This window comes from Scophthalmus maximus, chromosome 14, assembly GCF_022379125.1.
Source record: "Scophthalmus maximus strain ysfricsl-2021 chromosome 14, ASM2237912v1, whole genome shotgun sequence".
Classification (NCBI taxonomy): Eukaryota; Metazoa; Chordata; class Actinopteri; order Pleuronectiformes; family Scophthalmidae; genus Scophthalmus; species Scophthalmus maximus.
Window position 1 is genome coordinate 9,081,667 of NC_061528.1, and position 122,263 is coordinate 9,203,929.

At 42.9% G+C, this 122,263-nt stretch overlaps 6 protein-coding genes across 15 annotated transcripts; 3 read left to right on the top strand and 3 right to left on the bottom strand.

The window, feature by feature from the left end:
• Positions 1 to 11,890: 11,890 nt before the first annotated feature.
• On the bottom strand, positions 11,891 to 17,058 carry LOC118282535 (toll-like receptor 8). Its single transcript, XM_035603702.2, has 2 exons — positions 16,680 to 17,058; positions 11,891 to 15,173 (listed from the first exon to the last, which is right to left on the bottom strand). Exons 1-2 carry the CDS (start codon positions 16,680 to 16,682, stop codon positions 12,069 to 12,071), a joined length of 3,108 nt encoding a protein of 1,035 aa, XP_035459595.2. The 5' UTR covers positions 16,683 to 17,058; the 3' UTR covers positions 11,891 to 12,068.
• Positions 16,368 to 21,095, bottom strand: tlr7 (toll-like receptor 7). Its single transcript, XM_035603701.2, has 2 exons — positions 20,495 to 21,095; positions 16,368 to 20,234 (listed from the first exon to the last, which is right to left on the bottom strand). The coding sequence occupies exons 1-2, from the start codon at positions 20,507 to 20,509 to the stop codon at positions 17,091 to 17,093; spliced, it is 3,159 nt and encodes a 1,052-aa protein (XP_035459594.2). The 5' UTR covers positions 20,510 to 21,095; the 3' UTR covers positions 16,368 to 17,090.
• Positions 21,096 to 21,975: 880 nt separating this feature from the next.
• On the bottom strand, positions 21,976 to 55,611 carry frmpd4 (FERM and PDZ domain containing 4). Of its 4 annotated transcripts, XM_035603694.2 has the most exons (18): positions 55,246 to 55,611; positions 54,848 to 55,065; positions 40,004 to 40,120; positions 34,423 to 34,583; positions 34,081 to 34,183; positions 32,867 to 32,912; positions 31,813 to 31,917; positions 31,262 to 31,369; positions 30,756 to 30,887; positions 29,567 to 29,686; positions 29,225 to 29,361; positions 28,743 to 28,869; positions 28,415 to 28,504; positions 28,100 to 28,282; positions 27,783 to 27,915; positions 26,716 to 27,696; positions 24,927 to 26,135; positions 21,976 to 23,687 (listed from the first exon to the last, which is right to left on the bottom strand). In XM_035603694.2, exons 1-18 carry the CDS (start codon positions 55,255 to 55,257, stop codon positions 22,441 to 22,443), a joined length of 5,229 nt encoding a protein of 1,742 aa, XP_035459587.2. In that variant the 5' UTR covers positions 55,258 to 55,611; the 3' UTR covers positions 21,976 to 22,440. The 4 variants fall into 4 exon arrangements, with proteins under 4 accessions (XP_035459587.2, XP_047193126.1, XP_035459591.2 ...); XM_047337170.1 differs by lacking the exons at positions 54,848 to 55,065; positions 55,246 to 55,611 and adding an exon at positions 51,645 to 51,834; XM_035603698.2 differs by lacking the exons at positions 54,848 to 55,065; positions 55,246 to 55,611 and adding an exon at positions 47,288 to 48,000.
• Positions 55,612 to 58,092: 2,481 nt separating this feature from the next.
• Positions 58,093 to 72,197, top strand: LOC118282537 (rho GTPase-activating protein 6-like). Of its 2 annotated transcripts, none has more exons than XM_035603703.2 (13): positions 58,093 to 58,415; positions 66,052 to 66,211; positions 66,357 to 66,425; positions 67,269 to 67,531; positions 67,719 to 67,914; positions 68,056 to 68,111; positions 68,200 to 68,350; positions 68,485 to 68,633; positions 69,478 to 69,654; positions 70,281 to 70,378; positions 70,479 to 70,720; positions 71,153 to 71,239; positions 71,319 to 72,197. In XM_035603703.2, the coding sequence occupies exons 1-13, from the start codon at positions 58,263 to 58,265 to the stop codon at positions 71,885 to 71,887; spliced, it is 2,370 nt and encodes a 789-aa protein (XP_035459596.2). In that variant the 5' UTR covers positions 58,093 to 58,262; the 3' UTR covers positions 71,888 to 72,197. The 2 variants fall into 2 exon arrangements, with proteins under 2 accessions (XP_035459596.2, XP_035459597.2); XM_035603704.2 differs by lacking the exon at positions 58,093 to 58,415 and adding an exon at positions 63,082 to 63,397.
• Positions 72,198 to 79,082: 6,885 nt separating this feature from the next.
• On the top strand, positions 79,083 to 105,403 carry mid1 (midline 1). Of its 6 annotated transcripts, none has more exons than XM_035651430.2 (11): positions 79,083 to 79,218; positions 92,903 to 93,624; positions 96,352 to 96,411; positions 99,399 to 99,494; positions 99,986 to 100,093; positions 101,809 to 101,957; positions 102,054 to 102,181; positions 102,704 to 102,847; positions 103,380 to 103,541; positions 103,667 to 103,874; positions 104,330 to 105,403. In XM_035651430.2, the coding sequence occupies exons 2-11, from the start codon at positions 92,959 to 92,961 to the stop codon at positions 104,676 to 104,678; spliced, it is 2,070 nt and encodes a 689-aa protein (XP_035507323.1). In that variant the 5' UTR covers positions 79,083 to 79,218; positions 92,903 to 92,958; the 3' UTR covers positions 104,679 to 105,403. The 6 variants fall into 6 exon arrangements, with proteins under 6 accessions (XP_035507323.1, XP_035507324.1, XP_035507320.1 ...); XM_035651431.2 differs by lacking the exon at positions 79,083 to 79,218 and adding an exon at positions 85,195 to 85,411; XM_035651427.2 differs by lacking the exon at positions 79,083 to 79,218 and adding an exon at positions 86,835 to 87,063.
• Positions 105,404 to 107,522: 2,119 nt separating this feature from the next.
• On the top strand, positions 107,523 to 120,606 carry cog3 (component of oligomeric golgi complex 3). Its single transcript, XM_035651426.2, has 23 exons — positions 107,523 to 107,742; positions 108,044 to 108,190; positions 108,316 to 108,377; positions 109,027 to 109,192; positions 111,796 to 111,870; positions 112,234 to 112,326; positions 112,630 to 112,755; positions 112,870 to 112,950; positions 113,041 to 113,084; positions 113,178 to 113,304; positions 113,983 to 114,074; positions 114,270 to 114,409; positions 115,183 to 115,343; positions 115,963 to 116,071; positions 116,179 to 116,297; positions 116,393 to 116,482; positions 117,095 to 117,215; positions 117,503 to 117,591; positions 117,706 to 117,840; positions 118,313 to 118,388; positions 118,520 to 118,647; positions 119,266 to 119,364; positions 119,484 to 120,606. The coding sequence occupies exons 1-23, from the start codon at positions 107,575 to 107,577 to the stop codon at positions 119,511 to 119,513; spliced, it is 2,478 nt and encodes an 825-aa protein (XP_035507319.1). The 5' UTR covers positions 107,523 to 107,574; the 3' UTR covers positions 119,514 to 120,606.
• Positions 120,607 to 122,263: the final 1,657 nt, after the last annotated feature.

The following is a 122,263-nucleotide window of genomic DNA, read 5'->3' on the forward strand; positions in this document are numbered from 1 at the left end:
GTGGGTCTGGGTCAAAGTGATTTGTGGTTTCGGTGCTGTGACTACAGCTGAACAAAGAGCCTAGGTTTTGTGCGAATGGAATTTTACCAGCAGTCGTGATTTAGTGTGTGCTTTGTCACTTTTCTGTCACAAGAGGTCCGCATCTGATTGGACACATTGACTGAAGAGGGCTGCGACTTCTCCTGAATGGGGGAACGAGTTGCGGCGCAGTACAGAAGAACTACTGATTGGTCACTGGTTTACTTTGCCGTTTTCTGGACGTTAACATGGACATCGAAACAGTTAGTTTTATCATTTTAGCACACATGATAGATCTACAATTACATAACTGATATTTGGCTGCAACAGGCCCACTTCCAAGAATTCCCTCTCCACTTACTGTTATCAACTCCTAGGTTGCAGACATGAGTTGATCAGTTTATAATTTGATAATGCAGCTGATACTGGGCATAACAGGCTGCAGTTTAACCACCCTGAAAAAGGCCTTTTCCTTTCTTTTTTTATAAAATCAGATGACCCTATGGCGGCACATATAAAGTGTGGAGTCCCTTACGCTGGCCCATGATACAATGAGCAAGGCTTTTACTATAAAAGGACAGACAAGGCTGTTGAAGAGTTATTTTGAAAGTGGTGTGTGTACACAACCACATCCTGCCCTGAGTGGGAGATGACATGAGCAATGAATGCTCTGCAGAGACTACTGACTGCTGTGATAATGGGCCAGCGCTCATGAAAGATATTGTGATACACACTATTTCAGTGTGTTAGTGTGTTTAAACAAATTTTCGCAGTGCTAGATTGATGTATGCACTGTATAGCCCCATAAGTCAAATTTAGAAGAAGAAAAAAAAGGCTGTGTGCAGCGATCATTGCTGCACTTTCTTTTGAACTTGTTTTGTATCAAAGTTTCTCCAGAGTGAGATATTTTCCGTTCGTTCCAGTGTGGTTATTCTAAAAACCCTGAGCCTGAGCAATCATGTATCACACAGGGGAGATTGCAGTGGTGCATGCAGGGAGCGAACTGTGACTTCCTCTTGCAATAATAAATGTGACCTTGAGAAATCTTTTTTGACCGGGTTGGATGTGTGCAATTCTAACTGGAGAGCCCATCACACCCACCTCTCCAGTGTAGACAGAGGATCAACGAGTGATTGAGTATTGTGCACACACCCTATTGTGTGGAAGTAAAAATACCTGAAGAGCTGATGGAGTACTATTCGGTAGCCCAAGGATGGAGAAACAAGATTTGACTTTCTGTCCAAAAGCGGCCTTTGCCATTATTTCAAAAGTCCTCTTTGTCCTTGTCGTTGTAATTTTACGGCTCTGTCCTCTTTGTGACCCAACCGAAAACCTCCTGCAATTCACACACACAAGATCTCATGGGTCCAGGTGCTCCTCCTGGAACATCTGCTGCCTGCGGATTACTCAATGACAGGCTGCAGCTAAGTGGGTTTGAACCCAGTGTAACCAGAGAGACGGACCTTGGGGGATTCAGGGTGTGTGCGAGATCACACAGGCACTTTTGCCCCCTCGCCGTGACGAGGGTGACAGACTAAACACGGTCTTTGGCCTCAGCTGGGCACCCGCTCTCCTCTTATTAATTATGCAGCACTGCTGTGCCATGCTGTGAGGGCGGCCTCGATTGGGGAAGACCCCGAGCTCTCGGGGCAGTTGATGTGTCGCCCACCATTATTTTATTAATGGGCTTGCCTGGCCAGGGACATTACAGTTACCCATTCAGCCCGTCCGTCTGAGACAAATCTCTCCCTCCGCTGCACAGCTGACGGTGATGCGTCACTAAATAAAACAGAACTACATCAGTTTCCTCTGCTAGAGTTGTGCCACCGTCTTCCTGTAATAGAGGAGAAACTAACCTTTGTCTGCTGCATTAATGCTGAGTTAGCTTTATCTAAGTGATGCTTTTCGATGTCTTTTCCTTGTGAGTCATCTTCCTTGGTGGGTCCTAACTACACCTACATGCCATTAAACAACACTAAATCTACTCTATGCACCACTAAACATGTTGCTGTTGCATGTTTTTTTTTTGTTTTTTTTAACTCTTGATTTTAATGGGGAACTTCCCCTGTGCACTTCCTGCCACATGGCTATATCTGAGTACATGTACATTTTAAAACAGCCTCTTTTATGAACCTCCTTTTCACACAAGGTCGTGCCTTAAAATATGTCTCAGATACAGTTGTATAAATATAAATTTATACCTGATCTTTTTTATTTTTCACTCACTTAGGCCGTCTTGTTTTACCCATTGTATTTGCTGTGTTCTAGGTATATTGCTACCTGCTACATGTGGTTTGTAGTTAAAACCATAATTTGTTCATACATATGTTCTTGGATGAAACCTTGACAGCCACGGTGTGTTGTTTAAGGGTGTAACCCCGAACGCACAACATATTTTCTATGCCGTTATTATCGAAGCTACAATTATAGAGGAACACAATACTACACTGAGGAAGCTGTGATCATTCAGTGGCTGACATTTGCATTGTTCTTTCATGTCTGCAGGGGTTCAGTTTACCATTTAACCTCTGAAAGTGGCAAGACCCTAAAGGTTAGAGTTTACATGCCGTCTTTTATTCTTCTAAACTGTGGAGGTTCATGCTGGGTGTAATTATACAACTATGTAACTAAGGGTCGAATGCACCTCACCTTATGTGATCTTGTAAACTGCATACCTAACAGGATACGACAAGTTGCAGTATCACATTTTACTCACCATGTGTCTGCACTATTAAATGCTGGGGCTATAGGCTGCTGGGAAAACATTTAGAATGATTTTGCTATTATCGAAGACTTGTGTAGGTTTTGTCAAAAGACAATGGAAATGGTTTGATAGGTTTTAATGTTTAAACATACATTATTTAAGGTTTACTGAACTTTAAGATAAGAGAGGAGGGTGCGCATGTTTTGGTGTTTAAACACGTATGTATTGTGTGCAGGTAGAGGCTCCCCTGTTTACACCTCTGCACGGCATGAGGTGGAAACAGCCTGCAACAAAAGGAAGAGAGGAAATGTCACAAATAGCAAGAGTCAGAAATACCAGTTTAAAAACATTGCTTTTAGCTGAACAAAACACACACACACACACACACACACACACACACACACACACACACACACACTTCCAACGTGTTTATCCACATTAATCAAGCCAAGATTAAACAGCTCTCAGACCAAATCGGAATGCCATAGCTTTAGTGGCCTTGTTTCACAACAAGCTTTTTTCAGACTTACACAGATATGAGTACGGACCGCATAAGATGTAAAGCAAGTTTGCGTGCCTTTATGGGTTTATCACAAATGTAAATATAGCTGCACGTCTTTTCAAAGGAACAACGTGAAAATCCCCATGGCCAGCCAGTACAGTACATTCAGTCGAGACATGCTGACTGTAGGAGCACTGGTATCTCTGCACATTCCTCAGGCGGTTTTCATCAAGCTGGATAAATCCACTAGGTTTACTGTGTTTCTGTTGCTGTCTCTTGACCAGGAGTGTTTCAAGGGACTTTTGGTGCTCCAGGCAAAAGGGATCTGGGGCTGGGGGGGCCCTACCTCCAATCAAACTGACCCCCAGGGTCGAGGGGGGCCCCTCTCAGCAATGGCCTGCTTGGCTTACCCTGTTGGGACGCCCCTGCTCTGGACCATGGTGCATAATAATAAACTATTTAAATAGATTGAAAAAATGTAATACATCCATCCTGCAGGAATTGTACATGTTTGCACAATAAAAAGACAAGTACTTTACATACAATCACATATTTGTCACATTAAACACAATTCTTCATTAGATCTTCATTAACTATTCTCAAAACATAAGAAATAGACTCCTGCAACCACGTTTCATGTCTTGACAATTATGATGTGATGTGTGCAGCTTTTGGTAGGAGTCTCCGCCATAAATCATGCTGTACTGAACATTGTGCAACTGGAATATAATGTTCTTCATCAGTGGCTGACAATTCATACCGTCTGTGGTGATCATGTAACAAGTAGTAAGTGTAAAAACACTGTAAAATACTATAACATCCCAATGACCTTTCTTTACCTACACCGGTTCCTGGGCACAGATGATATTCCCTACATCATCCATTCATATATGTGTAAAACAACAAACAAGTTCCACCAAGAATTACAAATTCAGAAAATGAGGAATCACCTCAGCAAAAGCCTTCAGCTTTATTTACACGCTGTTCAAATGTAAATGGCACCAACACGGTTACTTGTAACTGTGGAGTTTTGCTTCTACAGTAAGGCACTGCAACTCTTTGACCACATCCTCTTACACTTTGAAACCTCCGCGTGCAGACACATTCACGAGCAAGCGGCTGTAACGTACGGTGAAAGTGTGAATGTGACACGATAAGATGCAAAGGACATTTAACATCTCGGGCATGATAGCCCTTTTTGTTTTGTCCGCAACAGTGTTTGATACATTTTCAAGGAGAGAACCCACGCAGACACGGGGAGAACATGCAAACTCCACATGCAGACAGTGTAAAAAGGAAAACCATCCTGTAAGTTTGAGAAACATCACCGTAACTACATAAGTGGGAGGCGGAGATGATGACACATGGTGGAGCTCTGAAGATGTGTCAAGAGCATTATCCTATACTCTTGGCATATGACGATGTACACCAGCCCAGAGGATTCAACCAGAGAGCAACTGTCTTAGTGGAGCTTTGGTTGTTTGTGTCCCATAACGACAATCTCAGTCATGTGTCGATGCCATCTCCTAGAAATTGTGAGGAACTTTGCCAGAAATCGAACTTCCAAGTACTGAGACTTTTGTTTGTCATTTTCTGAGCTGCCTCACAGTGCTGCTGGTTTCAGGGAGGAACTAGTTGTTTACTGGTCAGTGCTGAAAGTCTGAACTCTGTTCAGACAGTGCTTTCTCAAAAGGGAACTGCTTCGTTTGTGTGTGCACACAGCCCTCAGCATGTTTCAGACTAAACTTGTGACTGTCACAAAGCAGTGAAATAAGAAAAGCCCTCGTTCTGTCCCTCTATAGTGGCCTATAGTTAGTATGCGTCCTGTAGAGGTTGTGCTCATTAATTTATATTTGGCTTTATATGCCATTGCCAAATGAAAGGATGAAGAACAACTTTGCTAAATCAAATGTCTGCATATGCACAAACACAACAGTGTTGGCTTTTGAACTTTTCACATGTATATAGTGTCCTTCAGCTACGTGGAGACAAAGGTAATCAATGCAGTATGCAGATTTATCACAGTGATAAGGTTTTGTGATTGCTGTTCTCGGCATTGATCGCACTTTGGTGCAGAGGTCAGACATTTTCCTCAACTGCTTTGTCAAACACACTTACTGTCAGTTTGTCCGAGCCCTGCATTTTACTCCCACCGTTTGTACCTGTTGGCCTTAAACACTCCCTTCCTGTTCTTACGCCGAATAATTACTCCCACTCAAACATTTCACTTAATGAGCCATTCTCCCTACGGGTAGGACTGACGCCATGAATGCAAGGTACATTACATACTTCCATAATAAGTAGAATGAACCGTTCATTACCTTAAAGGGTAACATCTTTCGCAGAACATGGAACAGATTAGGCAACATTGTCTTTGTATGTACTCTGCACTTGTATTTGTTCTGTAAATAAGATGAAAAAAAGCTGTTTCAAAATTTTGGTAGCTTTTTTTTTCCAGAATTCCCATGAAAATGTGCGCAGAGATAAATATTTGTGCATCTCGGCTAAGTGATCAGTTTTTTGAGACAGATAGATATTGTCTCCCTGCCACAAATCTCAAGTGTTGCGCAAGGCACATTTCTGAGAGTTAGTCTGTCACACATAGCAACCATTATGGTGTGTCGCCGCATTGGCCAGCTCACGCCCTCAGCTTTTGTGTCTACCTGTCACACAATAGAAGCACTACTTTTTCCCACCATGGGTATAATAATGAAGACAAAGATGAATTGTCCTTTGCTTGGTGCACTCTGAACACGAAGAACATGAAGAGCCTAAAAACCTCCCCACTCGTCCTAGCTTCAGATTTTTACTATAACCTGTGTGGATGATGGTGAAAACGGAGAAACACTTTCTAATATAGATCAATATTTGATATTGAATCATATTAAACACAATGAATCTATGTTAGTGAGTGTTTGATGCTCTCCAAAGTACTTTTTGTCTGCTTCTGGACTGACTTTCTTCTACTACCACCACCACTACTACTACTACTACTACTACTACTACTACATTTGTAATAACAGTAGTGTCCGCATGAACTAAAATTTAAGTCAAATTACATCCTTGTTATATCCTCAAACAAAAGAAAGAGCTTGTACTTGTGTGTGGCCATCCAATGGATGATGCTCTTCTCCAGAACACACACAAGGAGTGTTCTACACACAATGATAAAGATTGACTCACTCTCCCGTATGGCACAACCAAGTTTTTAGTCCTAGTTTTCTTGTCACACAATGATAAGAATCCTGTTGCCGTGAAACAGGAGAACAAGGCATGAACAAGTAGACAATGTAAAGCTTCTTTTTTTTTTCCCATCGAGAGAAAATGACGAGCATTCTGTTGACCTGCACAGTCGGAACAAAACAAGCAGAAAATAATTCTCTGGGGAGTCGAGTTTCTCATGTATCACTTCCTCTTACCCTACAAGCCTTTATTTCAACAATTGAGAGCACACACCATTACACTGATTTGAAGAGGTAGAAAAACAAATGTACAATGTATTGTGGAGGAACATTAATGATCACATGACAAGGACATTTAACCACCATAATGTATCTAGAGAGAAGAGGTACCAGCTGATTTCTACGCACTGATTTAGTGAAACCCGTCTTTCTGATTAGACATCAATTCGATATGATATAGCGCAAGTAATGGTGTGTATGTAGAGCTCTGAACAAAAAAAACCTGCCTCTGGTAATGTGTGAAAACCTATAATCTCCTGTCTGCTGCCATGGAAACAGAGCACAAAAAAGAAAGACTGGGCGCGCAGGTTTGAGACTGAAAACGAGGAAGAAGCAGAAACGCAGAGGTGTATCTCATCATGTGGCCGCTCGCAGCTGTGAGATCCTGCCACTTCCCACTGCACGTGAAAATGAAAACCTGTTGGAACAAGCTTTCTTTTTTTTAAGGTGGTATTTGCTGCCAACAGTGAGGGTTGATTCATGGTTGGTTTTAAAAATTAGAACTACAAATTGGTGATCTTGAAACCAAACAAGGCAAGACTTGATTCGCCCTTCATTCCCATTTCAAAACGTTTTTCTTTTCTCACACTGTGACTAATTATCGATCACAAGTGATTAATTTATTGACAAAAGATGATCAGCCCACATCAGCATCATAGCATGGAAATATGTCTCCAAAAATCACGAAACATAATTGTGTATAACATACACAAGACTGCATGCATAACATCAACCAATTTGTTTTAATTGTGATTAACCAGCGCATGATACGAGAGCAAATAACAACATATGCAGTATGGAATTGAAACAAAAATCAAACTACATACTGTTATAAATTAATGCAGCAGAGAGGGGGGAAAAAGTGAGATTAGTGACTTTGACCATGGTATGATTTTTGGTGCAAGATGGTCTGGCTTGAGTATTCTTGAATTTGCTGTATTTCTTCCTTCATAGACACAATATACTCATCTTCTAATATCTACTCTCAGCCTGATAATGCCTCATACTACAAAGCAAGAGTCATCTCGAACTGGCTTCATGACAATGAGTTCAGTGTACTTCAGTGACCCCCCCCCCCCCCAAGTCACCAGATATAAATCCAATAGAAAACTGTTGGGATGCGGTGCTGCTGAGCTTCTTTGCCATATACGACAATACAATGCGGTTGTTGATATACAGTAGAGTATCAGCCCCGTTCGAAGCTCCAGCGTGCTCTCATTCTCAATGCACATTACTTACGTGGCCATATAGTGAGGCAGCTGTGCTCTTCGCGGGCTGCAGTCAGTCCAGAGGCTGCCCGTCACAACACAGGCAGATGGAACTTGTGGCACCTCAAGCATAGTATACCACCATCGGCCCTTAGTGTAATTTCAGCGTCAATTGCATCCCTTTTTCGGACAGTTGTCACTTATTGACTTGACTAAAATCTTCATGGAGTGCAGACGCGTACAAGGAGCAATAGGGAAAAAAAGAAAATACTCCGTGAGTAAATATTGATATTAATGCTCTACCCCCTGCTCAGGGATCAGGTTTGAGCTTTCCTGCTCGTCTTCCCTTGGATGTGTTCTTGAGGAACACGCTGTGCCCCTAAGCTATATTCATATTATACAGTCGTCAAGTCTGTCTCAGAGGCCTGAATGATATTAAACAGTTTAAACAAAGTGAGTAGTTTGGCGTCTTGTATCGTGCAATACTGGCTAATGTGCTCCCAATAAGCACACACGAGGAGCTGTGAGGACATTCTGATTTTGCTTTGTGGCTGCGGTCCTGAAACCAGCATTTTGTATAGGGACAGGGTCAGGGGGTCAGGGGTTGCTCTCTGCGATGACATCGCATATGTGGATTGGCTGAGGCAGTTGTCCCGGGAACCTTGTACAAATTGTTGGTCTCAGTAAAAAAGTGTGGCCTTTCGTTGCTTCTTAAAAACTAAACTAAACTTGCCCCCCCCCCATACTAAAAATGACTTGAGTACATGCATCCCCATGGGAAAGAGGCTGAATGTGACGTCGTGCCAGTCCTACAGCAGAGGCCCATTGTTTCAGCACAGCTGTTATGGTCTACTGTATAGACACATTTTGCAGTTACATAATATCTCTCCCGCCTCTCTCCTTCCATCTTGCTCTACCCACCTGAGATACAGCTGTCGCCTCCGTGCAGCAGAACGAGGTTGTCCCCCCCGCCCCCTTAAATAGATATATTCTTTAACTTGGTGACAGCCTCCAAGTAGAGCTGTGGTTAACACATTGGATGAAGTCACTTGGACCAAGGCTTTTGTTAACTCAAGGCTCTCACTCACTCCACTGCAGTATGTAAGGATCAGTGTCTTGAATGGACCAATTTGTTGTCATTCATCAAACAATGGAATTATTACGGCATTAAAAAAAAAACCAAACACCTCTAGAACAGTGAGTCGCTCTGCGGTGCTCTTTGAGAGAGCACCATCCCCCCAGGGCAGATTCCACAAACCTGCCCAAACAGGCAGAGCAGCTCATTGTTCACCTCTAATTACAGCAGACCGGTACTAATTACCACAGGGCATGTTTTACTGCAACTTATCAAAAAAATCAATTCCAAACACTTCAGCGGCTGATTTAAATACAGCTGGATGTCGACAAGTAGAAAAAAAAAAAAAGTGAGATTGACAACGTTCTGCTGTAATCCAGCATCTGAGATCACTCACGGCGATATGATCCATCCCTTCAGGCAGGGGAATATTCTTGTGTGTGCCTTCGTTGCAGTTTCACAGTAGGAAGTTGTTGTAGCTACAGCTGGAGGCAGAGGGGAGGGACTGATGTGCTCCTACCCACAGTTGCCTGGACATGGGCCTGGTGCAGCTGCAAGGACGGACATTTTTAGGTACATTGTGTCTGGGCCAATGTACAGTGAAACGTACAAGCGGGAAGAGCTTTAGGTTTCCAAGGAAAGCTAAAAGTCTGACTACAGAAGTAAACCCCCAAATGGTTAATTCACCAAGTAAATCTGATGGCACACCTGTGCATTTTAAATGACCACATCTACAAAGACAAAAGGGAAGTAATGCATGTCAAAAAAGTAAAACCCATTTACAATTTCCATTCTGAAACCAATTCATAAAAAACCCAATATACTACTTAGTTGTTTTTATGTAGAGCCCAGGCTGCTACAGTTCTCAAAGCACAAAGGTCACAGAATGAAGTGTTCATGTACCCTAGGGTTGGTGATAAAACCCATCCTACTGAATAAAAATTACAGACCACAAAGTCAATTTACATTTTTTTATTTTGCATATTTAAGCTTGTGAATTCCAGTTCTCTTCACACACAAAAAGGCTGCTTTGGGAGCATTCACTGGTGGCCAGAGGAGGGCTACGGCTCATTAAGTGTAGATCACTCAGTTGTTTCACAAGACACCTGGACATTCAGCCTCAGCAAAACAGACAAGGAACCCATGCTGACACGAGCCACATTTCCTCGCTGTACACAGGGACATCTAGGCAAGTGAGTGGTGTGCGGCTGTGCAGCCATTATTTGGTAGATTAAAGTACTGCAACACACGTTGGAAAGGTTGAAGAGGGCAAGCCTGGAGGAATGTACAGCAAGCAGGAAGACCGGCCTCATTACCCTGACTTCTCCTGCTCGATGGCTGCGAGTGGAGGAAGAAAGTTTGCACCGTTAGAAATCAAAGTTTGTCCACCATCTGTGCCATGAAAAAAAAAAAAAAAAAAAAAATTAAAAAAAGGTTGTGGATCAAGTTAACAGGGAACAGCACATACTTTCTTTGGTTGGCAGTGTGTTTTTCTCTGCCGTTTCAGTCTTCTTCAGCTTGGACTGGTCGAAGTCTTTGACTGCCGAGACGTCAGGTTTGTCAGACATGTTTGCAGAGGCTCTGAACAGACAGGAAACAAAAAAACAGCCTTCAGTGAATTACATCTTGGATTCCTAAAAAAAAAAAAAAAAAAGTTGTTCCTGGGCACATGCAAGGCTAAATCAGTAGTCTAGAATAAGGCCCTGTACAAAAAAACAAAAAAAAGTCTGAGAACATTTAATCAGAAACACGCCCCATGTGTCTCGAAGGGATCATATGAGAAAAAAAAAAAAAAAAAAAAGAAAAGCTTTGTGTCCGTTGGTCCATGTGCAGCAGCATGGACGGGCCACCGCCCTTTTCTTTTTTTAAGCAATCTCGACGACCAACTCACAGCAGCCCCCCCCCCCTCCTTCCCCTCCTCCGCCTCGGAATAGTGCGCATGAGTCCAGGTAACACACTGGCTATTAGATTAAAGCTGTCGCCGAGCCAGGTAGATCAGGGCCAACTGCCACAGCGTGCGTGTGGCTTCACACCGCGCGCACGACACAAGCCCTTCGGTCAACTCCGGTTTTAACGAGTCACATGTCTTTTACACGCATTCCGCATTTAGTCTATTAGCTTTTATATATATATATATATATATATATATATATAGACTGCGACTTGTGCAACAGGCAGACACTAAGCCAGGGCGGCGACGAGGAGAAAACGCAATCGAGCCGTTCATTCTGATTTTTTTTTTTTTAATTTAAACTTCAAAGGCAGACTCGACACAAACGATCAACACGGAAACACTCACCAGGGTTTCAGACTGTTGCAGGTCGACGATCTGGCGCAGCAGCAGCGAGTGACCAGTTCCGCGTCGAGCGCACGTTTAATACTGCCCGGTATGCAAATGAGCCCCTGACGTCACGCCCAGCTCGTTCCAAACCCTGCCCTTTTGAACAAAATATATACTTTTAAAAAAATATTTACGTTGAAATAAGAACAAAAGCTCATTCTGAAGGCGCCTTGTGCACAAACCATGATGTAAGTTAAAAAAAAAATATATATATATATATATATATCTTTTGTTGGTTGATTGGTCGTTGAGGCAGCAGCTGCGTCAGATTAGGTAAGAGTGAAACCAAGTCTGTTCTCTTTTATCGAGGGGTGAACTTCAGCTCCAGGTGTTTGTTCACGCTGCAGTGCAAACAGAAGGTGGGCTACTGTACCGAGTTGTTGTGGAGCGGAACAATAAGTTTAGTATTAACCTGCAAAGTGCCCTGATTTCAAAACTGTATCAGTGGCGACACCGTGCGGACAAGCGGAGTAATTACCCAGACCGAGGGATAACACCCTTTGTATGTTGATCTTAACAAAAAAGTCCAGGTAAGATGGAGACCAGATGGGTAGAAATAATCAAATCGTCTAAATGCCACATATTTTCAAATTGATTTTATTTTAACATTTGTACACAAATTACAAGACATTCAGTACCGTTGCACACGTATCAGCAAAACTTAAGAGAACATGTCTGTGGTTGTCTCGTCTGGAGTTTCTCTGCATAATAAATTCATAAATTATTCCCAAGACAGTCGTCGCTGAACTTTCTGCCTTCTCAAAGTACTTCACCTGCTGTGATGTACTTTGAATAAGTCTTGTTGTACATGACCTGGTTGTCCACCCTGACGACGTTCCTCAGGTTTTGCCAAAACCAGGGCTCTGCGGCCGCTGTTCTCGGCCACTCCACCACGCTCCTCCCGCACAGCCTCCTCCTCAGGCGCAGGAAGTGCGAGTGCTGCAGGACGGGCTCCAGCATCAGCAGAACGATCACATCCACATTTTCGTCTAGTAGTCTCTGGTGGGCTAGATACATTGCCAGCTTGAAAACCCCAGTCTTAACGTAGCCCTCCGTGAGGACAAACAGGGTCTTGCTACTGTATTGGATGCTGTGAGTGAGGTTGTCCATGACCGGGACTCCCGGCGTCCAATCCCTCTCCTCCAGACACAGAGGAATATGCTTCTCTCCCTCCTCCTCCAGTTTCACCAGGAGATTTCTCATCACCCACTCAGAGACGTGTGGATCTCTGGTGTCGTAAGTCACGAACAAATTATAAAAGCTGTCCGGGGAGTTCAAGGATCTGTATCCTTTCAACTTTGCTCTCATATAGTGTAATACATAGGAGGCATCCCAGTAAAATAAGTGAGCAACAGTTGCCACAAACATAAAAGCAATAATGAAGGAAGTTGTGAGAATGTATACATGGAATGCCTGACTGTCATTTACACACTGGGTAATGTCAAAGTATATCAGCGGTTGATCCTTCTGGTTTGCCGGTGTGTCACATGTCACCTCAGCGGTCAGTCTGGGGATTTTTATTTGACTGTTTTCAATCCACAGAATGAAATCGAATGAATCACAGATACACTGGAACGGATTTCCCTGCAAGAACAAGGTCTGAATCGAATCCTCGGATCTCGTCTGGAAGGTAGTCTGATTGATGGTGTTCAGTAGGTTGAAGCTAAGGATGAGAGTCTTGAAGCTTTTCGGACCCTTAATAAATCCATCGTCCAAGTGGAAAATCTGGTTGTGACTCAAGTCAAGCAAAGTCAAAGTTTTCGTGATGCTCGAGTTTATAGCAGCCACGGCAGATATAGAGTTAAAGCTCAGATCTAAAATTTGAAGTTGATGGAAAAACTTCAGCGCCTCCCATTTAAAATCTGTGAGCAAGTTGCGGCTTATGCACAGTTTGGTGAGGTTACGTGGAAAATATTCATAAACTTCGTCGGGAATATTTTGAAGTTTGTTTTGGGATATATCTAAAAATGTCAAATTAGTAAGATTAGTAAAAAGCATTGTGTATGTGGCATCTCTTACTTTCCAAAGGGTTCCAAGATAATTATTTGTAAACTGAAGTTCTGTCAAAGATGTGCTGTACAACTGTTTTGTTGTCAAAGTGGAAATGGCATTGTGACTCATATTCAGCACTCTCAGAGCGGGCAGATTTTTTAGGAAATTTAAATTGTGCGTTACCCCGTATGCTTGAAAGTAGTGTGAATTGTAACTGAGGTCTAGTACTTGTAGTTTCTCCAGCTCTTTGAAGGCGTGGTCATAGGCCAGATCAATCTTGTTGAATGACAGGTCCAGGTATGTCAGGTTGGGCAGCAGGGAGAACTCTGTGCCATTGAGTGCTGCTGAAAATCCGTTTCCAGAGAGGTTGAGACATGCGATATTTTCATAGCCGTCAAACTGCTTTGGAGAAATGAAGAACAGATTATTTGAGCTGAGGATTAGCATTTGGCCAGAGTCAAAGCACTCTTGCTTGACAAGTTTGTGTGATACCTCATAAGCAAAGTCTTTTGTGTGGGGGTTTATGTAGGGCAAAATGGAAAAGTCTGACACCTGATTGTGTCCACCACTCAGCTTTGGGGGACTTTTCACTGGAATGGGATACAGCCTGTTTTCTGCCAGGTATAACATTTTCAGGTTAGGGAATCTGTGGAATAAGGTCAAATCAGAGTGAATGATGAAGTTAGTCCCTAAGTTGAGTGCAGACAGATTTCTGAGTTCGTACAGTGGTCTGAGTGTGTCTGGTCCAATATTCTGGAAGACCAAACCCTCCAAATGCAAAGTTCTCAGGGAAACGAGATTTGAAAACTCGTGCGAAAGATTTAATGTTGTAGGGTAGAGCTTGAGCGCAAAGTTGAAAGAGAGATCGAGCTTTTCTAGCCTGGGCAGGTATCTAAGAAATGTTCCAGTCCCAGTGATAGCTTTTAACAAGAAGTTAAACGACAGGAACAACTCTCTCAGCTTTTTGAGCCTCTTGAACCAGGAGGGATCCAGGAGTTGCAGCGAGTTTCCTCCCAGGTGCAGTGTCTCAAGCCGTGTTAGAGAGTTAAATGCATTCGGATGGATGCCAAGAGAAATGTTTTGGCAAGGGACACAGGGATACGGTGCATTTTGACACCTTGGACAGTTCCCTTGTATTCGTAGTATTTTTAAATCATGTAGCCCAACGAAATCATCTTCAGATATGTACTGTATTTTGTTGGAGCCCAGCTGTAACCTCGTTAATGACGGTGGTAATCCTTTGGGAACGTGGGTTAAGTTGTTAAATGACAAATCCAGAACCTGCAGTTTGTTCAGAACTGCAAAAGTGCCTTCCTTAATGGTCACATTGCTTTTACAAGGATTCCACGTGTAACAGTTTTTGGACAACCACAGTTTTGTCACGTTTGGTATGCTATCGAGGGTCATGTTATCCAGTTTAATCTTGTTATTGTTCAGCTCAAGGATTTCCACACTGAGCGGGAGATTGGTGGGGATTTTCTTCAGACGGTTGCCAGCCAGTCCCAGATGATTCAGTTTGGTCAGATTTTTGAAAAGGTCATCATCAATGAGCAGTCCTTTGTTCTTGTTTGCCCAGTTCAGAATGAGTTTGGTCAGATTCAGCAGATTGGAAAAGGAATGCAGCGAAATATTCGTAATGTAATTTTCTGATAAGTTGAGCTCAGTTGCGTTCCCCGTTATCCCGTAGGGCACTCTGTGCAGATGAAATCTTCTACAGTCAAACCTGACCTCGGAGGTGTTGCAGGCGGTGACATCGCAAGGGAACCGCGGTGACATCCACACAGGTTTACATGCAGCAGGCTGGAAGGGCTGGATCTCACAATGGCAATACAGACAGAGCAGCAGCAGCAGCTGCAGCCACCATGTGGCTTTCTGCAGACAAACAATACATTGTGTCAGATAAGGAAACTAATTATACAGTAGGTCATAAAACATTTTTGTTATGTCAAAGGATACGTTCACATTTTGTTTGAAACGGCTGTAACCATCCCTCCTGCTCTGACTGGGCATTAAGAGTTGTCTTTCTAGTGTGCTTCCGATATAAGAGATGGGGAGAAAATCAACAGTCCATGTTCCAAAGTTTAAAAGATTTATTACAGCAAGCAAAACCAGTTTCAGTGATCACGTGCCCCTGACTATAGCCTATTAGTTGAAGTAGGACCAGAAAATTGTGAACATATCCTTTTTATTCAACACAACAGCTTTTCAGAATGGCACTTGTAACCAGCAGGTGGCAGTAGTCTGTCAGTGAAATGACGCCCCAACTGGAAGAGCTGCCTTGGGCATTTTGTCAGAATAGTAAATTACATTGAGCTCTTACAGGGAAGCTGTGTAATGTTTGCCGAACAAAGGCCTTTGTTTTGTGGCTACATGTGATTTGTGAGATCATGGTGAACGCTAAGAGACTGCAACAGCAACACAAGTAAATAAAAATCATTGAGTCAGTGAACTTGTCAGTCAGTAATGTCAAATACACAACAGTATCCACCAGCCACTAGCCAACACAATATGTGACAGCAGATCCCCTGAGTATGCTGGACTAAGAATACAGGTGTGTTCTATGCTCATTAATTCTCATTTTTTTGGAGGGGAGTAAACTATTAGTTTCTTTTTTTTTTTTGTATTTTAAATTTTTTAGCTATCCAATTATATCCATTATTCGTTCCTACATAAAATACATAGTCTCTCTTTAACACCTGGTTTCCCTTTTTATTTCAACATAAGTAGGAGGATGTTAAAAGTATTTAATTTGACATTGACTCATTTCAGCTGTTGATTGAAATCATATGATGTTTGCAGTGAGTAACATATGGTTGCACAGTTTCATCACATGGAAACAATCTGAATGTGTTGAGAATCATGTTGGACACATTTGCCATTAATTCAGCCTGACACATTTGATATCTTTTGAAACTTTGGGATCTGCACTAGAATGTAAAACAAAGTTATGTGGCTGGAGTTATTTTTGGCTGGACAACACAAGTTTCTAATCACTTGTCCACCAGGGTACCACTCTACCACTGGGGTTGACAGTTTCTCTCCAAAAAAAATCGAGGGAGGTAAGAGGAAATGAATCAACTTGATATGGTTTATTTTTTTTCTCTCCCCAAACACAATTGTGCGGAAACTTTAAATAGCTGTATTTACTGTACAACACTCATTAATCAAAAATACAAATCGGTTCTCAATTGATAAAATGAACAGACCAAAATTTCTGCAGTCGAATCAATTCATGCAAGTCCAAGTAAAAATAACATTACAGAAACATCCAATTAAAACACATGCAGGTTACTCGTATCTATTAAAATCAAAAAATAAATCTGTCCACTGCTACACAAAGAGCAACACTTAAAAAAGTACTGTACTGATAAAACTCACCATTGTGTATGTATTGTATCGATCCTTGAATGACAACCGTGAAACTAATGGGCACTTTCAGTAAAAACTTAAAATGAACTATCTGCAAGAACGATGCCTGCCTTCTGTTCCATCAAATCATCACATGAAAATTAGCAGCTTCCTCATTTCCAATATAATTAGGTTTTTTTAACTCAAAAAAGAAAAAGCCCTGTTGTTCAAGTCAAACAAAAGCAACAAATTGGCCGGTTGAAACAACAAGAAAGACTCAGGCAGAAGTAGCCGGTGAAAGGAAGAAGCTCATCAGTTTCATTTCCCTATTCATGTTAGGTTAATGTTTCATTGGTGGGATTTTCTCGCTTTGTAACTCAAACGCAGAAGTAAATGTGGAACAGTCTGAAATTCATGAAGTGTCACGGTGCATTGTGATATTTAGAGTGTCTCTTTGAAGAGGTTGTTGTATTGTTTGTGACTTTCAGTTGCTAACACACTTCTCAGGCTGAACCAGAAGTAGGGCTGGGCCTGAGCGTTAGTTGGCCACTCCAGCACAGACCGCTTGTACAGTCTCTTCCGCAGTCTCAGGTACCTTGAATTGCACGGTACTTTCTCCAGGAAGATCAGTACGATGACGTCATTTTTTTCATCCATCAGCCTCTGGTGGGCCATGTAGAACGCTGTCTTGAAGTTGCCGCTCTTGATGTACTTGTCGGTGAGGATGAACACGGTCCTCTTGCTCCTGTGGATGCTCTGGCAGAGGTTGTCGATCAGGGGACACCCGGGTAACCAGTCCCGTTCCTCCAAACACAGCGTGAGCAAGTGGTCTCCGCGGGCCTCCAGATGAACGCACATTTCTTTCAGCACCCACTCTGACACGGCGTGGTCCTCCTTATCATATATGACAAAGGCATCATAGACAGAGCTCTGGGAGTACAAGCGGCTGTAGCCTTTGACCTTGGCCCTGCAGAAATGGTATATGTACCAGACGTCCCACAGGAAGAGATGACTGGAGATGAACAGGATGAGGAAGCTGAGGATGAGGGAAGTCATGAGCGTGTAGAGAATGATTGACAGGTAGTTGTGCTGGCAGGCCAGCAGGTCCACCGAGATTACAGGGTGACCCCTTTGTGCCCCCGGTGCTGCACATGTCACGTCTGTGGCCAGCCGGGGGATGATCACTCTGGTCTCGTTGAGCCATTTCACAAACCAAGTGGCATTGCAGGTGCACATGAATCTGTTGTTATGCAGGAGCAGCATGTCCATCTGATCAACAATATCATTCGGAAAGCTGGATTTTTCAATGTGCTGTATGCGGTTGAAACTAAGATCCAGATATTTTAAGTTGGAAGCATCTCTGAGGAAATCTTGCGCAAGTTTGACGATTTGGTTTTTATGTAAAATTAGTTTCTTGAGGGATTTGGTGCAGTGTGACAGCACTGGAACCGTATCTAAACTGTTTCCGCTGAGATCTAAGACTTGCAAAGAACGTAGAAGTTGTAGATTCTCCCAAACAAAGGATTTTAGTCTGTTGTTTTTGATGTAGAGCTCAGACAGCTTGTCTGGCAGACTGCTGAACACGTCGTCTGGAATGAAATTTAAGTTGTTATGAGAGATGTCGAGGACAGTCAGGTTGTGTAATTTCCTGAAGTAATTTAAATATCTGTTGTCCCCATCTCTCCACAACATATCTAACCGGTTATCCCTGAACTCTAACCTCTCGAGAGATTGACTCTCCAGCTCCGTGTTCGTCGAAGTGGAGATCTTGTTGTGATTCATCAGCAATGTTTTGAGATTCTTTAGATTTCTGGTGAAATTAAGCATGTGAGTCAAGCCCTCGGATTCAAAATAATGGTTGTTGTGACTTATATCCAGGACGACCAGACTTCTCAGCTCTTGAAAGGCAGTGGAGTAGAGCAGGTCCAGGCGATTCATTGAGAAGTCCAGATATTGTAAGTTAGTCAGAAAGGTAAATTCAGAGCCATTCAGACTTTGGCTCATTGCGTTTCCAGACAGATTGAGGCATCTAAGCTCTCCGAGATTTAAAAATTTCGAATGCAAGAAGAAAATGTTGTTTCGACTCACATCCAGGGTTTTGCCGAACTGGCTGCATTCTGTTTTGACGAAGGATGTGACAACTCCAAGTTCTTTGTCTTTGTGTTTGCAGCTGCGTGCATATTCATCATATCTGAAGTAATGAATCTCTCTCACTTCCTTACTTTCATACTGAGCAGCAGCTGACATTGGAGACCAGTGCAAGGGCTCTCCTCCAGTGAAACCAACAGTGTCTTGGCCATCAGAGGGGTTGGTTATTTTGTTGTCAGACAGACTTATTATTTTAAAGCTTTTTAATTCCATCAGAATACTAAAGTTTGTCATTTTGATGAAGTTTGTGCCAAGATCTACAACTTCCAGGTATGCGAGAGATATTAAAGGAGCAATACTTGCTGCTTTTAGCTGCTGAAACACATAACCCTTGAGTCTGAGAATTTTGAGGGATTTGAGGGAGGAGAATGTTTGACTCAGTCTCAGTGTTTGAGGATACCGCTGAAGCTCATAGTTAAATGAAAGGTCCAGTTCTTCCAGTTTGCCCAGAAAAGATGGGAAGCGGGTGACTCCTATCTCTCTTGCTAAAAAGTTTGACGAGAGATCAAGCACTTTCAGTTCTGTTGTGTTGGCAAACCACTCATATGGCACACGAGTTAGAGAGTTGCTGTGCAGGCGGAGCGTCTTGAGTTTTGTTAACATTTGAAATGCGTTTTTGCTGATTTTTAGTTGTGAATTATGTGGGCATGGGTTGCAAGGGAAAGGGGCATTGTAACACCGAGGACAGTTTCCACTAATATCAAGAATCTCAAGGTTTGTTAAGTTTTTGAAATCCTCATCAGTTACCTCCTGAATATTATTGTTGTAGAGATACAACTCCTTCAGACTTGTGGGAAGATGATGTGGGATAAAAGACAAGTTGTTTGATTTGAGAGATAACAGAGTCAAATTGTTAAGCTGTGAAAATGAGCCATTCTCGATTTCATAGGACATGTTACAGGGGTTACGATAATAGCAGTTTTGACCAAGGTATAGCATCTCGACATTTCTGAGCCCAGAGAGGTTTGCTTTAGAAATAGTATAAATGTGATTCACTTCCAAACTCAACAGGATCAAATTTGACGGCAGGCCTTTGGGTATAGTGTAGATCTGATTGCCATCCAGATACAATGCGCGCAGACCCCTCATGCTGGTAAAGGTGTTTTCCTCGATCGTCACGCTCTTGGTGCACATGCGGTCTTTGGGTCCGATCTTGATGGGCACACAGTTGCACCTCATGTCAATCTCAGTCAGGTTCTTCAGACCGTGGAAGGAGGAGGAGTTTAAGTTGGGAATGTGGTTGATGGTGAGCGTCAGATTGGTGGTGTCCCTGGGGATGCCCTGGGGGATTTCCTTCAGGCTCCTGTCAGTGCAGTCCACTTTCACCATACTCCCGTTGTTGGCCTCGCTAACATCACATGGCAGAGTCTTTGGGTAGGAAATGCTGCCTGTTGACGCGCAGAGACAACACCACAGGGCCAGCGCTGCTGCGCACGTCTGTGCAGAAACAGAGGCAGTTGCGTGCAGGTGTAAAGTCTGTTACATTACGAGGAAAAGTTTTAGCAATTTTAAAAATGCCTATCATTCACCAGGACACTTAGAAGAATTGAAAATATGACAGCAAGGAAAACACACCATACCAGGAATTGGTATTCATTTCAACCCAGCCCATTTCTATCTAACATGCCATGTCCAAACTTATGACTGTCAATTAATCCTGTACATGTTGCCTACATCAACAAAGAGAACGCACTCACCGGTTGGAAGAGCATTGTTCACGTCAGAGATTAAACCGAGGTTCTGCTACGAGTCCCTGTGTCAAGTTGGGCACTGAAAGAAGTGTAACATTGATGATCAGTCATTAGCTACAGTTATGCAATGAAAGTAACAGGTGGCTGGGTTAGACCAACGTGTGTATAATTAGGCAGCATCACTTCCCTTTATTGTCACTAACCACACACATCCAGATCTACCGATCTATTTTATTATCCTATTTGATAAGAGTTGACTGATTAGTGTTTGTTACAATGTGGCAGACATCTTTTAAGATTTCCAAGAAGATGTTCCCTAGAAATAGTGTAATGTGCCTATGGTGCACAGCAGGAGGAATTGTAGGTTATTTAGCGGCGATCACCAGAGGGAAGGGTGGTTTCATTTCTTATTGGCCTGCCGGGGAAAGTGAAACCCATGCTTGGGTTTTGGTGTACCAACTAACATGGTAAACATGCTATTCTGGCTCTGCACACAATCTGTGTCTGCTTTGTGGCCGTGTCCTGTTGAGTGAAGTCAGATCTCACAATCTCGCCAGATAGTATGTGCGTATGTTTAAGCCTTAACTCTACAGACCAAATGCAGGAAAATATCTACTCTACTTTTAAAATTAACATAGTCTTTAACATAGAAATGATGACATGATAACAAAGTGGCTATTCAGCCATGTAGTGGCATGGTTTCCTGGCGTGGCAATGTCGGTCTGTCATGTGTAACATATCGGCCTGATATGAAAAGTTGGACAGAAACCTATGGTCACCAGAGGATGAATCTGACTGTTGTGATCCCTTGATTTATCCTCTAGTGTCAAACCTTGAATTAGTCCAATATTTTTTGTTTATGACCAAAACTAAATTAATTTGAATCAGCACCTAATGGCAATTAGCAAATGTTTGCATGCTGATGTTGGCATTTAGCTCAAAGCAATGCTGTGCCTATAAATACAGCTTCGAAGAGCAGTACGGCTGCAGTCGACTCTTGTTTCTCGGATGCATACACATCATGCAACATCTGCCGGTCTACTCTCACACATAACACTGTGCAAACACTGTCTAAGCCCTGTAAGTGAAATGGGCAGCCGTCATCATTAATGCAAAACGCATTACAGCCACTCAGGCACATGTAAATGGTAAAACAATTAATTATTCAACACAAGTTATACAACTAAACATGGGTTAGCAACTTTTTCCGTATGAATAATGCAATTTTTTAGGAACAAGAGGTACACTCTAGACAAGTCCCTCTGTCAGCTTGAAAAAGGAATTCAAAATAATGAATCTGTACGTACCACTGGAAACATTTTATAAAAGTCTGACACTGTATTGGAGGTTGGTAGCAAACAGAACTACACACAAGTCTCGGGTCAAACACACATGGACAAAAATAATATGAGATCAGACTTTTTAAAAGTTTTAATTTTTTTAATGATGTTGACAAAAATAACAAGAACGTACTCAGTGTTCATGTGTAAAGTATTCATTAAATTAAATTTAATCCAGCAAATGAAAAAAGTCATATGCGTTACTTTTATTTGACCATGTCTTGTTCTGTGCAATGATTTGTCTACAGCTGTATATAGTTTATGCATTTCTCCAACATAATATATATTTTATATAGACAATTTATAAACAAGGTACCAATAAGGTTGTAATAATCTACATATTACCAATAAATCATTAAAATAATCCCTATCATGTAATATTTGATAATATACTCTAGAGGAGGGTTGTATGCTTGTTCATAGAGCCTTCATATAATCTATTTAAAATTTGAATGATTCATATCATTTTATTTTTACTTTACATAATAAAATATTGTATACACAAGGCAAGATTTCTTTTTTTTTCACAGCAGTTCACATTGGTTGTTAAACCCATGTCTCAAATGTATGGCTTTAAAAATCAATTATCAAGACAAAAAAAAACACAACAGTTTATTTGTTGAGCAGTGTTTTCAGCGAGTGAATTAGTGCATTTATAATAGCAGACATGGTGGCAGAGTGATGTGTCAATGCATTCACACTTTGGTCACTTGGCGCGCTTCCTGAAGCCGCCGCCTCAGCTGCTCTCAGCAGACACACGTAGTTCATGACGACCTCGTCCACCTTGGCTACCACCTCGCGCCGCTTCCTCTCGGAGCTCAGGCCTTCCACCAGTGACATGCAGGCTTGTGTTAGGCAGCAGAGTGTGTGGAAGCTGTGCGTCAGAGTGAGCAGCAACTCCTCTGGGCTGCTGTACTCCACGGCCATCCGACTGCAGGCGCTGCCCAACACTTTGGCTTGCATGACAAGAAGCTGGGAGAAGGTTTCCATTTCAGCATCGTTGACCTCGGGCCTTTCCCCTCTGGGCGAGCGGCCAACACTGGAACGCAACACACCGATCATGTCTAAGGCATCCTTTCGTGCGAGCGCGAACCCCGTGTGAAGACTGTAGGTTTTACCCTTCATTGAATTTACGCAAGTTAACCTTGCTTCAAGGCTCGTGTCAGTCATAACCGTAACCTTATTAGTCTGCTCAGCTTTATGGTCTGCTCTCTTCTTTGTGCTCTCCTCGTTGCTGAAAGAAATCGAGCTGACGGAACACAGAGCATCTGAGGGCATCTTTCTGCCCTCATTAACCCGACCGGTGTTGGTCTTTCTCCTGAGGAAGCAGTGACTGAACGGCCCACGGCACCTCCAGGTACCCGCATCCAGCCTCGGTGCTGTTGACTCTGGCAGCAATGGCGAAGCTCCTCTAGGCAGCCCTCTACCAGAGGAGTAAGAGGTGGCGACTGAACCCTGGGACAAACTTTTGGGCAAGGTTTTGGCAGAGAATATCCTCTGTACTTTTGTAGCATCTTGAGACGGACAATTCCGACCACCACTTTTCCCTGTGAGTGTGGCTTTGGTCTTCTCTAGCAGTGCTTCTAAGCTCCTAGAACCTGGCATTATGGTGCTCCAGCTCCTCCTGAGCATCCGGACCCTGCGTGGCCTCCTGAGGGCGCCTGCTGTAGGGTCACAAAAAGATCTGCTTGAGGGGGAAGCCAGGGCGTGCAAGTTGGGTTCGGGGCTGGCCGGTGTTAGCTGGCTGGGCTCTGTGCTACTTTGTAATGATGATGGTGACATGGTTTTGGTGGTGGTACTGGTCTCATTACAGAGAGCTAAAGATGACTCTTCTCCAGCCTTCTTCAGCTGTGTGCAAGCTACACTAGGGGTAGTAGAAAAATAAAGAGAACTGTTAAGCATCTCCCTGACAGCACATCTTCATCTGTAATAAAAGTTTTTTAGTTATTACATGTGATTACCGCAAGTACTCATTGATCTAAAATAATAAAATATAATTCCCCTACCGGTTAAAAGAAGATTTCTTACTTTCTGAACAGTTAAATGGATGAAAACTGCGAACTGTGACTTTGTAGCAAATTGTTTGACATTTTGGGAAAGACTCCTGCAGATGATGAGAAGCTTGATACCACTCAAACATCTGCCAAGTCAGCAGCCGGTTAGCTTAGCTTAGCATTACAAATTGGAAACAGCTAACTAGGTTTGAAGATAGTTTAATCAGTAGAAAATCTGAGAAATTGTGGTTTTACAGGGGACTATAATCTGGATTAATGGATGAACGCAGTGACTTCCTAGAGTCTCCTGGTTGCCCGTTAATGTCACAGTTGAGAAAATACAATGTCACTGCACCAAAATATAGTCATGCACATAAGCTCAGAGTAACCCAACTTTTCATGCTTCCCCCTGTTTCCAGTTGTCTTATGCTATACTAAGGTCACCACCTGCTGGCTACGGCTACATATTTAATGGACAGATATGACAGTGGTATGTGTCTTCTCATCTAATTCCTGGCAAAAAGCAAGAAAGCATTATCCCTCAAAATGTTCACATAGTTTTTGTTTCATTTGCCCAGGTTCTGAGATATCCTTCTGCCACCATCTCAATACAAACAGCATGAATGGGATTTCACTTTTCATGCTCACAACATTAAATTCAGATTTAAATAGAGAGAAAAAACAAACACATTACCATGCACCTTTTACTCCAAATACCCAACAGAACACACTTTTCGCAAAGGTGATATTGTCTTAGTAAAATAATCCCCAGGAAAACTGCTCACAGTGAAGTCTGCCGACAAAACGATGTAGACGACTCCTTCAGTTCGATATAACAATTTCACTCCTATTTATTGAGGTGGAGGCAGAAAGCTTAGGGGAAAATATTCCAAAACCTTGACAACCCTAAAAACCATCCCTATAACTACACACTACTAAGTGTAAAGAAAAAATACATCCTTGTCACATTTGCAAATCATTTGCCTGACACATACTCCTGCCCTTATTTGCCTTCAATGAGCAACTTCATCAAATGTGCCTTTGTCATTTTCAAACACAAACACAGATGTAGATAAGAGGGAGCTACCCCCTGTATAGTTTTACCTGTGGTCTCTTTTATCTTGGGCATCCTGTGACTGCCATCCCGTGTAATTGTGAATCCAGGCTCGGCACTGGTAGCTGCGTGGATCTTCCGCAGCAGGGTGGGGTCCACGGGATGACCAGGCCTCCCCTGGCCTGGAGGCCCGTAACCTTTCTCCTCCGCAGTTGCATAACCCAGCCCCTTGAGCGAGGACTCAGACAGTACATGCATATTGTCTGTGGCACAAAGGGGAGAATCCATGGGAGTGGCACAGCTGCTGCTGCCTGTGCTGCAGCCGGCATCTATAGAGGAACACTGCGAGCTCTGGAGGGAATGAACGCCCTCGCTCTGTAGCGATGACATACGCTTGCTCACATGGTATTCATATATCCGCGTGGCGTCTTGCTCTGATGCCGGAATCTTAATTTGCTGCTGCTCATTATCCTGTGCGGTGGCATTTCCCTCTGCGGAGACGGGCCCTTTGGATGGGGAGCGAAGATGGGTGTTTATCTTTTGGCTTTTTTCATCTGAGTCCTGTTTCTCTCCCTTTACACTCAACCTGCCTGCGAGGGAAGCCTGCGAGTCATTCACATATTCTGGAGAGAGATTCTCTGCCATTTTGTTTCCGGGAGCCTTCGGCTGCACTTTTTGATGCCTGTCTTTAATGTGAGATCGCCCTAGATCAAGTTGATTCATGTAGTAGGAATCTCTCACAGTGAAGGCATTGTACTTCCCAACAAGATGAGGGGGCTCCTCTTTAGCTGATTCTTGGGGAGTTGTGTGCGACCTGTCAGAGGTTTCACAGGCATCTCCTTGGATTCTGCCTGCGGACTCCCTTTGTTTTCCTCTCTGTCTGCTCATTACTGAGCCCATGTGCAACTTAGTGAAGTATTCACTGACTGATTTTATTTCCATTGTCTCTGGCTCCATCTCACCACCGTCTGAGTGAAACATCTGGGAGGAGGCAACGGCCGAGGATTTCGCTTCGTCCTCCTGAGGCTCCTGGGGGCCGTACTGGATAGCTCCGGCTCTGCCATCGCTCTGTGCAGTCGCCTCTGCCTTCTCTTCATTCGTGGTGTGGTATCCTTCCGTCGTGGCTACATGGATCCTCAGGTGGCTCTCTGAGTGTCTCTGAGCGCTGGCCAGCTCGGAGCTCTCTGTCATTTCAGAGGAGTTTGTCTCGTTGCCAGAGTCGGAGGACTCTGGACTAAATGCTCGTGATATTTCTACACCTGTGTACCACAGAAAGACAAACATCGCATTAACAACCCCGTTTGAGGCAAATGGAAAACATCACACATTATGGAGTGGGTCAAATATAATTGAGAGTAGTGACAATAATTCAGCATGTAAGTGAGGAAAGAGTTCTTTGTAATGGCAATCACCATAATAAATAGGCCTGCGAAACACTACATAATAAAATTCTACTTTAAATTAAATATCTGTTTTTGTCATCTATAAGAAAACGATAAAGAAATCTCATTGACTTGAAATGGCTGAAGATGGCAATTTAAAATAATTTGTTTTCAGTTTCTTCTATATTAGCAACAGACATTGTGCAGTTGAGAAAACAAACAAAATGTTCCACAAAACAAGAACAAATCTTGACAGAATGAATGATACAATAATGAACACAGCTGTGTCTGTATGTGGAAATGAATGAAGAAAATACACATACAAATGGAAACAGAACAAAATGGGCTTTATTGAAAAAACGACAATGAAAATGAAACGACAACGACAAAATCAAAAGTGAATGGCTGGAACATGTGTGGTGTCAATGGATGAACGTTACAATAGTGAAAGGAGAACCTGTGCTACTCTCTGACTGCGCTGGACTCGGCTCCTCGGATGCAGCGAGGGCCTCGAGGGCCTGCAAGGTGGACACCACTGCATTGTCCAGGGGCTCTCCGTGGCCCTCTGCTCCGTGGGTGGGCACTGAATCTATGAGAGACACTGGGATATCATTGCGGGCCCCTTGGGCCTGAGTCCCGGCGCCCTGCTGCTGCTCCTCCTCATCAGAGCTGTCCCTGAAGCCTGGAGGAGGAGCCGCGATGGCCAGGTTAAGGGAGTGCAGCAGGACGTCATTGTCCTCCTCGTCATTACCCTCTGGCGGTGGAGGGAGGGAGGTCAAGTCGATGATGTCGTCACTGGACCCCGAGAGTGACAGTAACATCGGCTTGTCGGTGTCGCTCATGACCATGTCCTCCTCGCAGCTGATGTCGTCCTCATCCTCTGCGTCATCTGTCGTCTCGGCGTAGCAGATGTCGTGTAGCAGTGGCTCCTCGATGCACTCGGTCGGACCGAAGATTTTGGTGGAGTACTGATAACCATCCCCGTCTTCTATGGCATCCATCATCTTATAGTCCTCCTCGAGACGCCGGTACATGGGGCTGTGATTGTCTAGGATCTCTGGGCTTTCGTCCATCAGTCTTTGGTAGCCCAGGTTTTGGGGGTTTATACTGTCCATGGGGGGATCTCCAAATATGAAAGAGACCTTTGCACTCCTGGAGGAGTCTTGGGATTTGGGCCTGGGGACGTTGAGGTAAGTTTGGGAGCAAGGGACTCTGCAGTACTCCGCTCTCTGCACCATGTGCACAGAGTGCTGGGGCTGGTGTATCTCGGTTATGTAGACTGATTGGCCTTCGCATCTCCCATGCTCGAGGTATTCACACTCCTGGTCAGAATAATCCTGGCTGCACCGCTGGTTATTTCTGTCGTCGTACCCTTTATGGGGTGTGCTGTATGTACACTCGATGGCCTGGTAGTTCTGCTTTACTCTCGCTGCATGGCCTGCAAAGAGGAACCAGAAAATGAAAGAGGCTTATTTAAACACAACAGCACTCATTGAGTCATCCGTGCGATCGCTTCAAACATACTTGTTTCCACACTGTCTGTATTTTTGGCCACGTTGAAGATGGAGCGTCGGGAGTCCACCAGTAATCTGTAGTAGCCGGCAGTCAAACAAGCCAGATTCATTGCATCAACCGACTCCATTAAGAGAGTGATGGGCTGTGGAAAAAGGCAGATAAGCAGATGACAATTAGTGAAAAAAAAAATGGGAGAGTGAATCTGTAGAATGAGATTATAATGGCTACTGAAAAGACGTTGTGTTGATTGTGTAGATCCATAGAAAGTATTCACAAAACCAACCAGCACATGCTTTTGTTTTAAAAGGGGAATAAGGTTTGTTAACCTTTACGTCCAGGACATGTAGGTCCACTCTAACCCTGTTCTCATCTTCTGTATACATCTCGATGCGGTTCACATGACTGAAATCAGCCAGAAGTGCCACCAGGTTTGTTTTGGTGTTAATCACATGACTGATGCCGTACTTGGGCCCCACGAGCAATGTCACCTCTGTGTGCTTCTCGCCTTGCTGTGAAAAAAAAAAAAAAAAAAGAGGAAGAGAAGATCAGCACGTTCTTTCTGCTTGGAAAATGAACAGCGTGTGGCCCGACAAATGTTTTGGCTGCGCACACACGTGAGATTGCAAGATGGTTTCACTCACAATTAGCGTAGATTTAAACACTCGTCCTCCGTATAGCCTCAAGTCACTGAGATACTTCAGATAATGGACCTTTGCCTGCAAGGCAGTCAGCTGGGGGGGAAAAAGGAAGGCAACAAGAGATGTGGGGTAAAATACGAGCTGCAATCATTTTAACGGTCTGTTCACAGCAGAAAGTGTTCAACTGAGTTCAATGTTGTTTGTTCAAGCCACTACCCAGCAGCCTTATTCTGAAACTCAACACTCCACTAGGTGGTAGACAAGAGTCTTTTTCAGAGAGATGGATGATGAGAGATACAGATTGAGAGAGAGAGAGAGATGGCGACTGTACCTTTTTGCCGGGCGGCACCAGGTTCTGGTTGGTTTTGAGGATGTGAGTCAGGGCTTTTTTGATGTTCTTCTCTTTCATGCTGGAGAGCACTGCGGGAGGCAGGAACAACGGCAACCCCCACTCCTTTCTGCAGATGCACATTTCATAAAGATAAAAAAAAAAAAAAGGTCACTCAGTCCCTGTGAAAAACAGTCAAGTAATCATTTTTGACTGGTGATTGATTTTCTCCACCTAGAGGTGGTGCATTGATCAACTGACAGGCTACAATGAGAATTATTAACTAACCAGCAGGGATGTATCCCAGCCATTGCAGCTGGGAACAATACTAGCGAGGTCATTATAATGAATAGTGAATAACAGCGTTCTGGAGTGGTGTCCTCTACAGCTGGAATAAGTCATTAAAAACGACAAAAAGGCTCAGTGGGAGACACGAAGTTGATTCCAGTGAGCATGAAGTGTGAAATCCAATCTGCAGTACTTACTCTATATACTTCAGGGACACTTTCTGGGACTGCTTGGTATTGACGGTTAGAATATACATTTGCAGGGCAGCCAGACGGAGGGCCGTGTCGTATTTCAGCTCTGACCCGAATCTCTCCAGTACCACATCATTACAGCTCTGAAGAAGAAAGAAAGAAAGAAAGAGGGAGGGAGGGAGAGAGAACAGGAAGGGGTAACAACTTCAGTCAACTCTTTTTATAATGAAAAGCAAAAAAACAACCTTGTGTCAAGACTATAGGTCCAGGTTCTTCTCTGATCACTATACTGTGTACACAATGTCACCACAAACTTTTTATGTGTTATCTGCATCTGCTGATAGTCACCTGCACATAGAGATACTCAAATGCGACTGCGTCCCTCCTCAGCAGGTCCAGAGGATCCTTCGGGACAAAAGTGATGCGAAAAAAGCACTTCATCTTGTGCGACCCTGGCCTCTGTGTCACCTGGAGCGAGAGTCGAAGATGAGGAGGGTCCCATTAGTCGTGACGTGTGTGCATTGGAAAAATGTCTGTTCACATGTGCTTACATATTTCTCAATATCATTATTCCGATAACTATTATTATTAGTTGTCATTTTTAAATTCTTAATTCAGTCAGCCCAGAAACTTTTAAAGGAGACATATTATGATTTTTGTGTTATATCATTTTTTTGGGTGTATGTAAAAGGTCAGCAAAGGTTAAAAGTCTGCGGTAAAGGGAGCTCCTCTACCCGACGCCTCGTCAGTTGTCCAGCTGATGCTTGGAAGTGGGTGAGGCCTTTTAGCGGCTGGTCTGGCACGCCCCCCAACAGAACCAGGTAAAGCGAGAGGGGAGGCCGACCCTTCCTACACGTGGTGGAAGTGGTTGACTAATCACAACAGAGTGGACAAGCTGGCCAATCAGAGCAGACTGGGCTTCACTGGGAGGTGGGGCCTTAAAGAGACAGGAGCTTAAACCAAGTATTTCAGAGATAGGCAGGAAAGGGGAGCTGCCGGAATGGACAGTAGGAGGAAACTGATAGGAAATGTAAATCTTTTGAAGTAATAACCCAAATCAAAATTATGAACCTGACTATGTGCATAATATATCTTCGTTTGTTATGTTATGCTACAAGCTAAGCTAACGTCTTCTGGCTCAATCTGTAAATTAAACAATTAACGGAAATGTACTGAAATCTCAGTAAGAAAGTTTTTCGCAAAAAGCAAAGTATTCCGTGAACATTTTTCATGCACAAACTAATAAAATGCCTGCAATGTTGTTCACCTTGTACTGTACATTGCAGTACAGTAGGAATCCATCCATCCATCCATCCAGCCATTATCTATACTGCTTATCCTTTGAAGGTCGCGGAGGGGTTGGAACCAATCCCAGCTGCCGCTGTGCAAAACCCCTTGACATGTTGCCAGCGAATCGCAGGGCTGACATAATTTACTGTAGACAAACAACCATTCACGCACACATTCACACCTACAGGTAATTTATAGAGTTTTGCGCCTCTTTTCTATTCAGCAGCACCGGAGAGAGCCGTCTCACCTGAGTTAGCATCTCTTGCTCGTGCAGGAGCATGAGTTTGCTGGCAGATCCATCGGCTCTGTGCTCCAGCATCAGGGAGAAGTGCTCAATGCTCTTAATGGATAGCTTCTCTTGAAGGGTCAAGATGACGTCCTTTCACATGGACAAAGTCATTGTCAGTACAACATTAAAAACAATGCAGACGCCGCAGTTTGCTCACGCTCAGCTGGCAGCCGTGAGCATAAGTCATTCAACAGTGACGATGTGTCACTACTGACCACACACGTAAAGCTTTCTTGAAGATACACGCAACTGCAATTGAAAAAAAAAGAGAGAAACGTGCATATAGCTGAGCAAAAGCTCCCCGCTCCAGTTAAGAATAAGCTTAATTTTGTTTGGTTCTCCAGTGAAGAGAGTTTGCACTTTATGATGCACAGTGCCGCCGTGAACAACATTCAACATTTAAACTTCACTTCAGATTGTGCAGCAGCATTTCATTGCGAAGCAGAGTTGTTTCCAGCGCCTACCTTAATGGATGTGTTGCTGTCAAATTTAAATGATTTAGTCTGCCCATTCTCCAGGTACACCTTCAGGACATTTGGCATAAAAAGAAGGGAGTTGTCCTTCACCGTTTCCTGAGGATGGGAAGAGAATAGTTTTATCATTAGATTTATCTCTTTCTCAATGAAAGTTGTTTACACGCGGCAGTTAAAATGAATGAGTAGTACGTGGAGTCGGAAATTCTATAATAAGATTTGCAAAAATATGATTCTTACATTGAAGATTTCAACATGGCAATGATTGAAGATTAAAGGAAAATAACAGGAGCGATGCAGCATATTGGATGCGAAGATTAATACCACTATCATATGTGCGGTATGAAGTTACAGACGGGATGGTTAGCTTAGCTTAGCATAAAGACTGGAAACATGGGGGGAAACTGTTTGCTCTGTACGCAACTAACACATATTACACCCTGTTAAAAACATAACTTTAAGATTTTTAACTTTATTTGGTGAATGGATTAAACAAAGAATATGTGATCATGATTAGTGAATAAGTGTCTAACGTGACTTACTGGGACTTGGCCGTTGATGATGACCTCTTCAGCAAAGCGAACTTTAACAGGATTAGTCTTTAACTTGGCCTTTTTGGCGGCGCTGATGAATGCCGACTTGGGCGACTTTTGGAGGAAAAGAAGAAAACGAAAATAAATGAACAATCCGTCCGTTCAGAAATGAGTCATGTATATTTCTCAGCTCTGCACAAAGTCAAGGACATTTCCCTCTTGAAACATGACGAAGGCCTGTTTCTCCACTCTGTACTGATGATGTAATTAAGGTGGCACTTTGTAACGGCATGTGAGAGAGGACACCTGCGCCGCTGCCGTGTCATTGAGCCTGCAAAGAAACACCTGGTGAACGGAAATAATTACATGACGGATTATAATACCTTCTCGGTCCTCTGGGTGTTGTGGAATATTACACTCGTGTTTTCCTGCTAATCATTCAACTCCAGCCACTTAGAATTAGAGTCTGTAGCACTGAGTCTAAACAAAATGCTTAAATGAAAGACAAGGTGAATGGATGTATTTACATAAGATTTGCAAGGTTCAGGAAACGTTGCAAATTATAATATAAAACACTGCCATGATGTATAGAGATAGGATTTGTCAAGTTTTCTGCCACTCTGTTGTATACACGTTGTTTTCTGTGAGAGCAGACTGACGCTTTGGTCTATTTTTGGAGGGATTTCAACCATAATTCAATTTCCACTGACTTATTACATGAACTGTAAACAAAGGCCAAATGCATGCTCCCGGTGCTGTGTGTTCGCCACCATCTGGTGCTCCGCGACTTCAGTAAATGTTGATGAGGCAGGTTCAGTCTGAGGTTTTCCGAAGGATCTGACGCCACGACACGAGAAAGACTGCAGCCATCGGACTCCCTTTGAGTTCGGCCCGCTCTGACACGCTGCTAAGGCGTTTCTGATGCAGTGCCAGCCCAGCACACACATATGGCACGAATAATGACTTGCTTTCATATAGTGACCAAAAATAACCAGCTACAAATACACTGAACAGTCCTAATGTAATGTACTCGATTTCATTCATAGAGGATGGAGACACTTACTGGGTACGGCTGAACAACAGTCAACGATATGGACTCTTTGCAGCTCCTGCAGGAAAGAAGAAAAAACATATTAAATGAAAGATTCATTGTCGATGAAGAATGAAAACAATAAACGAAATAAACAAAATACTGTGGTTGAGGGAAAACAAATTAGGAAATATTTCAGCTGCCCTGGAAACCGGTTATTGTTATTTCTGAGACTATAGTGGCGGAGAGCAGGAGGAGGAACATTGTGTCCAAGTGATGCTCCCCCGTCTTTCCTGCGTAGTGCAGGGTTTTGCAGCAGAGACGGAGCTCATTCGAGGCCAAGGGAGCTGTGAGGGAGTGTCCACGTGGGCACTTTTACCTGTAGTAATGCACTGTTTACACCCTGATGCACAGTTCGCGTGAGGACCAAACGCTTACAGCCAGCGACTCAGCTGTTTCAGTGACATTAATTTAATGAGACGCTCGAAAAAACATCAGCACCAGCACGCAACTGAACTGCAGGAACTAGAGCAGGTGGCTTCAAGAAATCTGCTGCATCTATTCAGTAGAAATATTTGGTTTAATCGTACCAAAAATAAATAAATAAATATATAAATATATATATATATATATATATATTTATTTATTTATTTATTTATTTATTATTTTATTTATATATATATATATATATATATATATATATATATATATATATATATATATACACAGTGATGCAGTATGGTATTTTCTTAATCTGGATAGAACAAACTGTGCAAAAATGTAGTAAATTCATAAAGTTGTACTGTAATCCCTCTTGCTGCAATGGCGCCCCCTGCTCCGTGGTCCTTCCTTGTGTACAGAACAGCGAGACGGAATAAAATGTGCAGTGGTGTAAGTTTTGACACAATATATACAGTAACTGATCAAAAGTCGGACCCTGTTTTTTTGGAGTCTGTTTATACGACAATCAACTGAAAGCCCTTGACCACAAACAAGAAGTCTCCATTTAACTAAAAGCAATTGGCAACACCAGGGGTGATGTGACCTATTAAAGGAAATGGAAAATTATGCAAGCAAATGATTTGTTTTTCATTTTTGCAGAGACCCCTTTTTACATTGACATCAACTTTTCTCTGTTGTTAAGACAATACAAAAAAAAGGTTAATACTCTCTTTTGGCAGTATAGAATTACCGACAACAGGTTTAAGGGCAGGCAGATGGCACCTCACCTTAGTGTGTGGTCATACCTGACAAGGTCAATAACCCTCTCCCTGGGTGCTGAGCTGACCGGCTCGTCATTAATCATGATGATCTCGTCCCCTGGGATCAGCTTGCCTTCTGATGGACCCCCTGCCGACACGCATCAAATCAGAATTAAGTGGTACAAAGTGTGCACAGTCATACAACTCTCCTCGATTTTGGCTGTTTTAATCAATGAATCATCAAAGTAAACCACGGCCGGTGTGGGGTTTCCACCTTTTTAGCAACATTTTGAGGAAGGTTTCATCGCCTTCGGGGGAATGCGTTGATGATCGAATGAGTCACTGCTGTATTGGAGCTCCTCATGCAGCTGGTTTACTGTACGTTACCTGGTGTGACTGAGCGTACCACCACAGGTTTCTCACTGCCTGCCACAAAGCCAAAGCCCAGCACCGGGTCCCGTCTCATCTCCACCTTCCGGGGCGCTGGTGGCACAAACTTGTCTCCGTCCAGACGAATCTCCTCCAGGGAGCTGCTCTGGGAGACGTGGCTGAGGGAGTGATACAAGAAAGAAAAAAGAGATGCATCATGTTTTCGGCATAAAATCATGTTGCTTTTGTTATATCGGAAGTCACCGGTTTAGTATGTGGAGCTGCAAAACCACTGCTAGTGTTTTAGGGGAGACAGAAATGTCAAATGTTACATCTACAACTGGATATAAATTCAAATTCGTAACAATTTGCCTTAAATATTGCATTATTGCAACAATAGAAACAATTAGCTGATGAGTTGATTAGTTTTTCACTTAATTTCTCTTTCTTAGCTTCATATGCTGCTTTGCATATGTGTTTTGTTTTTTTGCCCCCTTTTGAATGAATCCTCAAAATGTTTTAAAGAAAGGCTGCCAGAATGTGAAATTGAGAAACCAGTGCAATGCTGCCGAAATAGATCATGTGGGCGATAACAATCAAGCTCCAATGTTTGTATCCTCACACTTTAAATACCCACTGCGCTTCACCAAGTAGTAGTTACAGTTTTCCCTGGTACTCCTAGAGATGCAGAATCATATAATCTTCTGAGTTTGAAATGTGAAATCTCTGAGATTTCTGCCATCGATAGTTGGCTGCAAATCAAGACTCCAGAGTTTAAACCCTTATTTTACCCAGTACCTTGATTAATGAATTTTTTTCATCTTTAGTTAAAAAAAAACATGGACAAACTCTATGTCACTACCACATTTTCTGTGATCAGAGTTTTCCTCCTCTCTCCGTACGGTGCCAGCAATGTTGGTTAATTAAAGCTGTGGGCAGACTGTGTAATTCACAGTTATTCTTGACACACGTGCGATTCACCACTAAATACTAACAATTAATCTTTCATGGCACAAAGACACAGTGAGATTTGTCAATCACAGTCCAGATACGATGGGGGAAAAAAACCCTGCAACCCTGCAAGCCCTTGCAAGGTCAACAAGATGTTCAAAGCATGAAGAAGTTCTTCAAGCATTTCTTCAATCAGAAGAAAGATGCTCTAAATCGACCATATTGTCTCCTCTTACAGTTTCAGATAACCTCTAACACATGTCTGTACAATTTGAACAATTTTGTCAGATCAGATCTTCAACAAGCTACAATATCTATAGAAGATAACACAAAATTACTTTGAAAATCTTATAGCGACAGTATCATTTTAGATAAATCCCTCTGTGTGCTTTAGTCAAGGAAAACAAAACAAACAACAATACACATCAACATTCTTAATTACAAAAAAATATTCAAAAAGGCTCAATTTTGTACAGTAAATTAATTAATTTGTGTTAAGAAAGAAATCCAGAGGATATTGTGCAAAATCTCAACTGGCCCACAGATGCCGGCAGCGGCGGCCAATCTTGCTTTTGTTTTCAATAGTAATTAAACAAACGCCTCAAAAATAATGTGCGACTGATTCAATTAAAATGATAATACACGCTAATATAATGTCTACTGTGTTACTACTATGCGGAGGCGATAATACTATTTGCAAATAAGATACTATCCAGTTTTCAATTAGAAATTATATAGCTCCAAGTCCTCCATTGTTGAGTTTGGATAACACGTCTTCTTGCTTTCCTGTAGTGGAGTATAAATGTTTGAGGCTGTTTGTGCTCTATCTGGAAAAATATCGGAAACTTATGGAGAAGCAAGAAGGCAAAAATGAATAAATGTGATATATTTGTACTGTAAATGTTTTTCTTTTTAAAATAATTGTTTCTTTAGAACCAAATACTTGATCAAATGACCAGGCAAAACAAATAAAGACTATCTCACGTATCATAGAAAAATGCCCTTATTTGATGCACTCAGTCAACCATTATTTGTTCTTCTGGAAATATGTACAGTAAAGCAAAAACATTTCTGCTTCTTGCACCAGTATTGTCGTCAGTAAACACAGTCTTTAAGATGGCTACCAGGCAGCTAAAGGCAAAACTCATTAATCTTTATCTTAGAGATTCTCTCAGATGTTTTCCAGTCACAAGCTCTACTCTGCCACAAATCTAGGACATTTGCCCCGATGACTAACTGTATCATCACAACAACAATTGAAGTGTGGACAAAACAGAGCAGGGGATGGTTTTAATGAAGGATACGAGAGGAACTCACAGAGCAAAATAATTTAATAAAATTGAATTCTTTCAAGCCATCAGTTGCACATCAGCTAAAAAAATATGAATTGATAAATTTGTCAAACACAGATTTTTGTAGTTTCACAGTGTATGGACACGCAGAAACACTGGCGATATGTGCAAAGTCAAGGAAATGTGTGGAAATCATTTAAAATAATTCCATGAATTATTCCTCCAGTTCCAGATCTAACCCAGGTTGTGCAAGAAGCTCTTGGACAACCAATGTGGCTCCTTTACTGTCAAATTAGTTAGTGTTCATTTTCCTTTGGCGGCTTATTTGATCGCACAAAACAATAATCATCCCTAAATACTATTTTTTTTATTATACTTGCCAATAAAGCTGCAGGTCTTGATTTAGCCTTAATTTATCCATACACTATACTTTACAAGACATTGCAATATCATTGTTTTCATTATTGTACTATATATTTCATTATCGTTATGAGACAACTCAAAACAAGACACGTTTAGTTTGGATTTGTGTGTCAGTTTTGTGCACAAATCAAAACCATATGGACCTGTGCATGCAGGAAGAGTGCTGTCTCCGTCCCCGCATGGCCACCTGCTAAACATGGCTAGATTCCCATTATGCAGACAGCCGTGCATCTAATGGTCCCTAATAATACCCATTAGCAGCTAGCATAGCTCTGCGAGGCCCTTCACGGCAATCACGAGCCACATTGTGTTATACTGTAAAAAAAAAATGATAAAAAAATGAACAAAAGCGAGCAGCAACAAATACCGGTCTTACTGACACTGTACAAAGACTGTTTGAGTTCGTTACCAAAGACAATATCCTCTTACTCTTGTTCTCAAATGCTTTGTGCCAGGATGTTCAAGTGTTTTTTTTTTCATTTATTTTTCATCGGTGTATACTGGGTATGGATCTCTCAATGCATTGCGTATCAGGCTAACAAGCGCTGTCTGAATTTGGTACACGAACGAATCCGAGGAGCCTTAGCCTGAGCTTCTGAGCGCCCTCTTCTCTTTGGCATTGTTTGGTGTACGGGCTGCAGTTCGGCATGAACCGGAAGTGTCGACGGCAACAGCAGCCGGTCGAGAAATCAGTCTGGGATTGTATGTGTGCGAAGCTACACTTAGCGGCGAGTGAATAACATGTCAGTCAGTAACGACCTCCAGTCCTTAAGGCAAAACTTTGTCACGCGACACCCAAGTGAGTCTTTAAACTGCTTTAATTTATATGGTTGGCAACAAAAAAGATGAGTAGGCGTTTGTCAGTGTCGACATATGCTATTTTTTCGTGGCGGTGAATACCAGAGTAAACTTGATTTGTATCGATCTCGCAAACATACCAGTAGAAAAATACTCAGTCTTTTAGTTTGGGCAAAGCTGAAAAGGTTATATTTGTCTTGCCTTTTTTAAAGGTTATGTAATCACAGACAGATTTTATCGGCATATTTTTGCTTTTGCTCCACCTTTTGAGGTGACTGTGGATTTTCTTAATCCCTCAAATGGAAATCTTGGAGCTTTGTCTATTGGCTGTGGTAAAAGGGCTTTGATGAAGTCAATTTCACTAATGATGTGAACACTGATCACTTTACCTTTGTGCACTGTGCAGAGAGACTGCCATCCTGCCAGAATGAGTTCATTAACAACACATCTCGGTTAAATCTGCTATTTTTCAGATATAATTGATCCATTCCTTTACACACCCCTGCAGTATATTGTGCAGTGGATTGATATACTGTATCTAACCCTAACCCTCCCATACCCACTGTATCGCCACAATACTGTTTCAGTGCTGGGGGAGGATCTGGCTTCATTGATTATTATTCCGTCATTCAGATCACAATCATCTTGGGCAGCACTATGATCAGGATGCAGCGACGTTGCCCCTGCAAAAGAAGTGTTGCAGGGGAACTTTTGGGGGCACATGTTCGGACTTGCTGAGTCAATCTGAAGTGGCTAATTCGCTGCAAAGAATTCTCCTCAAACAACAATAAAATTTGAATGTCGACTTTGTGATTGCACGCTCCAAATATTTGTCAAAACTTGCCATTTTCAACAAAGATTGCTAGCTCAGAGGTTGTTGTTGTTGTTTCAAGTAGGAAATTATACCCACAGCTATGAGTTATTGTTAGTTGCAGGTAAATATTTACACAAAACTTGGCATGGTTAATATGATATTCATATATGAATATCATATTCAATTTATGCCAACAGATCCCCCACATCCTACATTCTTGTCCACTAAGTGTTGTGTCACACAATGTAAATATTAAATGCCTGCTGCTTTATTCATGTGCTGCTGTCACGCTGGCGAGACATGTGTTCCAGAGTACAGCAATTTAATGTGGCCACCCGGCACACTGAACAATCTGACAGTCACCAAAAAACACACATTTGACTATTCATGAGCCTTTTCTCAAAATTAGCAAGCTAAATCTGGAGCCAAAAACATCCTCCGTGATCTGCCTCATCCAGGCGCACTCTGCATCCAGCACTGCTCCCTACTTCTTATATAACTCCTCTGACATCACGACTCTCATGTTGTAACCCATGTGTGAAAAGTGCTCACCTTCTATTCTGAATAGCGCGCAGAGAGACGGATCAACGTGCAACTGGAACAAAAACACCACTGTGCACGGGTTTGTGTTCGATTGTTATCTCGACAAATATCAATGAGAATGAGTAACAATAGTGAACAGATTAGAGGAGCAACATCTTATATCTAGTATGCACAGTGGTTCATTAATGCATCAATATATATATATATATATTTAGATCTAGCACAAAATGGATAAAAGCTCAGCCGCATCAACACAACCCATGGCAGACGCAAAACGATCACTTGTTACATTAGGACAGGTGCACACAAACATATGAGGAGTATCTTTTTACCTGCCCGTACAGATATCCAGAAGTGCCAATTACGAATTACGCTGACAGCGCTGACCCAGCATCCTCGGCGGATCGTGCCGCTTCTCGGGTCAAAACAAGTGGGCAGGTGAATTTCTTTCCTCGGCAGCGCATACGCACAAACACACACACACGATCGCGCTCTCAAATGCTCCTCTTCTTCATTTGGTGGACTGCATGAGGAGTATTGTGGGCGTGTGTGTGTGTGTGTGTGTGTGTGAGAGAGAAGGAGAGAGAGAGAGAGAGGAGGCAGGAGCAGAGTGTGCGCAGCAGTGGCGAGAACAGAGAATCAGTATTCTGAATGCACAGATGGAGACAGTGTGGAGGCAGTGACGTGGCTGGAATAATCACGGGTTGGCAAAGCGTCTGAAACATCTGGGACAGAGTAAGATCCCCTTGGTTTCTTTTAAACACAGGGCACTTCTTACTTGATGTAGCAGTCACGCCCCTCTCTATTGGTGCCCATGTCCCATCCATTGGGGGGTCCCTGCGAAGCACTCCAAGTCCCTGAAGGGGGCGGCCAGCCGGGGGATTTGGTCCTGTGGCTGCACGGGGAAGAAAGGGGAGAGAAGTGGATCAACTTCATACCATCACTTGTGCTTTTCATTCAAACCAACTTGCTGCTATATATAAAAGAATCAGTTAATCCAACTGCGAGAAATTCACAACAACATTTGTCATAGAAATCCTCAAGTCATAACAGAAATAAATAAGCTCTGGGCTGATGTGAAGCGACAAGACAACGTCTGATCCCTGCGCGATGAACAATGTCCCATAGCTGCGGTTCACTCAGTGAATACAAATCAAATTAATTACGTAAGCTAGACACACAGGCGGAGTTGTCATGCCTCACTCTTGCACTTTGAGAGGCATGAAATTGCTTTCATTTCTAGATGTCAGCACATAATTTATAAGAAGAAGCCCAGAGGAATTATCTCATGAAGAAGTCCTTTTTGATTTGCGCAGGGCCGAGATGACGCGATAAAGTTTATCGGAGAACAGGAACCGGCTATGACCGAACACTAGTCACGGAAAACAATTCTTTATAGCCTATTGGACGAAAAATACAGTGCCCGTACAAAAATCGCACTTTCAGCTGATTTTCAGATTTTTCCAACAAAACATAACCAGGTCCTGATGCTACATTTTGCCCGAGCGCCTGTATTTGAACTTTAATTGGCTCAAATGTTTTCATTTGTCTTTTTTTTGTGTGTGTGTGTCTGCACCCCTCTTCCTTTGTCGTGCCTTTATCTCCGTCTTTGTGTCTGCACACACTGGTGATGCTCTGAGAGCCGTGGCAGTAAGTTATGTCACTTCAAAGGCTTGTCTGCCGTGTAACAGGGCTTTTCGCATTCATTATTCAAAGCCCCTCTTTCTCTGCCTCTAAATGTTTCCCCAGTTACTGTACAGCTGATGATGATGAAGTGTGTGCCGTGTGCTTGTATCTGTCTGAGAGTGTGTGTGTGTGTGTGTTGGTGTGGGCGTGTCCATGGGCATATCTGTCGCGTGCCCAATTCATGAGATGTGAATAAAATATTTTGCCGGCCCGTCGAGAAGGGTTATAAAATATCATAAAGCTATTTAGTGCAAACTGTAGGGAGCGATCAGTGACAAAATAAAGCAAGCTAAACTAAAGTACAGCTTTGACGTCACCTGAACTAATCAGGTTAACACTCCTAAGTGCTAATAGGAGTATTGAATCAAAATTCATAGACAAACAAGTGGTATAGCTGATAATTGTGTTTTTCTTTTGTGCGCTGCATTTTAAATTGGTCTCAGAGCACAGGAAGCAATTTGATTTCCTCCCCCAGAACAGTTTGGGGGGATATTACTGTTTCCACATGGATATGGATTTATCTGACCTACAGTACATTAGCTGGGGCGAGCAGGCCCCGGTGGTGTATATTTAGAACACATTTCCTGCCGCTCCAATGATGTGTGTGGACGCAACTGGATGCTGTTTGACACTTTTGGAGCCACGTTCACCTCATGGACGAGTCCCGTTGGACCCTGGGATTGACCCAGCAGCCACATTAACATGAGCATTGTTTGATGTAGTATAAAGAACTGTAGCATGTGAAATATATCGTATACGTTTGCAGGATTACACCTGAAGCCCTGTAATCTCACGACATAGCCAAGGATTTTGTACTTACGGTTTCAGACGCTCTGCCTTCGATACAAGTTTCTGACCTGACAAATAGTTCCTCAAAATCCATTTTCCGTCTCTCGGCCCCAATGTCGCCGCATTACTGCAACGGCACAGTCATAGATACTGCGATCTTTGATTTCTTTTGTCTGCAGGCGGGAGGCGCGTTATGCCATTGAGTTGCGGCACTCCAGCTTAACAGCGAGGCTGAAAAGGTTCACCCACTGGTGGACAGTGAAACTGATCCATCTCGGCCAGCATAAATAAATGATGCCTATGCACAGTCACATCGGACTGAGTAATTGAGCACCAAGTGGGCAAGCCATGCTGCACAATTCATGAACAGGTTACCCAAGAGTCAGAGTGAGGACAATGGGAACAAGGAACTGGAAGCAAATGTAGCCTCCCCAAAAAAACTCCTCTCAGGACAAATTGCACTTCAAACTTCAAAACGGCTGTTGGCTTTTTGGAATTTTGGGTTAATTATCGAACACTAATCCTTAAAAGCCATTAACAACAAAAGGGAAATGCAAAACAGACTCATAGCACATAAAAGTAAAGAAATAGCATCACTATTAGAACAATAGCAATTATCACAGCAACTACAGCATTATCAATATTGGAAGATTACAACACAGTATCCTCATTTTCTGCATCTCTCAGGATATCTTCATTGGGATCAACAGCTCTTCAATCAAATGTATCAGTTTCAGGTATTTGGAAGATATTAACTGCCCCGTCTGACACGTGGGGAAAAGATCACTTATCGGTCCTTCATAAAAATTGCATGAGCCATGTAATCCTTGCTTTATCACAGTAGTTCACTTTCGCTTCCATCCCTCTGAATACAAGCAGGTTGTGAAAGAAGCGTCTCGGTGAGACACGGAACGAAGGCTTGAAATCCTTCTTAATGTTAATTTAGGGAGTAACTCTGCATTACAGACAAGCCGCGGCGAGGAAGAGCACAGTCCAACGCAGACACTCAAGTTGGTTTGAATAATTTAGATCATCTCCATGAGGCCTGGCTACATGAAACCACGATGTGGAGCCACATGCCTGCCATTACCGATGTCAACAGTTTTCATTTGCACTTGGTAGCAGCAAACTTTTACTGACACTTATGTGCAGTGTGCTAGAGAACAGAGAGTAGCCCTCTTGTCCAGAGACAGATACTCATCTCAATGTTTTGGTTTCCACACGCCATTAGGGATGAAGCATCACTTTACTTTAGTGTGTGTGTGTGTGATTTAATATAGTGATTGAGTCTCCTAGGATCTGCTGTGTGAACAAGACGTTCTCTTCTATTTGAGCAACATTCAACACAGTTTCTGCTGCATGAAACACACAACGACACACACTTCATACAACCCCACTGTCACAATTACATACTGTAGCTGGTAGTCCATCTGTCCTTTATATATACTGCTTGAGGGTCAAGGTGGGGAGGCTTGTGTCAGCTGACAAGAGGCGGGGTACACGGCGGACAGGTCGCCAGCGAAGCTCAGGGCTGACATTTGAAGACAATATCCCTGCTAATTTTATAAAAAAAAACGGAATTGGAAATTGGAAAAATTTGTGAAAATAGTGATTCAAATTTGTAAAAAGAAAAACAGTGTTTCAAGTATGACTTGAGATACACGGTGAAGAAGGTTGTGACACGACTTTCTCGGTGCTCTTGAATTATAGAGAGACATTTATTTCGGAGATTGGACCACTAATGTGATTCTGTTCTGATATGGAATCTATGGAGAGACTGAAGATGAGATGACCATCTCCTGGGAGGAGGCGGGGGGGGGGGTTTGGCACAGACAGAGAGGAACCCGTCTGATTAAAGGCCTTATTCCTCTGCCTACGTTCTGTTGAGGACACAAATGCGACGCATTTTGTCCAAGAAAGTCATCTGCCCACTCCTTGACTTCTCTGTCCACCACCTTGGCACTGGTGCTGTGGTCAGTGTGGCGACACGATACGCCATTCTAGTCTGATCTGCTGCTGATATTGTGTCTCCTATTTATATGTCACCGTGGACCGTGTAGTTACTCATCATTTTGTGACTCAAACAGCAGTTTTTGATGCTCTTTACATTGTGAGAAGACAAAATCTTCACGTGCAAGAAACTGCTTTCATATGAAGCAAGCAGTGATGACGCGACATCATCACAAATCATACAGCCGGGGGTGACTTGAATTTGTACCCGTGCCTCATATAGTGGCATTATGTAGTAAGATTGAAAATGTCCACACTCACTTGAGATCAAGAGAGCCTATTCTGCCCCTCATTCGAAGTGGATATTGTATTTCTGTGTTTGTCTTTGGAAGCAGCGATATTGTTGCCATGGGCAACCAGCAGCTCTGTATAGAAAGGGTTTTGGTTAGTTAATCTCCTCTGGGTGGGAATAAAGCAGCATCTGGGAAACAGCCCACCCACAATGATCCTCCTGCTATTTTTTTTACAGTAAGTGAACCTCAGAGGCGCTGCTACGTCTGGTTCACCTGTTAAGCAGCAAAACACCACTTTCAGACCTACTATTTGAAAACAGTGTGTGTATATATATATATATATATTGCAACACTTACAAAGGAAATGAAGAAAATAACAAATCAGAAACGTAGTTAGGGTGGCTGTGGGTCCTTAAAAAGTCTGATACTCTCTTAAATCGAATTTTACAAATGAAAGACCTTAAACTGTCTTAAATTCAGATACTGAATGGGTTTTCATTTATTAGGCCCCAATACCTTCTTGTCAGCCTGCTAGCTTGTTTACGAACATGTGAGGATGCAAGTTTAACGATAAGTTGGCTTGAGAATGACATAGAAGAATACATAGAAGTATATTTTCATTTTTAGTGTGTATTTCCATTGCAACTGTAGTCAGTGTTAAAAATAACTTGTTTATAGCCTGTGCTCCCTGACAGCGCACGACTGCATACACACACATTGTACACATTGTTTTTTCTTTCGACCACATGTTTGACGTATCTCATTCTATTGCTGATTTTAAAAATTAATGAAAGAAGTTTTTGTGTTTTGATTATTATTTCATTACTAGATGTATTACTAGATGATTACTAGATGAGTTTTCCCGGGGTCCTTTCCTTTGCTCCACAGTACTCCGTGTAAAACAAGAACCAAATATAGTGACAAGCTTACCCCGTGGGCAATGAACTACACTTGGATTCCCCTGCACCTCCTTGTGCGACTCACTGCTTTTATGCTAAAAGCTCTAAAGGACAGGACAAAATAAATTGTTGCCTGAAAACCTCGACCACCAGCCAGCTGGCTCCCATTTCTGACCCTGAGCCATTCCTGATCCACTTTCCCCTGAGAGCAGCTGATTTGAATGGCTAAGTATGACAGATCTTTTGGTCTTTGTGTACTCTGATGAACATTGAGGCTAATCAATTTGTGTCCAGACCAGTGATTTCCTGTGCAAAAAGTTTCCCCGTCAAAACATGTCAAACAATGATTCACATAATGGATTAAACACACACACACACACACACACACACACACACACAAACACACAGACACATGCAAAGCAAGGAACTGAAAAGCAGCAGACGGAAATCATGCAGTCCAACGTAATCTGACTAAATTGGATTCCATAGGATTCAAGCTCAGGAGAAATCGCGCCAACGCCATCCACGAAATAATGTAAAAGATTCCACTCACACGTTTAATCAACAGCTTTTATATAAGGGTGACAAAAAAACAAAGAGCTGCATCGGCATAGAATAACAAATCTGGACCATTTCAATGAATGCGACACAAACGCGATGGGCAGTCACCTACACCCCCCACTGAATCAGACAATCGCAGTGATTGAGTGATAATTGACACCTTCTGCAAAAAGACGTGACGTTCGTGCTCATTATCGCCACAGACCGTTTACAACGCCCACAGGATACGTTCACTTTCCACGTTAACTTTTACTTTATAGTGGGATCAAAACAACTCAAATGAACCTAACTTGCTCTTAGACGCGAGAAGACGTGTACCCTTCAATAAAGGAACATCGAGCGTGAAAAAAATCCTCGGTAGATTTAAAGTCAACGAAGAATAAGGAAAAATGAAAGCAAGAGGCATGCCGTTGTTTCAGACGTCAGACACGCGATGGCAGGATGGAGAGACAACGAGGGGGAAACGTTTCTTGTGGATCTCTAGATACACACGGTGGGTTTCTCTGTAAGGAAGGTTTTATCCACCTTAGCCAGGACGGCGTCCTGCTGACTTTAATTCTCGCTGGCAGCTGAGAGGGAGAGAGAGGAAAAAAAACAAAAAAGGCCACTGTAGCAGTGGTATCTTATAATCAGGGGGAAAGCATTGTGTGGCATTATGAACAGTGACAGGACACAGTGACGTTGGCGGTCCACTGAGAGCTGCATCGTAAATGCTGCCATGGAGGGAAAACATCCTCTCATCTGACAGAAAATCCCTGCTACCAACCAGCTTTTCAGCAGGAAGCAACAGAAGAAGCACCGAATGCACAAGTGCATTATCCTGTTTCAGGGATTCTAGAGCTACACTAAAACTGCATTACTCTTTGAGGTTTGTTTTTGTGATTTTTCTGTCTTTTAAAAAAAACAAAAAAAAAACAAGCAGTCTGTTGATGATTCATAACTGAAATGAAATGCACCAAATGGGCATTCGTGTGACACACACACACACACACACACACACACTATCTGATTTAATATTTCCCTTTTATGATCATGTGCTGCCAACACCAGTGGTCTGCCGTGTTCCTGGTGGAGCCAAATCCCAGAGGAGGATTGCTGTCCACTGGGGCAGATCAACTCAATCTAGCAGACCCATGGGTGCATGAGGTGAGGTGTCTGCCCTGGCAATGCATGATTTCCTCTGGACTTATATCATATCATACACTTGCTATAGCTTATTGTGAAAAAAAACAACAACCCATCATCACCAAAACACAAACAAATAAAACTGCATTTCCTGTTCTTTTACACACATTTGATAGTTTTTATTGTAAAACACCAAGTTCTCAATCAGCTTTTAACTGTTGATCCTCCTGTTCTGTCCATATGTGAGCTTGGCCACTCACAAATAAAGAGTAAAGACTGACCACACTCAAAAGAAGATACCTTTACATTACAAACTAAAGTGTGATGTTTGAAACTGACTTACAACCCATGGCCCTTTAACTAATGGGATTTAAGCCAGCGCGGGGGGGGGGGGTTCATAGTGTTTTCGATGTGCGTTGGTTTCATGGCACGATTAAAGCAACAAAACCACAGCCACTGTCTGCAGCATAAGAAATTGATGAACTTACAGTACAGACAGTTTTGATCCGTGAACCGCGTCAGCTTCTGCATCCACCCCCACTGCATCCATCTGCCACGCTCGCTCATTCACTTCACATCATACATGACTTGCTCTCTTCAGCAATCAATAACTCAGCATTATTCAGTCCCACCGCTCCACGCTACGCCTGCGTCTTTCTCTAAATCGTGCCTCGGAAACATACATGGCATCACCTTCTGGGGCACCCAGCCGGCACATCCACAGACGGGCAAACACACAGCAGCATCCATCCGACTCACCCTGACAGCTTTGGCATCTTCACAAAGCTGAACACATCCATGTGTGCTGCAGACGGCAGTCAGAGCTACAAATTCCCCATCTACTTCACTCCGGCTCCATTGTCCCACACTTGTCTTTTGCAGCAGGGAATAAATAATTCAGGAGAAAAAAAAAAGTGGAGCTTCCACAAGTCAGGTGGAGAGATTAGTCCTGTAGTCTGGGCTTCTGCATGGCTGAGTGATTGCTTGTCCTCGCCTCAGCAGCGCAAATCCACAGTCCATGGAAAAGGATCTGGCAGCGCAGCTTCCCCCGGTTGCATCCTTCAAAGCATGCCTCTGTTAGCTGTGTTAAGCCACCTTCATTTAATTTCCATCACCGTGGAATGATGTGCGGGAGCCGCACAGTAACAACAGCTTTGGAGTGAGGCAGAGAGGAGCCAGAGCGTGGGGCAGAGGCAGGGAGGGAGGGACATGGGTGGCAATGGTGGTGGGAGATGCGAGTGGAGGAGAGAGGGAAGAGGAATGTGCAAAGATGTTGTGTGTGTGTGCGCGCGTGTGTGTGTGTGTGTGTGTGTGCTAGCAAGGGCCACAAGAATTGCTGCTCAGGGATGCAGCCAGCTTCCAAGACTCATCAATCCTCGGCCATGCGGTGGGTTTCCAGAAAGCAGGGGAGGGTTGAAAAGGATAAAGAGACGAAATGACAGGGACACACTGCGAGCAATAAGCAGCAGAGAAGCAGTGAGAGAAGCTGGAGAGACAGGAGGACCCTAATGTGCCCTCTGCCCAGCTGAGGTCTCTGCCTCACAGCTGCACATTAGGATCCCCCATACTCTACAGTACACTGCATTTGTTTTGACATTTTAAAACAGTTCAACTACTAAATACTTACTCTCAACGGTCAATGGTTTTGTGTGATTAATCGAAGGTGAGGGCTGTTGTGATTCACGGTGCGTCGTGTAGTCGGCCGCATGCTGACAGGCGCTTCGCGCACCTAATTCATTTCTTCAGATTGAAATATCCCCGCAAATGTTCATATCCTTGATGTGGGTGCCCAATCCGGCATGTTTGGGATTTTCCATTTCACGTCAGGGCTTCAAATGCGGATAAATGAGCAGGGGGGTGGGGGGTGCCAAAACCGGATATAATGTGGCAAAAGATAACTCCAGCAGAATCACGTTTCATCCCCCATCTCCAGATGAAGAATCACACCGTGTCTGTGTCCCGTCCTCCATAAATCAAACGCCACAGATGAAGCACCTCTGTCGAACTCTACCAAGTGACAATTATCCTTGTCTCAGATCAGAGGAGGTTTGATATTTCCCTGTGGCTCAGACAATTTTCATGAAAGGACCTTCTCACAGAAATACACACAATTTACTGTGTTATCTTCCTGACCTGTGACATGCCTACAGGAAACACACAGCTAAACAAGGCTATTGTGCAACTGGTCCCCTTAATATACTGTGTTTGAACAGGCTATTGCTGTGATCTAATTCAAATAGCACAAACGTAAGACTGTGCTTGTCGATTTATCCTGCAATATAATCTAAATGTCAATGATAATAACATAAAGGGTTAAATGGGGATAATCCCCTGCCGATAAATTCAGTTGGGATCCCCGCTGGGAGTTTGACAGAATAACAAACAGCCCAATCGATAAAAATGTCAGGTGGTGATGAATAAATAAATACAAATATGCAGAATACAAATAATAGTTCAGGGAATTTCCAAGCCACGATTTGCGACCACTTCAGCAGTCAAGTAGCGACCATTCTATATTTAAATGTCACAACTTGTAAGGCTCTGCAGGGTGATTCAATGTGCCTTTGCTGAGAGTGATACATGCAGTAAAAAAAACGTAGTCACTTCCACTTAGGGTCAGGCTCAGATTTGTTTGCTGTCAGGAAAAAGTTGGAGTTTAGATTAATGTAAACCTGCCGATTGTTCTTGACCGATTTGAGTTTTTGAGTCTGACAACCATTATGTTAATACATGACAGATTAAGGTTTAGTTTTTTTAAAGCACACCCAAGACCTTAAGGACGCACCGATGAGCATGAAGAGCATGTCTGACAATTTGCCTCAAATGCAGCCGCGGCGTCCTGCGATGGGAGGATTGGGAGACTCAGCGTATTCTGGACACTTATGTTTCGTCCAGTTGGGCTCGCGGCCCAGAGGCCAACATGAGTGGCAAAGCATATTAGGGTCAGACAAAATCGAGAGCTAAGGAGACTATGTGGCCGAGGCTTTGACCGATAAAACCCTGCTGCCCTGATGATCCCCAACTCCCCTCCCTCTGAGTCCCTTTTGAAAAGAGCTGATTTCGGTCATTCTGGCACACTTGGCCACTTAAAGCCCAGTAGTGCTTAAATTTTTGCAAGTCCTGCCTTTGGGTCACGTTGTTTAAAAGCTAAAATTAGGACAACACCACTAAGACCATGGAGAATTGCTGTCTAACATGCAGTTAGAGTAGTTTTGCACTCTGAATAAATTGCTAACCATGCTAAATGATAACTGTACACATTTATACTCGGAACTAAAGAAAAACATCGCAACAAAATGTCCAAGGAATGTAACTGGGAGATTTTGCTTTCATGTAATGTGTTATTCAGCAGATTGAACAGCATTATGAACTCGTCCGTGCACGACAGTGATGTGTAGCTTTCCCTCTGATCCCAACTTAGTGTAAGTGGCCTCTGGACCTCATCCACATTTTGCAACAGCGGTCACTACAGCAAATTGCACTCAGACACCACTCTAAACTGTCTCAAGCACTGTGTTTGGTTTGTTTGTGAGTTTCAAAGCGTATCTGCCTGGGGGGCCACCACCTCGGAACCTCAACTTTCCCAATCTGTTAGTGCCACGCTAATTATTCCTGTGCCGCCGCTGATTTATGCAGGGAATTAAACAGCTTTTAGCAGTGAGTTTGAAACGAGATCTGAACGGCGTTTTGAATATTCAGTGGTCTGAAAAATTGGGGATAAGAAGTGAAGTGTTCCCCGGCTGAGTTGTGCTACGCTTTTTGGAACAATTATGGATTTGGTTTGTCGGTTTCACCAGACCCGCTGATGAAGTTCAAAGTAATACCGGGACACCGTGTGGCCGCGCAGTGAGGATATACTGCAAAGATGCTCCACACCCACAGGTTCTGTGTGCCCTATTAACATGCAGCTAATTAAATGTCCTCATGTGGGTCATTGGCAGGTCATGTTGGGTCCATCCATCCATCCATCCATCCGTCTTTTATCATCTGCTTGTCCTTTTCAGGGTCGCTGCAGGCTGAAGCCTCTCCCAGCATGCACAGGGCAATTGGCCAGGTACATGATGAACATTCATATTCTATCGCAGATCAACAAACCGCTCTCATTTTGTAATAACTCTTGTGACGATTCATCTTCTTGCTACCAACTCGATACATGAGCAATCCATATCTAACCATGCAAAATGTGTTGCACTAGCAGAATACACAGGTCCTTTTGACAGCAGAAAAAGAAAAGGTACCATTCATTAATTCATTTCTCTGTTCCCCTTGAAGCAGCTATAATCAGTAGTTAATGAATCAAAAGGCTTTATGAAAACAGTGTTGCACTGTGGAAGGGGTCGCTCATAGTCTTCGACCTTCAGAGAACCATCCCCTGAAACTACAACTTTCCTCATTGTTGAGCTGTCCAGGCTACAACTTCACTGCACTGGTTCGCTCTCACTGTTCTCGTGGTGACGTTCTTTCGGCCACAGCAGGCAGCTGTCTTTCAACAAATAACTCTGAAAAAAACTCACTGTACACTTTCTGCTCAGCAGGTTAGACACAGCCTGGTGAAGAGATGGAGAACACAGAGGAGCATCTACCAACCGAGGAGCCGGATGTTTCCATCAGGTGTTGGTAGAGACCCAAAACAGAGATAAAAGAGAATGAATGTTGGACTCACATTCTTAATGTTGCCAGTAACACGACGATATGGCAGTGTTGTCTTTTGCAACTTGTACACTTGCACAACACCTGGACCTTTGAGTTAACATCTACAGTATGTGGCCGTCAACATATTACTGTCATTCTCAAAGGAAAAGCCTATGCAACGCCACAGAAAGGTACAAGACATCATTACTGTGACTCAGCGATAAAGAATACGTAAGATAACTCGTGACCTTCAGTCACAACAAAAAAAAAAAAACACAAGACAAACAAAATCCATTCTCTCTTTTTCAAAAAGCATTAACTGAGTTACGGTTAATGTACGGCTGAATTGAAAAGCTGAGGTCTTTGTACAATAACTAACGCACTCATCCTCAGCGACATGACAGTTGTTATGTAATAAGTAAATCAGCCCTGACTGAATGATATTATACGCACACAGAGCACCGGTCCACAGCACACTACTCACTGAATGACAGTGAAGATGCCAAGTTCATTGTCATCCGGGTCCATTGCTGATGACAATTCTTTAGAGCGGCACTCGTTTCAGTTTGTTCCTGTCCAGGCCTATCAAGCCTCCTTCACTGATGTGTGCTCCCCGTCCTTTCTCCTGACTCCAAAAACTTTCTCCCCGCTGGATCTGGACTTTCCATAGGCGAGCGAGCTTGTCTGACTAAGGCATTCAGTTATGATTACATACAGTGTCCAAGTGAGTGGCCAGTGCCCCCGGGGGAGGAGACTGAGCTTGTCTCTTCTGCCTCGGTAATGAAACAACATCACATTCCGGGCCAGTGCATCAGAAAACACAGAGGGATCAATGCTGAACAGCTGGACTCCAATGGGTTGGTGTGCTCGTTAAAGGCCGCCTCAACGAACAAAGCTCTCGTGGAAAAAAAAAAAAGAAGGCAAGGCAAGGCATGTTGTTTGCAACATGTCTGGATGAAATTCACCTGTGGTGTTTTCATATCTCAATTCAATTCCACTGGCCATAGTGGGAGCGTTAGAGCATATTCGAGTGCTCCCAGTTCAGGCGATCGTAGACATCAGCGTTTTATCTCGATGGTGTTATTTACAAGGTGTCAGCACACGACCGGAATTGCAGTATCTGAAATATTATTACTCCAATTCCTGTATGGGTCGTTTGGAAATGGCATGTGTTTTATCATCCATGTGAGCTTAAAAATTAAGCTTCAACCGTAATCCAAACTCTATCGCTATCTGCCTGCCAACTGTCACCCTTAACTGAGCCAAACCTAAATCCCATATAAACCATGGTATTAGACCTTAACTTAAATGTTATACAGTTACATCAGGTATTACTTTATTTCATTGTTTTTATACATATCTGTTGTCAAATAATGCAGCTTGTCATACTGTATTTTACTCAGTATATTAATAATAAATACAGTATGTTTTATATCCCCGTTTTTTGGGAGTTTCAGGGCATTCTCGCATTAAAGCCACAGCATTTTAACATCATGATAGTTCACGCTGGATTATGCCATGCAGACTCTTTCATGCATGAATGGCATACACAGTCTTCCATTAGTTATGAACTGAGGCACGTGCCTTTGCCTCTGCAAGCAAATGGAGCTGCTTGCATAACACAGCCCGTGCCATGTACGCACAGCGAGCTATGGAAGTTCAGCTTTCTATATAACAACGAGAAAACACAACCACAACATCTGAACATAGTTTTCTTGCGACTATATATGTATAGCTCCCTGTTGTTGGCTCGGCAATTCACTGCACTGCAAATTGTGCGCACAGCTTCTCTTTAAACATATATAGTAGCCGTGCATGCACACGTCGCCACAGTGGAACGCTGCGTGAGGTTAAAGCGTGCAAAAGCAGACCTTTGAGATAAATACTGCACATGAATCCATTCAATCATGTGGCCTAACACTTGCCCCTGGGCCTCGGCGCACTGCATCAGTGGCCTGTTTTTTTTTCTCGTTTTTTTTTTCCGTGACACTCAGGCCACAGCGCTCAGAGTGGAGACAGTGAACGTGCAAAATGCAATAATAACCCTGCACATTGTCGACGGATAGGAATCGTGTTGTCTTGGGGGTTACAAGAGTGATGATTTAATAGTCTGATGATAGGCAGTGTGTGCTCTGAGACTCATCTGATTTAATGTGCCGTTTGCTGCTGGTGGGTGGATGGCTCGTTTGTTTCCTTAGACCATGGTGAAGCTGCGTGCTTCTCTGTGAAATGCTCTGACAGCTTACATGACTGCATTGCACAATTCTGACAATCTGATTAATTAGGCAAATACACCTAAGAGCAGAGGATATAATCCCTTCTCAATACTCTACTTCTAATTTATTACCAAAATAAGAAATACAAATAACCAAAAAACAAGAGGCGCTTGCAAAAGTTGGGAAAATGCAAAGCAAGGAGATACAAGTTGATTTTCAGTCCATCGTAGCAGATTTGTGCCTCATATAATAACAGTGAAAGTGACTTTTTCATTACTTTATGGAGCAGAACAAACAGTAGATGCAGTAATTTGCATAAAATGATGAGAGTCGCTCCATGCAGAACAGGCAAACTCATAATAATATAATAGAGCTGCTGCCTGGCCCTCACAAAAGGTTACAGACGTGTTTGTGAAAGACGTCGACTGCCTTCCTTCCAGTAATGCGATTTACACTATTTGGCCGCAACTCTGAAGCAGGATCATTATCTTTTCTGCCATCACAGAGGAATGCCAAATAGGTCATTAATCATGATTAATTAAACAAGTTGGGAGACGCATTAACGGCGTGGGACAGAGCCCTTGCTCTCATTAAAGTCTCAAAGGTGTTCTTGCTTTTAAATCAAAGTTAAAGTGCACTATTTAACGAAGCAGTTTTTTTAGGGAATCCTTCATCGTTATATTTTTTTCATGGATCAGTAAAAATGGGACACTAACAATCCCAACAAGCACAAAAAAATAAACAGCTCTCTCAGCTCTAAATATACTCATGCCATAGACAGGAAGTACACACAGAAGTCAATCACAGTCAATGAGATCCCAGGATATCGCATTCCTCAAATCAGATAGCCACACTCGTGTCAACACACTAGCGAAGCTCCTCCCTGCTGCCCTGGGAGGATAGGATTCACAGCATCCAGCAATTATCTGTAATGTGGGAGAAAAATCAATGTGCCCGTGGACAGCGGCTAAGGTCACCGAGCCGACGTTGTCGCTTGAATCAGAAACACTGCGCCGCTGCAGGCTGGGCTCCGAGCCTATCAGTCAGGATCTGTGAGAACACGCATCATTTGTAATGCTGTGGATTACGATAACTATTAGCCCCACAATATGGAAGATAATTGGTTTTCGCCTGTGACCATGGCAGAATGGAGAACTAGCACGGATTTCAAGTTATCTTCTAATATAGAATTTCACAGAACTTAGTTGATTTTGTTCGTTTTCATACCTCAGTCCCTCAGAAAGAATATTTACTTCATACATAGTTTTATATACTTTATTCATACACTTAAAGGACAGAATTCACTGCCACACACTGTATACCAATGCAGTAATATATGATATGTTACACAAATACCTGAAAGGTATAAAACAGATGGGTGCGGGGACATCATAAATCGCCTTTTCACTGAACATCTCAGCAGTCAATCATTTTGAAATTTGTGGGGGGAGAAAAAAAGCCTCAGACTCACCTCTGCTGCTCTTGGTTTCTGTCAAAATCACTGCTGAAACAAGTTCCATTCTCGGCCGTACTGTCAATTTCCATAGTCTTCTCTCTCGGGTGGATACAAACAACTGGAGCTGATGGAGGGCGAGCTTCGAGTGTGCCCTCTCGGAGGGGGAGAATATGCCGGTGGTAGCGTAAGGGCAGGGGAGGCCTCCTTGAGACGTTGATGGTCTGGTGTAAATTCTATTAACGGCAAGGGGATATTGAGAAGAATGAAAAATCAATACCTCGTGGCCAGTAATGTCTGACGGATTGGGCTGAGTGGAAATGTGAGAAGGCACGGCCTTGCCCTGATGCAGCGACTGGCTCTGTAAGTGGTTAATCAAATGCTTGTCTGACATCTCCATTGCATTTTCCTCTCACCATTACTCCCATTTCCCCCCCTTTCACTGTGGGGAAGATGTGCTCTCAAATGCAGGCGTCGGTAATCAGAGTAATAACCGTAGTCACCAATCTGATATAGCTGCACTCTACTTAAGGGATCGAAAACTGTGTTTTGTCTCAAGGTCTCGGTTTTCAAAAGACAGAGGCATTGTGTTTCACTTCTGTAGGGTGGCACGGGGGTGGGGGCATGCGTAGGAAAAGGAAGCGTACGGCTCGATGAGGCAATCAAATTGTACTTCCTGCCTACTTTGACAGGCCTTCCAGTCACTGCTACAACTGAACGACAAACAAACGGGGGCCATAAAATGTCACTCTCCTGTGGTGCCCCACTCGGACAGATTATATCTTTAATCTGTACTACTGAAGGTTCTGATAAACGTCATCGTGCGTTGCACTTAAAAAAACATGCTTAACAGCGCACCAGCACAGACAAGTGACAGAAAGGAGGCACTGCATACAATCAGGGCTAATGCAGTGGTGCCTTGATTTACAATTGTTCCACATAGTGACAGGATATTATGCAAGTTCAGCAGAAGTTGCCCCGTGGCATGTTCTGCAGTTCTAGAGTTGGTGCAGTCTGACGCAAAACAAAGCAATGTCTTTGTTTTGATGGTGTCAGCGCCTATTTCAAGCAGTAAAATACAAAAATGTTTATGTCAGATTTAACTCTTACTTTGGGCAGTCCATCTGCACCACTTTGTATACTATAGGGACTTCTGCATTATGATATTTTTGCCCACAAAGTAGGCAACCCAGGGCCTCAAGGGTCTGCATCAATGCATCTGTCACAGTTACCAACTAAGCAAAACCAATGAAAATGATATAAGCCTCACAAATGTAGGAATACGCGGCCATTGTTTGGGATTCCATTTCATTTTTCGGTCATATTGTATTCCTTGTATGTGGGGCCCAGAAACCCCCCCCCCCCCCCCCCTTGCTGCTCATTTCTTTTGCCGTGGTGCTCCCAAGCAGGTTGATCTGGTCAACACGAGTGAATTCTCCAAATGAATCATGCTTCGATCTGATGATGACACTCGAGAAACGTTGTGGGTGTGCCTGACGCGCCCTCCAGTGGCCATAATCTACAAGTCGTGTCCACAGAAGGAGGGTACCGTCACCCAGCTTATGCTCATGCTGACTCATCCACAGTCAACTGAAACACAATATCAAGGTAAGAGATTCCAATTCAACGTCCCTCATCAAGCACAACCGCTCATCTACATACACAAACCTTTTGTTCATCGTATTCACTTCACAGGTCAGGGCCTCAGAGAAGCCAAGACAAAATAACTTAAAAGCTACATGCAAACCTGTTTTGTTAAAAAAAAAATATATATATAATGATAATAGCATGACAGGCGACCTAATAAATCAGTAGAAAAAATGACCTGTTCCATACGTGCCCTGAAACCTTTGCAGTCCCAGACACAGCAATCATCCTCACAGCAGGCTGCTCAGTGCTGTGGTCATTATATTTCTCCTGTATTGCACTGCGTAACAAAGTGTCCCTTGGAAAGCTGTTCAGCTGATCAAGAAAAGTATGGAAGTATGAATTACATTTTAATATTTTTGGCAATTATGTGGGGAAATGTTTTTTTTTTATCTTCCTCTCGTAAGTATTAAGGTAAATATCTAAAAACCAAACCAAACTCTGTATTTCAAGGTATTCCAAAAGCTCGTAGGAGCTGTGTGGGCCGACATCCTTTACAAGGTTAGTGGACGTAAGCTCCCAGGGCCGCACTTATCACTGAGAAATGACATTACGGGAAGTCCGATGAGAATCTGCTCCGACTCTAGCTCCAAACCTCGGCACCACCAAATAAGTGGATCAAGCGCAGAGCGGCCCCCTTATCACCACTTCCCCTGTCTGTTTGGTGGAGTCCGCTATCTGATGAGTCCTTATCGTGGCCATACAGTGCTGGTTCACATGTCACGTTATCGCACAGGTCCCTTCCCCGGGGCTCCCACAGGAAGGGTCTTTTCCCAGGGCACTGCATGCTAAGTATCTCAACTGCCTCACGGTGAGGGGAAAAAACTGGACATGGTCTGTGAATTTGGGCACGGCCTGTCCAGGGTTTCTGTCACTTGAGGGTCTCGTAATACTCGACACACACGAGAGCCACATTTTTAAAAAAAAAAGAAGAAAAAAGGTTCATTTGAACAGTTTGTTTGATTTGTCCTTGTTTTTGCCACAAGAAATATTTAAAAAATGCATGTTTGCAAATTGGCCACTGCCATATATTACACATCCGTTTAATCAACTGGCCCATTCACCCCACGAACTGATAATGTCATCATCAGATTACAGAAAGCAGCAGCATATATACAGTACAGTACAGTACAGTAAGCTTGACGTCCTAAAAAAAGTATGCTTTTTAAAAAAAGTTTTTGTATTGATTTATTTCATACGTGACTAGGGTATAGAAGGGTACGTAGGATATATAATATTCATATCTACCTAGCAAAGTATTGTTTTGGAATTAACCCATATTTAATCATCAATAAACGTAAAGGAAAATAAATGTTATTATTTGTTTCTAACGATTTTGTAGTGGGGGGGGGGGGGGTAGTTTCTATCCAACATATTTCAAAGATTTAATACATTTGTGTTTGACGCTGCTGCTGTGAATATTAATTCCCCATTTTAACAGCAAGACCTTTCTCACCCCGAGACCTCGTTATGAAAACGATGAACATACACTGTGTCGTTATGCATGATCGTCTAACTAAATCGTAACTGTGAGAGGAAGTATTGAAGTACTGAGTCAGAGTATGTGGGCGGTGGAGGGGGTGACAGGGGGGGGGGGGGACTCCAGGCGCCTGTTTCATAATACTACGCACGGTGACGCGCTCCATGGGGACCTGGCTGCCGCTGCTGCCGCCGTCGTGAAACACTGTGCCGCTCGCTCGTGGCCGAGAGATATGCATCTCCTGTGACCCCCTCTTCGTGCACAGCCGGACGAGTCCAGTCAAAACGACGAAGCGATCCCGGAGACATGTCCGCGCAAGGTTTGTTGAGCAGCGTGTTCTCGTGCTCCCTGAGCCCCAAGACCATCTCCAAGCGCAGACTGCGGCAGACCAGGAGTCTGGACCCGGCGCTCATGCGCCACCACAGCGCCGAGGGCGAGGCGGAGGCGTCACCGTACAAGGTCAGTTACCTGGCGGCTGCTGCGCACACCTGTCTGCCTGACGCGTCCGGCCGCGGGGACCTTCTGCCCGTTCCAGATGTCACGGAGGGACAGATCGGGTCGCTGAGATCACACGTTGCTGATTTGACAGTAGCTTGGCTCCCACAAACAGAGACATGGCAATGTCTCTGTAAACTGTTTGCATCTGCTATATCTTTTACGCACGCACGGGATGCTTCTCACAAGAAGTAAACTAAAGAACCTGCGAGCGCACAGCTTGTATCCAAATCCAGGAAGTGGCCGGAATAGCTTAAAGGATGTTTAGCCAAGTAAAGTTTTCTTTTGTTTCTTATTTCAAACGTTGATGAACACGTTTTAAAATGTGCTTGCTGCACAGTAAGTAGCCCATTTCTTTTTTCTCACATGGGAAAGAAATCCAAAAGGAAATCGTTTTTTTTCCCCCCTCTCCAACAATTTCAACATCCCAAAGTCTGTGACTAAAATACACACACACACACACACATTATGTGGACATTTGATGCTGTAGTGTGTGTTGGTGCGTCGCTGGTCACCAAAAGTGACTCAACTCCTTGCTCCTGCTGAACTGATGTCAGTAGGAGCCTGTACTTGTGCCGACTTGCTGATGTCTGGGGAGTTAGGTGTTACTGGAACCATTTGTCACACTTGGCAAGTGTCAAAACAAGTGTCTCATCTCAGTACAAACTTTGAGGTGGAAGTGGTTATGATTGCTGCTAATTTAATAATTCCCAGTGCAGTATCAAGGTTCCTATTTGACAACATGGCAACAAGCTGTATTGCGACCAAATGAGGCATTGTGAATGTGTGCATTGCCCTCTGCTAACCCCAAAAGCACATGGTCAATCCACCTGGGGCAAATTCTTTCCTCTGAAAAGCTGTTTCCATTAAAAAGTGAGGTCTTTTAAAAATTGTAAAAAAAACAAACAAACAACAGAAATGTCTAACTTCAAATTGAGGATTTTAATTATTATCACACCATGTAACACAATCTCGCCTGTGTTATTGCTGCATTGTTGGGCTTGTGCACAATGAAAATGGTCACTGTATTTGCCTTTATGAGAAAGTGCCTCGCTGTATCTTTTAATGAACAAAAAAGAAGGGGAAATGGATAAATATTTAATTTAAAATTCACTACAATGTCCATTTTCATGCCTTTTTTGTTAAAGCCGCAGTGTGTAATTTTTGTCATTTTCTGGCGGCGTCTGGTGGTAAAGTTGCAAACTGCAACCAACTGAGCACGCGACAGGCGACACTTTATGTAGCACGAGGCTAATTCCATTTCTGTATTCAACACGACGTAGCAAATATGGCGACTTACACAGCGGTTGGGAACTAATGTTTAAAAACATTGTTCTTTTTTGCAGGTTACTCTAAATTTTACACACTGTAGCTTTAAAAAACATATACATTTATAGTATTGTCACATGTTCACAATTTGGGCCAATTTGAGCCAATCTGTACGGCTGCGCTTAAGCTGGTCCTCATGGTTACACTGTTTGTTTAGTATAATGGAAATGTATTACAGATGTGACATCATAATAGTCTCGTAATGAATACCAGGTATCTGGTCTATGTTTCAGTCATCAACAAGAGCCGCAGATCCTACAGCCAGAGCCCTCAGAAAAATGTAATCACAGTAAATCTGAATGAAGCCGATTAATAATGGAGACAGCTCTGTGTCAGAGAGGATATTCAATGTGATTTATAACTGTGGGTGAGCGCTCGTGTGTTGCCCACGCTGTTGTGCTCAGAGAGCTGCACTACAGCCTAGTTTTTGCCAAGCATTGTAAAGCTGGAAAATATAACTCCACTAGAGGTTCAGACATACTAAATTTAGTTTGTACAGTTGGTCTCATTAATAGGCGTTGATTTTTTTTTACCACTAATAAGACCTTTCAGGGTATTTGCAGACTGTACAGCTGTACAGTAGTGCTGCAGCTCCAACGTACTGAGGAAAAGAAGTCTTAGGTGTGAGATTTCGCCCGGAGACACACATGACCACGCTGTCGGCTTACGCTGACACTAAGTAAATGCTTTATATATATTTCTATGCAAACCTCGCTCCGATAAAGTAATGGAACTGACATTTCCGGGGTGTGCAAGTATCCAGGCAGCGGTTCATTCGGGGACAACAGGATGCAGTCACAGTAACATGGGTGAAATCAGGCTGACAGAATTTCACCCCTTTGCACCTCCACCCGACAGCCCCAGCTGCACTCCACAAGACTCTCCTTTTATGAGATATGTCTCGTTAAAATGCATACCAGGTGCCTGAGCTGGCTAATGATGAGTTTATTGTCTGTTTGAATCCATCATTCCAATGTATTAAGTCACACTAAGTGTGTGCGTATGTTGTTGTATGATTCAAATGATCAGAAAGTGGTAACTTACTGTAGCGCAATCCTGGCATGAATACACACACACAAAAAAAAAGGGAGTGCCATAGTGGTATTTTTGATCCGTCATAAATGACTGTATGTTTTCCATGTAGCCTGAATGTCACTGCGCTCTACTAGAAGTGCAGTCACCCTGCAGGTTCTCAGCAGTGTGAGCTGAGATGAAAAGCAGAGACATCTGGTTTACATGAAGAAAGCCTCAACTCTTATGTCTCAGTGCAACAGCATGACCTGATCCTTGGCTACAGTCCCTCAGGCACATATTTCTTCCCACAGGAGACTGTCCGTTTGTATGGCATGGAACTAAACCTGCCGGGCTCGCCAAGCTGCAGCACCACGGCGTCCAGCCTGCGTCGGCGATGAGAGTAACATTACACAGCGACTTAGAAATAAACACGGGCGTAAAATAATTGTTTCAAGCATGAAACAATGTATGATTACATAACTGACACATATATGATCTGCCTAGTGTAAGTGAAAGGGTATTTGCCGGCTTCGGTGCCTGGATACTTCGACTGAATAACCAAATTCAGTTCCCAGTCTCTCTGAAAATACAGCATATGAGTCCCGTAAGAATCTGGCCGCATAATATGTGTAAAAAGTTTGCATTTCATTTTGGGCTGTTACTGGACAATCCTCTGGATATAAATACTTTGTGAGATATTGGAAATTAAGGATATATCATTGATGTAAAACCCCATTTTATTAACTGCCCCATGTCTTTTTCTTTGTCTACTCTCTGCTTTAAAAGTGATCACATGAAATTGGGTCTGAGGGGGGCTGTGGCTTTGAGAGGACCCCCCCCCCCCAGGCAGTGTGTCATGTAATCTTCATTCATTCGATGTAATGCAAAACTATTAAGAGAAATACTTTTATAAGTCACTCTCAAAAAGCCAGACCAGATGCAATTCTGCATCTCTCAAATGGCTGGGGTTTAGGAAGCGAGTGAAGTGCAGGAACCCACAAAGACTTCAGAGGGAGTCATTTATCATTCTGATGCAGCGATGCGGTGACCAAATGAGGACATTAATCACTGTAACACAGGTTGCAGGTTTAGCACTGCAGTTTAGTTGTTGTACACGTAGCATGTTGGCTCATTATTACATTCTGTTGTTTGCTAAAGTAGCACAAGCTTTTTGCCCGCATACTGAAAATGCTATTTCAATGTTATTCAGTCATCCTCTTGATCTCAGGCTGGAGGAGACTTAATGTATGTGATGAGCAATGTGTATCAGTGAGTAATGTTTGAGGTGGACGTGCATTAGTCTGAGCTCCATGGAGGAGCCCATATGGCCTGGAGGAGAAACATTTTGCAGGAATATGAAAACCGATCTCTGTTACGAAAGCCTCGGCCCAACGGTGTATTTTCTACATAATCCCTAACCTGAACTTTCGTCGCTGAACTTCATTTGGAATTGTTGACATTTTTAAAGTTTCTGCACAAATGTCGGGTTAGATGACGAATGCCGGTTTTAATGACGTCTAAGTCTTTTTTAACAAATGTATAGTTCGGCATCACTCTGCCTGATTCAGTTTGAGCCACTGATTTTTGTTCAGTCAGACATTGTGGTATTGAAACCAGCACAATTCTCCTTATTACAAGGCAAAAAAAAAGAGTTGCATAATTTTGCTTTGAATCTCACCAAAGGTAATTAAATTACTAAAGACTCTGTGCAGCCTTAAGTGTTCTCACAGTGTTCTCCAAGTGAATGACCTTGGGTTACTGTTGGCTATGTCCATGAGATTTCTGCAAGCTCGTTTGCTGTTTGTTAGTTTATCTTAATAAAAATCCAGTCACCAATATAGAAAAAAACTTTAATTATGTGTTACACTAAAGCCCATGCAGCAGCTTCTGTCACACACATGATTCTTCTCTAATGGCAGCCCCCCCCACACACACACACACACAATAAAAAGCTTCTTCACACAGGCTTTTTTAACCAGGGCAGTGATGAAACAAGTGAAATCAGCTCCTGAGCCACCTCCACCCTCACACCCCTTCACTTCTATGGTCGGCTATGTACAGGAGGAGACTGTAAAGACATCAAGGCCCCCTAACAAAGCCCTCCTAACAAGGGCCCCTAACAAGGCCCTCCTAACAAAGCCCTCCTAACAAGGCCCCCCTAACAAGGCCCCCTAACAAGGCCCCCCTAACAAGGCCCCCCTAACAAGGCCCCCCTAACAAGGCCCCCTAACAAGGCCCCCTAACAAGGCCCCCCTAACAAGGCCCCCTAACAAGGCCCCCTAACAAGGCCCCAGAGTCCCTTGAAACGCGCGTGGTCAGTGCGGGTCAGGCGGCAGACAGCAGCGCCCCCTGCCGTCGAGCCCCTGGCGGTGCTCATGATGAGCACAGCGTCTCGCCGTGTTGGATACATCAGTGCCTGAACTTCGCTGCGGTCTGGAGCTACACGAACATGCGGCTTGTGTTCATCTGGGGCGTTTCGTCGGGAGTCCAAGTGGCGTCGGCTCTGTTGTCGCTGTTCCAGTCGCCAGTTGAGAGGACCAGTCTTATATCGTAATTTCTCTCTGTCCGTCTTTGTGATGGGGGAGCGGAGCATCGCCTACCTCGTGAGTAGAAGTGTCCGGACGCGTCGCGGTGACACAGATGTGGAGGCAATGATCTCTTGTTAAATGACACGTCACGACAGCGCAGCATATGTAACGTTAAGTAAAGTTACGTGCACTTAAAATATATTTCTGTAAACGTGTGCGTGAGAATCAAAATGTTTAGGCTCTTACAGTAAAGCCATGTCCTTTTATTGAACCTCCTCCCAGGTGAGCTCATCAGTTCTTCATTGCGTGGACCATAAAGTGTTACATTTTTAATCAGCATCAGTGATATTTATTTAGCAGTAGTTATTGATTATTGAATGACATCAAGTTGAAAGTTACTCTTTTGAGTGCAAACAATACTCTGAAGAACAAGGGGATTAGATGTGAGTGATTGAATGACTTTGGAAACTGCCACTGGTAGTTCATGTGAGGCTACTTTGATTTTGTAAACTCTTTTACAAATGACTCAAAAGTAATAATGCAAAAATACAAAACAAAAAGACAGCCAAGAGAAGTGTAGTGAAAGCAAAAGCCTTTCGCTTTTCCTTCCCCCACCTGAATTGAATTTACCGTAGATATCTAAATTTAAAAGATAATGAGGACAGGTTTCAAGGGCACTGGGGGAAAACTGTTGCATAATGCCCCATTGAATGGCTTCCTGAGCTCCGAGGAATATCCATCGCCTCACTGCATCTGGTTCAAGTGCGGCTGGTCGGTGCAGGCTGAGATTTTTTCAAATCGAGCTACATTGTGTGAACTACCTTGGCACATTTCCTTTGATTGTATCCCCGAGGTCACTGACGAAATCATCATGTTTCTTTTTTAGGGAGGCTTTGAATTTAATGTACCTTGGTTCGTATTCACTGAAACAGGGGGAGAGTTTCCCTGCTGTTGTGGCGAGGCAGACAGGACACATGAGATATGTTCACTTTGTCAGTATGAGAAACAGTAACTTCATCCAGCTTCGACCACGGCTGTTTCTGTAACAACCTTTGATTTGATTTGTGTATTTTTTTAGTCACTCGTCCATCTCCTGACAATTAAAATAGGAAGAAATTGAGGATACGTGTGTTTCAGTAATGTACACTACACTCACGTGTCACGTCTGGACACGATCGACTCAAGCCTGTGATTATGATTCTGTACACAATACCTGAAAATGCCTGCAAAAATAATAAGCATTGATTTGAGGGCATCACTTTGAAAATGTGGGGAAACCCAGTTCACCATCCCATCAGATACAGAGAACATATCCACTCCCATATAGTCCCACCAGAGGAATGTCTGGGGGAAAGAAAGGGTAGATAAAAGGAGACAAGACTCGCTCTTTGCGTTTAACACAAATTGGAGTCCAAAGAGTGGCGTACGAAACACGTTTCCTTCTAAATATGTGAAATGATCATCTGCTGCCATGCAAATGTTTGCATTGTTGTTCAGACAAAACAAGCAATTTGATAATGTCATCTTGGGTTCAAGGAAATTGTGACTGGCATTTAAACGTTTTTGTATTCCAAAGGACCAACAGATTAATTGGCTGATGAATATATATGATGAATATAATCCTTAGTTGAAGCTTTACAGTTAATTGATATGTATTTAAATTAGATGGACAAAAAAATCATATGACAGGCTGGTGACCAAGGGCTTTTGTACAGTAAATAATAGCCAAAGAAAATGTCTTTGTCATCTCATGCTCTCTTTATGCAGTTCTCTGTGTGCTTGGAAAATAAAAAAGTATGCTACTGTCGCACAGTCCTAATTCTGATTTAATGCGAGTGAGCCACTTTAGTGTAAGCCTTATCCTGATAATGAGTTACTAAGCCTCTTTGGAACATGGCTCATATGATTGGCTTGAATGTGCCGGATCAAAGCACTGTAATCTCCGGCGTGGAGATGCTCTAAAGGTTGAGGGCTTCAGATCATGTTATTTGCCCTGTAGTAATAAGTACAGTACCAAATCCACAGGATGTGGAGCAATTTTAACTAATGAAGAATTGTATTGATGATAGATTAGTCAAAAATCACTGCAGCCCAATTTTATCTGGCATTATGAACTTTATAGTCTTTCTTTGTTTCTCTGGTTAAACAACTGGTCCTTTTGATTTTGAAAAAGATTAAACTTAACTGTTACTGGGGACACAGAACTTCTGTCAGGCTGGATTCCCAATGTCATCACCTCAATTTTCACTTCAACAATCAGAGAAATACATTGGTGTGACATTACATTAAAACTACAGTGCAAAGGCCGCATGCTCGAATAAAGAAGAAGATATGAGATACCTCCTGAAAACCAGCTGTCAGTTCCTGTCATGGGAAACGACAGATGAGAAATGTCGTCTTTTTTTCTGCTGACAAGTGAAGCAGGGATATCTGTCAGTTCATGTTTACTGAGGGGTCTGAAGACAGCGGGGCTGGTCAGGAGCCTCGGATGTGACAGCAGCGATGGATGCTTCTGATGTTCTGATGTGTGTGTGTGTGTGTGTGTGTGTGTGTGTGTGTGTGTGTGTGTGTGTGTGTGTGTGTGTGTGTGTGTGTGTGTGTGTGTGTGTGTGTGTGTGTGTGTGTGTGTGTGTGTGTGTGTGTGTGTGTGTGTGTGTGTGTGTGTGTGTGTGTGTGTGTGTGTGTGTGTGTGTGTGTGTGTGTGTGTGTTTATGTGTGTGTGTCCACAGGGGGATCTCACCTGGAGCAGCGTGTCAGGATGCAGCGTTGGCCTGAAGCCAGTCCACTTGCAAAGCCTCTCAGAGCTGGAAAGGGTTCGTCTCCAGGATGTGGCCTACAGGCGATTGCTCCAGGATCGCGACCTGGGCTGCCACATCACCATCCCTAAAAGTATTGGAACACGCGGTCTACATTTTTCCCTGCACAGAGCTCTGTGAATTGTGTGACGGTTTAGGAAATTGGCTCAAGAATACCAAGGGGCGGAGTAGGAAAGAAGGACTGTTATTCAACTGCGACACCTCTTGTCTCCTTTCAGGCCACAAGCACAAGAAGTCACTGAAGAAGAAGTTGGATTCGTTATCGAAAGAGAAGAGTAAAGACAAAGGTAATGTGAATCTTATTATACGCTAAATTTTGCCCTCTGTGAAATTGGAAGGCTGTACTACACAGATTTGTCTTTTATTAAGAAGATTTCTCGGCCCTACTACAGCACAATATGATAGCAGTATTAGAGTTCCATTCAAATTTCCAAACTAGTGAAGATGAATAGCTCTCTTCCAGGTCTGTGGGCGAGCCACTGAGTGCTTTCAGACCTGTACTCCCTCCCAGTTTCCAGCCTCCTGACACTTGAGGAGATACTATTTGATCCCTTTGGCTGAACCTGTATAGACTCAGTGAAGCAGACATCCGCCGCTGTTTATGCTCGCGGAGCACTGAGCGATCAGAACCTTTACAGTACGGTAAAGACGTGTCAGAGGGAGCCGTGCTCTTGCATCACCATGCGGCCCCGCCCGCTGCAGCAATCTGGCAGGAAAGTGATGTTCTCTGTCGGGGGAAATAACAAAAACAATCTTAAGTGGGGGCTCATTCATTATAGCCTATCCTCCGGCAGGGCCAGCCCACTCTTTCCTCCCTTTCTGCGTTTGTTTATGAAGGCATTTCTGAAAGTATGCGCTCCCTGGTTCTGAATATCGAGCGTGCACTCCAGATCACGCTCCTGATACATCTCGTATTTATTTTGGGCAGCTTTTATTTAAATTGTCCAAGTGTGAATATTAGGAAAGAATGAGCACAGTTCTTGAACAGAAAATGTTGGATCTGAAGGCCAACATATATTATACGCTGACATGACTGACACATCCATAGGGCGATTGAATGTTTCCCTGTTGACTTGGAGGCCAAGAGATGAACTTTCAGTCTTCCTGTCTCACTCTGCCCCTTCGTACAGAGACTGTGCCGCAGGCGTTTGGCATACCGCTGTCGCAGGTCATTTCCAATGACCGCACGCACAAGCAGCGGCACGATCCCCCGCGGGAGGAGCACAGTGACCCCACCGAATTGATGTTGTCCTTCCTTCACCTCACGTCCAGCTTCAAAAGGCCCAGCAAAGAGCTCTCCAGCAGCACTTCGTCACTTAGCTCCACCTCTGAGACCCCGACTGAACTGCCCCCTCTGAGTACGACAGACGCAGCCCCGCGGACTCACAGAAGGGTAGGCTCGTCGTCTGTCAATAAACCTGATCTGTCCGATTACGCTGGCACATTAGGATTCTCTGGGAATTTGTGACCTTTGGATAATCGCTCACCGGGTGTGTAATGCGGCCATTAAAACCAAGGCGCTGCGTTCGATGACTCGCAACAGTGACTGAGAGTGTGGTTGTCGCCCGTCTGCTTGACAGGGTGGAGTGTCTGTGGATTGCATCACTGACCTTGATGATAACCAGTCTCGGCTCTTGGAGGCCCTCCAGCTGTCCCTGCCAGAAGAGGCAGCTGGCAACAGGAAGAAGCGCCGTGACAAAAAGTTCAGCCTTAACCCTATTTACAGACAGGTGCCCAGGGCGGTGGATCTCTGCTGCCAGCACCTGGAGAAATACGGTACACATTATCAAAGTTATTATCAAAAAGTAACTGTAGAAACCTCTGTAGAAACTTAGAATTCAGGAACAAATGCTACAAATGGAGGCTCAACATTCGCATCAATATTGTCATTAAGATATAATCTCTGTCTTTGTCTAGGTCTACAGACGGTTGGAATTTTCCGTGTTGGTAGTTCCAAGAAGAGGGTACGACAGGTGAGATTTCTTACAGCGAGGAGCACGAAAGTTGGCTGTTGCCATTTTTCACAAAAATTGCATTAACTCTTAACAATATTTCCTCAAGCTTCGCGGGGAGTTTGACCAGGGATGGGAGGTACAGTTGGACGAGGAGCACAGTGTCCACGACGTAGCTGCGCTGCTGAAGGAGTTCCTCAGAGACATGCCGGATCCACTGCTGACGAGGGAACTCTACACGGCCTTCATCAACACAATGTGTGAGGAGAAAACACGTGCTGTGCACACGCGGAAACATCTCACTCCACCGGCTTGCTGCTTTGGGGATGAATTCTTGTGTTACTCTCTGATTGATCTGAAGCTGATTTCAACCTCTGCCGTGCTCTTTCTGCAGCGCTGGATTGTTCAGACCAAGAGAGCGCCATCCAGCTCCTGATATTTCTGCTTCCTCCCTGTAACGGCGACACTCTGCAGCGTCTCCTCTGCTTGTTGTCCACTGTGGCTGCACGTGCTGAAGACAGCCTGGACAGTGATGGGCAGCGGGTAAAGACACTTGACGCCCTGTTTTGTTTGGCGCACACATTACATACACACGACGTAAAATATGTTTTTGGGAAATGTGCAGCTATCAAAGAATAATGCTAGAAATTTGCAAGTGTAATGAGATTTTGATGAATCCCAACAGCCTACGAAAGGCAGCGTGACAGATGTTTGTCACATCTACAGCTTCTACTTTGAAGAAAGTGCCGTGCCAAAGCACCGCGCCCATATGCGTGATTATCCATTGTGGGTATCTTGAATAAATGATGCACAACCAACGTTGTGCATCTGCGAGCATCATTCTGTTCTGTCATAATTTGTTATTCCCCCGTCTTATGTGTTGTAAACAGGGAGTGTAGCAAAATATCAGATTGTGGGGATACACTCTGTGAACACAATGTTTATCTTTTGATCTACATATTTGCATCTTTTCACTCTGGAGCCACCAGATGAAGTTTTGTTTTTTTTATTCCAGTCTGCACTTTGGATATTACTGTGACTACGGAAAATATAATGATTCATTATCAAAATCATCTTCCCCCGCATTTCCATATTCCATTCCAATCAATATTTTTTTTTCATAGCATGGTGTGTTTGAGTATAAACTCCTTTTGTGCATCATGACCTTGTACCCTGCACGTGCCATCGCAATACTTCATGTTCGTGGGACCAAAGTCCCCTTTTTGGATTAACTTGAAGATAATCATTTTAATCAAAGAAATCCAACTTTTCTCAATTTACCACATAGAAGGCTTGCGTAACTGCTTACAACTCATTACTGTTACAGTAGAGCTGTCATCCACCGGACGGTCCAGACGCATTTATTCTGTCTTCTGTCTTCGCTCAGATAACAGGGAACAAGATGACATCACTCAATTTGGCGACCATCTTTGGACCCAACCTGTTGCACAAGCAAAAAAAGGACAAGGAGTTTGCGGTGCAGAGTTTTGCCCGTGCTGAGGAGAGCACAGGCATCATCAGCGTGGTCCAAAGGATGATCGATGCATATGATACACTATTTATGGTAAGCTGTGTCCGCTGAAAACCAAAAGGCACTTAGACAGTTAAAGAATGCCCTGGGTTTAGTCAAGTGATGTCTCTTAGCCAGGTCTATTTTGCTTGATAGGGAATGATTTGGATTTTGGGAATGCATTTGTGTGTGCATGTTTAGCTTCTGTTTTGATTTTAGACAATGATTGAGAGCAAGGGCATTATAGTTGTTTTCCGTTTTTCACCAGAAATGTACAATAATTGGAGTGTCTGAAAATCAGACATTTAATCTGCATCATTAATGTTGTTTTGTTGTTCCATTATTTTCCCTTTATACCATACATATATCAGGCTGTTCATGTTACAGTACATATTGTAGAGTAATTGATACTGCAAATAGTGGGAACAGAAGCTGTGGGTGTACACGAGCAATACATCGAATGTAATATACTTTTTAAGAAATATGCTGCTCATTCAATAATGCTGTTTTTTTTTTGCTTTAGCGCAGATAGTTATTAATTACTATTGGAAAAATGTGTGTGACTATTTAGTTCAAATCAGTTGAAGTGTGATTAACTAGTTACAGTAACAAAGAATGTCATTTTACAACTGTCCTCATGTAATATGAGCTTCAGTAAAACAGAGTTTTGGTTCGTGCAGGTTCCTGCTTACCTGCAGAATGAAGTGCTGATGACTTTGCTGGAAACTGATCCTGATGTTGTGGATTACTTACTCAGGAGGAAGGCCTCTCATTGCTCGTGAGTTTCCACCCGTTGTCTTTGTCAAGCCATAGACTATACTATGAGCCAGTGCTTATCATCAGCAGTAGGTTATGAAATATGTATCACGTCTCGTCAGAGATCCAGGCCTTCTTAGAGCAGAGGAGTCCTTCCTTCCGACTGAGCAACGCCTGTCCAGTGATTCCAAAGCATCCAGTGGAGAGGTGTCTCCCTATGACAACAACTCCCCTGTCCTGTCAGATGGACGGCAGTGGAAATACCCCGAGGACTGCAGTCCACTTTCAGACCGAGAGCCAATACTCACCGGACATTCAAAAGACAGATCTGGCAGCACCTCTCCCACTATTTCTAGCAACAAAGGTGAACTATATTCATTGAGGCATATAGTATTATACTATACTATAATATATAGTTGTAGTAAGTAAAGTATTATTAGTGTAATCATGTCTGTATGGTAAATGTGTAACTGGAGTGAAATGGTTGAAGTGTTTCTGTCCACAGGTAGGAAAATCTCCAACTGTTTATAATTGCATATATCGTACAAAATGTTAATACTAATACAAAATATTGTCATTGCCCTAAGCCAGTTGTTTCCAGTCTTCAGGCTAAGCTTAGCTAACCGGCCTGCTGGCTGTAGTTTCCTATTTACTGTGTACATGTGATAGAAGTAATGATCTTCTTATGTATCTTTCTCCAAGAAGGCAAATATTTCCAGAAATGTTGACCTTGAATCTTTGATCATGATCTGTTAAACAATAGTAATAGTAATCCTTTGAGTTCTTTTGTCTCTAGTGGCCTCAACAGTTGTTGGCAATGATGATTTCTGGGAGACCTGGCATGAGCTGTTAAACAAAGACTTCACCGGCCACCACATCACTGGTAACAGAATCCTCTTCACATGTTCTTTTGGATACGCGATGAATGCTGGATATTAATTCATGTTTTTTCTCTTCCCCAGGCTCCCTTGGAGATGTGTCAGAATGTGAGTCGTATGGATCATCAGAGGGGCTGAGCAGTCACCAAGGTAACCACAAGTTGCCCATCAGACCAACACAAACCTCATTGGGTGTGCTGGAATGCAGACCACACCTCCCGGTGACTCGCAGCAGCAGCGGTCCTCATGACCAGAGAGGACAAGCAGAGTCATCACTATATCATGGACTGAGCAGCCAATCAGGAGCCATTAGCTCAGACGACTTAGCAGCAAGGACGGGACTTCCTTCATGTCCGCCATTAAAGGTCCGGGTGAACAGCATGTCTCACCTTCACTACTCTGGACCTCTGAGGGAGACCCATATTTCTCACTCCACACCCTCCCTCTTCACGCATCACCCTGACCCCCAAACTCCACAACTCTCCCAGCGCAGCCCGGCTTCCCAGACTGTAGATATGGCAGACGCCTCCGGGCCTGGACAACAAAGGGGCTCCATTAGTACGAGTGCACCAGACTGGCAGACGGAGAGGTGGCATATATGGCAGATACTGTCAAAAGAAAATGCAGACGCTCTGCCGGAAACCTTGGTGTGATGCACCCCTTTGACTCTGAACTATAATGAAGATACTTTTTAGATATTTCTCACATCATTTTATTTATTTTTTTATCATATCTATAATTCAAGTACCAGGTAATGTTTCTTATTGATAGACTCATAGAATGTTGCACCAACCTTTTCCTACTGTATTTAAATTGGCTGCATATTTAATCATGATATAAAAATGATTGCTTTATGTAATTTTATGTTGTAACCTTTAAATACACATTGTTTACACCCGAACCATGGATAACTTATATTGTACTTGAATGTCACAATTAAACTTCAATGTTATTAATGCTTTATTTGAAGGCATGAATGTTTTTTTATTTTAATGCTGAATGTAAATATATGTATTGAAGCTACTTTAATATTGAGTTTTATTATAGGATCCAATCATAATCTTCTTAGTTGTGGAAATGTCTATTTTAACACTTATATCTTGATATTTTTTTAAATTTCTTTCAGAAACTTAAAACTGGAGATCTGTTTTTAAATATGGTTTATTATTACAGTATATATTTCTAGATTTTAAAGAAATGCGTCACATTCAAGCACTGATTATCTGTTTTGTGTTTTAGATGCATAAATGATTGTTAAACTGCACTATTTACAGGGATATATATATATATATATATATATATATATATATATATATATATATATATATATATATATATATATATATATATATGTAAATTTACCATTGTTTGTATTTTATTGACAAACAAGTATTCATTCTTTTTTCCAGTTGCCACTTTGTCTCCTTTAACAAATTTCAGCACTTTCCTATTTATACATTTAATATATACATTTAAATGAAATGGAAACTAGGCACTTAATGTAATGTATTATCTTCAAAGCAGAAGTGGCGGGACGTGCTACTTCTCTTTTGACTATCCCCTTTGCTGCTGTAACACGGCTGTGTTCCCTATAGTGGGACTAATAAAGAATTATCTCATGTCATCTTTTGCAAAATATATATGCCCAATAGTATTATATAAGAAAAAGAGAAGCCGTGAGCATTGATGGGATCTCTGTCTTTCTCCATTGTATTGTTGTAGGTAATTAACGCAGGTGGTACTTCCATTTCCTACTCATCAATTTATATATTTGAGGGCAACTGAACTCCTTCCAACATGGAAGTTTGTCCAGGAACGAGCATGAAGTTAAAGATCTAATTATAAATGATTTGTGGTGGGAAACACAGATCCTGCTCCTCGCTGCAACTGTCACGTGCACCAGCCACAAGAGGGCAGCATAAGACCAGGGAAGTCTTTTCTTACTGTAGGTGGTTGGTTTCCTTGCTTCTTCAATTTGAAACCCACGAGTATTATTAATGTATGACTCATAACACATCGAACAGCTGTTAGTTAGCTTTCATTCTTATTAGACTCCCATTCCCACCATGACAGGGATGGTGGTGAAAATGACAGAGTATGTTTTGCTCTGTCAACAGTAATCTTGCTTTGTGTGCATTTAAAGTACCGGAGTATTGTACAGAATTGTACATTTACATTTACTCATTTGGAATACACTTTTATCCATGCGAGGGGCGACACCCACTAAAGGGTCACTACAGTATAGGAGGCCTAGGAGTGTGCACTAGATTCTTAATCTGTTCAATAAGACAAAGTCCGAGGAAATCAGCTGAACAAATGCACAGTGAGCACCAGTTAAGCACAGGGTGTTAGGTGAGGTGGCGCTCTCGGAAAAAGAGAGGAGTCTTCAAGAGATCCTTGAAGGTGGAGGGCGACGCCCCCGCTCTGATTGCGTAAAAAAATAATCTGATTGTGTTTTGACAGTGCAACCTCCTCGCCCTGATATAAAAGTCATCCCTTATTAAACAAAGCCAGGGGATTTCCTCAACAATGAGATTTGTGATTCAACTTTCTGGGCCATATCTGGCTCCACAGCTGTGTGAGCCGAGCCGTATTTGGCCACCGCACAGTTGCATTCTGATGAGACCAAGGAGACAGAGGAGAACAGGATATCGGTCTGTGTACAGAGAACTTAGCCTCGCTGCTGTTTGCCTTCTCTTTTGTATCTGCATCACAAATGGACCGGTTTTCCCAATCCAATATCCTGACCACTAACAGGCAAAACATGGGGGGGGGGGGATGCTTTTCTTTGTTCATTTATGACCTGCCTCCTTAAAGAAAACAATCAAGATCAGATATTTTAATTTCACATCGCATGTGTGCAGCACTGATGGATGTAAAATGATCCTCTGGCAGAGGGCTGCAACTGCTCCCGACAGGGGGTCTATCCTGGGCTCACTGGCGTCAGAAGCAGCTGCAGGGAGGACAGAGGAAGGTCGCAGCCAAAGTGAGGCTGAATGTCCAGAAACAAGAGAGCCGTGGCCCTGGGGCTTCAAGGTCGAGATTGATATACAAATCTCTGCAGAGACAGAAAAGCCCAGTGGAGCTCATTAAGGCGTTGGTTGTGGCACAAAACACTTTTAAAGCAAATGCTACAAAGCCTCAGTGCATTCTGTTATTTTATACAAACTACTTAATATGCTACTGCATAAAAAAACAACAACTGCACACCACTACTTGCCATGCAGTTTAGAGGTCACTGACCTCAGTCATCCAACAGTGGAGCTTTGGCCCAACCCAAGTTTTCCTTTCAGCTTACTGTTGATATCTTGAAACTTAACATTTTGACAATAATCAGGGAGTGCAGCATTAAGGCAAGCCACCGGGACACAGTGTTCATTATGTGCCGCACTATACGTTTTCAAAAGATGAGACGAGAAGCTATTGCGTGCTGATCAAATGTGCTAAAGTGTGTTTCTGTCGCCTTTGTTGGGGAGGAATATTACATCAGTTTCCAGAGAAAATTGAAGTGGGAATGCTGCTTCTGCACGAGCTGAAGCTGAACTGAATTGCAGACTTGAGTTTGTAGGAAGAAGCAGTTGAAGTAGAAGAGCTGGGAATGGGGGGGGGAAAATGTGAAGAATGTATAAGTAAAGTATGGAGACATAGTAGATACTGAGTAGGAGGAGGGCAATGACTGTTTTAAGGTGATTTGTGACAGAAGACAGAGCGTGAAAAAAACAAAAAACCCAAAACCAAATTGGAGTGGCTCTACGCATCTGGATGAAGTTCAAATGAACTGAATGAAGTTCATTTAAGAAAATGTAAAAGAGTTAAATGGTTAGAAGTGATTTGCATGAGGCCTGTAACCTTAGTGCAGGTCAACACTCCACGAACAAAATGCAAAGTGTTTCACTGACACTTCACTGAATCTAAAAGACAAGTTCAAGCAATTCGGTGCAATTTTCAACTCGCTCCGCTTCACTCCTCCCCGGAGGTGTGGTGATGTTCGACCTGATGCTTTCTAGTTTGATTTGTTTTGCTTTTGATTCAATTTAAGCAATTTCCAAATGGATTTATTGATGTGTTTTTAGATTATCGGCCCTTTCTCTCCTCTCTGCTGTTTTCTACAGTCCCAATGAAAGCAACACCAGCGCTGTGCTTATGCAACTCCATAAAATCTCGTTTCATTAACCCCATCTGCTCCGCCTCATGCTCCACTTGGGACTTATTAATATTTCTCATTTTCCAGTTAGGTCAAGCTCAATATGTCAGGTCTGCGCCAGGCCCGGTTGTGAATGGCACACTATCAGAGTTGTGTTAGGAGCGAACGTCCGAACAGCCACCGAAAGGCAGTTTGCAACTGGGGGGTTTTTGTTCAGCCTACGAAGTTGCGCAACAAACAGAAAATGATGTGGCCGACACATTGACTCCGCAGGCAACATCAGGAAATACAGCATCCAGATGTTTTCCTATGTTGTTATCAAGGTTGTTTTATGGGACATTCTCTGCACACATACTGATTCTGTGTGATTCTCATTTCTCATTCAGCAGTCACTTAGCATACCGGCAAAATGTGTGTGTGTGTGTATGAGAGAGAGAGAGAGAGAGAGAGAGAGAGAGAGATTATATCTTAATTTAACAGCCTACGTCCATTTTGCAGCTGATATTACAACATCAGTGCTATCTTGAAAAATGTGTTTCCATATTTGGTGAAAGAAGCAAAAAAACTAAAACAATAATGCCTGTGCTAAACTTTTGATAATTTATTTCGAAGACACGGCTTCTAATCCTTCTTCAAACCAAATGCATTTTTTAAAAAGTGCCCGCAGTTAATAATTAATCAGAGGATGACCCTAGGCAATTATCATGGAGCGACTTGCAATATTCAACTGTACTAAGAGTTACAATGCAAATGTCACGTGATGGACAAATAATCATGTGTGACTTTAAATGAAGCAATTGGTTTCTCCTACAGTTTGCGGTGCATTTGAACGCACCCTGAAGAGTGGGGTGATTAGGCCTGACAGCATGTGAGTGTTTATTAACCTATCCCCATCTTATTGCGACTCATTGACCTGGACTTGCCTTTTAACCTCCTGTGTATCTCCATCCCCCCAGTGCCTGAATGTTGTGTGGTCGCCGTAGAAAGTCTTTTTTTTTTTAAATAAATTGCGTTTTGCCTTTTTAAAACCTGTGGTCCTGTGTAGGTTCAGAGTTCAACGTGGCTTCAAGCTGGTCCAGTCCGTTTGAACCTTTTATTTTTAAAATTTTTACTTTTGAGTGTGGTGTGACACAAGCACTTGGCTCCGTACCCACGAGGGACGAAAGGATTTAATCAACACCTTGCAGACGTCACACTGTTGTCCTGATAAACTGAGCAGCAGTAGAGGTTTGTTCTGAACCTCGTGGTCACGGTGTCCTCCTGTGTCCTGCTGGCGGGTTTCGACTGCATTCTCCTAATTTTCAGATGTTTTTAAAAAAAAATGTAATTGTGCTGATTTTAGCAGATTCTAACGATGTGCATGTCTCATACTGGTCTTTGACACAGACACAAGCCTGGAGATGAGAAACGCGCCTTTGACTTGGTAGTGAATTGTACAATGTTTACGCAAACACTGCTGCAACCATGAGCACCCTGGCAATCCTCAAGGAAACAACCCATGTTGCCTCCAGCAGCCACTGGGCGAAACTACCAACCCCTGAGACGCAGTCACATTTATTCCACCCCTTTCAGTGTGCATATGTGAGTTTCAAGCTTTTTACCCCGTGCGCTGGCGTAGCCGTAGGTAGGCTGTTGTTTTTGCCCCTGTCTGTGTGAGTGCGCGTACAAAATAATAGCACAATAGCACATGGACAGATTTTCCCGAAATTTAGCGGATTACATGGGAGGATATTTCCAGATGATTAACTTTTGGAGCTGGTCGGTCAAAGGTCATAAAGATATGCTCTGAAAAACACATTCTCCAAGATATCTCTGCAAACAATGGGGCTCGAGACACAATATGAGGCTTGCATTGCTTACATTGGTCATAAAATGATTCCGTCAAACTCGCAATGAAGCCAGAAAATGACATCATGCATGGTTCCAAAATAGAACTCTCCCTGTGTTATCTCTGCATCATATCGTTTGTCTTTACAACCAATAAATGAAGTGTCATGATTTATCGATGGACTTTTTTTTTTTTAATTAGGATATATTGCACCAAGAGCATGGCATTAGTGAAATTGAGCACATTCTTAAGGTGACCCTGTGGGTTTTTTTATGAAGGTCTCTTTTTATGTTATTTTTTCCCCGAAGGACAAATCAGTAACACCGATGGGTGATCCAATATTCAGTCAGTTCCTTGGATCAATTGGAAAGATGGACTGCAAATTCACTTTCAAATATCCACTTACTAAGTCCAACTTTCCAACCCTGAAATCCACAACAGCAAAGACTCTGACTTTCAGCATCTGTCTCCAGCAAAAACAAGTTTGAACTGCGGGGAGCATGAACTCCCCCCTGAAAAAACACTGCCACCTTTCACACCCGTCACTTTGTGCAAGAAGACCAACTAGTATAGGAGTGTTTTACTGAAGATGGCAGGAAAAGAAGGAGAAATGGACCAAATTAAAAGGGGGAATCTCAAAGTTTGACTGTTTTCCTTAATGGAGATTAAAATCTTTGGTATTGTCGATCAGCTCCTTGCCTGTGTTTGTCTCTAATGTGACGGGGACATACATTATTATTAATATTAGATGGACATTAATCCAGGTTTTTTTTCACTATTAAGTTATTTTGTGGCTTTAGCTTTATTTATCTGAGCTCCTGTGTGGCTTGACACTCCGCTTTAACAAATCCAGGGTCCCAGGTTTCTGATTTCCCCTGAAGCATCTTTTTCTACTTCCAGAGCTTTCCGATCCATTTCTCAATGTTAAGTGTGTGGCCCATCTATTCCTTACCCAGACCCTGGACACACAACCTGTAGAATTAAAAAAAAAAAAGGGGCGGGGGGAAGAATCGACTTAACTTTATCAATCCATGCATTTGTCTTTCTCTTTCTAGCTCTTCTGGCTCTTTTTAAAACATTTTTTTACAGGCTTTCAACACTGTAGTCGACATGTTCCATTTGAAGGAGTTGAAACGGCTAAGTTCCACTGTTCATCTTTCTAACCTTTACTCTTTTCTTTTTGCCGTCCAAGGGATTTACACCCCATTCCTCACATATGATCTCATTATTGCAAGTATGGAGTTGTGCTTTCAGGCTGACTCATTTATCTCATGATGAATTCTCATTAGGGCGGAGAAAAACCCATTCTCTCTTGCTTAATAGCAGTTTTTTTCCCCCCTTCTGTCTACTCTCTGCCCCCCCCCGGCTTCTGTAGACTTTTTAAGCTTGAGCCGGGTTTTTTCCTGCGCTTTGGTGAACTCAATGGAGCTGCCTGTGGCGATGAAGAAAAGCCCCTTCATCCCTATTATCTGACGGTTACAACATATCACCACCAGGTTCAGTCTTACACGCGCACAGTTTCACACATTTTCTCTCTCTCTCTCTCTCTCTCTCTCTCTCTCTTAACCTGCGTAAAATGTGGAACCCCACTCACTAAAAGCGTCGTTGCCAGTGATAAGTAAATCTACAGAGTTGTTGGCTGCGTTTCAAGGTAATGTGCGGAGTTAATGAGTGTCCTCCTCTATTGTTCCTTTCAATGCCAGCTCTCCAAAGGGTTAAGTGCTCTCCTCTGGAGCTTCCCATGCTCCTGTGTAAACCTGTAGAGCAGATGAGAAGCAGAGTGTGTGTCATTGAGGTATGTGTGTGTGTGTGTGTGTGTGTGTGTGTGTGCGTGTGCGTGTGCGTGCGTGATGATAGGGAGTGTACATGCAGACAGTACACCTTCAGCCTCCTGTCTCCCTGTCTGTTTTTACCTCAGGGGAAGTACCAGCTGCTCAACAGTCATGCTCTGTAGTAGCCCAGTATTTATTCACCAGGGAGAGACACTTAACGCGGCAGCCATGGAGAAGCAGGTAAGATCTGATAAAGAAAACATTTGGTATTTAATCTGTTTAATCAGTGCCGGGACTTACATTTCTGGGAATACAAAACAATCCCTTGGGACTTCTGTTCGTGTTAAATCCAAAAAAAACCAAAACTTTCTGCCAAAGTCTTCTTGGAATTGTTTTTTAACTCTTCTCCTGTACTACACATCATGAACTTCGCCATGCTGTGTGAAACTAGGACGCGGACTTCTCTTGTCTGAATCTAGAAATCGGGAAATCACAGGCAGGTTTTCACAAGAAGAGGCGGCGTGTACCGTCAACACGTAAAGACTGTTGGTTGTTTATAGGAGAGTTAATTTGGGGGGGGGCAGACGTGTTATCTTGACAACAGGTTCAGTCGTGTTTGCACATGTAACACATCTAATGACACTTCTGGGGAATCAACTTCCTCACGATACAGACGCTGGCGAATAATGCAACTGGCAAAAAAATATGTTTTTCCTGAGCACGGAGAACAATTTGTTGTCTTTGCTACGCCCCCCCCCCCCCCCCCCCCCCCCCCCCCCAACCTTTTTAAAAACACTTTTTATTTGGTTATGTTGTTCTGGGAGAGAAGAGAATGCGTCATTGTGCCAAATAACTGTGGATAGGGAACTCTGGTGAATTGGTTTTGGTTTTTCTTCGTGCACACATCTGGTTCTGCTGTTGCTCTAAGGTGGCCTTGTTCCTGCAAGTTTAAGAGAACGCTACCAAGTTTTCTGTCTGTGTTGGGAATTATATTCATCCACCTTTTTTTCATTTTAGAAACTGCCCAGTGTATTATTATAATTATTATTTCCTTCAGGGTTTTGGATGTCTTCCTTTTTATTTTGTTATTTCTTTCTCTCGCTCTCGCCCACATTGAGTAGCTCTGTGTCTTCTTCCTTGGTTCCAAATGATGAACAAGACTCCAGGTCCCCATCAGGTCAGTGGTGCCCGCTCCATCAGCAGCCGTCGAACCTCTGGGCCTGCGTTGTTTTGACGGGGCAAGAGCTGATGCGTGTACGGTCCCATTGTTGGAGCCAATAACTGTACATGGAGATGGTATGTGTGGTGTGTGCGTGTGTGCGCGTGCGCGCGTGGACGCACGCCGCGCAGTTGAAGAATATTATTTTGTCACAACGATACCTCTGCGGGAAGAGCAAATGTTTAATCCAATTTGAGCTCCAAAGAATGTGCCTCTCAGGCCAAGACTGAGGAATGTGCTCTACTCTGTCTAGAAAGGAATGCTTTGTTGACATGTAGATGGAAAGTAAGGGGAAATATTTAGTAGGCCCACACCGAGGCGGACAGAAGACCCACCAGTCTTTTCACCTTTTTTTTCCAGAGCATCTGTAACACTGCGAGAGACCGGCCCTCTCACATCTTTCTACCGGTTAGCGAACCTGCAGCAGTGTCAAACACGGTCACAAGTGTCTCTCCCCGAACAAAGGAGTGTTTTGAAATCGTCCCTCGGCTCAGATACTGTGCAGCCGATCCAGATCCCCGACAGCTGGACCTCTGCCTGTGGCTCCCACAGTCTCCTTGGACACACGAACACAGCAAACCACAACAGATGTTGTGAGACCTCCTCCAGCATTCGGGAGGTCGGAGCGGAGTGGAGCATTGCATCGCTTTCTCAGGACAGAGGAACAGTATTGGTCTTACACCTCTTCATGACAGCTACGAGTGCATCTTTTATGACTATATGAATACATAGTGTCTTTTTTGAATTTAGTTTTTGGTCGGATTGATTATGTATTTGGGGGCTGAGTTTCCGGTGGAGTTAGCAGATGCAAGGGGTTGTTGAGTAAGTGATTGAAGGGAGCTTTTTTGATAAAGATGTGATTCTGGTTGTCCCCATCCTCCAGAAGCTGGAACCAATTACAGACCTCTCCGAGCAGCGAAGAATGTTGCAGGCGTTCACCGCACCCTTTCAAATGACTTTTTTTCTTCTTCTTTTAATCCAGGAAAAATAAATAAAAGCCAAGACTTTCAGGCTAGGAGGATGTGGTATGAACTAAATATAACACATGACCCTACTTTCCCAAAAACTCCTTCACTGTTTCATTTAAATGAGAAAATACCAGACGGCACAGTAATTAATTGTGTCGCTTTCATCCTAAAAGTATTTGTGGCGATTGATGTTTGAAAGTATCCTTTTTATATTTTGATCTTTTGTCATATCATAAATTCATGTTATTCATTCCATGACGGTAGATAGTAAACCGATTTACAATTTCATACATCTCCCAGGTGCCCTGATGGTATTGCTCCTTAAAATGACTTAAACTTGGCAATTTTCTTTTTGCCAGAGATTCCCTGAGAGGGATTCTTTTACACCAAATTCAATCACACCAGTTAGTATCGCAGCTTTTATTTGTTTCCTAGACCATAAGTCGAGAGGAGAACTAGGCTGAGCATCGATCTTGTTGTTGCACCAAGCGGAGCTGCTGCGCGTTCAGAGGACAATAATCAATTCCGGGTCAATGGCTACAACAGTCCTGTATGTTCGGCCGGCTAATCATAAAGTGCTCCACATGCGTATGGACATCGGCTGATGTGACGGGTTCAGCAACTATTTGAGCACACTCATGTTTCTGCCCACAATGCTTGCAATAAATAGCATTTCTAATTTCACAATTATAGTCACTCGGATATTACCTTGAATTGCACCGAATAACACCTCTGTTGTAAGTTGTGTTAACTGGCTCGGTGCTAACGAGTCCATTTATCCGGTTGATGTTCGGATTAACTGTGTGTTGCTCAGTTATTGGTCGTGTGCCTTGGGGATGTAAGCAATTAAAAATCTTGAACCTTCGCCACGATGCGGTCTGGCTATGTGCTTTCATCTTATTGTTTACGGGCAAAATGAGGAGTGGCTCCTTTGGACTGTCCTGGCTGGGAAAAACAATTATGTCTGTTTGCCTAAAAAGACAATCTTGTGCTAACTCAATTAGGCACGTGCACTCAGACTTGAATTACTGTCGTTTCAGAGGGCACAACGGCAAACATGATAGAGATATTTGGTGTTGTGCGGCCTTTTGCTTGTAGGTGATCTGATCTGCTCCACAACAGATTTATTTTGACTATGTATAGAGCGGTGTATTAAGTGCAGTGATGCAGCACCGCCCTGGAGACTGGTCCCATCTGTTCAGGGGCCTGCCTGTGTAGTCAGAAACTCATCAAAATGTGGTCCCCAAGGTTTACGCAACCCCCTCTTTGTCTCTCCATTTGTTACCTCTTTGTTTTATTGCAGAGAGGGTGGAGAGCCAGGGGCAAAAGCGCAACCCCAGAGATGTGGGAAGGGGGCGGGGGCGGGGGCCGGGGGTGTTGTTGGTGGACCTGAACCTTAATGGAGACAGTATCCCTGGAATGACCCAGTGGAAGTGATGCTTCCTGGGCATGTTTTACGCCTGCGCGAGCACAGGGCTGGGGCAGGGCGGGGTGGGGAGCACTATAGCCACGAGGGAGGGAGTGTGGAGAGAGACGTGTAGCCAGGATGCTGCTGCATGTTTTGTTTTGTCTCTCGTCCAACTGAGATAGAAAGAGACGTCAGGCGGAGTTGCATCTTCTTGCTGTGCTTTAGAAGGAGCGCCCTGGACAATAGTACGTAAGTCCGGCTTTTCAGCCTTATTTCTGTGGCTGCTGTATCCGTTGGAAAAGTTGTGAGGATTTCTTTCAGTCAGCAAATCTAGTGAAGTTGTTTTGACAGTACCCAGCTTATCCTTTTGTTTCTGCTATTTTCTGCAGATCAAAAAAATAATCCTCACTTTCTTCTCTGCATAATATAGATTTGCACACCTTAGATCTTGGTAGTCCTTTGTTCTGGGCAAAATGTTTTTGTACACTTGCTGATGGCTGAGCACCAAGGTGAAGTATGACCTTGTTACATGATGAGGTAGCTTTCAAACGTCTGCTCCTTGAGAGAAACCCTGCTATTTTCTTCTCCATCATCATATTTCACAGTCTATTTTTGTTCCAACTTCTTATCTCCTCCTTCAGGAGGCCCTTTTCTGGCCCTTTTCAGGTCTTTTTCCAATTAATACAGCTTGACGTGCCAACCTCCACCAAGAGAACTGCCTCGGGCCGCAAATGGCCTTATTTAGTGGGGATGAATATTCATTTGTTTTGAATAATTATTTCAACAGTGCTGTTACTTATTGATAAGGGAAATATATGTACAGTTTAATCCAAAATCTTTTTAATTTTACTTGCGGAAATAATTTTGCAAGGATTAAACCAAGAACATAAACATTGTCTTGATTGTCACTTATACAAATTCATGAACATAACATATAATTGTTGTTGTCAGCTTCCCAGCTTCTGGACTGGATTTAATTGTGGATTTACGTCCGATTAAGTGCCACGTTGGAACGTTCACTTTCTCTCTTGTCAAGGCTGATGGAGTGTGACGTAGTACATGTCAAATATTTGGATGTAAACAGTGCATTATGTTTGTTTGGATCTCTGGAAGTTGAATTGTTATTTTGTCCATTGTGCAGACAGAAAGCCACAGAAACTTTGTGTGTGTGCCCGAATCAGTGGGTTTCCACTGGGTGAGGTGACAGATGCTAAAAACCGCAGGCCAGGCAAGTTTTTCTTTTTTGGAATGGATAAAACAGAAGAAGCCTTTTTGTTTTATTCTTTTTTTTCCTTTTTTTTTTTACAGTTAATGTTTATTACAGTTCAGAGAGGGATGTGAGTTTGGCTTGATCCTGGAGTAGCAAACCATTTTCACCTTTAAGAAGCACTGGCCTCAAATGTCAGTGTGACTCCACGATCCATGTAAATGTCACGAGTTTTATGGCATTTTATTGCAGTGAAATGAATCTCAGTGTGAATGTAGGAAGAAGTAAAGTGATTATTCCCCTGTGTAGCACTGTTTGGCCTTGGGCAGCGCCACTAACACTGTCTTGTAGATTTCCCTGCTGCTGTAAATTACCGAAGCTGGGGCACACATCTGATTAGTGATGTGAGAATAATGTGGCATTGCTGTCTGTGTGTGTCTATGTGTGTTTTACATGGGAAAATTGATTTGCGCTGTGCTGTTTACAAATCCATTAGTGTGTTGGTAATGTGTGCAGAATGAGCCAAGCAAAGGAGTCACACTAGAAGAAAGGCTTAATTTGTCCATTGTCTCCCTTTACTTGTCAGAGTCGGAGTTTAGTCGTGGTCACTGGGAGCCGAGTGACCCCTCTCAGGTCCCGCTCACAATGTCACAATGCATTTCTTTTTCCTTTACAAAATGCAGCATGCCTTGAGATTGGCATGGGATGTTGGAAGGAAGTGGAGAGTGACAGACAGCAGTGGGCTGAAGAGAGAGCTGAAGGTTTGCCAGTGAAAAGATTAGAGTGGCATCTGGCTCAAGTGCCAAGATGCATCGTCGCTTTTGCCACAATGTCATGGCAACGGTAGCTTTATGCCTTCCTCCCAGTCGCCCCACTGAGTGTCCACACTGTACCAAAGAGTCATTTAAAGGGCTTGTGATTCTCCACATTGACCCCAATGTTTAGTCAACCGACATACATTTTCCCAAAATGCAGCTGTGTTAAATAGACATTTGCGATGTCAGCGTTGATTACTCACTCTCTTCCACATCTTTATTTCCCTTTCAATCACATGTAAATGAGCGAGCTGCATAAAAAAGTCTATTATAATGGTTCGCGTGAACCTCAGCTGAGCATCTCGACAAGGCCCATCCATCCCAGTGCTCCCAATTGTCATGCAGGGCACCTCGGTTCCCTGGTGACCAATCAGGAGCGCTTCCTCCGTGGCTAAAAGCAGCCCCTCGCCACCTCATCATCAGAGGTGATTGACAGCCTCCCACAGGAAGGTGGGGGGGGGGGGGGGGGTTATTTACCTCCTTTATGTTCACATGGGACTCAGTTAATGATCCCAGCCAACAAAATAATACAAAGAGGGAAAAAGCCTGAGAAGTCGGCGCCGGGTTGAACCATTTGGAGCGGTTTGGGCTTCCTTTAGAGAGGATTAGAGAAGAAGAAGCTGTGTGAAGGGAGTCTCAGAGATAGCGGCGAGGCAGATGAAGCGGCAGAGCCCAGACAGAAAAGTGGGAGCTGAAGGGAGGCTTCTGAGGAAAAGCCGGCGTTTTCAGAAAAAAATCTCCTCCTGCCTGGGCTTTATTTCTGTGTTCATTTGTTGCCCGGACTTTGGACTGTCCGACTGACCAGCAGAGCGAGAGGTAAGAGATGATCTGTATTTCCAGTGGGTGACACTTTTGGTCCCCTTCTGGACTTTGGACTGTGGCTTTGAGAAAGTTTGGTTTCACTAAAGCAAACAGGCTTTGCCGTATATATGAAAGCTCTTTTTTTCATTCGCGGATCTGGAAATTGGATTTTGGGATGTTTTCTCCGCGACTGAATTGAATGATCTTTTCATCCTTAATGGCATGTGTTTCTGCACGGCACATTATGTACAAACTGAAGTCTCCATTGATCTTCTACTGGGTCTCATGGAATCAACTAGATGTTAACGTGCTCACGTTCCTTTTCAAGCCCCCATCGGCCTTAGCACATAGAATCCGAGTTATTTTCATTGCTCTCACCTATCCCCTTCACACTTTATTGAACCCTGCAGGGTAAACTGAAACACAAGGACTCCTGGCAGGCGCTCTGAGTTACTACTTATCCAAATCAATCCGTGTCTCGTGCGCTGTGGTTTTGCCACATGACGAAAACATTTGCTCTGCACAGAGATACTGTGTCGAAAAGGCCCGTTTGATGTCGCTGACAAGATCTACTCAGGTAAAAGCCTCCAACTACAAACCTCAGACCTCGTAGCAAAAACCAGCGAGCATTGTGGTCTGTAACACCCAGAGCTGAGGGAAATTGATCACACTTAATGTGATCCGTTTGGACGCCAAGTGCGGCAGCCAGCGCATGTTGGGGAACATGTTCCACGCAGCCGCAGAGTGGCGAACAGATGTCAAGAATCCGAGACGGCTCAACACTATCTAAGTCAGCTGTCTCAGCCACAGTGCATTCCTGTGTGTTCCTGTTTAAATGTGTTCGCATGAACAAAAAAGGGTGTGATTGCTTTGAAAGACAAGGTCTCTATAGCATTTGATAAGCGCTAACGAACAACTGCTTTTAGACATTTGTTTGCTGTGATGCAAAAGAAAGGATTGTCTCTGAAAGTACCTCCATTTATTCAAGTTTCGCTCTAATGGTCACTGACAAATCCTCATTGATTCTTGTGTTTGCTTATGCACTGAGTGTATTTTATCTTGCATTAAGCCTGAAACTTATATCCAACAGCAATAATCCAGACCAAGTTTGTTGATAGGAAATAAAAAAAACAGTTCAGATTTTGCCTGAATGTGGTCGATTTTATCTGCGAGAGTCATTTTACCAAACTATGCGAAGAAATTTGGGGTTTTTTTATGCACGGATTGTTTTTGTGGTGTGCAAGCCCAGCTATTTGGAAGATGTTTTTTCGAAGGTTAACTCTCTCAAAAAAAAAAAGTTTTGTTGAGAGTTATGGCAGCGCTCCATGCTCTGATATCACTGGGGCTGATAGTCCAAAACCGGGAGAAGTCCTGCCCCCTTCGTACGATTGGCTAATGCAACAATTTGCAGCCCTCTGCGTCTAGATGTGATAGGTACAGTTCTCAGTACGAGGAGAGAAATGGGTGGAAAGTTTTGATCTCCCTGCTGATTTTCAGCGGGCTGAGGGAACAGGGTAAGAGGGTCAGGATCTCACAGGGAGCAGGAGAGACGAGTCCAGTTCGGACCAGTGCTGCGGATTAGCTGTGCAGAGCCCAGAACTATGAAAACTGGCTTTCAAGGTGGCTCTTTCCCCTCTCCCCTGTCTATGGATGTAATCATGTGGCAGGTAAGTCAGAGGGTCCATCTTAATTCGGTCTGCATTATAATGTTACTGTGCCTCCGTAGTTTTGCAGCTCAAGTTTCCAGGCATGTGATATGCAAGCGCTCAGTTTGTTTGGCCTTGATGCGTTCACAGATTCCTTCATGTTTTCAGCTCTGGATAATACTTAAGGGATAAGGTGACGTAGTGAGAAGGCAGAGGGTAATTATTTTAAGCATGGAAGAGAGAGGGAGAAGCTTTCCAGTGCAAAAAGAGTAATTCAAAATCCCTCTTATTCTTTGTGCAGTTCCACAAAAAAATACCCACCTCTTCATTGACTCCGGCTGAAAGAACATAATTTATTAGAGCAACCACTGTAGTGTACCTGGCAGCATTATTTTCTGAATGTACGGTATTTTTTCACAATGGCCATCCTTTCCCCATAAAAGTTTTATCACCTTTACTCAAACAAGAGAACCACCAAAGGGAGATAAAGGCGGCCCCTTTATTCATAATCTAGCAGCAAAACACCACTTACTCCACAGATGAGATAATAAAAAACACAGACGTTTCTCCACGGCAAAGTCTGTATATATGCAACCGCAATACTTACAGGCGCGGTTTGTGACAGGCCCGCATACTATAAAAGCACACAGGAGTCTCGTTACACGGAGATAACAGCGAGTAAAACTGGGACATTGCAGTTGGTTCTGTTCTTTCCATTATTAATTAGTAACTTATCTTGTTCTTGCAAGGAGGAATGTTAGACATCTTCCCACCCGTGCGTGCTGCCTTTGATCCCTGCTGTGACGAATGGATATGAAGCTGTCACCATGGCAGCACATGTAGAGGTTTTAGTAAAATGATTAAAAAAATTAAAAAAAAAACACTGCATTGGTTAAGAAGGGTAACATTTGATTAACCTGGGGGCAAATGTGTGAATAATGATGGTTGTTCCGGTCAGCTTTTTACTTGTGGAATTGGGAGGAATATAAAAAGACTGCATGCTGTCAGTTATAACTGTAAAGTATCACTATTCAATTTTGCCATCTTTCGTGGTATAAGCAAGGTCACCTCTCAGGGTTTAGAAAGGTCTTTTGCTGTAATTCGCACGTCGGCCGCACGATGTCGCCCTTTGGACGTGTTCCTCGCTCCCTCTCATTGGAACGCGTTGATACATGGCTCCTTCTCGATGGTTTCGAGGCTCAGTGAGACGCGTCGTCCTCTCAGCGGCGGGCTGCTGCAGCTTCGTGCTCGGAAAGTCACTTTTTTTTATGTGAAGTTCCTGTGGTCGTGGTGGAAAAAAGGATACAGTGTTTTCCCGCTGATGCCACCTGCCAAGAGGAAACGAGAGAGCCTCGGTGCAGTCTCTCTAGTCGCTGGCCTGTGCAGAGAAATGAAAGGGGGGGGGGGCTGACCTTTTGACCTCGGTTTCCAGAGACGCTAATTAGCTTCAGAGCTTCCTTATAAAACATCCTGTTCCCGTGGAGGAAGCTGCAGCTCCACACGTGAATCTGATTTGATCTCTTCTTGCTTTCGTTCCAATTTGATTTGTGTTAACATCATTTTCCCATCTTATTGCAGAGCCGAAAAAAAACAAAAAACTTCTAACGCTGTCATTATTTCCCCCATGTAATCCTGTCTGACAGATGACTTCTGAATTCACTGGCACCCCGAATGTTTGGATTTGTAATTAACTTTCCCTCCCTAATCGTTCAAATAACAATAATAGAGGATTTCGGTCAGGGCCCAGGCTCAATGTGTGTCGGCTAATCTGGGTAATGTGTGCGGCTGCAGACCAGGTAGATTTGTCAGTCTAATCATTTGGCTCACGCGGCTCCGGCTGTAAATCACATTAGGCCTGAGAGCGCCGCTGCTGAGCTGGCTGCTCGGCGAGAGGAGCAGCAACAGGCCACACATTGGTCACAGCCACGCTGTGGAGACAGGATTACAGATAAATATGTTAGGTGTCTGCCCCGGGAGAGGAAGACAAAGAGCAATCGCACTCCCTCAGCAGCTAAATACGCGGTTCCGAGCCATCATTAAGGGTGATAAAAAGCCATAACCAACGGGATTAGAAAGTGCTCGAGCGAGGGGAGGATTGTCTCTCCGATCTGAGATATTGCAATTGTTTCATCTTTTAAATGACCCATTATTCCCTCATCTAATGAAACTCCAAATGTTAAGTTAGTGCTCAAGTTCATCATTTGACAAAAAGCGCCTCTGTCTCACACCTGTCACGTCTGCTGATCGGCTTTAAGCATCTGGAATCCTAATTCTGGCTTTGGTAATATATAGATAATTTGTTGTCGGCTTTGTGATGAGACAAAAACCTTGGATTTAATTACGGTTATCATATACCATTATATAGTTTTTGTCATTCACTCACAAAAAGATTGGGGCCTAATTCAGATTCATGTTCTTTAATTGCATATAACACTTCCATCCATTTGGAGTTTCACAGATTTTACATAAACAAACTGATAAACTTTATGTGATTTCAAACAAACAGGCCTACACATTTGAATTATTGTGCATTTAAAACACATCTGGGTTTGTTAGAACTATTAACATCAATTCCAGTTCCACTTTAATATGCATCACATTACATTCATTAGCTTTTTTATGTTAAATCTGTGTAATCCAAATGCATGGAGATTTTATATGCAATTGAAATACATGAATCTTAACCATCCCTTGTCCAAAAGATGTCTGTTGTTGAACTGAACTGTGAATCAGTGAACGGTGAATATATCTGATGCTTTTTGAGCACAAATCAGGTAATCAGAGGTTAGTGTATATGCAAAGTTATGAAACGTCAGCTACTCAAGTACTAGGCCCTGCATGTAAACGTTTGCATTGTATAGAAATATGCACACAGGAGGGAAGCAGCTTTCATCAAGCAGCTGCACAAACTCCCCTGAACAGTCAAACACAAAGATTTTGTGCTTTTTATTAAAAAAAAGTCCCTTCTCTGATGTCATGAGACTAATTTCCATCCCAGTTGGAGATCATACAGTGGAAACCTGGGGAATGCCAGTCACATATCCCATTTGCCTCTCCCAGACTCACCCCCTCCCATCGCTCTGTCTGAACTTTTAAGCGTGTCTTTTAATATTTACAGTGTGTATCTGCCTCTCAGAAAAAGACAGTCAAACTGGGGGACGCCTTTGAATGACGGGAGAACTGAAACGCGGAGCACAGCAGGGGTGGGTGTCTGGAAATAGATGCACACGGTAAGCAGATGGCATTCACACATAAGGGCCAACTGGAGCAGACGCGGATGCGGCAGACGATGTTTGTGCGGAGTTTATTTGTTGACTCGTCCGTCAGCGCGGAGGCTTAGTGTCCTTCAGTTGTCAGGAGGTTGAATGGGGATTTTATAAGACAGACATGGCTCCACTTTACACAGCCTTTAAGAGCCAAATGTGTCTTTGAAACGGTGGCACTCGCCCCATAAGCCCCTGCGGGACACGGGCAACAGCCAGTGATGCAATGAACCGCTCCGGCTTCACCTTATGTTGTGGGATGCTGAGGGAATTTCCGCACTGAACTGTCCCACGTCGAGAAGCGGGTCCTGCTGCCTCCCAGGCCGCCTCTCGTCTGCGTTTGTGCCTTCAGGCCTTTTCTCTCGGCATCCCCAGTGGCAGAGCCCAAGAAAAGTTCCAATCCGCAGCATTGTGCTCCGAGAAGCAGGCGGATGATCACACATGGAAACCTGAAACGCTTAGAATTTCCATATGGGATGGGCTGAGAGGACACTAACCTGCCTGTGAGGACATTGGCTGGGACTCTGCTTTTTGACTCCCTCTCCCTCCCTCTCTCTCTCTCTCTCTCTCTCTCCCTCCCTCTCTCTCTCCCTCTCTCTCCTCTCCCAGTACTGGCCGGCGCTCCAGCTGTAGGTGGAGCTGGCTTTCCTGGAATTGTCGGGCAACTTTTCCTGTTGTGCTCGCTCTACCTCTTGCTCAATCTCTCGCGCTAATGACAGCTCTGCTGCAGGATTACTAGGGAGGTGGAGACCCGAGCCATCTGGATTGTGCCCCTCTCGTTCTCTCTCCACAGCATGCTGGGGCTTATGCGGCCGCTGCGTTCGTATAGTACATGAGTGTATTTTCATGATTCAAGTCAGAAGTTCTCCTTCAGCAGAAATGTCTCGGGAGTGCAAAGCGGGGCGAAATCCATCGGTGGGTAAAGTAAACTGTGTGTGAATGGGAGAGCCTTCAGGAGTGCACAGTGCACCCGGGGCTGTGTTGCAGTTTTTTGTGTCGGCTCTTTGGCTCAGTGTTGTTTTACAGGCTTTTTTGTAACGTTGGGGGTATTTTGTGCCACACCGGTGATGACATCAGAGGATAAGCGTCTTTGCATTGTGTTTCGGTGATACAAAGCTCTTTATTCACTTGGCGTATGCGGGACAGCCGCGGTGGCTGAATTGAGTGTTTAACCTGTTTGACGGGTTGGGGTTAGAAGTGTCACGTGTCACACTTTGAGTTCGGGCTCCTCGTGTGTGTGCAGAGGGTGAACACATGGAGTTTTAAAGAGGGGGAAAAAAAAATACGATAGAATACAAACACTAAACTAATATACGTGTCAAAAGGCATGGCGGCTAACATATTTAGTTTGTCTGCACAGTGGAGGCGTCGCCTCTCACCCCGCCTCTCCTAACTTTTAGACTCTTGCGTTCGCTGCTACGTCTCAGAAGAACGAGCTACCAGAGAAACAAAGGCTCGCGGATGATGCGTCACCAGAGACAAGTGCAACAACCGCCTCTTGTCTTTGTACAGTGCAGTGGGATTCTGGGATGGGCTCGATGTCTGCGGACATTTGAATAGAATAGAATGGACGGAACAGACGCAGGTCTGTGGCCCAGAGGTAATTGCTGTATCCTCACAGCTTCAAACGGCTACTTGTGACGGGACTGTCCTGATAATGAGCTGTTGCCCCTCTTCGCACATAATGAGTGGAGGTGGAGGGTTCACAGAGAGGGACGCTGTGAGCACAGGGCGTCCACTCGCAGCTGGGGTGTCTGACCGGCCCGGGAACAAAGGCTCAGTGTCTGTGATAGTGTGGAGCCCCAGCCATCAGCCAAGCAGGCCAATGGCCTTCTGCTCGGCTGAGCTGTCAGTCCTCACAGGCCTGCACCACAGCGCAGAGCGGAACACATGGGGACAGGCTAGACTGTTCCCGTGCCAAATTAAAATGAGCCGCTGCTGCATTCTCTCAAAGTTTTTGAGTTCGGCCAAAAAGAGCACGCACATGCATCGTATATGCAAACACGTGTTTGTTTGTTTTTTTCCATTTGAGTGTTCTCCTGCCAGCTCGGTGGATTTTATCCAGTTTGCATCATCTCAATAATCGGATATTCATCGCCACATATTTACATGGTATTTGCATTCATGTTTCTGAACCAGTTCACAATGGATTCAAGATAGAGATGAATATTTGTCATTGGCACTAGATAATACGGACAGAATATGCGTAGTGCCTGTTTTATTCACCTTTTCTTTTCAAGGAGGCTCCATGTCGAAACCATATTGTCATCGTGGATTCAGCATTCATTATTTTCTTGATGAGTTGGTTTTTTTATTCCGTATTTAGATCCTCAGAAAATATAGAAAAAATGAGTGGTAATATTTTTTCTAAGCCAAAGGTGATGTATTCACAAAATCCTGAGATATTCAAATTACTGTTTTGCAAAAATGAAAGCTGAAAAGCCTCATAACTGAGAAGCTGAAAAAAAAAACACGTTTTCGTTCATTTGTTTGAAAAATAGATTCATACTGTTGCCCGGCAACATACAAACTCCCACACTTTAACTCTTGCCATAGCAATCATCATTTTCTAAATCATTCCTGTGTCGTCTTTGCAGATAGCTGATCAGCTTCCCTGGATTTCGCAGACATCTCCTGTTTGTTTTGCCTGAAAATGGAAACACTGGAGTCGGAGCTGACCTGCCCAATCTGTCTGGAGCTCTTTGAGGACCCGCTGCTCTTGCCCTGTGCTCATAGCCTTTGTTTCAACTGTGCCCATCGCATCCTGGTCTCCCACTGCACCCCCAGCGAGCCGATCCAGTCCATCAGCGCCTTCCAGTGCCCGACCTGTCGCTATGTCATCACCCTCAGCCAGAGGGGCCTAGAGGGACTCAAGCGCAACGTTACCTTACAGAACATCATTGACCGCTACCAGAAAGCCTCCCTGAGCGGACCTAACTCTCCCAACGAGACTCGGCGCGAGCGAGCCGCCCCCGACAGCAAAGCCATGACGTCTCCCGGCGGCCGCGTGCAGTGTCAGTTCTGTGAGCAGGACCCTCCGCAGGATGCGGTGAAGACCTGCGTCACATGTGAGGTGTCCTACTGCGACGAGTGTCTCAAGGCCACGCACCCCAACAAGAAGCCCTTCACTGGCCACCGTCTGATTGAGCCCTTGCTGGACTCCCACCTGCGGGGGCTCATGTGTCTGGAGCACGAGGACGAGAAGGTCAACATGTACTGTGTGACAGACGAGCAGTTGATCTGTGCGTTGTGTAAGCTGGTCGGCCGACACCGAGACCACCAGGTAGCAGCCCTCGGCGACCGATTTGACAAACTCAAGGTAAGAAATGAACTGTAGTTGGAAGAATGCTTGATGATCTATGATACACAGACAATCTGTTCCTATTAATGTCAGCCCCTGAGAAACACTTGTTCTTTTCCGCTTATTCATTATCACAGTGTGACTGTTCCACAACTATTAATAAACGTGTTCAATTCCCATTTCATAAAAGATATAATCTTGCTTTCGGCCTGCTCTATTTGGGCAATGTAAAAATGTGTGCAGACACTGTGGACGCAGTTCCAAGGCAAATGCCGACTATGTTTTTAGTTGTAGCTAGAATTTGTAAAAAAAAAAAAAAGTCATGCATACATTTTTATTGCTCTCGACTGTGCAACTGTGATGTTGGATAACTGAGAAGCGAATTAAGCACATGGTGCACACTTGAAACACACAATGTGATCTGTGATCTTCCTCGCAACTACAAATAAGTTAATACTGAATAATGTTTGGGCAAATTATCTGCATCTTTGTCAAACATTGTTAGTTGTAAGCAAGCGTTATCTTTAAACAAATCTACAGCGGCATAGGAAATGAATAACCCTGCAAAAATATGTTTTTCACTCAGTTCGATTTTACACTAGGGTTTTTGTGTGGTAATATTCTATATTTTCCTTATTGTGTAAAAAAGATCCCATGAAAAGTAACCAAAATAAATGGCTTATCCGTCTTTCTAACAAATATGTGAAGCCAAAGCCTCTCATAGTTTTATTCCCTCTTTGTTCCATCCGTTGTTGTCCAAAAACCCATAAATGTGCCACGCTATCGCACGCAGTGACTGGTCCCGAGGACGAAAATGGACATGAGTTTATTTTCAGTCAATCCCACATAATTGTGCTTCTACAAAATATCAGTTTGCATTCCAAACCCGTCCATCTGCTGAAGCTTTGAGGGTTGTAGGAGGATTGGAGCCAATCCCAGCGAGGAGAGAAGCAGAGTACACCCCAGACAGATTGGCTGACACAGAGACAAATAACCATTTACACTTACATTCACATCTACGGGCCACTTAACCTGACCTGCATGGTCGGACGCAGAGACATCACTGGTTACGTCTCAGTCGCGTTGAGGTCGCCACAGCATTGCGGCGTGAAGTGAGTCGTTCATGGCATCTCTTGAATGTCTGGATTCCGATGTGGGAGGACTTTTTAATGAGCTGCACTTGAAATGAGAGGCTGATGAATGTGAACAGGCTCCAGGTGTCAGCGTTTCAGAGTCCAGTCTCAACTGATGTACAACTGAGCGGCCGGGCGTCCAAACAAAGGATCCAAACGGAGCGTGGCAAGCTGAGCGTGGAAGGTATTGCAGGAGAGGTTAAAGTGTGTATAAGGATCGCGGGGGGGGGGGGGGGGGGGGGTCTTGTGGGATGAGCTGGTCCTGCTTGATTACGCAGCTCAGGTGCGCAGGTGAGTTGGAGGGAAAAGCAGGAAGGAAGCCGCGCTCAGGCAGCCTCAGACAAACCAAGGACAAGTAGACAAACGACACACACAAGAGGGGCAGGAAACACAAGGAAGCAACAGTGTGAACCCAACATCATAATTGGGGATTCTGCACTAAAATATGAGTATTATTTCCTTATTGCAAAATAGGATTGCATGATGTGATTTGACGTAGTCAGTCACTGCGGGCATAGTTCACAGCAAGTGGAGATGTGATGAGGTTGATCCACCCTTGCAAATGGAAGTGATGGCTCCTTGGTAAATGGTACATGTAATTATACTGTGCTTTCCTAGTCTTATTAGTAGTTAGACTTATGTCATTGTAGAAAACAGTCCCCAACAAATACACGATTTATTGTTTGAGTTATGTTTGCTCAAAACTACAGTGCGCAGCTGAATTTTTGGTGGTTGTTGATTTTTTTGCATTTTATTCATTATTTTAAAGATGAATGTCTTTGGTTTTGGTCTTTTCATGGGATTTTTTTGTCCATAACAAAAACTGAGAACAAACATAAAATAAGAAAAGTGTTTGTGTTGAATACGTATGAATAGAACATACGGCGTATATGAGTTGGAAGCCCCGTCTGTCACTTGACCATTCTGAAACGTAATGACCCCGAACGCAAGAGACTGCTTTTACGGTTTTTTTTTTTAATGTTAAGTGGGACTGTTCACTTTCGGCAGATGGGCTGACATCAATAAGACATGAGAAGATGCTGTTGGCTGGAGCGTGAAAAGGTGTCTCTTCCATCTCCTACCATTGTAGACTCGAGTGTGTTTCTCCCTATGAGAGATTTTGACTTATCGGGTCAGTATTTTTGACAACACAGTTGGTCCCTGCTGTGGCTCCAGCAACCTCGCGGGTTCACTTTATAGCCATGAGAAGGCAATCACGCTGCGGCGCTGCAAAGTAGCAAAGAAGCAATTTCCTTCAAAACTTCAAAAATATCTGTGTACTATCAAACTCAGCAGGTTCCCCCCCCCCCCCCCCCCCCCCCCCCAAGTTCATCCCAAAGTTTATCCAGAGAACTGCATGGCGTCAACTGCATGAAAAAAAGAAAAAGATGACCCTCCTTCTTTTCCACTGACGCTCACCGTGTCCATGCATGAGTCACAATAGGAAGGTTTACTGTATATCGCACAGTCACGCTCGAAACCCCCTGTGTGCCTGCTCCTCTGTTTCACAATGGTTAGTCACAGTGGAGCTGTGAAGCAACACTTATGCGAGATAGGTCATTGGACCGGTCTTAACCTGTCTCCTTTGTCTGATCGTGCTGTCATTGTGCAGAGAACTTCTGGCCGCTTTCTCTGTGTGGGGGGCGATCACTCGCACCAGGAGACGGACCAGGTGATCAGCATCATTCATTTCTTCAACTACACATTCAGGGGCCGACTCACGTTACTAAAAAACCTCAACCTGAATGTTACTTTTCGAGGGCTCCTATTCATTTAGTTGGGCCTTGAAAAACAACAAGAGTGATTGAAATGGGAGTGAAATGCAGTCGGCACGTATTGCAACGGTTCAGCCGCGTGGAAGATGGGCATGGTGATGTAACCTTAGTTACATCACGATTATCAAGGGAATAATTGTAGTATTCTGGTTTGTGTTTGAAAAATTTAAATTTGATGTAGTAGTTAATGCACAGTATTTTTTCTTTCAATAAACACACCCTCCATAGTTGTAAAAGACAATAGCTCATTGGACAAATTCCATCCAATAGCTCTTTTTCTATCTTCAGTTGCTTTATGTAATTTTTTACAATGTGATATATTCAACTACTAATCTGTGTCTTTATTTGTTTTTGTGCCTCATAGACCCTGGTATTTATGTGCAGTTAGCTGCATTGTTAGAGGCCTCAAGTGATGAGAGAAAGAAAGTAATTTCCATCTCAGAGAGAAATTGTTTTTACTCTCATGGCACGCAGGGCAAAACCCAGGTGGCGTGCAGCTGAGCTTGTTTATAGTTTGTTGGTTTTTCCTTACACTTGTTTACAGCCAACCCGCCGCACATTTCTCTGAAAGTCTCACAAAGGGACATCGTAAAGGCGTGAGTGTGTGTCTGTGTGCACATGCGTGCATCATGTGGTAACTTCCTTTTTCTGGTTTTGGCATTATATGACATGACCCTGGTCTGGCGTCTGTTATCATCTATCCATCATCCAATTATTTTATATGATGCAAATTATACAAAAAAACACCCACATTCACAGGCGATGTTGAGTATGTAGCGAATTGATTCGAACAGCTTGGAACTGTGGGAAGAAACACATAAAACACCAGGAATGACATTCACACCGAGGACCTTTCCTATGGTGAAGTAGCAGTGCTGATCACTACACCATGATGTTGGCATATGTAATATCTGATACAGATATCATTTCAAATCAAAAATAGTCTTGCTTAAAGATCATTTTGATAGACTGTTTTGCATCAATAGTCTAACTAGTGACTCCTCCAAAACCCCAAACTTACACTATCCCAATTACCCCAAAATTTACTGAAAAAAGGGAACAAAGCACTGACTGAAAAGATAATTACTAAGTAACTATATATATATTTCAATTGGTAACACACAAATGAATTAAGTTTGTTTAACTCAAAGTTATAAATTGTATTAACTTGTTAACTTTTAGTTGAAGAACTTAATTAATTGAAGGGTTTTTGTTTAAGTTGTAAGTACAGTTAGTGTACACTGGACACTAGTGTATACAACATATTTTTAGCACTTCTATTCTCTTCACTATGATATGAAAGCTAATCTGCTTTCCAAATAAGTCCCCAAAAAAATTCTAATGTTTACACAAAATTAAACGGAGGATCTCGATAGTGACCTGTCGGGACTGTGAGAGGAAGGAAGAGAGACTGGCCAAAGCCAGTCACCAGAAGCATTCACATACAAAAGGAAGCTGCTATTCTTTCCTCTCATCAGCTTCAAATGGTTTTAGGAAAGAGACGTCCATTAGAGAGGGCTCTCAAAACACACAGAGGGTATTAATGTTGCAAGAGAAGCCATATTTAAAGCACATCGAGAAGACCAGTACACCAAAATGAGAGCGAGAGAGAAAGAGATAGAACTCACTTTGTCTCTCACACTTTCTGTCTTTTCCATTTGCTGTACCGTTTCTCTGCAAGGCTCAGTGCAGTATGCGATACTTTTCATAATCAATCAACAAGTGCAGACTTCTGAGCTCATGCATTTGGCTGTGTTCAAGCGTCAGTTTGATCAATATGTTATGTTTAATAAGTCCATTTTTAAAGTTCTGAACCCACCTCACCTCTGCAGTATACCTGCAACGCAGCGTCTGAAATTGCTTTCATCACATTCTCCGCCACATAAATAAATCATGCTGTATGTGTGAGAGCAGTGGAATAAAGCCTTTTGCTATTTTAGCGTGCGGTGATGCACACACCTTATAAAAACCACAATGTGGTCCACCACGTCTGAACATGGAAAAGGTCTCCCAACTGTTTGCTCCCAGCTTTGGATCTTTGAGGGCCTCCCTTACATGTTTGTTCTCTTCTTTGACTACTTTAAAAAAAAATATCTGGCAAAAGAAAATCATGGACAATGTTCAAAATTAAAATTTTTGTCATATATGAAATATTTTTGTAGAAAAATGATGTTTGTGCTTTCAACATACAATCCATCACAGACAGGAATTCTTAAAAATCAAAACATTTATTAACATAATTAAAGACTATGATAAGTTTGATCCAGTTAAAAAATACTTATATTTTAAAAATAATACGTAATAATTAGATTTTTGTTGTGTTTTGGTGTTAGTTAGTGAATTGAATCTGTTTTCAATTGAAGTGGGGCTACACATTGGTTTTAAATCATTGATTGCACACTGTAATTGCACATTGATCTTTTATTTAAGAATGACAATAATGCCAACAATGAGAGTGGGAGTTTTTGTGCCACCGTAGCACTCAGTCGTCGCGCTACCCAATTACAGTACCAGATTAAGTTGGAAACATAAGCCTTTGATCTGAGTCAGTGATTAACACAGCCGGAGTTTAGTTGTCCAAATCGCTGGCAGATGCTCTGCTAAGCTTCGCGGCCTCCGCGGGCAGTATGATGGGATCTTTGGCATGCGGGGCGGCCTGGGGAGGGGGCGGCTCCACAACCGATCAGAGCCCAAAATGTGGTCAGTCATTTCCAGTGGCAGCCTTATGTGTCCTCTCCTCTGCCCATTACAGATATGATCCTTATGTTCCCCATTCACCTAACCCTCCTCACAAGAGTTATTCAGCTGTTTACAGTTTTATGGGGGGGGGGGGGTTGTGCAGCAGCGTGATATGAAATATACCTTTTCTATTTTGTTTTTGCAGCAAGCCCTCGATTCCAACCTCAACAGTCTAATCAAGAGGACCAGTGAGTTGGAAAGTCTGATGGGCAAACTTATCCAAACCTGCCAACATGTGGAGGTGAGGCTGTTTATCTGTTCCCTCTCAGGTGGGGGGCTCTTAACTTCTGTGGCCTTTCATGGAAAACAAATTAGGAAACATATTAACACCACCACGATGAATTACTGTATCTCGCAAGGCTCTTCATCACGTCAACAATATTAATTGTTCATTAGTCTGTAGATCGTTAATTTCTGTAATTATGCCTGAAGTTTGTTGCAAATTGAGTGTGGGCCGAATATTTACTCTGATCAGCCACACGATTAAAACCAGTTTTTAAGGTGCAGTTTATATTTGTGTGTGTGTGCATGCGTGTGTGTAAATTAAATGTGGTCGCCTCTAATGTGGTTTTCCTGCCACTTGAGGTTTGCATAAAAACTTGATTGCACTCTTAGCAATGCATGTAACATTGATTCCAAATTCCGATGTGCGCCGTAAAATGTTTTGTCAAAGCAAATTAATTCAACTGCCAGTATTGTCTCTTATCTAAACGTACTTGGTGTCCTGTCTAGGTAAACGCATCGCGACAAGAAAACAAGCTGCTTGAGGAGTGCGAACTGCTGATTAATATCGTACAGCAGCGGAGACAAATCATAGCTACCAAGATAAAGGAGGGGAAGGTACTGTTTATCACCCTTTGTGTCTTGATAACCTTTGTTTGTTTATCACCTTGTGCGTCCTGATAAGCTCGCCTCCAGCTGACAGGCTACAGTAGCTCACGGTTCTTCTTCAGCGCAGCAGTGATGAATCACCGTCGTTGGCTAGAACCTTGTATCTTCAGAATGTTCCTCCTCAAGGCAAGGGTATGCAACTTTTGAAAGAATCGATAACACATTTATGTTCTCATAAATGATCAGTTTAATTCCTCCAAGAAATACAACACACCCTTCAAGTTTTGATGCCACAGTTTAGTTGAGCCAGTGGCCGATGGAGGTGAATGTTAGCAAACTTTAAGGAGATATTCCCTTATAACTGACATCACTGAAGTCAGTTCGCTAATCATATCAATGTTCTCTACTTGTGCTTCCTATACACTACCATTAAGCAGATGATCTACTCTCAGTGTGGGCCTCTCCAGAATAAGCATTTTATTTGTGTCATGGAGCTGAGTGTTAACTAAAAAAAAGAAACACAAAAAGTATTTCAGAATGTTCTGAAGGTATTTCAGCTTTTGAATTTTTTTAAATACAGCTTTTTACTGTGCAGCAATACATGAAACCTGCGGACTGAGGCTAGTCAAAGACTTTGCATCTTAATTATAAAAGTTAAACTCAACTCAACGTTTCTTATCCAAGCACAAAGTAAAAACAGCTCCACTTTGTCAGAAGACATGTCGTGTCCTGCTTGTGGCCTCCATTCCATTCACTCTCACTCAACGATTATGTCTTTAGGAGCAAATGCATGTCGAGGATCGACATGAAGTGTTAGGGCATCCGAAAGAGAGAAACTACACGGACATGTACTTTTTTAGCTTTACAAAGTTTTGGAATTTGTCTGATCTGCATTGAATATGTTTCATAAAACCCGAATGGTCAAATTGCATGAAAGAATGTACAAAGTCTTGATGGTTCAGAGAAAGCTTTCCGAAGTCGCAGTTCTATTTAAAACCCTGAACTTATCCTCCTGACAGCTGGCCGCTGGTGAAATGTCCTCGCGTCTGTTTGATTAAATTCTTTTTATTTGGTCTCGTATAAACTGTTTCTACATACAATACTTTTAAGGGTACCTGCACTTAAAAACTCACCATGCTGCAGAATGTATTCACGTAGTTTTGTGCAGAGCCAAATATCAACCCGCAGCTCTGGACTATGTCTGGCACAGTGTTCCATTCATGCAATGCCAATGTGCGGTGCCTCTTGAACCCTTTCCCTTCCTTTTCCCCTGTTAGATGCCATTAAAGAGGCGATGGCATGCTGTGATGTGTTCAGTGTCAGGGTAAGATCGGACCCGCCTCCTGTGATGACCCTCTCTGGCGGAGGACTCTTTCCTTCCTCACCCTGTGCCTCATGTCGAGTCGTGAGGTTGCTTTCAACCAGTCGAGGCACAGAGGGGGGGCCAGGAGGGTCTGGTTCCCGTGACAGTGTTATGCGGGATGTTTCATCTTTATATCACTCGTTCCAGAGTAGCTTCTACAACATTATTACACGACGGGAAAATCGATTTGTCAAAGGTATTAATCAGATTTTATTTTTTTTTTGCCCAGAAGGATTTTTTAATTGGCGACATAAAATCAAATCTACCATCTGGCACGGTTGGTGCCTCATAGAGCAGTGGCACGTTGGTTGGTTTATTAACCAGGCTTTTCATATATCAACGTGTCCTATTTTCTGTCCAGTCTGTGCGAATGAGGAAGCTAGCCCAGCAGATAGCCAGCTGCAAACAGTGCATCGAGAGGTCCTCCTCCCTCATCTCCCAAGCAGACCAAACCCTCAAGGAGACGGACCACGCCCGCTTCCTTCAGACGGCTAAAAGTATCTGTGAGAGGTGAGGGAAGAGTGGAAGGCGATGTCGTCAACAGAAGATACAGGATACAGTGTATGAAACTGTTCATAACGTCTTGTGTGTGCTTCTTTATTGCAGAGTGTCTATGGCAACGGCATCCTCTCAAATCCTGTTACCAGAAATCAATCTGAATGACACTTTTGATAGTTTCGCTCTGGACTTCACGAGGGAGAAGAAAATGCTAGAAAGCTTGGATTACCTCACAGGTGAGGGATAGTGGTGGTGGTGGGGTGTTAAGCACACAATCATTTTATTTGGCAGGAATTCTATCTGTGAATTACCGCAATGTATCTATTTTAGATAATTTACAAACTTTTAAGCTTTTAAATTCATCCTCACATATCGTCCATTTGCGTATAGAAGTGGGGTGTTTTTATATTTCTACTAATTGTCCCTGTAAGCAAGTAACAAAAAAAACCCTGAAGCTTACAAATGCTACTGCAGGCAGCAGTTAAGATTTATTTTCTGCTGGATGAAGCAGACTTGATTGTTCAACGCTCGGAGCCTGTTGTGCAGCGTGGATTTAACACCGCGTGGGGGCTGTAGCTATTATAGTAACAGGAACTGCTTAATTACACTTGTCTAGATAAAAACATAAATGGATTGCGCTATTTACCGCCACTGGTGTCCGCGACATACTGTGAGTGTTTCCGTTTGTTACTTTTATGCCGTCGTGTGCAGAATAGCATCCGCTCAGCTTCCATTTGTCTTTTGTCATCTGACTGCAGCACCAAATCCACCAGCGATCCGCGAGGAGTTGTGCACGGCTTCGTACGACACGATCACAGTCCACTGGACGACGGATGATGAGTTCTCCGTTGTGTCGTATGAACTTCAGTACGCCATCTTCACCAGCCAATCTAATGTCGTCAGTAAGTCTATGCGGCTCTCCGCTGGGAGTGCAGTATAATGTCCGAGGAGGAAAATGTGAGGAAATGATAGAGGGAATTGAAAAGGATTCAACTGAATGACTTTATTTTTGTTTGGAGGCTAGGTTACAACATCCAAACATAGGCTTGCATAGTCGCAGCAGGAGAGGAGAGCTCTGCCCTGTGAAATTAGATGTTATCAAAATATACAGTTTATACATGGAAAAAAAAATTGAAGCCAAATCAGATTAGATTTACATCCATGTTTGCCACATGCAGAATATTATCCGAGGGTTGACTTGAGCAGCAGGCGATTTAAATTGATTCCTCTAAAAAGGTCACAACACGCGTTATCAAACTAATTTACTCCCATCTGCCTCAGTGGGTTTGTCAGCCCACACTGGGATGACTTGTAATGCCACCGATGATTCAAAATAAGAGCACTAGATTGGAAACGCTGAATGCAGTTGAAGAGTTTGTGTGTTATATGTGTTTGTTGTTTGTGAGTGACTGGCTCTCTGTGTCTGCGCCGCAGGTTTATGTAACTCTGCTGATAGCTGGATGATTGTGCCAAACATCAAGCAAAATCACTACACTGTGCACGGACTCCAGTGTGGCACAAAGTACATTTTTATAGTGAAGGCCATAAACCAGGCTGGAAAACGCAGCAGTGAACCAGGGAAACTCAAGACAAACAGTAAGTCAAGTTCAGCGACTACACAATTGACTATAATGCATTTTACAAATCAGCATTTCAAAATGTTTCAAAGGTCTTGTCCGTCTGTGTTTCTGTATTTATTTTACTTTGTAATTGTATTTAAGGTCAGCCATTCAAGTTAGACCCAAAGTCCGCTCACCGGAAGTTGAGGGTGTCCCACGACAATCTGACAGTGGAGAGGGACGAGACATTGTCCAAGAAGAGCCACAATCAGGACCGCTTCTCCAGCCACAGCAGCTACGGTGTCACAGGGAATGCATACATCGACAGTGGCCGCCATTACTGGGAAGCTCTGATCGGAGGAAGCACGTGGTAAAGAACAAATATCTACCTGTTTTCAACCATGCTTACAGCGTGGCTCTCAGGACGGCAGGGTGGGTCTGATGGTTGGTTGGTTTACCACTTTGGTACAGACGGAATAATCCCAAACACTATTGGCTGGTTTCCAATGACATTTGTTACAGACATTATATTACATTACATTCAAGCGACTTACAATCATCGAGGAAGGTAGCATTAAGGGCCTTGCCAAAGGGCCCACACTGACGACTTGGAATCGTACCCCCAACCTTCTTTACAAAAGTCATCAATCTAACCCACTAAGCTATACCAGTCAAGAAAGGGGAACACTGTGCCTAAGTGCAGCCTCACAGAGATGCTATAGAATGGGTTTAAATATGTTCTGAATTTACAATGCACCGGTATCGGTTAAGAAATGCGGCGGTATCGATTCAATCTTGCTTTTCTACTTTTCATTTGTGATGCAGGTTTGCGGTGGGCATTGCATACAAGTCCGCACCAAAACAAGAGTGGATTGGCAAAAACTCCGCCTCCTGGGTGCTGTCTCGCTGCAATAACTCGTGGGCGGTGCGTCACAACAGCAAGGAGATGCCTATTGAGCCTTCGCCCCACCTGCGGCGTCTCGGAGTACTGTTGGACTATGACTCTGGATCGCTGTCTTTCTACGATGCCGTCGGCTCTCAGCACTTGCACACGTTCGACATCGCCTTTGCTCAGCCAGTTTGCCCCGTTTTCAACGTGTGGAACCGGTGTCTGACGATCCTCACGGGACTGCCCATCCCAGATCACTTGGAGGGGGCGGATTTCAACAACTGATGAAACGTGTCCTCCTGGATTTTCTTTGTGCGCCCCCCCAAAAAACAAACAAACACCAGAGTACCTGCACCTCGTTGACTCTGATGACAACATACTTCATGTTGGCAAAAATAAAAACAGTAGCTAAATGAGATGCAGTTAATAGCCCTGGTGTACAAGCCTATGTTGAAATTAATTGGAATTATTTAAGAAATGATTTACAGGCATCTGTAAATTTCCCTCTTTGCTTTGCACATTTATGTACATTTGTCAGCTGGATGGTTTTAAGGGTTTCTTATTTTTATTTCATGTCTTCCATTCCTGTGTTGTTAGGGTGATAAATCTTTAGGCACAAGTGACAAGCTGACTCTTTGTCTCTAATGTTTTTGCGAGCTTGTATTATAAGGTAAATGTAAGGGTTTTTTAAAGATTGTGTAATTCATTGCACTTTGATGAGACAAAGTTGTCACTATAAAATGTATTTCTAAGCCATTTGTACCATAACACAAATGTTTGCTTGACATTGTTTTGTAAGGGAAATGCACTTGAATAGATCAGATCACTAGTACACAGTTTAACGTAGACATTTCTATTTGAAATTAGTCAGCCTCTCATTGTATACAAATGCTCTAATGCATTTCAGCATTAAGAGCTAATTAATTTTCTTACTGTAGTCATTTCAGAATTTCTCAGCATCACAGTTTAATTCCTCTCTGATAAGATAAAATAAAAGTGACTTCATTTGATTACCTGTGTTTACCTCGTTCACCTAATTTTAAGACACTTAAAATGCTCCTCAGCACAATGATAATTACATACACGGTACACTTGGTTTACACTCATTTAAGTCTGATCCCTCATTAAGGCTTGAACAAGCTCTCATGACGCAGTGGTGAAAAGAAAGCGCCACCACCACAGAGAAAAGTGTCAGTCTTGTTTTACAGAGTTCACTCTGACCCACACTCTGAGCCAAAATACAGCTCCTGACAAGATTCGCTCTGGCGTCTCTTTTTGTACTGGAGTAACGTGGCTTGAATTCTGCAGCGACTCCTTTCAACTAAAGTTGATGTGCAAAAATGGGACAGAAAAAAAGAGATAAACCTGAACTCAGTGTGACCTCTACATAAGACGCCCTGCAGACAGAGCTGTAACACGACCACCTCCGTCTAATGCCACCAGGATTTTTGTTAGATCTTGACATGGGTGCATTTTTGTGAAAAGAGTAACAGGAAGCTGTTTGTGTAAATATAATTAATCCGTACACATTTTTCTGGATTTGACTGTGAACATTGTAAAACAAAATAAAAAATAAAAAATAACAATACATTTAAGTAATAAAACTTTTTTATTATAGTGAGGTAATAGAAAAGGTTATGTGTAATAATGAAGAGATGATGTGCACCGGTCAACATATAATTTAGTTGATAAAAATGAAACACAGTTAAAAACATATTCATCTTTTGTATCCTTTTATCACATACACAGTGTGTGGTTGAAAAACATTTTTTATGACAAAAAACACATTTGAAAAAAGGCATTTGTTTGGATCTTAACTGCTTCATTATCTGACTTAGATAGACATTGTAGAGTTGGCATACACCAAAGTAAAGGCTGTGTTTGTAGGGAGGAAATAAAAACTGTCTTTACAAGTGTAGTTTTAAAACTTACAATAAGTCTTATGAAATGCTAAGGACCAATTTGCCAACATAATGGAAAAGAAAGGAAAATTTCAATTTAGAGAATTAAAACTGCACCCCAGGGCTCCACCTACTGGACCTGCATTTTTCTGAGATTTAATTTGCTGCTGGAAGCCACAGTCTGTCCCCCCCATGAATCCCATCTATCACATTGTCTTATTGTCTTGTGGTGTGAGCATTACAGTGAAACTGTGATGGGCTGCAGCTGTCATCCAGGTGAATCTAAGGTAGTTCAGGGTAAATTCAGAATAAATTGTATTATTCATTCATAACAAAATGACAAACGAATGTGAAATAACACAAACAAGGTGTTCAACTCCATCATGCCAGGGGATAACAACACTACATCACTTTTGGAATCTGTCTCAGGGTTATTTGATTATTGCAGACAATACTAATGCTATTATACTTACTTACAAAAATTGACTTTAAAAAGATGTTTAAGTCCTTTTACTTTATTTGAGTAATTCCATTTTACTTTTTTACTGCTTTTTACTTCAACACCGCTGCAATTCAGATAAAAATATTGCACTATCATACGTCATTTACCCGAGAGCTGTAGTTACTTCAGATTCATATTTTACAGCCAACAACATAATGAGATTATTAAATAGCATTCCACACCAAAGACGGAATCAGTAGCTCCCAACATTTGTGGCTTGGAACCAATATTGTGGCCCCATGCTGCACTGATGTCTGTGAGTTATTTGCAGCTGCAACAAAAAGTAAATTCCCTACTGAACTTTTACAGCGGTTTTAATTTAAATAAATGTTCAATGTAACACACAAAGATAATAAAGATTAGAGAAAGGAGACTAGCCCTTTTTCGTCCTTCCTTTCTCCCTCCTATGAATCATTTCACAATTCTTCAAATTTATCTTGTGACTCTTTGTAAAGTAAAACTAGCTCTGTCTTATTCACAACCGCATCAATATTGAGAATCTAATAATGTCATAGATGGTAATTTATCAGTCACATCAACATGTTATCCATGCAAATAGTCATTTTTGACATTGTAAGTACATTTTGACAAAGTGCAATTTTTAGTCATAGTGTAATTTAACATTGATATTTTCATTTCAATTCTTAAAAACAAAACATAACCTGCAGTAACCTCTTCCTGATGTCCGGTCCCGGATCAACTTCGTCACTAAGCCCCGCCCACACGCCCGGGACAGGAAGTAACCGCAGCTGACGTTGCCGCTGGTCCAAAAGCGACGATGGCGTCCGCAGAGCAGTCCCTACTGGACCTGACGGAGAAAGACACCCGGGAGAAGCTGTCGCTGTGGGACCGCCACGCCGACGCCACGGCCCCGCTCACGGAGAAGCAGATGGACTCTGTCCTGGAGATCCGAGCCGCAGCCGAAACGCTCCCTGTCCCCTCCGAGGTGAGCTGTGACTCCGGGAGTCAGCTAGTTAGCTAGCTAGCTAGCTAGCTAACAGGGTTTGCTAACTTACTTTCCGAACGTGAAGCGAAGTGGAGTAAACCCCGACCACGCCTCTGTACGAACTGTATCAAACTCGCCGCTATGTTGACGTGATATTAAAGTTAATATATCACAGAATAATAACTCTTAGGTTAACTAGAGGGTTTAATGCTGTTGCACTCCGCCACGTCAAGCTAGCTCAGCTAGCTTCTTACGCAGGCTCTCCAGAAACACGGAGCTCAGTTCCGTTCTGTTTTTGCAGCTTCCCATCGAGGACTTGTGCAGCCTGTCGTCCCGGTCCTTGCAGTCCCCGTTCTCAACGACCGTGCCCGCCTCAACAGAGGACGTCCTGCTCAAGGGGTTCCAGATGCTCGACATGGAGAGTGACAGAATAGAAACTGCACAGCAGGTGACTCACTCGTCTTTTGCCAGACAACAAACAAACGCTGCAGTGGTCTGTCAGACTTGCTTGCACGTTACCAGGTGTACGCTTTTTTTTTTTTTTTTTTAATACGATGCCTACTTGTGTTGCAGTTCTTTGCCTGGTTTGCCAAGTTGCACACGACCATGGACCAGGATGACAGTGACAAATACAGGTGCTCACATTTTCATCCAAGGTGGTGGTGTCATAATTTTTGCAATACAGAGTAATGTTTCTTGAAAAGGGCGATTCAGCCACAGACTACTTCCACAAGGTTAGGCATTTCATGGTGGTTAAACTTCCACTTGCCGGTAGACGATAAAAAAAACACCCACATCCACTTCACACATCTTGCATGAACTCTCCTGGTTTCAGATCTCTGAATCGTTGCCCATGTCCTAGATTTGTTCTGTGATTATCAACCGAACTGGACCTAATCCACAGACACAAGCATGCACAGGCAAAAACGTGCAGTAACTGATCATCGTAGTTCTTGTTTTGATATGGTTTACCAGCCCTTAACTACTCTTATTCTCGCCTGTTGCTGCCATGCTCTGACACTTTCCTTCCTGATTACCCCCCTCGCTAAATATTGACGTCACACCGATGTTCTTTTGTTGACAGCTGATACAATACACTTAAACAAACATCCCTGTTTTTGTTACAAAGCTAGAAGTGCTCCCAAGCTTATCTCAAAACGTTCAGTCCACAGGGAACAGTTTATCAAATGTTCTCCTTGGTGTAAAAATGTTATAAAATGCAAGGTAGCTTGACTGCGTCAGTGTCTTCCAAGCAATCTTATTGCATATTTGCTTTCGCTTCAGGAAAACCAGAGATGATCTAAACTGCTATCAGGAACAGTGCGATGCTATTCTAAAAGATGTCAGTGCAGCTCTGGAGCACCTGAACTCACTTAAGAAACAGTATCTCTTTGTGTCCAACAAGACCGGCACCCTACATGAAGCCTGTGAACAACTCTTGAAGGAACAGGTGAGACGCCTGCGGTTGTTCTTTTATCTTTAAATCAAATTTTATTGATACAACATGTGTATTGCAGAGACTTAATCAGTGGGAAATATTTGTGTGTGTGTGTGTTTTATCATGGCAAAATATGGTCCTGGAGATGTGAGATTTGTTTACAGTTGGGTTCATAAGTAATTGGACAGTGACACAATTTTGAAATGACTATTGACATCAGTCAATCGGTTTCATGACCAGGTATTTCCAGTCGTTTTCATAGCTTCACAGCATAGCTTCTCGAAGGGATATTTCCTTAAATCCACCTGTTCTGCTTCATTGTTATGATTGTTCTCTAATTTTCTCATACACCCTAAATGAGAGGTGCAAGTTAACTCTTAGGGTGGTTAGGTCAGTATGGTCTAGTCCTTGATAGAAATTGTCCTTTGAAGTCTTGAGTAGTCCTTAATCCAGACTAGATCGTGTGGTTGTTTCTTGAGTTAATCCAAGAAGTTATTTGGGTTAAACATGCAGGAAATGTATTTTCGTTTCTGGGTGAGGACCCCCAAACACCACACATATTTGGTATCCGTCCAAGTTTGCTATATTTTCTAAAACATAATTCTTATTTTTTAATACTCGGATGGAACTCATGAAGCATGAATCCCCTTGGACATAACCAATGCACCAAATGTAGTTTCCTCCTTTGAGATTTTTTTTCATGCTGCTGCCTTCAGTTGCTGCTTTTTTCTGGGTCTTTCTGACGTCAGTGTTGTCTTCAGGAAAGCTGTTTTCAAAAATGAACTCCAGACTAGTCCACAGAAATGCATTTCACATATGACGAACATAGCAGGAGATTGTACGCATTGACAACAGCAGGAAAATTTCTTGAACATTCTGTGGCATTTGGGTAGAGCATGCAGGATACAGAACGTGATGATAACTCCGATGTGTACAGCCATCAACACGCCCACTCGCTTGCTGTTAATTCTCCGGAGGTTTTCCCGCTGTATTCTCATATGGGCTCACTCAGACATTCTCAGAAAACCTCACTCGGGAGCTCGCAGGACAAGTTGCTCACTGTGTCTAAAGCAACATCTGCAGACATTTGCGTTCTCTCATACAGCCCCTCCGGAGGAAATGTCTAGACTTCGGTGCATGTCTGAAAGCAGCTGTAGTGACTGACGAGCATGCCCAGTTGGGCTGAGGTCAGGTGAATGGCTTGAGCAATATTCAATTTCTTTTCTGTCTCTTTGAGAGTCTCTTAGGTTTCGGATTTCGCACTATGTTAACTTATTCATCTTTGCTGTGAAGCACCATCCTTTCAGTTTTACAGCGTTTGCCTGAATGCGAGCAGATCGAATGGCCCTACACATCAGAATTCATCCCAGCAGTCACATCATCAATAAATACCAATGACCCTGTATTTGCAGCCGTAACATGCCCTTGCCATAACACTGCCTACACCCTGTTAGACAGATGCGGTTTGATTTGGATATTGAGCCATTCCTTCCCCTCTCTATATCCTCCCTTTGCGACAAGTTAATCATGTTTCAGTCAGACCATGGCAGGCTTTTTTAAGCTTAGTGTAGTCTGACCTTGAGTGTTACCATTTTTTTTGCACCTTGCATTAAACCCCTTTTTTCCATTCATGAAGGCCTCTTTTGATTGTAGACTTGTTGAAAATACTACGCCTATACCTCCTCGAGATGGTTCTCACCCTGGCTAGTTCTTGTCAAAAGGTTTTGTTTACCGAGGAGGATTCTGCCATCATTCACCTCAGTTGTATTCATAGCTCGTTCAGGCCTTTTGGTGTTTCTGGGCTTGCCAGTGCATTCATTCGTTTTAAGAATGTACCAAATTGTTGATTTCGCCACTTTTGAGGTTTCAGCCATCTGTCTGAGAGGTTTGTTTGGTTTCTCACTCTAATGGCCTGCTTCACTTTGCATCAGCACCTCTTTGGACGGCATGTTGAGAAATCTCTTGAAAAGCAACCAAATGCAAATTCGATACTTGGAATTAACTCCAGACTTTTTTTTGTGCTATCTGATTAATTCGTCATGAAATAATGAGGGACCAGACCACGCCTGGCATTGGAACTTATTGACTGGTGTGCCGATGTCCAATTACTTTTGAGCTTCTGGAAACAGAAGGATGATTTTAAATATTTATTTTTCCATTCCTAAATAATGAATGCAACATTTTTGTTAAACGTCTTGAATTAAAGCTGAAAGGCCACACTTCAATGACAATTTTTTTAATGAAATTTTATTCAAATCCATTGTGATGTTGCCCAAAGGCAAAATTACAAAACAAATTGTCATTCTCTGAACACTAATAATAATAATAATAATAATAAACACATGCAAAGTTTCTCAAACCTTCCGCTTAGGTAGTTGTCCCCAGGACCACATGTTGCCATAACACACACACACACACACACACACACACACACACACATGAGATGAGCCACATCGCCGCTACTGGGAAACATTTGATTGATTGATGATTTAAAAAAAAAAAAATGTATGTCCTTTTTAAAATTTTAGCATTGAATTTTAGCACTGAAATCTTTCCCAAATGCACTGTGTGTAGAAATATTGTCAGCTGTCGTTTGTTGTTCTCTGTCTCTGCAGTCTGAGCTTGTTGACCTGGCAGAGAGCATACAGCAGAAACTGTCATATTTTAATGAGTTGGAGAACATCAACACGGTAGGCTGGATTTCTTTCTGTGTACGTCCTGAGACATTTGTTCAACTAAATTTATGCACTGTCAGTGACATGTGTTCATTGCTTATTAATGTGTACGCCTAATTATCACAACGAACGGAAGCAGCAGCTATGTCCCAGATTAAAAACGTTATTCTGAGGAACTTTGATGTCAGCTACATTTCTAATGTAGTTCTTTCTAAAGATAAAAATGTCATTCGTTTTTAGTCTTCAATTTAGCCTAAAAATCTTTGAAATATAGAAACAGCATCTATAATTCAGCATGGTCTAAAAGTTTTGATCATAAAGACCGAAAGATGAAAGATTTTTTGGACTTCAAACCTAATGTTTTATTTGTCTTTGCAGAAACTGAACTCACCGACCTTGTCCGTAAACAGTGAAGGCTTTATACCAATGCTGTCGAAATTGGACGACTGCATTGAATACGTTTCTTCACACGTAAGCAGCTTGCTCTCTTCTATCACCACTGTTAGAAGAATTATATATACTCGATATACTAGATTATTTTTAAGCAGTTACTGTGTTTGATTGCCTTTCTGTTAAGGATTGTCTTTTATACCAAATGAATAATCTTTTTTTTTTCCTAATGTGAAGTTCTTACCAATACTTCAACACTTTACTGTTGAACTATTTCATAACTACATAAATGTGTTCTCCCTCTAATATAATCTATGCATTGGCATATATGGTATGAGACCACAATTTACGGGGTATAACGTTTGTCCCTTTTTTTTATTTCAGCCTAATTTCAAGGACTATCCGGTTTATTTGGCCAAGTTTAAACAATGTCTTTCTAAAGCCATGCACTTCATGAAGATCCACATTGTAAACACTATGCAGAACCTTACGAGCCAGTTAACTAAAAGGGTAAGAAAAAAATCTCCCTATCTTCCTCCTACGTAGTCAACAGCTCTTCATGGAAGCACAGACACTGTGTGACAAGTTCATTGTCAATACTTGATTTTTTTTTTCTCCCACCAGGATCCAATGGGCTTGACCAATGCAGACAATGCCTTTACACTTTACTATGTTAAGTACAGAGCAGCTGCACCTAAAGTTAGAGTGAGTATTTTTTTTAATGCAGCACATGATTTTGCATAGATTATTTTCTGTAATATGATTTTCATAGATGTTTTTTTTTCTTCCTTACAGTCACTGATTGAACAGATAGAACAGCGAGCAGAGAAGGTTCCAGAGTGAGTATTTGCATTCCTCCAGAATAAAGCGGCAGCGTTACTGTTATCTGTTTTTTTTTTTTAACTGATCCTTCTTTACACGGATGTGAGCAGATACCATCAGCTGCTAGATGAAATCCACCAGTGCTACCTTGAACAGCGAGAGCAGCTGCTCAGTCCCAGCATCACATCCACCATTACTGACCTGACGAACCAAAACGGCAAAGACCACTGTGCTCTGGTAAGTCATGACTAGTTCAAAGCGGGGGAAACTGCCCTTTAGATATTGTAAAAAATGACATTTGAGCACGCAAAGAATGCCCAGTATGGACCCTCTGGAAAATTTACTGGTGTGTTTTCTGCAGACTCGGAGCTGTGCACATGATAAATGAGCACGAGCGGAAATTTTGTACTGCAGGCGTCCAGGGGCTTACTGCTGTGTTGGGACTTGGTGTTGTTAGTTCACCCTCGGTTATATCTCATCCATAAAAGCTGTGATTTATTATGCACTGTTAGAAACTACCTGTAACTGACCTAACTAATGGTAAAATATTTTTTTTATTCTAATGTAACACTTAAGACAAAACAGATCAGATTTTGGTATCTTTGGCGGACCGTGTACCAAACTGTTTGTGGCATTTTAAACGCGTCACTAATTGGCTTAATGGGGATGCTATAATTAAAGGTCAGAATTTCATGCAATGAAACATCATAACAGCCTACCTGTCTCACTCTTTTTTTATTTCTCTGCAAAACTTGAAAGGTTATGCGTCTTGTTAATGATCTCTGTAATAGTAGGTGCCCGCAGCATTGAATGTGGGAGGGATGTGTGCGCGTGCTTGTTTGAAGTGGAGCCAAAACAAAGTATTAGGAGGCTCTGCGGAGAGTGATCATGATGTGTGTGTGTGTATTTGCACAGGTTCGCAGCGGCTGCGCCTTTATGGTTCACGTTTGCCAGGATGAACACCAGTTATTCAATGAGTTCTTCTCTAAGCCTACACCCAAACTAGAGTGAGTAACACCGGCCCACACAGAGGGACATTGTCTTGTATGTCTTTGTTGACGGTACAATCTTTCTAAATCATTTCAGTTTGATATGTTTGGTCTTTGAAATACTCATTTACACTACGGTTTGACAATTTAAGTGTAGTTTTAGCCTCTTCTCAGCCGTTTAAAGCAATGAAATCATTTTCAATCTCTTGACAGCGAGATGCTAGAGAAGTTATGTTTGTCCCTGTACGATGTCCTCCGGCCTCTCATCATCCACATCATCCACCTGGAAACCTTGTCTGAGCTCTGCAGCATTCTCAAGAACGAGATGCTGGAAGACCACGTTCAGAACAATGGTAGGTCACCATCTGTTCCCCTGAAAGATTCTTGTACGTCACATGGGGTGTTTAGAGTTGCGTCACCAGTATGCTACAGTGCCATGTATATGTTTGGACAACCTCTCAGTTTTTGTGTTATGCTACAAAATTGTCTTTCTGATGAAATCATTTGAGCCTTTTGCTCGAAATGACCTGCTTTTTTCTTTTAAACAACACAAAAGAAAAAAGACCAATATTCTTTACCTTCAATTTAATGAAAATTCAAAAGGACGTCCCATATATCCCCAGTGCCTAATTTAGCCAATGCTGAATTTAATGAAATTGTTGCTAAAGGTCTTCAGCATAAATTACTATTCAACATTTTCTGTTTTTTTGCCAACTCAAAACCAGATAACACGGCTTTATTAAGTTTTTGGACAATGTGGACTGCATCATCTAAACTATTAAATAATGCAGATTCTCAATTGTTTGTTTAAAAGAAAAAGCCTATTGTCGTGGTCTTTTAAGTTACACACAGGGTGTTTATTGAAGTTTAGTATCTGAGAAGACAAACTCCAGTGAAAATATACCCAAAATAAGCAGGGGAACATGATTTGGAGTATATTTTTATGGTATAATTCAGCTCCACCATATCCATCATCTCCAGGAAGTACATCACACGTACATGAGTTTATGCTTTAGACCTTACAGCACTTGTGTTTGTTGGACCCATTCCCAACAAAGAAAGACTAGAAAGCAAAGTTTGAACTGAAGGTTGAACTGTACATGGACCTCTGTGCCTTTTTATTCAGCCGCTCAGTTGGGGGCCTTTGATGCGATGGTGAAACAGATGCTGGAGGACGTCCAGGAGAGACTGGTCTACAGGACTCACATTTACATCCAGACCGATATCACAGGCTACAACCCGGCTCCGGGGGATCTGGCCTACCCTGAGAAACTGGAGATGATGGAGGTACAGTATGTCTCATATCCTTCTTCATAAACAAAACGATCAACTTTTGGCATCATTTCAGCATCTGCTCAATCAGCTTCAAAAAACATGGATGGAATAAGATATTTCCATCATTGATTTTTACCTCCAGCAAGGACGTTATGTGATTGGTTTATCTGTATGTTTGTTTGTTTGTCAGCAGGTTCACTCAAAATGTTATGGACAGATTATAGGAAATAAAAGTGAATTTCCAACATGTAACACTTTCTGTCTACAGCTTTTTTTATTAGTCTTAATGTTTTGAATTGAATTATGCAAACGTAAGAACTCGGAAGTCCCTTTGTCTCATTAATGTTTGCTCATGTTGTTAAATACGCCTTCGAGTTTTAACCTACATATATTCAACAGCACTTAAATGTGTCACATCTACAATATTTCCCTTGGATTCATTTGATATTAATTCATCTCCCTTTCTGTCCGTCTATAGGCTCATTTTTGGAAGTTGAATTATATTTTCCGTAAATGAATTAATGAATCTACCTAAAGGCCTCCGATCGAATCAAAAATAGAAAGACTTCACAGCATCTAACACTTTCTTTCTACTGACTCTTGCCTTTTTGCTCTCTCTTGTCATCCACAGAGAATCGCTCAGAGCTTGAAGGAAGAGCAGATGAAGCAGATGTCACAGGAGTCAATGTTTTCTGATGTGCAGCTCGAGGATCCTGATGGTAGAAGAAACAGTAATGCTGGTCTGTGTTTCCACTTACACTCACTTTTGTTTTGTATTTTGCAACTTTTGCTTTTGGTGTCAATCTTATTGCCTGATTGTTTCTCCTCCTTTGTACGATGAACACAGGGAACGTAGAAGCATCACGCATACAGGCGTCTATTTCTCCGGCCGATCTGCACGGCATGTGGTACCCTACTGTCAGACGAACACTCGTCTGTCTGTCCAAGCTCTATCGATGTATGGATGTGAGTCTTCACTTTTTTACCAATTAACTAATTTGTAGACGTTCCACTTTTTCTTCTCTTGTGTTTCTTACTGTGACTTGGTCTTTTTTCCCCAGAGAGCAGTCTTCCAGGGTTTATCTCAAGAAGCCTTATCTGCCTGCATCCAGTCCCTCCTTAAAGCCTCTGATATCATCCTTAAAAACAAGGTTGGCACCAATGGTTATGAGTAGAGCATGGCTTTGTTTTGTTTTTTCCACACTGAACTTCAGATTATTACTTTCATAATAGCAGCATAAGTCGCTGTTTTTGTTCCCTCTTAGAAACAATTTGTTCTGTTTCACAAATTTCTTCAGGCTGCAGGATCCTTAGACTAAAGTAGCTGGAATGTCATTTTCATTTTATTTGAATAGCTTTATTATGGCCTATAAATTGTTCAACAAACCATCCTTTATTCATTGGCTTGTCTCATCTTCAGATTTGCCATTAATATCTGTGCTAACTGGCACATTTCTACCTAACACTTCGAATTAGAGCAGCAGCATCAGTCTCAGTTATGTCCCCATCCTGTGTTGATGGTGTCTTTTTCCACTGCTATAGTCACTAGCTAAGCATTAATTGGATTCAGACTTTTTTTTTTGTCACAGCAATGCGTCCATTTCTAACTATGGTTAATGAGCAGATATTAATTAAACATGTTCTGTTATTGTCTCTGAGCCTGTGCTTTTTATGTTCTCTGTGGCTCGGAGAGTCAGCAGATGCCCTTTTTGTTTTGGCAGCCTGCAGTTGTGGCGTTAACAGTGTGCTATCACTTTCCCCAGACACAAATAGATGGGCAACTCTTCCTGATCAAGCACCTGCTGATAATCCGCGAACAGATTGCCCCATTTCACACCGATTTTGCCATCAAGGAAATCTCACTGGACCTGAAGAAAACGCGAGGTAAGATAATTAAAGGTGGAGGGGAAATTGGTGTTCGGCTCCATAAAGCCAGTCATTACATTCTCATGCTCATTAAGCAACTTGTGCCTATCACATGCACCAGTGGCAACAATTAATGTGGAAATTACAGTGTAATCCGACGCTGTAATGTACATTAACCAATGGCTCACAGGGCAGATTCGCTCCTCCCATCACCCTCGTCTCACTCAAGGTCATGTTAAATTTGCGGCACTAGAGGGCACTCTAATTCTACATCACCGGGTTTGTTCTCTCTGCTTTGTGTTAAGATGCTGCCTTCAAAATCTTCAACCCTAAGGCTGTTCCCAAATTCTTCCGATTAAACAGCCACAATGCCATTCTTGAATTCCTGTTGGAGGTAGTGTTTCTTTTTTTTTTTTTTATTTGCTTCTTTTTGTTTTTTATGGAATATACTGTGAACTTCATATACTTTGAATTGCTAAACCCCCCGTTTTTTTCTGTGGTCCCCCAGGGAACACCGGAGATAAAGGAGCACTACATTGACTCTAAGAAGGATGTGGACCGACACCTGAAGTTCAGCTGCGAGCAGTTCATCCAGCAGCAGACTCAGATCTTTGTGGGGAACCTTGAGGAGTTCCTCAACAAGGTAAATGTTGGAGCGGAGGCAGACTCAGCCTCGGGCAGTGACGATTCCTTCTGACCTTCATTTTTTTCTTCCAGCTTTAACTCAACAAACCCTACAACTAAAAAAGACGTTTGCTCATTTTTCTGATCAGTGAAGGTCTCGGTGACAATAGAATATAGAATGGGTTTTTTTCATCAAGGATATTTAAATCTGTTGCTAGGTATGTGTGTCTGTAGCTATAGTTTGTAAGTGTTTTGGTAGATTATTGTGTTCTGAATTTCTTTTCTGTGTAGTAATTCCGCTTCATTTCTACCCACCACGCTGATTTTTCTCTTTCATGTCACCGCTACTCTGTATAATTGAATACTGAATTAAATTGTCTCAAGTGGCAGCACAGCCTCTCGTGCTTGCTTCTTTTGTATTGATTACAGTAAGTAGCGCAAATTAAGTCAAACCGTGACGTTTTTGTTATGTCTGTGTCTGCTGCACTTAGGTCGTAGCTCTTAAAACCATGGCCATCCAAGGTGGTCCCACGTACAGTCTGTCCCAGCAACCTTGGGCGCAGCCAGGTAAGATTTGTCTCCGGATACACCGAGCATCACGATGTAATTCATCAAAACTTCTATAGCGCATGGAGGAGAAGGGGGGCTTTTTTTCCCCTCCTTTTTTTTTCTCAGTTTTTTTTCTTCTCTCTTTTCAGCAAAGATCAACGATATAGTGATGGCTACCTACCGCGTGATGAAGAGCAAGCTGCCAAGCACTTTACAGAGCATGTCCTTGTACTTAGCCAATAGAGACACAGAGTTCATCCTTTTCAAGCCTGTCCGGGTGGGTGGCAGAAACGCCAGGGTTTAACATGTGCTGCATCAGTCAATATGTTTTTGAGTCATTGTGAAAACTCAAAGAATCCTTCCATTCAGTATTTACAAAGCAGGTATACGATGTGTTTGCAGGTCCAATATATAAATATATATTTTTTTTTTTCAATTATTAACTCAAGTTGTTTGTTACTAAACTAGAGGTTGTTATTCGCTGAAGATCACAGATATTGGAATTGCCAATCAGCTGAAACCTGTTGCAGCATCAGAAATCGTTCTTGGCTTACTCATTAGCGAGTCTTTGTATCTGTAGGAAAATCCCTATCAATCAATATTGGTGAAATATTTAGATGACAATTTTGAGTTTGAATAACCCTCTTATTAAAATTTGTCCCAGAGATTGTGGCTTTAGCAATGCATGTATCAGTGTGATTGAACTCAAATAGTGAAATCCTTGTCCTGTCTGTGCCGTTCATGGAGGTGCCAGGTGAAGCTGAATGATAGTGAAACAAAATTATGCTGTTGACTTGGAAACAGGATAGAGAAGGGGGACGTAGGCCAGAAGGAAATGTAGTAATAATTTCCCTCCAGCACTCAGTAATAGGATGTTTTTTTCCCCTCCCCACAGAATAACATCCAGCAGGTATTCCAAAGACTTCTCGCCTTGCTTCAGGAGGAATACAACGGAGAAGACCTTCAAATCATTGCATGTCCGTCTATGGAGCAGGTGCGATACTCTGGGCATGGCTCAGCCCAAAGGCACAACGTTGGTGGGAGGAAACATTAGATATTGTAGGCCAGCTAGGTCATGGTGAGCGCTCATAATTTGTCACGGCTCTCTTTCAGATTAACCTGCTGCTGTCTGTGAATAAGTAATGCCCCGGTGTTGTTTGGTGTGGAGATGCTGGCGAACACCCCTCTGGATGGCAAAATGATGCTACTGCTTCAGCCACGACCAGGACTCATGACCAGAGAGCTGCACCTGAGCTGCAAGCTGAACTGGGAAACTGTCCTGAAGGGGGGAAAAAAAACTTCCTGCACAAGGCCAAAGACCCTCAGACAGATGCTCAAGCAGCTACAAATATGAAGAGGTTCAGGTATTCGTCTTGAAGTCTATGACACGCTGGGAAGTGGCTGGTGTTATTTTTGGGTACTGAGCCGGATGTTTTGTGTACCATAAAATTAAAGGTGTTGTTGCGATAAGGGGTTGTTTTCATGTAGGAGAAATCCATTTTGACACGGTCGGATTTGGATGACAGTTGCACCTAACACCAAATTGTTATGTATGAACAGAATTTGCACTCTTATTTGAGGTTGGGGGCGCAAGGACACTGGCTGGGCAAAACTAATAGGGTTCGTGTCTCATCAGGTGGCTACTGGCCAGTACGCAGGGCTTGCATTCAGATGCCTTGATTCCCTTGTTGGGTTTTGAAGGACAGCACGAAAGAAAAAAATGCTGAAAAATATTTTATTCCTCTGTTTTAAGTTGTAACAGTCTCTGTAACACATTCAATAACACGTAGTGATGGAAGTGCTTCAGGACACTTAGGTCCAACTTTGATCATAACACAATTCCCACGGCTGTTCTCACCCCCCGTCAGATGTTTTCTTAAAGATTGTTCCACTTTCTTTTTGTGTGGATGTTTTTGTTATTCTGTTGCAAATATGTAAACGAGACAATGAAATCTTATGTTTTATACTTATTCTGTTTTGTTTCTTTTTATAACTAGGTTGGATAAGGTATTGTCGTATTACTTTGGCAAAAATAATGGACTGTTGACCTTTAGCAGTTTTGCACTGTAAATGATTAATGGGAATCTTTCCTGCAGGTCCTCACAGAATAACAAAGGTAACAGAACACAGTCAATCTAACATTTGCTTCGGAGTGTGTCCCATGTAAAATGATGTGTACAGTTAAATTATTATGAACATTCTGATTAAAAAAAAAAAACTGACAAAAGATAAATTACCTTATTTGGTTTTATTTCTAAAAAGCCCTTTGTCGTTGAAATCAAATTCAGGGAACATTAGGTGTCACTTCTCATTAAAAAAGCTTGAGTGGGTCTTCTTGGCAGACCGCTACTGTTTCATTGGCAGCTGCCGTCTTCCCGTCTGTGAGATGGGACTCGACCTTCCGTTGATGGACGTTAATGTAGGTGATGAGGGGCTGGATGTTCTGGAGTAAGACGCTGATCTCTGCTCTCTTTTGCCGCAGACACCTCTGAGGCAAGTCAGGCGCTTGCAGCGTCACACCTTTTGCCCTGTTTTAGATGCTTCAGCAAGGACGTGTAAATTAAATTGGATCTTGTATTGCGGTTCTGCTACTGTCTTCAAATTAATATTACTTATTTGACATTTATTTGCCAGAGGTGGAAGTGATGCAGCTGTGTTCCTGGGGCTCGATGCAGAGGTTGACGTCAGGGCTCGGTGTCAGGGAGAGCGGCTGGTAGAGCGGAGCGAGAACATGATCATTAATGTCCAGTCGGCTCCACTGTGTCTTCAAATCTCCTGTGTCACTGCAGTAGGTGCTCCCCAAAAGAGTGCGTCTCGCCCTAATGAAGAGAAGCAACAATACGCCTCTCGAGGGGGGTTTATTGTCTCAACCAGACACGTTCTCATGTCTGGCTGCTGCCAATTTTATCAATAATTAAAATTAACTGAAGTTGGAAGTTCCTCTACAGAGGGCTGGTGATAAAAAAGATTCTAATTACAATGGAAAATGCTGCTTTTTTATCAGTGGTATTTACTCCAAGAAATAAAATATTACAACCAATCATAATAAATACAGCCATTGTGTGGTAACAGGTAGCCTCTAGCTAGCTGTGAAAAATGCCTTAACTTGAGGCTGCACAAGACCTGCCAACAGATTTGGCAGCAGATGCAAGAATAGCAAACCTTCCTGATGGATAAATATGTTTGACCACCTCAATCATATTCAAAAGCTATGTATTTATTGTGTCAATTAAGGCTGCAACTAACGATTATTTTCATGCTTGATTTATGTCAATTATTTTTTTATAAATTGATCAGTTGTTTCCATAAAATGTTGGAAAATGTTGATCGTGTTTCCCAATACTCCAAGAGGATGTTTTGTTTCACTCAAACACCAAAGATATTTAGTTTATTGTCATAGAGGAGCAGAGAAACCAGAACATTTTCTCATTTAAGAAGCTGAAATCAATCAATCAAAAACTAATTGAACCGATTAATCGATAATCAAAATAGTTGCCGATTAATTTAGTTATCGATTACTAATCGATTAACTGTTGCAGCTCTGGTATCAGTGCATTGTCTATTAGATTAGCCCTCTAACAATTCTACACCAGACCAGTTAAGTCTGGAAAAATCTTGTACCTTTGTTGTAGTGATGTGCTGTCGCAGTGTCGTCCTCTGTTGAACAAGACGCTGCTGTAGTCATGACTGGGCATTCTACCAGCTCGACTGTCAAACGTTTGTGATTTGAACATTTGCCAAATTACTTCAGTCCCAGCATTTCCTCCATTGAAGGAGAACATGAGCTCAGATCCATGATTTCTATTTTAGGGAATGAAGCTTGTCCCTTGAATGTCCAAGCATCATCTGACAAGCCAATCAGTAAAGTGTCATGCATGTGTCCTGTAATGTAG

What these genes read in the sequence shown, in the direction of transcription:
- frmpd4 (XM_035603694.2), bottom strand. An exon ending in AGAAACCAAGAGCAGCAGAG is followed by an intron (nt 40,121 to 54,847) that starts GTGAGTCTGAGG and finishes TTCCCCGTGCAG; the next exon opens with CCACAGGACCAAATCCCCCG. An exon ending in AGCAAGAGATGCTAACTCAG is followed by an intron (nt 29,687 to 30,755) that starts GTGAGACGGCTC and finishes CTCTCGCTCCAG; the next exon opens with GTGACACAGAGGCCAGGGTC.
- LOC118282537 (XM_035603703.2), top strand. Translation starts at nt 58,263, where the DNA reads ATGTCCGCGCAAGGTTTGTTGAGCAGCGTGTTCTCGTGCTCCCTGAGC. An exon ending in CGGAGGCGTCACCGTACAAG is followed by an intron (nt 58,416 to 66,051) that starts GTCAGTTACCTG and finishes GTGTGTCCACAG; the next exon opens with GGGGATCTCACCTGGAGCAG. An exon ending in CCAAGAAGAGGGTACGACAG is followed by an intron (nt 68,112 to 68,199) that starts GTGAGATTTCTT and finishes TATTTCCTCAAG; the next exon opens with CTTCGCGGGGAGTTTGACCA.
- mid1 (XM_035651430.2), top strand. Translation starts at nt 92,959, where the DNA reads ATGGAAACACTGGAGTCGGAGCTGACCTGCCCAATCTGTCTGGAGCTC. An exon ending in AAACCTGCCAACATGTGGAG is followed by an intron (nt 99,495 to 99,985) that starts GTGAGGCTGTTT and finishes TGTCCTGTCTAG; the next exon opens with GTAAACGCATCGCGACAAGA. An exon ending in CCAAGATAAAGGAGGGGAAG is followed by an intron (nt 100,094 to 101,808) that starts GTACTGTTTATC and finishes TTTTCTGTCCAG; the next exon opens with TCTGTGCGAATGAGGAAGCT.
- cog3 (XM_035651426.2), top strand. Translation starts at nt 107,575, where the DNA reads ATGGCGTCCGCAGAGCAGTCCCTACTGGACCTGACGGAGAAAGACACC. An exon ending in CGCTCCCTGTCCCCTCCGAG is followed by an intron (nt 107,743 to 108,043) that starts GTGAGCTGTGAC and finishes CTGTTTTTGCAG; the next exon opens with CTTCCCATCGAGGACTTGTG. An exon ending in AGAAACTGGAGATGATGGAG is followed by an intron (nt 115,344 to 115,962) that starts GTACAGTATGTC and finishes TGTCATCCACAG; the next exon opens with AGAATCGCTCAGAGCTTGAA.